Source organism: Heterodontus francisci, chromosome 22, assembly GCF_036365525.1.
Source record: "Heterodontus francisci isolate sHetFra1 chromosome 22, sHetFra1.hap1, whole genome shotgun sequence".
In the NCBI taxonomy this organism is placed as follows: domain Eukaryota; kingdom Metazoa; phylum Chordata; class Chondrichthyes; order Heterodontiformes; family Heterodontidae; genus Heterodontus; species Heterodontus francisci.
This window is the reverse complement of record NC_090392.1, coordinates 46,091,286-46,235,464: the sequence shown is the minus strand read 5'-3', so window position 1 is coordinate 46,235,464 and position 144,179 is coordinate 46,091,286. Positions and strand designations below refer to the sequence as shown.

The window sequence follows — 144,179 nt, the reverse complement described above, 5'->3', positions numbered from 1 at the left end:
TGCAGAAAATTATCAAAAATACTAATGGAATTCTGGCCTTTATATATAGAGACATAGAATACAAGGGGTTATAAGTCATGCTTCTGCTATATAAGCCCTGGTTAGACCACACCTAGAGTACTGGGAGCAGTTCTGGGCACCACACTTTGGGAAGGATATGTTGGCCTCGGAGTGTAACGGAGGTTTACTAGAATGATAGGTGGAGTCCAAGAGTTAAATTACAAGGAGAGATTACACAAACTAGGGTTGTAATCACTGGAAGTTCGAAGGTTCAGAAGAGATTTGATCGAAATGCTCAGCTTATTAAGGGTAGATAGAGAGGAACTTGTTCAGCTAGTTGGGAGTCTAGGACTGGTGGAGGGGCATAGTCTGAAAATTATAACCAGACCTTTCAGGAGTGTGTTACAACCAGGTGAGAAGGGGTCTAGGGGTTCCCTCTCAGCCTTTGCCTGGTTTAACCGTAACAGGGTTTAATTTAAGAAACACTGTGTGTTTAGCTCCCCCTCAGTGAATCCTTGTTCACTACTCCAAATGTAAAGCAAAGAAATCAGACAGGTTTCCTTAGATTTAAACAAGAAAGGTGGAAGTTTATTAATCTTAAACTCTAATCCGGTTAACGACTGTGAATATGCGACCACGCTAGCATGCATACGCAATAAACACACACATGCAGATAGAGACAGAAAAAATAGAAAAGAATAAAGGGGAAAAGTTTGAGACAACATTGGGATTATAATTACAGTCCTTTAAGTTCAATGTGGAGTCTTTGGTTGCCAGTAAATCCTGCTGTTCGTTGGGGCCCAGTTCATGCTTCAGCTTGTTTCGATGTCGGAGTCTTTTCTCTGTTGAGGTTTATGTGTCTTCCGTGGGTCCGGTGGCTTGGGAGAAAGTGAAAGAGAGACAGCCAGGAGAGAAGCTTCCTTGTTCCAGCTTCAGTTGCAAACTGCCTTCTCAATTCAAACTGTCCTGTGGCTAGTTCAAAAAACCTGGACCAGCCAGTTAGTCACGTGACCAGCTGATTTAACCAGTCCTGGCTTTGTGAATTATATGATCTTAGCATTCCCTGGAATGCACTTCCTTACACCTTCAATGTCTGATGATCAAAATCCATCTAGGTTCATTGGCCCAGGAAGTAGTTCTTTGTCTCCACAAGCACTGTCTCTTAGTATGCAAATGTCCTCCAGTCAAAGGTCTGGTGATCTCTTTAAAAAGTCATTTCTTCACTCCGGCAACAGTTTAAAATCAATGTGCATATGACAAAATTAATATGCCTCATCCTTGGCAGATGGGAATCTGCATGACAAGTAAAATTAGGAAACATTTACACACACAAAGAGCAGTAGAAGTTTGGAACACAAATGGCAACTGATGCTAGATCAATTATTAATTTTAAATCTGGGATTGATAGATTTTTGTTATGTATAAGTATTAAGGGATGTGGGGCAAAGGCTGGTATATGGAGTTAAATCGCAGATCAGCCATGATCTCATTGAGGTTCGCTAGGCTAAATGGCCTCCACCTGTACCTATGTTCCTATATCACATTTTGCAGCATTTACTACTTTCTCTGTGTCCTTTTATTGTTCTTTATATCTTTCTCAGTCCGCAAGATCTCCACTGTTCTTTGCCTTCGTATCAGCCTTTCTTTTAGTTTTATACTGTCTCTCTTGTTGACCAAGGCTATTTCATTACACAAGTAGAGCTCATGCTCTTTAAGGGTATGCATAGACCTTATATTCTACTAAATACTTCTTGGAACGCCTCCCATATTTGTAGTTATATGCATTAATAGTTCTGCCCAGTAAACTCTTGTCAATTCTGCCTGATCCCTCTGAAGTCAGCCTTACTTGAAATTAAAAGCTTAGTTCATGACTCACCCTTCTCCCTCTCCAACCTGTAGTGTTTAGAGAATTGCGTTATACATATTGTTCACTTGAGGCTACCCTGCACATATGAGTCAGCAGAGGGAGCTGAAAGAGAAAGTGGAAGTAAAACAGAATAAAAAAGACTCCGTTATGTTCAACAGTATGCTGCTTTTGTCTCAGTCTCTGCCTCATATTTCTTACTAAACTCAGTTAAATCCAGTCAATATCCAGGTTTGGGCTGACAAGTGGCAAGTAACATTTGCGCCACACAAGTGCCAGGCAATGACCATTTCCAACAAGAGAGAATCTAACCATCTCTCCTTGACATTCAATTGCATTACCATCGCTGAATCCCCCACTATCAACATCCTAGGGGCTACCATTGACCAGAAACTGAACCGGAGTAGCCATATAAATACCATAGCTACAAGAGCAGGTCAGAGGCTAGGAATGCTGTGGCGAGTACCTCACCTCCTGACTCCCCAAAGCCTGTCCACCATCGACAAGGCACAAGTCAGGAGTGTGATGGAATACTCTCCACTTGCCTGGATGGGTGCAGCTCCAACAACACTCAAGAAGCTCGACACCATCCAGAACAAAGCAGCCCGCTTGATTGGCACCCCATCTACAAACATTCACTCCCTCCACCACCGACGCACAGTGGCAGCAGTGTGTACCATCTACAAGGTGCATTGCAGCAACGCACCAAGGCTCCTTAGACAGCACCTTCCAAACCTGCAACATCTACCACCTCGAAGGACAACAGCAGCAGATACATGGGAACATCACCACCTGCAAGTTCACGTCCAAGTCGCACACCATCCTGACTTGGAACTATATCACCATTCCTTCACTGTCGCTGGGTCAAAATCCTGGAACTCCCTTCCTAACAGCACTGTTGGTGTACCTACCTCACATGGACAGCAGCACTTCAAGAAGGCAGCTCACCACCACCTTCTCAAGGGCAATTAGGGATGGGCAATAAATGCTGGCCCAGCCAGCAACGCCCACATCCCATGAATGAATAAAAAAAAACCTCACTCCAGTCCCCAGACTATCACAATGGCGATGAGGTAAAAAAATGGATGGTGAGAAACAGGAAACATTGCTTTCAGGTATGACATTTTTGGAAGGTTTTTGTCTGCTTTTCTGAAGACAGTATTTTAAGTTGGAGACTTTGTTCGAGTGACACACAGGAAGTTTGTACAACACACACAATGATCTCTCCAAAATAACTATCCTATCAAAAAATATACAATCTCGGATTATTGCAGAGAAGGTTCCTCTGAAATGAATGCGATCCCAGATCCTTGATCACTCACTATCACTGTGTTGCTGATCAATATGGCGTTGTCTCTGCCCAACCTACCACCGTTTGATGTGCATTCAGAGCCATCATCTGTATCCCCACGTTGACAAACGTGGCTGTGACGTTTCGAAGGTGCGATGGCAGGTTTCGCGATCACAGACGACACAATGAAAAAGGCCTTATTTCTCCACTTTGCAGGTGAAGAATTAGAAGATATCTTTGAGACACTCAGGCCTAAGAAGAATGATTATGACTGAGCAATAAATGTGCTGACAACCTACAACATGCCAGAAAAAAACACCGTGGGCTGCATTTTAAGAGTCCGCCGCCGAAGTAGGCGGGGGATGTAAAAAAATGCACCCTATCTGCACGGGTGCTGCGTCACGGAGCTGACGCAATTTCAAATGCGGCAGCTCATTTGCATGGTCACAGCGCCAGCAACCCCGTGATCAGATGGAGGGGGTGGGAGAGCCATCGCAGGCATCAGCACCATTTTTAAAGGGCTTACACTCTTAATGGAGATTTTAAAATTAATGGGCCAGGTCAGTTCAATGACCCAAAAAAAGAAATAAATTACCATTAAATTCATTTCCCCACCACCCCAATGGCATTTCAAAACATTCCTGCACATCCCCCCTGCCGAATTTGTTTATTTAGAATTTGACCTATCCCCCGCAAAGTTCAGCACCTTTGCCCTTTACCCCTTCCCAACAGCAACCCCCCCCCCACGACCGACCTGCAGTGTTTTAACCCCACTGTTCCCCTCCCACACAGGGAAAAATCCTCCTTCCCCCTCCCCGCAGCTATCGCGCCACGTTTCCCCAAATGGGGTTTCGAAGGCACAGCACTGTCGGCCACCCAAATGAAGGTCAGTGCAGCGATTAAAGATGCAACAGGACCCTCATTAAACTAGGTATGTAAATTAGTTTACATATTGAAATGGGGGTCCCGTCGCCGAGCAGTGGGGCGGCCGCCATGAGGCCTTGCCGCCGCTGCCGAGATCGGCACGGGGCCTGCCGCCGTCGGGATCGGTGACAGGCCTCCACTGCACCGATCTCCATCACCACATTCCCGATGGCAGAGGGACTTTAAAATCCAGGCCCATGTATGAAACCATTTTGCTCTGATGCACAAAACAAGAAGCAAACGAGAGGATCTATATTGCACATGATTGAGGAAACTAGCAACCAAATGTGACTTTGGTGATGTTGGACATATAGAATGGAAAATTAAACTACAAATAGTCGAAGGCTGTCTCTCCAGTCAACTATGCTGAAAAACACTTGAGAAAGACAGGAAGCTGTGAGAGCTGCTGGAGTTATCAAGATCACTATTGCTGTCAGTGTCCGGAGCTATTGAAGTTGAGGCTGCTAACAGTAACACTCCAGGTTCAACTCCTGTGAACATTGTTCATCACTCACATGCCAGGAAACCATTTGCAACGCAACAACAGCCATCTCGCAAACAGAGTTGCAACTTCTCCAAAGAATGTTTCCACTGTGGCAGTGCTTACCCATACCGAACAGCATGTCCTGCTACTGGTAAACAGTGTAAAGCCTGTGAAAAACCCAACCACTTTGCTTATGTTTGTCACTCATCAGCAAAATCAGCTACTAAGACCACTACCAACAGAAGGGTGTCATGTATGAGTACCACAGCAAAAGTGAAAAAGAATGCAGCTAATGTAACGGACAATGACCCTGAAAATACTTTTGAGCACTCTTTCAGACACAGCAAACAGCCACGTGCAACAATGACCTTTGGCTGCTTGGACGGAGATGCTATCAGAGACACAGCAGGGAATATGCAAATTTTTACCTTACAACAGTGGCAAACCGCTGAAAATTCTTGAAACTTTTGAAACACCGTTCTCATTCAAAGACACTAGAACGAATGCGCTATCTATGTGACACGCTTCTCGGTTTCCACACAGCAACAGATCTGCACATGATTGCAGTCACATTCGCGATTCCTGCGCATAACAAAAAAATTCTCGAACTGGTATTGGAAAACTGAAAGTTGTTACATGCAAGCTGCATGTTGACCCTAACGTGTCCCTGGTCGTGCATCAACAGTGACAAATACTGTTTCATGGCTGGAATTTTACACCCCCTCCCGCCACAGGAGCAGGCTGGGGTGGGGTGGGGGAGGGTTTGTAAAATTGATTCGGAGGCTGGGGGGTGCCATTCCCAATGTCTTCCCGCCCCCACTGCAATTTTACCAGGGACAGCAGCGGCGAGAAACAGCCTGCCCACCCCAGGCCAATCGAGGCTTTTAAGTGGCCAGTTAACTGCCACTTAAGGGCCTCCTCCCGCCACCATCGGTATTTTACCTGATCGGGCACCCTGTGCCCCACAGAGGCCCCCCACCAAAGCCCCAACTGTTCCTAATGAAATAAAGTACCCCCCGCCCGCACACCCCCCCCCCCCCCACAACCATCCCCCTTGCCCGGCCGATTGTCCCTGACGAGGCCCCAAAACTTACCTCTCTTCCGGGGCCAATATCCTCGATCCTACTGTTGGCTGGGTGCAGTCCCAGAATTGGCCACTGCTCCTGGTGGCACTGTTGGGACTGAGAGCTGCCGGACCACCGACTGGCCAGCAGCTCTTAGAGGTGGGACTTACCGCATCAGAGAGGTGGAAGTCCCGCCCAAGTCCATTTAAGGGTCTGGGGAGCGTAAAATTCTGGCGGGGCTCATCAGGCCCAGCGGAGACGGGCTTCCCCCCCTCCCCCCACCGACGTTTTGGACAGTGGGTGGGGCACCTAACATAAAATTTTGGCCCATGTCTGGAAACAGACAGAAAAGAAACCTCAATGCATACTTGACCTTGGTATTATTGAGAAAGTTGGGGATGAGCCTAGCCCTTGGGTTATCAAGCCTAGCCCATACAAGTTATCAAGAAACCCAAGAAGAACCAGATTAGAATCTGCGTTGATGTGCGATCACCAAACCAAGGTATACAACGAGAAAGACACTTGACACCGACAATCGATGATACCATAGAGAAAGTAAATGGTGCTCAACACTTTGCTAAACTTAACCTCAATGCAGGATACCATCAAGTAGAGCTTGCAGAAGAATTGAGATATCTTACTGTATTCTCTACTCACATCGGACTTTTTTGATACAAGAGGCTCAACTTTGGAGTCAATTCAGCAGCTGAGATATTTCAGCATTTGATTCAATCTGCACTTCAACGACTTGAAGGCGCGCTGAACATCAGTGATGACATTCTCATTTATAGCCACACTGAAATGAACTTGAGATATGCCTACATTCATGCCTACAACATCTCAGAGAATGTAACTCACCTTGAACAAAGACAAGTGCTTATTTAATGAAAGTAGAATTGACTTCTTTGGTCATGTGTTCAGTGGTGAATGAGTATCACCAGATCCATGGAAAGTTGATGGCACTGCAAATTCTGCAGATCCTACAAATGTGCATGCAGTCCGGCGTCAGCTAGGACTTGTCACGCACTGCGTCGCTTCATTCCTGACTGAGGTTGGAGGAATGCACTGTCTTTCTCTAGTTCCATTACTCCACTGGTCACAACATATATTTAAATGTTTTACCCAGTTACTGATACGGCCAATTATATACTTTATCAGTTTCAGAATCCGCCAACCAGGTTTCTTTGATAAACAACAAATTGTTGATTTATTATAAAACAAGACTTATTCAATGAAGATGCAAAGCTTATTAACACACAGTTTGAAATATGAAAGTATAAATATCTACCCTTCTAAAATAACGTAACACACACACACCAGTTAAAGGGGAAAAAAAACAAAGAACAATGAAAAAACTGGCTCTGCAGAGATCAACTTTAAAAAAAAAACTTTGGCCAAGTTATTGTCAGTTCTTGAAGAAAAAGGATAATATATGGAATGTTCCGGATGGCCTTTGGTCTGGCAGCCGGTTACACATAGTCAGCTATCACTGGGATCTTTCTGAAGCAGTTCTGTTCAGGAGACATCAAGGAGTAGTCTTCCAGGCTTTTCAGGAGAATTATTGCATCAGTGGTTTCAGCTATCACACTGGATTCTCAGAAGACTTTTCAAAACTAGTGGCAAAGGATGAGTTGGGTGGCTTCTCTCTTAGCAGGATGCACACCAACTGAGCATTCAAACAGTTCAAATCCCAAATCAGAGAGCCAAAACTCCTGACAACCAGAAACCTAGACATGTAACTTCTCTGTAAACAACTCCAATGGCCAACAAAGCTCCTTATGTTTATTTAGCAGTTCAGTGTCTCTTCCAGTAAGTGTTTTTTTTTAATCTAAAACATCCGTTTAGTAACCTTTTAAAAAAAAACAAATCTAGGCATCTCCTCAGTCTTTCAAATGAACCAATTTTCACAATCTTTTAAACATGAGAATTCAAAAAAAATAATAATTGAAGCATCTTCATGACACTATATTGAAATCTTCATAGGCATGAAATAAGTTGTTAGTGCATTGTCTGCTGAATCGTAGTTGCCTTGTGCAAGTGTAAGTGTCTCAAAAATATTTTCCAATTCTTCACCTCCATTGTGGAGAAATAAGACCTTTTTTCTCTTATCATCAGTGATTCTAAAGCCCACTATTGTGCCCTTGAATCGTTGCAGCCACTTCTGCCAACATGGGAACACAGATGAGGGCTCAGAATGCGCGCCAAAATATGATGCATTGGGCATAGCTGTTGCCATCTTAATCATCAGTACATTGATAATGTGATCAGGGATCCAAGATAGCGTTCCACAAGCACATGCACACGGGCGGTATCAAAAATAATGATAGCAGGTGGAAGAAACAAATGCACATTTCGATTGATGCTACAATCCTGCAATAAATTCGTCTCTAAGGTTTAAGCAGACCAGACAACCACAGTTTTGGTTTATGAGACAAAATAGCTGCACAAAGATATAAGGCCTGCTGTGCACAAACCCATTCACTGTCTGTATTTCACAATCTGCATTAAATGAAGTTCATGACTGAAAGCACAGTGAACTATACCTGACTATAAAGTAAATGCCTTTACAAGATCTCACATTGTAGATCTGCTAATGTAAATCTGTAAATGTCTGGAAGAAACACATGACACTACCTTTCAGATTGGTGCGGTAAATGGAACCTTTATTATCGACTTCCTCTAGCAGCATACTGCGCATGCAACACGGTGGTCTCAAATGAACAATAAATGACCAATACACTACACATGTGTGTGCATGTGCATGTGTGTGTGTTTGCATATGTGTGTCTGTATGTGTGTGTCAATATGTGTGTCTCTGTGTGTTTGCATTTATTCGTGTGCGCGTATGTCTATATCTGGGGGTGTGTGTGCTTGCATCTGTATCTTTTCATGTGTCTGTATATGTCTGTGTCTAGGTGTGTGTATCCTTGTATGACTGTGTGTGCATCTGTGCGTGCGTGTATCTCTGTGTGTGGTTAGGAAAATGGGATTAGAATAGATAGGTGCTTGATGGCTGGCATAGACACGATGAGCCGAAGGGCTATTACTCCAGCTGTACCATGACAACCCAATGATCAAATAGCTGACAGGGATTCAGTACTGCCCCATTCACTCTAATAAATAGGACAGTAGGCGACTGACAATTAGCTCCTTTGCAGCTGTATTACGGGGGTGAATGAGGTGAGATGCTACAAATGGCTTGAGCTGGGGCTGGTATTACTGAACAAATCCACCAGATGGCAGTGTGGTTCTTCATTACATTCCTTCGGTGAACGACACTCAGCAATGAATTTAGAAAATCTAGCACCAGCAGATGTCATTGAGTCCATCGTGTCTGTGTTAATGCTGGATCCTCAACTGGAACACTTACCCTAGCTACTCTAGTCCTGTTTCCCTGCCCACTCCTTGCTTCTTTTATCTTCTTTCTTTTCAAATCCGTCACCAATTCCATTTTAAATGATGTTGCTCTTGTGGTAAAACAGTTCCTGGTCTAAAAACATTTCTCTAACTTCCTCTGTATTGTAATAATTCTCAATCTGTGTCCCCTTGTTAGTAATTCACCAATAAATTAAGATGATCTTTCCATCTTAAAACATTCACTGTCCCATTTCCATGATGCTAATACCCTTCCTATAATGGGAGGTCCAGAACTGTGTAAGACTGGGATCTAATCAATGTCTTTGTACAAAGTTAACATCACCCTCTTGCTTTTTATTTAAAACTCCTATGTTGAAATCATTGAATCCCATTAAGATGTTCATAGAATCATACAGCACAGAAACAGGCCCTTCGGCCCTTCGTGTCTGTGCCGGCCATCAAGCACCTACCTATTCTAATCCCATTTTCCAGCTCTTGGCCCGTAGCCTTGTTTGCTATGGTGTTTCAAGTGCTCATCTAAATACTTCTGAAATGTTGTGAGGATTCCTGCCTCTACTACCTCTTCAGGCAGTGCGTTCCAGATTCCAACCACCCTCTGGGTGGAAACGTTTTTCCTCAAATTCCCTCTAAACCTCCTGCCCCTTACCTTAAATCTATACCCCCTGGTTATTGACCCCTCCACTAAGGGAAAAAGTTTCTTCCTATTTAATCGATCAATGCCCCTCATAATTTTGCATACCTCAATCATGTCCCCCCCCAGCCTTCTCTGCTCTAAGGAAAACAACCCTAGCCTTCTCAGTCTCTCTTCATAGCTGAAATGCTCCAGCCCAGACAACATCCTCTGCACCCTCTCCAGTGCAATCACATCCTTCCCTTAGTGTGGTGCCCGGAGCTGTACACAGGCATTTGGGATTCTGGTCTTCATTAATAGAAGAAGCACGGAAGTTATGATTAGACCTCGGCTGGAGTATTGCATCCAATTCTGGGCACCACACTTCAGGAAGGATGTCAAGGCCTTGCAGGGGGTGCAGAAGAGAATTATTAGAATAGAACTAGGAATGAGGGTCTTCAGTTATGTGGAGAGACTGGAGAAGCTGGGATTGTTCTCCTTAGAGCAGAGAAGGTTGAGAAGAGATTTAATAAAGGTGAGGAGATTTTGTTTTACATTATTGTGATGTGGAATACACTGCTAATTACCTAAAATCTGTGTTCTGTGGTTACCATGCCTTCTAAAAGTGTGGTGGAAGTAGATTCAATAATGCCTTCTAAAAGGCATTGTAAAAATACTTTTTTAAGGGAAATATGTACAGGAATTTGGGGAAAGGGAAGGAGAGAGGGACTAACTGGGTAAAGCTTTCAAAGAGCTGCCACTGGCACAATGGGCCAAATAACCTCCTTCTATCATTCTATGATTCTTCTGAGTAAAATCTGCCAAAGAGGAGCCTAAATTCAGCTCAGATTAGCAGGTTTTAAGAAAGGTCTGTAACTCTCCTGGATCTGTGTCTCAGTCTGCAGTATGATAGGGCTGAACTTTGTGGGTAAGGATGATGTCCCGCCACTGGAGGCGAACCGGGGTGGCATATTGTGGGTGGCGGCCAATTAAAAGGCCACCACCGGCTCTGTCATCCAATCCAAGGAAGGCGGCCCACCCCCATGAGCTGCTGGCCCAATCAGAGAGTTTGCAGCTCAGCAGCACTGCCGCTAGCGATGGCCATTGCTGAGGCTGCAACACCAGGGAGAGGGCACCTCAATCGTGGGGCAACCTCGAAAAGAGTTGAGGTAGGTTAGGGAAAGCCAGGCCCAAACAATCTTTGGTGGGGGGAGGAAATCGTGACGCACTGGCGGCACTACCAGGTTTAACTGGGTGGTGTCCTCACGCAGCAGTGGACCCTCCTGACACAAGCAAAATGCCCATGGAGGTGGGATGTGGCCCTTAATTGGCCACTTAAGTGGCTCAATTGGCCTCTCAGCAGGTGTCTGAACTGCTATCTTTCCATCACCGTGCCATATTGCCAGAGGAGGGAAGATGTTGGTCACCCCTCTTGGCACCATCCCCCTCTATTTTGCCAGCCCCTCACCACCTAGCCTGTCCCCAAAGGGCCAGAAAAGTCAGCCCATGGTTTCTGGTTACATGCTGGGCTGATGGGTTTATTCTAGATTCACATTACGCCTTTAAAAATGGTGCTAGTCCGCTGTTTTCTGACAGTTGTGTAGTCAGCTCTTTCAACCTGTAAGAACGGTCAGACCGAAAAGCCTTTCCTACTCTTTGAGTTGTGCTGTCTCAAGATTGTTGCTCCAAGTAAAAATTACCCCAATTTCTTCTACTTCTCTGTAATGTCCCCAAAAAACCATGAAGATCTTCACAAGCCATTCTTTCCTCTGCAAGTGCTCATAGCCCAACATCGAGGAAGCACTTGAATGACTCACTCCTGTATTTGCTTGTTTTCTACATCTACCCTCAGTCCCTTTAAGGAATACTTCATCACACAAGGGTTAGATATGGCAAGAAAAAGGGCCTTCTCTCTCTTCTTTCTCCTTGAAGGAGAAACTTGCATGCAGCCACAGGCAAAGGTGTGCTACAGGAGGACAAACCCAAGCCTCTGACTTCTCACCACTGAGCAGGAGGAAGCCCAGGAACTCTTGGGCTGGTATAAGCAGAAAGAATGGGAGTCGGATAAGTAGGAGAGGAGGTGCCAAGTGCAGCTTGGTCAAGAAACTCCTTCTGTCATTGATCTCCTGCTGCTGGCACTAAATGCAATCTGTCAGTCACTGTATAGTGTCAAATCTCAAGCTCGTAAGCTGTTCTAAGTGTACTGGCCATTGTGCATCTCAGTAATCCCTCATAACCTCCTTCATCATTTTGCCCTCCCAGAAGAACACCAGCAACAAGGAAGAGGAGGGGCAACTTCAGGAACCTGAGTCCTGAGCTTCAGCTCCACCCAGCTCCTTTCACCAACCCCCATCACTTCCTTTGAACCTGGAGAGCACCAAACCAGATGGGGGGGGCTTAGTTAGTGAGACAGAGGGGAAAATCACATAGAGATGCACAGAACGCCAAGGAGGAACTTGGAAGGCAAATGAGGCTGTTGTCATTGGAGGGTCAGGACCAAGACCTCAGTAATTTGGAATTTGAGAACACTATGTTGCTGTGTATCAGGCAATGGAGGCAGTAGGATCTGAATTCACCAAACCAAGTGCAATTCCAATGATGCACTGTGATGTCACACCCGAAATGGAGAGGCCAGAGGGCCATCCTAAATTCATTCAGGGACTTCATCAGAGTGATGCAGATGAGAACAGGGGCCAATCAGAATCCCTGAAACAGCTCACCTGTTGGGCCTGTTCAATATCACATGAAACCCAGGCCCACAGGTATGTCCAAGAGGAGCAGAGTTGATCGGAAGGGGCTGAGAAAGGAGCGACAATGGCCCACAGGTGTTTAGTGGAGCCAGGAGGAAACTTCCTGCTCCTTCCAACTCCACAAATAGCACATTCTTGTTGGAGCCTTTTTTGAGCAGCCTCCAGCAGATCCTTTATGAAATGCTGGTGAGGTTGATCATGACCCAGAATATAAGAACATAATATAAGAAATAAGAGTAGGAGTAGGCTAAATGGTACTCAAGCCTTCTCCACCACTCAAGAAAATCACGGCTGATCTTCTACCTTAATCTACTTTCCTGCCCTATCACCATGGCACCTGTGGAAGTACCAGTGCATAGTAACTAGTGTGAATGGATTTACCAATCCAGGCCAAAAATGAGCACAGAAGCCTCACTTCAAGTGGCACATGTTGACTAAAAGCAGGTAAGTTGGCAAGCGCCCATGGAAATTCCCTCCCATGGTCTTGTAATATTAGACTGGGGGTAGAACACACAACCTTCTGACACTTAACACATTTAAATCATTGGGATTCAATGCAATGGGATAGAATGGGAAGGAATTTGGAATAAGAGTAAATGGAATTGGGTTTTTTTCAGTTGGGATTCTGAACAAAGAGTGAATAAGAAAGAATTGTTAATAACAAACACTCAGACACCCCATTATTCACAACTGTAAAAATAACACATACACTGGGTGTTGGTGGTGTGTTCCCCATATTTAACTCTTTAACCCTCCCGCCAACCCTCTCCCACCCATCATAGCAAAGGGGCAGGCAGTGAATAGCAAAGCCAACTGTTGGCATTGGGTTCGGGTAATGATTACACATACTGTGCAACTTAATAGAAATATGAAAAAGTCGCTCTCAACTCCTGTGAACTTTCTTTCCCTTTCAGGCTGATGTTTGTTTTCCTGTGGTGAATTCACAAAAGCATTTTTGTACTGGGTCCAAACATTATACAGATAAGAATATCCACATTTCTCAGAAGCAGCAAGAGGGTATGGTAGTATAATGGTCACATTACTACACCAGTAATCCAGAGGCCTGGACTAATGTTGGAGAGACATGAGTTCAAATCTCACCATGGCAGCTGGTGGCATTTAAATTCAGTTCGTTAAATAAATATGGAATAAAATAAAAACAGTATCAGTAATGGTGACCATGAAACAACTGAATTATTGTAAAATCCCATCTGATTTACTCATGCCTTTTAGGAAAGGAAATCTGCTGTCCCTATCTGGTCTGGCCTATATGTGACCCCAGACTCATAGCAATGTGCTAGACTCTTAACTGCCCCCTGAAATTAAAGATGAGCAATGAATGCTGGCCTTGCCAATGACACCCACATCCCATGAATGAATACAAAAAAACCTTTAATGTGCTTTGCAAGCCTTAAAATGGCTTATTATATGCCTCATCTATTATTCAGTTCAATGGTGCAGACATATAACTAGCAGCAGGTATGAAATTGCACATTTTGAATCCCTGCCCAAATTGAATTTCACCCCTTGTCTCCCCATGATAGGGATCAAAAGGCACTGCTTCTGACCCCTACCAGGTACTCCTCCCTGTCTGTGTTGACTTAGCTGATCTCTGCTTACACTAGAGATAGGAGGACTACAATTGGGCATTGTGCTCCCAAATTAGGGAGAGGGAAATTGGTCAGTGTTGCTATGAAGTAGGCCATGTCGGGAGTGTGGCTGGCTGTTGGATAAGGACATAAGAAGTAAGAACAGGAATAGCCATTTGTCTGTTTGAGCCAGCTCCACTATTCAAAAAGATCATGGCTGATCTTCTATCTCAACTCCACCTTCCTGCACTATCTCCTCAACCCTTGATTCCCTTAGTATCCAAAGATCTATCGATCTCTGTCTTGAATATACTTAACAACTGAGCATTCAGAGCCCTCTGGGCTAGACAATTCCAAAGGTTTTTTAGTTTTTTTTAGTTTTAGAGATACAGCACTGAAACAGGCCCTTCGGCCCACCGAGTCTGTGCCGACCATCAACCACCCATTTAGACTAATCCTACACTAATTCCATATTCCTACCACATCCCCACCCTGTCCCTATATTTCCCTACCACTTACCTATACTAGGGGCAATTTCTAATGGCCAATTTACCTATCAACCTGCAAGTCTTTGGCTTGTGGGAGGAAACCGGAGCACCCGGAGGAAACCCACGCAGACACAGGGAGAACTTGCCAACTCCACACAGGCAGTACCCGGAATTGAACCCGGGTCTCTGGAGCTGTGAGGCTGCGGTGCTAACCACTGCGCCACTGTGCCGCCCACAACCCTTTAAGGGAAGGGCTTGATTGGACACTTTGACTGAACCCTTGGTTTAACCTCAGCTGGTGTCACAGGGGTCAAAGGGTTACCTGGCCAGACAGGGTTTAAAAACCAGAGACTGAGATGAGATACAGCCCTTAATTCAGAACTGGAAGCTTCAAATGAAGTTTTTGCACTTAGAAGTAGCCTGAAAGAAAGGTCAGTCAACCCGAAAAGGGATGGGGGCATGTGATTTTTGTGACTAGGATTTTGTTTTTGTATTAAAAACTGAGGATTCTATGTGTTTTAAAAAACTGGAAAAAGATTTCAGTGGATATTGAGACATCTGAACTCTATGGATGTTTTGAAAGGAAGTTCAAGAGGAGCTGAATGTGTAAACAAGGACAGGAAAGCAGGTAATTTCAAGGAAACCAGTAAGGGGTTTTACCTCAGAGCTACTGTTTGAGTGACAAGAGAGAGAATTTTCAATTTCAGTTTTGAACTTTAAAAAGCCAGGGAGTTTGGATAAAAATGAGGCATTCTGAAATTTTATTCTGACCTGCCTGGAGATCAGAAGAAGACCCAGAGAAACCATTACCTCTCTGTAAATAATCCCTGCATCCAGGGTGGTACTGTTGCCTCCTGCATTTTAAAGAATCCCTGAATGCTTGCAGAAATCTTATTTCTTTAAAAAAGGACTTTTGCATTGAATGTGTAACAGAGAACTGGCACCTGTTGCTACACCCCTGATGGAAGACCTATGTGACGGCTGCTGCAGCTGAATTTCCTTGAACACTTACCCATCACAGACTGTTCATCAACCTCGCCTGGAAAGACTTCGAGTGGCATCCAACTTTTCGACTTTGGGACACCTCACCAAACCAAAGGACTTCCTTCTATATCTTTTCAGTAAACACAGTGATTATTGACAACGCAGCCAGCAGCTGACGTCATCCGACTGCACCAATATGTGCACATGCGCAAATTGGTTCCTACCCTCAGCGCATGCGTTGCGTTCCGCAGTGCTAGGACTGTTTGGCGCATACACAGATGATGTCATCGCGTAATGTGGGCAGTTGCTGTGGGATCCGGGCTGGAGAGAGCAGGGTTTGGGGGATTTGGGGAGCGGGGAGAGAGCAGGGGTTGGGGGATCTGGGGAGCGGGGAGAAAGCAGGGGTTGGGGGAGCGGGGAGAGAGCGGGGAGTGGGGAGAGCTCTGCTGAAGACCTTGCTGGTGGTGGGTGCGCTTTCCTCCTTCCCCCCGCCTCCCGCCCACTTGCTCACAGTCCCGGCAGCTCACTCGCTCACCGCCCCCCGCCCGCCCGCCACACCCCCGACTGCTGGCTCAGCTGGTTCACTGCCTGCTTGCCCGCTCCCTCCCCTCTCCACCTACTCCCGCCCGCCCGCTCGCTGCCTCCCCTCACTGGCCCGCTCCCTCCCCTCCCCGGCCCGCTCGTTCACTGCCCGCCCGCCCGCTTGATCCCCTCTCCAGCCCGCTCGCTCCCCTCTCCGGCCATTGTGAGCTGCCATGTGTTTAGGTTTCCATCTTGTGATTATTTGAGCAGCACCATCTTTAATCCTGGCAGCTGCCTGACGTCACAGACGGCGACGTTTTACTGGCACAGGCTGCATTTGCGCATGTGCCATTGCAGCACCACCTCGTGGTTGTGTTGTCAGCAAATGTAGCCTTCAGTAAAAGGTTTTATTATTCACTTGAAACAGCTGTAAACAAAAATCCCTTTTTATGGGGTTAACTGGTATTTGGATGTATGTGCATGTGCATGAGCACTAGGGAAAAATAGGGAGCTTTAATATCTCACTTCATATATGGATTTACTTCATTATTGGTTAAGACTCGGTTTTATAATAAATAGTTAATTTTGTTGTTGATTAAAGAAACCTGGTTTGTGTGCTTTATTCTGGGGACAATTAGAATATTGATTTGGCTGTTCTCGGTAAGTGGGAAAATTTATTGATCTGCTGTGACCTGTGGAGAAGTGGGACTGAATTAACAGTGCACTCCTCCCTCCTTGGTTGTAACATATTAATTCAGGGCTCTTGTCGGGCTTAAATCCAATGGCTATAACGTTTAATTGTAAGGGGAGTAATAATAATTGAAAGAGGAAAATAAAAGAACCAGGTTTCTTGTGTAAAAGGGTAAAGCCGACACTCAACGATCTGTAGCAGTTGCGGAAATTTTTCTGGGGAAGGAGAATGTATCCCTCAGTTACTTACGAATCTTAACTAAGGTTAAACTAAAAGATTTGACAGCATAATTGGGGTTAGAATTAAAATCAGGTGCTAAAAAGGCAGAGATAATTGAAGTAATAGCCCAACGTTTGAAATTGAAAGAAGATAGTAAGTCAGAGGATGATGCAGTTGAATTAGCTAAAGTTCAGTTACAACTGAAAAAACTTGAGCAGAAACAAGAAATAGGAAAACTTAGGCTTCAATAGGAAACAGAAAAAGAAATAGCAATAAGAAAACTTGAATTTGAAAAAGAGGAAAGGGAGAAAGAGAGAGCATTTCAGAAAGAAAGAAAAGAAAGGAATTCAAATTAAGAGAGATGGAACTAAGGCAAAAGACTCCAGGGAAACTTCTGGTCAGGAAGAATCTGAATCTAGCCCAGGACCCAGCGAAATTTATACAAACCCTCCCGAAGTTTGAGGAAAGGGTCATAGAGGCATTTTATTTTTCATTTCTTTTGAAAATATAGCCAAACAAATGAAATGGCCAAAGGAAAGCTGGACACTGCTTATGCAAAGCAGGTTGGTGGGCAGAGCTCATGAAGTTTATGCCATGCTTCCTGAAGAGGCTTCTGCAGATTATAAAATGGCAAAAAAGGCTAATCGCGCTGCGCATGAGTTAGTCCCTGAAGTTAACAACAGAAGTTTTGGAATCTCTGAAGATTAGCTGGCAGACTTATGTAGAATCTGAGAGGATAAAGCAAATTAATTTTGATCATTGGATATGGGCAGTAAAGATGGAAGCCACATATGAGAACCTTAGAGAACTGATTCTCCTGGAAGAATTTAAAAATTCAATCCCTCCAGTAGTGAGAACTCATGTAGAGAACCAAAAGGTTTCAAGAGCCAGACAAGCAGGGGAAATCGCCAGTGATTTTGAGCTTGTGTATAAGCCAAAACCCTTTGTCCGTCACCCTCACAAACCTGAGAAGGATAGAAGGTGGGAGAGTGAAAGGAAGGCAAGTAGCCGGGGACAAGAAGGGCCAACTGGGAACGCCCCAGGATCCCTTCCTCATGCCAGAAAGGAAGGTGCTGAGGGTGGAAGTGAGGTCCGCAAGTCAAAATGTTATCATTGTTGCAAGATTGGACAGCTTCGTTCAGAATGCTGGAAATTGCAAGGTAAATGGGTCCTGTTGGGGTACACAAAGCTAATGCAGAGAAAGGGGCTGTGACTTAGAGTACAGCAGATCAGGCTGTAGCTTTGATGGCAGATACAAAAACCAAAATGAGTGTCGGGGTTGAGAATAAGATAGCTGAAAGTTATAGGGAATTCGTGTCAAAAGGAAAAGTAACTCCTTATCCCTCAAGTGAGGCAGGCAAACATATAGTTATACTTAGGGATACAGGAGCAACTCAAACTCTTCTGCTGGGGAAAGGCATAACATTTCCACCAGAAAGTGCACTGAATGCTAAGGTTTTAGTGAAGAGTATTGGCAAAGAGTTTATGCCAGTACCTTTGTATTGAGTGCACCTAGAGTGTGATCTAATGTCTGGGACAGTAACTGTAGGAGCTGTCCATAGTTTGCCAGTAGATGGAATTGACATACTCCTAGGGAATGATTTGGCCAGAGCAAAAGTATTAGTTTCTCCCATAGTCACAGAGAATCCATGTGAAGTTAAAGAAACAGAACAATTACAGGAAAAAGTTCCAGGAATATTTCCTTTCTGTGTAGTAACCTGAGCAATGGCTAAACAAGTTCTATTGTCGGAGGTAAAATTGGCACCATAAACAGATATCCAAATATCTGAAACTTTCCTTGGGAATTTAGAAAATCCGAATGAGTTGTTTAACAAATCTTCTCTAATCACAGCACAACAAGCTGATCCAGAGTTAAATAAAATGGCACAAGCAGCTCTAACAGAAGCTGAGGCAAAAGGAGTTCCAGAAGACTATTATGTTAAAGATGGGGTTCTGATGACGAAATGGAGACCGCCTCACAGACCTGTGGATGAAGAATGGACGGTTGATCGACAGGTAGTGGTACCACTTAAGTATTGCCGGGAATTATTAAGGTTAGCACATCAAATTCCTACAGCAGGACATATGGGGATCCAGAAGACCAAGTCACACATAAGTCAACATTATTACTGGCCAGGTCTTACAAAGGACGTGGTGCAGTTTTGTAAAACTTAGGAAGGATGTGATTGCCCTGCAGAGGAGATTCACCAGGATGTTGCCTGGGCTGGAGCATTTCAGCAATGAAGAGAGACTGAAAAGACTAGGGTTGTTTTCCTTAGAACAGAGAAGGCTGAGGGGGAACATGATTGAGGTATATAAAATTATGAGGGGCATTGATAGGTTAGATAAGAAGAAACTTTTTCCCTTGGCGGAGGGGTCAATAAGCAGGAGGCATAGATTTAAGGTAAGGGGCAAGAGGTTCAGAGGGGATTTGAGGAAAAAGAATTTCACTCAGAGGGTGGTTGGAATCTGGAACGCACTGCCTGAGGTAGGAACCCTCACAGCACTTAAGAAGTATTTAGATGAGCACTTGAAATGCCATAGCATACAAGTCTACGGCCAAGTGCTGGAAAATGGAATTAGAATAGTGTGGTGCTTGATGGCCGGCACAGACACGATGGGCCGAAGGGCCTGTTTCTTAGCTGTATGACTCTATAACTCTATGCCATACATGCCAGGTTGTGGGAAAATCACAACCTGCCATAAAACCGGCACGTCTAACCCCTATACCAGTTATCGAGGAACCATTTATTAGGGTGTTGGTAGACTGTGTAGGACCTTTACCGAAAGCAAAAGCAGGACACCAATATATATTTATTAGCATACATATGGCTACTCGATTCCCAGAGGCCATTCCCTTGAGGACAATTACTGCTGAGGTAGTGGTAGAGAAATTAATCCAATTCTTTACGAGATATGGATTACCACTTGAGTTTTAGTCAGATCAAGGTTCCAATTTTATGTCTAAGATATTTCAAGAAATTACGGGTAATTTGGGTATACCACAGTTAAAGACTTCAGCATATTAACCACAGAAACAGGGAACTTTAGAAAGGTACCATCAAACTCTTAGAACAATGTTTAGGGCATACTGTCATGAATATCCCAATGATTGGGATAAAGGGCTAGAGTTTCTGTTTTTTGCCACTAGAGATTCACTGAATAAGTCTACAGGTTTTAGTTCTTTTGTATTAGTTTACGGATATGAGATAAGAGATCCTCTAAAACTAATCAAAGATAGGTTTTAGCATAGAGGGATAAATCATCTGTACTAGACTATGTATCCGTGTTCCAGGAAAGGCTCACGAAAGCTTGCAATGTGGCTCAAGGAACACCTTAAAGCATCTGTTATGACCAGGTGAGAAAGGTGTCTAGGGGTCCCCCTTCAGCCTTCACCTGGTCTTACTGTAACAGAGTTTAATTTTTAAACACATTATTTTGAGCTCCCCCTTGTTGAATCCTTGTTCACCGTTTTCCAATTATAAGGCAAAGAAACCAGCACAAACAGGCTTTCTTAGATTTAAAGAAGAAAAGTTGAAATTTATTAAACTTAAACTTGAACTCTAATTCAGTTAATGCCTACGGATACACGACACGCCCACACTAGCATGCATACGCAATACAACCACGCAAATAGAGACAGAAAAGAGCAGAAGAAAAATAAAGTGGAAAGGTTTGAAGGAATATCTGAATAGTTGTTACAGTTCTTCTTGCTCACTGTAGAGTACTTGATTGTAGGTAAATCTTGCTTTTCGTTGGGGTTCAGTATTCTTCTTAAACCTTGTTCTCTGTCGGAGACTTTTCTCTCTTGGGGTTCATGTGTCTTCAGTGGATTCAGAGGCTTGTGAGAAAGAGATGGGAGCAGGCAGACAGGAGAGGCTGTAGCGAGCCAGCCAGGAGAGATCCTCTCAGTCCAGGAGCATTCTTTTTTTTTGCCCAAACTGTTCGTACAAATTCAAAAAACTCAGGTTGCCCAGCAGGTTAGTCATGTGACTAGTTGGTTTGACCATGTCCGTTTGTGTATTTGGCCATCTTAGCAGTCAACCCAGAATGCGAGCTCCCCCACCTTCAATATCTGGTGATCAAAAGTCCATTGTGGGTTAAATGTGTCAGGGAATTTCTGCTTTGTCCTTCCAAACACTGTCCATTAATATGCAAATATCTTTTCCAGCCACGGCTGATCTGTTAACAAGTCCTTTCTTCACTCCAGTGACAGTTTAAAATCAATGTTCATGACTAAATTCATGTGCCTCATTCTTGGCAGGTGGGGCCTAGCATGACACATCTCAAACCACCATGAAAAAATGGGCAGACAAGCATGCTAAGAACCAATCATTTCAACCAGTGGATGAAGTATTAGTATTATTAGCAAAAAGGTAAACCATTAAAAGCATGGTTCAGTTGTCCTTATAACGTGGTCAAAAGGATTGGTCAGGTAAATTATTTGATTGACACCCCAGGTCGCCAGAAAAAGAGTTGACCGTGTCATTTCAATATGTTAAAACAATATTATTGCAGTGAAGAGGATAAGCAACTGCGGGTATGTCAGGTAATAAGAACAGTTAAGAATGAAAGGGATAATGAAGATGAGGCAGAAGGTGGCCTAGACAATTCTCAAATTGAACCTCCTACTATCCAGTTAGCTAATACAGGATTGCTAGGAAGACTGGACATCATGCTTTCATATTTAGATGCAGTACAACAAGGAGACCTAACAAGGCTACTCACAGCATTTAAAAGAGTCTGTAGGGATAAGCCAAGATGTACAACCTTAGCCACACATGATGTGGATTCCGTTCCTATAAAACAGCATCCTTACCACTTGAGTCCAGACAAATAGGCCCATGTAAAAGCAGAAATTCAATACATGCTGGAAAACAGCTTAATTGAACCCAGTCAAAGCAGCTGAAGCTCACCAATAGTATTAGGGCCTAAACCTGATGGGTCAACCAGACTTTGCATAGACTACAGAAAAATTAATGCAGCAACAAAAGCAGACTCCTACCCAATTCCTCGCTCGGAAGACTGTATGGTCAGACTGGGCAGTGTCATGTTTCTTACAAAGATAGATTTATTAAAGAGATACTGGCAAGTTCCTTTAACACCCTAAGCGAAAGAAATATCAGCTTTTGTCACACTGGACTGTTTTTTTCAGTGTCAAATGATACCACACAGGTTGATGGGCACTCAAAAATGTCTCAGAGACTAGTGAACCCAGTAATGGCCAGTGTTCCTAACTGTGTAGCTTAGCTTGCTGAGGTGCTGGTCTATAGGGACACTTGGAATGAACACATGAAACAACTGGGGGGCTATGTTTGGAAGGTGGTAATTGACTGATTGGAATAAACTTTGTGGAAAAATTTAAAACCAAAAATGCCAGAATATTCCAATGGAGTTTACTATTACAGCCTTATCACTTAAAGATTGTACTCATTTCAGGGAAAAAAACAATGTTATTGCAGATGTTTTGTTATGAATTTAACTTTGTTGAGTTATATGAGTAAAGATGGTACAAAGCAGAATTGTGTTAACTACCAGTACAGTGATTGGGGCATGAGTTTGAGAATGTGTTTGAAATGTTTTCAACTTCTGTTTTGTTACATTGTAATGAAACACATTCAAATGTGGCATTTCTTTACCGAAGGGCAGAGGTGTTTCAAGAATTTTGTTTTTGTATTAAAAACTTAGGATTCTATGTGCTTTAAAAAACTGAAAAAGGATTTCAGTGGACTTGAGACATTTGAACTTTATGGATGTTTTGAATGGAAGTTCAACAAAAGCTGAACTCTATGGATGTTTTGAAAGGAAGTTCAACAGGAGTTGAATTTGTAAACAAAGGCAGGAAAGCAGGTAATTTCAAGGAAACCAGTCGGAGGTTGGACCTCAGAGCTACTGTTTAAGTGACAAGAGAGAGAAGTTTCAATTTCAGTTTTGAACTTTAAAAAGCCAGTGAGTTTGGATAAAAAGGACGCATTCTGAAATTTTATTCTGACCTGCCTGGAGATCAGAAGAATACCCAGGAAAAATATTACCTCTCTGTGAAGAATCCCTGCATCAAGGGTAGTACTGTTGCCTCTTTTGAAGAATTTGTAAGAAACCCCGAATGCTTGCAGCAATCTTGTCCCTTTAAAAAGGACTTTTGCATCGAATGTGTAACAGAGAACTGGCACCTGTTGCTATACCCCTGATGGAAGACCTATGTGAAGCCTGCTGCAGTTGAGTTTCTTTGAACACCTACCCATCACAGACTGTTCATCAACCTCGCCTGGAAAGACTTCAGGTGGCATTCAACTATTTGACTTTGGGACACCTCGCCAAACCAAAGGACCTCCTTCTATATGTTTTCAGTAAAAGGTTTTTTTTATTCATTTGAAACAGCTGTAAACAAAAATCCCTTTATTCCTGGTTAACCGATTTTTGGATGTATGTGTGTATGCATGAGCGCTAGGGAAAAATAAGGAGCTTTAATATCTCATTTTGTATATGGATTTACTTCATTATTGGTTAAGACTTGGTTTTATAATAAATAGTTAATTTTGTTGTTGATTAAAGAAACCTGGTTGGTGTGCTTTATTCTGGGGACAAATAGAGTATCTAATTGACTATTTTCGGTAAGTGGGACTGAATAAACAGTGCACTCCTCCTGCTTCAGTCGTAACATTTATTATTTTCCACATTCTCAAAGATAGAGGTGATATTTTCTTTTATTTGTTCATGGGATGTGGGCATCGCTGACAAGGGCAACATTTATTGCCCATCCCTAATTGCCCTTGATATGGTAATGATGATCCACCTTCTTGAACTGCTGCAGACCAGGTAGTTTAGGTACACCCACAGTGCTGCTAGGAAGGGAGTTCCAGGATTTTAACCCAGCGACAGTGAAGGAATGGCGATATAGTTCCAAGTCAGGATGGTGAGAGACTCGGAGGGGAACTTGCACGTTATGACGTTACTCTGTCCTGCTGCCCTCGTCCACCTAGGCAGTGTAGGTCACGAGTTTGAAGGACCCTTGGACAGTTGTTGCAGTGGATCTTGTAGATGGTGCACACTGCAGCAATTGTGCACTGGTGTTGGAGGGAGTGAATGTTTAAGGTGGTGGATGGGCTGCCAATTAAGCAGACTGCTTTGTCCTGGATGGTGTCAAGATTCTTGAGCTAAGCAGATAGAATTTCCTTTGTCTGTTCCTCATGTTCTCTTGCTGTCTATGAAATAAAGCAGCTTTAGACCTCAGTATCATTTTATTAAGTCTTTTTCAGTCTGCTGTCAAACACTGGGAAATGCACAAGGCGGGGTGGGGGGGATTGGGGCGGAGGGGTGGAATTTTGTGGGGCCTCCAAGAGTGCGAAACATGGTGAGCAGTGTGGCGTTATAAGAAGGGAGTCGAAATTTCTTTTTCCTGACGGTGGGTTGAGAATCTGAGATCAAGTCAATGGCGTCTGTGATGGGTTGGTCCTCACGCCATCCCGTGGTGGATTCCAACTTTAAATATATTTGCATACAATGAATTTGCATCTGCTTATAATTAATTGCAATTAAGTCCTACCTTCCAGATTAACTGAGGGACTATGGGAATCTCATGGCACCCACTTCAGGGTTGTTTCAGGATGGGGTTCAACAGTCAGCTTTGTCTGAGGTCAGCCGGTTAGTTTATTGAACTCAGTGGCACAAGGAAGGGAAACAGGAGAATGGCAGCTTGGCTAGAAGCACGGAAACGGTGAGGGTGTGACAGGGTTTGGTGGTTGGGTGCATGGAGGAGTGGTAGAGGGATTCAAGGGAGGACAGAGGGAGGAATCAAGTGCATGGAGGTGTGAATTGGGAAGGGCCTGGCATCCTGGATGTGATAGGGTGGGTGGGGTGGGGGAAGCAGTCAGTCAAGGTAAGGGAAATGAGGGGCCTAAATGGAGCGGTCAGTACTGTCCACATTGCGGTCCTGTGGATCAAACTCAAGGTGCACGCTGGCAGAGGGAGCAATCACAGGCACGGGGGAGTTTGATTTGGTAGGGGGCAGGTTCAGTCTGAGGTTGGGGTAAGCAAAGGTCTCATAGGGCGGATCAGGGGATCTAACAAGTACTCTAATGATAATACGGGGCGGTCTAGGATCAGATGGGGACAGGTGTAGGTTCAGCAGAGAGAGAGGGCACACCCAATTGGACAGTCACAATGTTAAGGGTAATGGGGTATGGTTGAAGGGTTAAAGAGGGAAGGCGCAAGGAAATGTTAGGAGGGTCAAGGGTGTTGGGAACAAATGTGAGGATGACAGAAGGATGGTGGAGGGTCATAGCTTTGAGCTGGAAGCTTACACTCACCATTTTCTCACACTATCTCAAGACACTTGTAAGGCGGGAAGAATTGCAGATTGAATTGAGAGGAGGCTAGAGTGGGGTGGGTGGAGTTGTGGGTGTGGACAATGGGAGTAGTTCAAAAACTCATTGTTCATCAATTATATGGATGAAAGCAATGGACAAGGACATGTTATTTTCCCTGTCTGCCTTATGAACACAGTTATATCGTTAAAATGACCAGGGTCTCATCTACCCAATTTTTGCACAAACCCGGGAGCAGGTGGAGGGGATGCTGCTAAGGAGTCTGCAGTGTCAGCAGCAGGCAGCACAACAGTGCGCAAATAGGAGTGCCAGCACAGCCTGTGGGTGCGGCCATGTCCTACAGATTGTCAAAATCAAAACTGGACAGTCACAAGAACATTCATTGAAGTTTGATCGATGAAACTCAATATTGTGACTTCCACATTAAATGCAATGTCCGTACCTCCTCTGTCAGTATCAAAGTATGCCAACCCTGAGGCATGCCAGTACATTTAGCTCTCCGATTATGCTAGTCCAACAAGATGAAGGCAATGCATACATGAGCAATTTAAAACAGATATATTGTGAAATAATTACGTGAGAAATATAGTTGAAAAGCACCCATGTCACCTTTGTGCTCTCAATGTGTTTTATGTTTGCACCTACGGCCACTAAGTTTTGGTGCAGCTGAGATGGAGGCCGTCTGCTCAGTGCACTGCCCTGTTGCTATTGACATCCATGATGGGCTTGTTCTCTGGAGGTCTGAGGCCTTGAGGGCTTTGACCTAATGGGAGTCCTCTGCACTGTGCAGGGGCATCCTCTGTGGTCTTGACCTGCTGGATGTGATGGGATCAATGTCGAAGGGGATGAGGAGAGGCCACTCACCCCAGGGGTGTCCAGAAGTGATGGCCCCTGGGCAGTTGGCAAGTACTCCTCATGCATCTGGCTGCGCAATGCCACCTGCCTGTCTCCCTGAGGGATAAGGGCACCTGGAGGGAGGTTCATGTGCCTCGTCCCCCTTTCGTCTAGCCAATGCTGCAATGAGCCAATGGCTAGCATGATCGAATGCAGGTCAGAGTGCATATAGGTTGAGTGATCTACCTGCCTGTCCCTGGGGGCATCAATCTCTCCATGGATAATGCCATGCACACGCAGCCTGAGACATGGCGGAACTCACGACCTGCATGAACTCCTCCATCGCTCATGCAAAGCCGCACATAACCTCAGGCATCTCTGAGATATATTTCCCTACCTTTTGCTGCATGTCCAGCAAGCTTCTTGTGGCCACTACCAGACGCCCATCATCAGCGTAGGTCTGAGCAGGGGCCTGGGGTGCCCAGCAGTCCTCCGAGTGTCAGAGGACCCGGCTGCCACAGTTTCCATCTGCTCCTGTAATGTGTCCGTATTGTGATCATCAGATTGTGACCCCGATTCTAAACGCGAACCCTCCGTGACCCGTGTGGGTATAACTGCACTGGTGGAGGTTGATGAAGAGGCAAGTGATGGTGCATCCTCTGGGACATTGGACTCATCGTCCCCAGAGGTGGAGTGTTCAGACTCCTCCTGGGCATTGCTGCAGCCTGCTCCTGGGATTGTGATGAATTGCAGTGGAGAACAAACAGAGGCACATTAAGGTTCATCACAGTAAGAGCGCTGCACATTTCCGCACATTCCATCTGAGTGCCCATTTGCCATCACCAAGTTGAATGCATTTCTACACTTATATCTGACCTTTCCAGCCTCACCATCTGCTATGGCTCTTCCTCCCTCCCCACCTGCAAGTTGCAGAGCCTTTTCCTCAGCAGGAACGAGAAGCCTCAGGTCAGGAACACCACCTCCTGTCTTAGATCTCTTGCATTATGTCTCTGCTTGTCCTGCATGACAAAGTGCAGAGTTATTTACATCTCAAGTGGCACCTTACCCTGTTGTCTACACACATCCCCATCACACATGCTGTCCTATCAGTCGCAAGTTGCATCCAAGCGCTCACATCTGTCAGACTTTCACCCGATTTGGCCTCAATTGCCATGCGGCACTGAGGCCGATCACCTATTGCAATGTCTGGCACACCTGCCCACTTGCAAATTTGCATTGTTGTCAACCCCACAAGAAACCTTTTTATACAATGCAAGCATCACACTTACCCTGGTGCCTTGGAACATGTTGTTGACCTGTTTCCTACCCTGCATCCACATTCTCCAATAGACCCTGTCGTTGCTCACCTCCTCTGCTACCTCCGTCCAGGCTGCCTTGGTTAGGTGGGAAGGCCTCTTGGTGCCACCTTGGGGATAAAGCACCTCCTGCCTTTCCCTAATGGCCTGGAGGAGGACTTGCAGGGAAGAATCACTTAACCATGGAGCCAGCCTATGTCTGCGCACAGATATTGGATGTGATTGAGGGAGGTTAAAGACAATAACTAACAATAGAAAAATGAATGAATTGGGGGAGAAGTTTTAATGGGGATGATCAACAAGAACTACCGCTCAGAAAAATTAGATACTTTACTAAGGTTCTGGAGATATCCAGTAACATTATGGTTGTGATGCCAAACATCCCTGTTTGTCCAGGGGGCTGTTTTATAGCCCGGCCATACCTTCTACATTGTTAAATTAAGGCTGCTTTCAGACTTTCACCACTGAAAAGCTTCCTCTGACACATGATCCCAGGTTTCTACCGTGCCTGCCGCCAGCCCTTGATATTTTAATTTTAATTGCGTGGGAACCAGCCTTCGCCACAAAAGCAGAAGTGTCGCCCACTTCCACCATCGGGAACAACATGCCATTAATAAAATGCCACTTGGGGCACCTGCGAAATACATAATATCCAGTTCAGATCACAAGTGGATATTACTGGTTCACACCTGAGTTACCTGTAAAATAATTAGATTTTGAGCAGGACTGACACACTCTTGACATAAGGCACTCAGACCATTTATGAGCTGTATCTGACAGAATATCTAAGGCAGATCCTGAACGTCTAGCCTCTGTGATGCTTACTGTGGCAAAATAGCTGCTAACTCTCCTATCTAGTCCCATGCCTGAATAACAAACACTTGGACAGGATATCAAAGGGTGGCACCTATAATCCCATCAAAGCACCAGGATCTTCAACAGACGGAAGTCGAGAGGTGAGAAAGATATAGAGAAAATTGAAAATGTGTTGGGGAGCATTAAAGGCCAAGTACTTACAGACTTAAGCTTAATTTTAAATACCATCCTGTTCTGCTTTGGAAGATGTATCTTCTTTCTGTGATAACTGCACTTCCACTAATGTGTTATGTACAGGAACAATGTTTGTGATGCCACTTGTTACCATGGGAAAGCAAGAACAGGACATATTTTATTAAGGGATAAAACTTATAAAAACATAGCGACGGTGTTGTTTTACTCAGTTCCAAAGCATTTTTGACCCTTTCGCCTCTCCATATTTATTCAGACACTATCATGGCCCTGTTCTTTGGCTGAAATGTTATCATAGAGGTTGTTCCTTTACAATCTTTCAATGGATTTTTTTTCTCCAATTTTCACTCCACTTCTCTATTGTCATTCAAGGAGGGAGCCAAGAGCTTAGGAGAAATGTCTTTGTACAGTGGATAGTTCCAGCATCAAGTGCTTTATCACTGGGAGTTGTTGAGGCAGAGACGATTGCATCTCAAGTTAAAATTGGGTAAATATTTGAAATAGAGAATGGTATTGGGCTGTGGGAAAAGAATAGTGCAGTTGGATTAGTGTTGGATTGCTCTCGCAAAGGACCGGCATGATGAGCTGAATGGCTTCCTTCTGTTCTGTAAACTTCTAATGGTTTACCAATGCCAAGCAACCAGGCGTCATGTGTAGGTCGAGGCAGTGAGTGTGGGCAGATTAGTTAATCACAATGAAGAGGAGGGCTGACATGATACTGAACCCAACACTGCCTTCACTCATAATTCACACACACATGTGCATGCACACACACTTGCACGCATATGCACACAAGTGCACACCCACATGCACACACGTACAGACACATGGATGCACACACAAGCACACATGTGCATGCATACAGACACATGCACAAACCCACAAGCACATGCATAGACGCACACATGCACACTAATATACACAGATATGCTTACACACATTTACACACACACAGATGCACACACACACTTTCCAGAAGGAGTCACTGGTGGGAGATCAATGCGGCTTCAATGACAAGGAATATCAGGTGGCAGAATGAGCGGAGTTGTTTAATGAGCAGCTGTTACATACTGCCCATTCTTCCCCGGACCCCCAACTTTCTTGCACCCAATATAAAAACTGCCACCCAGGAGTGGAAGCCCCAGATTGTTTATTGGCTCTATAATGCAGGACATTTCAGCTGAAAGCAAACTCAGCTCAAAGCACGGGACTCATGCCTTGAAATGCATCTGCTTCAAGAATTTCTGAATCCGCTCAGGGCAACAGAAGATGACTGCAGGCGAGTTCTTGAAGCTTCTTGTTATTTACACAGTGAGGGATTGGTGCTGGCTGCTGCTCAGTGAGAAGACAGACTTTAATCCTTAGTCCATACAGAGCATCACTGTTGCCACTGAAAGAAAAACTATCAGGAAAAGCCCCAAGTAATATGGCTGCTCTGAAACACATCCACTCCCACTTTGAAAGTAATTGAAAAAACATCAAAGCTTCTACTTCTGAAAGAGTTCTGTCATTCCTAGACGATTTAAACTGTTTCCTACTTCACTCTGTTCTTTTTAAATGCATTTATCATATTATTGTAATCTGTGGTTTGGGTGTATTCAATGGTAAAATTATTTTTCTTAACAGTTGAATGAGTTTTGCTTCCATTAGTCTCCTTCAGCTGGAGATTTCTGTAATGTCTCTAAATAACACCAAAAGCCATTGCCTAATGTCAGGGTCCCCAAAGCTACTGTGAAATCCACAAATGTAGAGTCCTTCCCTGTTATGACTTACCCAAGTCTCAAAGAATTTTGGTGCAAGTTGCCAAAGCTAAAGCCACACAAGTTACCAGCACAGAACACTGGTTAGATTCAAACTGCTTATCCAGCTAGAATTGCCCTACCCATCAGGATATTAACTTAGAGAGTTATCTAGGACCAAATGGGAAGTGTCCCATCCCAAAAACCAACCCTCCTAACCACAAAACTGAGTCAAGTTGGTGCATCAGTATCATTATTGTCCTGGGTACTCCACATGACTGACTCAGGTATCAGGTTAACATGTCTGGCACAGAGGGCTGACTTTGTCTCAATGTATCACCACCATGGGCATCATCTTGGTGCCAAGTTTAGAAAGACCCACTTTGGCTCTTTTGCCCAAAGGAGGATAGCCCCTCAACTTCAAACACCTTCAGGGTCATCATTACCCAGAACTGTACTGGACCAGCCCAATCCACTGCAAGTGTAGGGTACTTTATGGTGAGTGGTTCACTTTTTGATACCATCCAGGATGGAACAGTCCACTTGATTGTGCCTGTCAATGGACTCAATAATCATGTCCTCCTCCACAAATATATTCTGGCTGCAGCATGTACAATTAGCAGAATGCACTGCAGCAATTAACCAAGGTTACTTCAACAGCGCCCCCCAACCCTGCAACTTGCACCACAAAGAAGGACAAGCAAAAATGCCATGGGAAATCATCATCTTCAAGTTCCTCTCTGAGTCACATGTCATTCGGTCTTGGACATATATTATCACTCTTTCATCATCACTTGATCAATATCTTGGAATGTGTATGCCTAACATCATCATATGCAAGGACTTCAATGATTCAAGAAGAAGGCCCAACATCATCTTTTCAAGGGCAACTAGGGATGGGAAATAAGTGTGGCTTTTTCACTGACACCCACATCCAGAGAACAAAATAAACAATAAAGGCATCTAGTAAGTGCAGGTAGGTGAAGCGCTAGGTGAAGACCAGTACCAACCAGCTCCTCCTGACCAGCCTGCTGTGTTGCACGATTCTCTATTAGATTTATGAGTGATTTGGCATGACCTTCCTCACAATAGCATGTTAAACACACCAAGCTCCATCAAATAGTGGTTCCACTAGTAGCTGGTGTTGAACCTAAATTTGCCTCTGGACACTCAATCGAAATAAAGACTGAACTCTGAATATGTGAGTGCATCCTAAAATTCAGAGAGCCCTCATCAGCTAAATGGGGGATGTCTGCTTCCAGAGTGGTTGGAATTATGCCGGACAGTCTATATCATAACAGCTGCTTCAATCTTTACAGGTTCAAGCCCATTGTGAACTATGCTCTTTTGCAGCAAAAACCAAAATGGTTCTCTAATGTCATAGAATCATAGAGTTATACAGCACAGAAACAGGCCCTTCGACCCACCATGTCCATGCCAGACATCAAGCACCTATCTATTCTAATCCCTCCTCGCAACTCACACTTCAACCTAGTTTTGTTCCATCTGCAAACTTGGAAATATTACATTTCATGCCCACATCCAAATCATTGATATAGATTGTAAATAGCTGGGGCCCAAGCACTGATACTTGCGGTACCCCACTAGTCACAGCCTGCCAATCTGAAAATGACCCATTTGTTGCTATTCTTTGTTTTCTGTCCATTAACAAGTTGTCAATCTATGCCAGTATATTCCCCCCAATCCCATGTGCTCTAATTTTGTTTACTAACCTCTTGTGTAGGACCTTATCAAAAGCTTTCTGAAAATCTAAATATACCACATCTACCGGTTCCCCCTTATCTATTCTGCTAGTTACATCCTCAAAAAACTCCAACAGGTTTGTTAAATATGATTTCCCTATCATAAGTCCATATTGATTCTGACCAATCCTACCATTATTTTCTAAGAGTCCTGTTGTCACCTCCTTTGTTATAGATTCTAGCATTTTCCCTATGACTGATGTTAGGCTAACAGGTCTGTAGTTCCCCCTTTTATCTCTCCCTTCTTTCTTAAATAGTGAAGTTACAATTGCAACCTTCCAATCTGTAGGAACCATTCCAGAGTCAAGAGAATTTTGAAGGATAACCACCAAAGCATCTATTATCTCTACAGCCACCTTGTTCAACACTCTGGGATGTAGATCATCAGGTCCAGGGGATTTATCTACTTTAAGCCCCATTAATTTCTCTAGTAGTTGGCAGGAAAAAAGACAGAGGCGCAAGGGGAGAGCCAACTGTGCAACAGCCCCAACAAACAAATTTCTCTGCAGCACCTGTGGAAGAGCCTGTCACTCCAGAATTGGCCTTTATAGCCACTCCAGGCGCTGCTTCACAAACCACTGACCACCTCCAGGCGCGTATCCATTGTCTCTCGAGATAAGGAGGCCCAAAAGAATTTCTCTAGTACTTTTTTGTTTACTAATATTAATATCTTGTAGTTCTTCATTGACACTAGTCCCTTGATTCTCCATTTCTGGGAGGTTTTTCGGATTTTCCTCCTTGAAGACAGCCACAAAGTATTTGTTTAGTTTCTCTGCCATTTCCTTATTTCCCATTATAAATTCTCCTGACTCTGCTTGTAATGGACCCACATTTCTCTTTGCTAATCTTTTCCTTTTTACATATCCATAGAAGCTTTAACAGTCCATTTTTTAGGTTTCTCGCTAGTTTACTTTCATTCTATTTTCTCTTTCTTGGTCCTCCTTTGCAGAATTCTGAAATGCTCCCAATCCTCAGACTTACCATTTTTTTGGCAAATTTATACGCCTCTTCCTTTGCTCTAATTCAGTACTTGATTTCTTTTGTTAGCCATGGTTGGAACACTTTAGTTACTGGGTTTTTGTGTATTAAAGGATTGTATTTTTGTATTAGTTCTTTAAATGTTTGCCATTGCCTATGTACCATCATACCTTTTAACATAGTTTCCCAATCCACCACAGCCAGTTTTCCCCTCATACCTTCATAGTTTCCTTTGCTTAGATTTAAAACCCTAGTTTCTGATTGAACTACATCACTTTCAAACTTAATGTAAAATTCTATCATATTATGATCACTCATTCCTAAAGGCTCCTTTACAACAACATTATTAATTATCCCTTTTTCATTGCACAATGCCAGATCTAAAATAGCCCATTCCCTAGTTGGTTCCTTAATGTACTGCACTAGAAAACTATCTTGCAAACATTCCAAGAATTCATCCTCTACACATTAGTACTAATAAAGTTTACCCAGTCTATATGTAGATTGAAATACCCCATGATTAATGTGTTACCCTTGTTACATGCACTTCTAATTTCCCGATTTATGCTGTGATTTACATTACCACTGCTGTTTGGTGGCCAATACACAACTCCTAACAATGTTTCCTGCTCCTTGTTGTTTTAGTTCCACCCAAACTGATTCTACATCTTGATCTTTAGAACTAAGATAATCTCTCACTACAGTACTAATGCCCTCTTTAATTAGCAGAGCTACCCCACCACGTTGTTCCAGCTTCCTGTCCATACTGAATGTCACGTACCCTTGGATATTCAGGTCCTAACTTTGGTTTCCTTGCAACCACATCTCTGTAATAGCTATCAGGCCATACATATTAATTTCTATTTGAGCTGACAATTCATCTGTTTTATTGCAAATGCTGCAGGCATTGAAATACAGAGCCCTTAATTCAGCTTTTTTATTGTTTTTGTAAACTCTGGTCCTTTCTGCTGGCACACTCTTAAGTTTGCTATCACTGTCAGATTTCAGATTTCCAGCATATGCAGTATTTTACTTTTATAATCACTGTCCCTTCCTGCCATACTCTGATCATGATTACCTTTATTGCTACCTTGATCTACTGCCTTGTCATTTCCATTTAATTTACTCAGTCTTCCCTTACATGATCCCTTCCTCCATCTATTTAGTTTAAAGCCCCCTCTACTTCCCAAGTTATATGATTTGCTAGAACACTGGTATCAGCATGGTTCAGGTTAGGTGAAATCCGTCCCAGAGGTACAGCCTCCACTTTCCCCAATATTGGTGCCAGTGTCCTATGAACTGAAACCTACTTCTCCCTCACCTGTCTTTGAGCGACACATTCATCTATCTAATCTTATTTACCCTATGCCAATTTGCTCATTGCTTAGGTAATAATCCAGAGATTATTACCTTTGAGGTTCTGATTTTTAATTTAGTGCCTAGCTGCTCATACACCCTATGCAGAACTTATTTCCTAGTTCTATCAATGTCATTGGTACCTACATGGATCATGACCACTGGATCCTCTACCTCCCACTGCAAGTTCCTCTCTAGCCTTGAACAGATGTCCCAAACCCTGGTACCGGGTAGGCAACACAGCCTTCTGGATTCTCATATAAAAGCAAAATACTGCGGATGCTGGAAATCTGAAATCAAAACAAGAAATGCTGGAACCACTCAGCAGGTCTGGCAGCATCTGTGAAAAGAGAAGCAGAGTTAACGTTTCGGGTCCGAAGAAGGGTCACTGACCCGAAACGTTAACTCTGCTTCTCTTTTCACAGATGCTGCCAGACCTGCTGAGTGGTTCCAGCATTTCTTGTTTTTACTTCTGGATTCTCACTCTGAGATGCAAAGAATAATGTCAATCCTCCTGATTATACTGTCCCCTACTACCACTACATTCCTTTTAATTCCCTCTACTTGAATGGCTTCCTGTAACATGGTGCCGCAGTCACTCTGCTCATCACACTACATCCCTCACTCTTGTCCATACAAGTTGTAAGAACATCAAACTTGTTGCTCAATTGCAAGGGTTGAGGCGCCTCCACTCAAACCTTCACAATCCTCTTACCTGCCTGACTCGCAGTCACACCCCCATTGACCAAATCAGATGACCCTATCTAAGAGGTGTGACTGTCTTCTGGAACAAAGTGTCCGGGTAACTTCCCCCCCTGTGATGCATCGCAATGTCGGCATCTACTTCTCAAGCCGCAGACACTTACTACATATATAGTTGCCATGGATTGCCATGGTATCCAAGAACTCCCACATACTGCAGCCAAGGCAGATCACCTGTGCTGCCATCTTTATTGCGTTAATTAAGTTCAATTTATTTTTCTTAATTAATAATGGTCCTCTTCACCGAACTCCCTCACTCACCAAACTCCCTTCTTCACACTGTGCACTCACGCAGCATGCAATGCAGACAAGCAGCACTCAGAGACCCCTGAATTTATACTGTCTGATAAACAATGATGAGTTAGCTTTGCTAGAGGTCTGTGAGAGCTAGAAACCAGTTTAAGCTAGCTGCCTAATTAACTAGCTACAGCTACTCTCAGAGACGTATATCCCTTTTCAAAACTGGAAGAAACTTAACTTACCTCTTAACTTAAACAGTAATTTTAGTTAATTGCTAAATGTAAACAAAAACCAGACTTTAATCCTTTAAATCCTGTCACTTACCAAACTTCCTTTTTCATACTCAGTGCAGATAAGCAGTACTCAGTACAGACAAAGTGTTGGAAGGTATCATCAACAATGCTATCAAGCGGCATTTACTCAGTGTAACCTCACAGATGGAACAGTGATGAAATATGAAATGAACTGGAGGAATTATGAAATAAAGGTCAACTGTTGTACTAAACTCCAAAAAAAGGACGCATTTGTGTGACAAGCAAGATGGAGTAGAGGTTAAGTGACTCCTCGTACAATCAATAAAATGGTTTGTCTGTTGAAGATGAAACCATTATCCACATCTGAATTTTGTTTTATTTGTTTGGAGGATGTGGGTGTTGCTGGCTAGGCCAGCATTTATTGCCCTTGAATTGAGGAGCTTACTAGGCCATTTCAGAGGGCATTTTAAGAGTCAACCACATTGCTGTGGGTCTGGAGTCACATGTAGGCCAGACCAGGTAAGGATGGCAGATTTCCTTCTGGAAAGGACATTAATGAACCAGATGGGTTTTTACAACAATCAATAATGGTTTCAGAGTTATCATTAGATGAATTTTGTAAATCCAGACTTATTAGTTGAATTCAAATTTCACTGTCTGCCATGATAGGATTTGAACCCATGTCCCCAGAGCATTAGCCTGCGCTCTGAATTACTATTCCAGTGCCATTACCACTATGCAACCACCTCCCCTTTGGGGAAAACACATTGAAATAGAAAACAGCCTATTCCCTGTTAACAACTCCAATCTGCAGCTGACTACCCTATCTGTACTAATGCTTTGTCTTTCAACACACCATTAACATATTGTTTGCCTTTGCTCCATGACCTGCTGGTCAGCTATTCTGTGGCCTTGTCCAATCTACACCTTCTCCTTTGCTATCTCTTGCCCCACCCCCCGGCTTTACTTGCTTATAACCGTTGACATTTCTAATATTTGCCAGTTCCGAAGAAGGATCACTGACCCGAAACGTTAACTCTGCTTCTCTCTCCACAGATGCTGCCAGACTTGCTGAGTATTTCCAGCATTTCTTGTTTTTATTTAAGACTTTTATATGCCTTCCCCTCCTTCCCAGAACTGTAACCAGGTTCCCCTTGTCCTCACTTTCCACTCCACCAGCCTCCACATCCAAAGGATCATCCTCCGCCATTTCCACCACCTCCAGCGTGATGCCACCACCAAACACATCTTCCCTTCCCCTCCCGTCAGCATTCCGAAGGGATCGTTCCCACTGCGACACCCTGGTCCACTCCTCCACCACCCCGGACACCTGGTCCCCTTCTGACAGCACCTTCCCATGCAATCGCAGGAGGTGTAATACATACCCAAGGCCCCAAACACTCCTTCCAGGTGAAGCAGCAATTTACATGTACTTCCTTCAATTCAGTATACTGTATTCACTGCTCCCAATACGGTCGCCTCTATATTGGGAAGACCAAATGCAAATTGGGTGACCGCTTTGCGGAACACATCCGCTCAGACGGAAAGCATGACCCCAAGCTTCCGGTCGCTTGCCATCGCAACAACCTCCCATACCCTGCTCTCAAGCCAGCATTTCTGTCTTCAGCCTGCTCCAGTGTTCCAGTGAACATCAATGCAAGCTCAAGGAGCAGCACCTGATCTTTCAATTAGGCACTCTGCAGCCTTGCAGACTGAAAATTGAGTTCAATAACTTCAGAGCATGACTGGCCTTTTTTAATATTTTTTATTTTATTTTATTTTTTAACCATGTGCCTGTTTTTCATGTAGACAGAGCTGCTCATTATTCCACTATTAACACTGTCTATGGACTAATGCTTTTTCTTTCACCACAAGCATTGCCTTTGTCCCAGGACAGCTTTGTTATTCAATCTCTCCTGCCCTCTGCCTTATCAAACACCTTCCCCTTTTTTCTCTCCCCCACCCCCCTCCCCCTCACTTGCTTAAAACCTCATTCTTTTCTAACCTTTGCCAGTTCTGATGAAAGGTCACAGACCTGAAACATTAACTCTGCTTCTCTCTCCACAGATGCTGCCTAACCTGCACCACGGAAAGATTTCGTCCCGAAAAGCTTCTGAAGGTTTTTTAAAACAACAAACTCTTTTACAACAATTGAACTCTGATTATGTCCTACCACTCTACTCTCTATCTTTTCTTGTGTGTGTGTATCTCTGTGAATGCATGAGTGGGTGAAGTCGCAAATATTTTTCAGTTGTTGTGTAAAAAAAAACTTATCTTTCTTTTTTTAAACCTACAAGAAAACCTGTTTGACTATTTACTTATCCTTTAAAACACTCAGGGACTAAAACAATATCTTTAAAAACTATCTGCGGTCAGTTGAGAGGCGAAAGGTGGATGTCACCCACACTACTTCCCACCTATCTGTACCAGTAACACTAATGCTTAGTTTGGGTTCTGCCTGGACCACTTAGCTCCAGATCTCATTTCTGCCTTGGTCAAAATATGAACAAAAGAGATTAATAAAGGATAAGTGATTGATCTTGGCATTAAGGCAGCATTTTATGGCATGTGTCATCAAGGAAATCTGGTAAAATTGAAGTCAATGGAAATTAGGGGGAAAACGCTCTACTGGCTGAAGTCTTTCTAGTACAAAGAAAGATGGTTGTGGTTGTTGAAGGTCAATTATCGCTGCAGAAGTTCCTCAGGGCAGTGTCCTAGATCCAAGCATTCAGCTGCTTCCGCAATAACCTTTCTTCCATCATAAGATTAGATGTGGGATGTTCACTGATGATTGCACAGTGTTCAGTTCCATTCACAGCTCCTCAATAATGAAGCAGTCCATATACACATGCAACAAGACATGGACAACATTCAGGTTTGGGCTGATAAGTGACAAATAACTTTCATGCCTCACAGGCACCAGGAAATGATCATCTCTAACACAAGGGACTCTAACCACCTCATCTTGACATTCAATAACATTACCACCACCGAATCACCCACCATCAACATCCTTGGGGTCACCACCAACCAGAAACTTAACTGGGACAGCCACATAAATACTCTGGCTACAAGAGAAGGTCAGAGGTTGAGTATACTGTGGTGAATGACTCACGTCTTGACTCTGCATAGCCTTTCCACCATCCACAAGGCACAAGTCAGGAGTGTGATGGGATACTGTCTACTTGGCTGGATGACTGCAGCTCCAACAACACTCAAGAAACTTGACACCATTGAGGACAAAGCATCCCACTTCATTGGCATCCATCCACCATCTTAAACATTCACTTCCTCTACCATTGGTGCACAGTGGCAACAGTGTGTACCACCTACGGAATTCACTGCAACAACTGCCAAGGCTTCTTCAACAGTACCCTTCAAACCTGCAACCTCTACTGCCTGGAACAAGGGGAGCAGGCGCATGGAAACACAACCATCTTCGAGTTTTCCTCCAACTCATACACCATCCTGACTTGAAAATGTATCACATTCCTTCATCATCGCTGGGTCAAAATCTTGGAACTCCCTACCTAACAGCACTGTTGGTGTACCTACACCCCAAGGACTGCTTTGATTCAAGAAGGAAGCTCACCACCACCTTCTCAAGGCTAATTAGGGATGGGCAATAAATACTGGCCTTGTCAGTGATGCCCACATCTTGTGAACGAATAGAAAAACAGATTGCTTAACCGACGTCCAGTCTTGGATGGGCTGCAATTCAACTTTGGTAAGATGAAAGCCATCAGCTTCAGCCCCCACCCCAAATGTCATCTAAACCTCTGCTGCCTGTACCCTATCCCACACCAAGTACTGCTTAGCCATCGCCGTGTCTGCACTGACCTATGCTGGCCCAGTCCACTGAATGCCTCCAATTTTATATTCTCATCCTTGTATTTAAATCCTATCATGGGCTCACCCCTCCCTATTGCAATAACTTACAGCCCTACAGCTTGTCCTACGAGTTATCTCACTGAGGCGTCTTATGCATTTCCCCTGTCCTTTGTTGTTGAACCATTGGTGGTCATGTCTTTAGCTACCCAATGTTCCGGAATTCTGTCTGAAATTGCTCCACCCTTCCACCTCCCTCCCCTGCTTTAAGATGGACCATTTGGTCACCACTCCTATTATTGCTTTCTGTCTTCAAAAGGACATAGACAAGTTGATAGGATGGGCAGACAAGTGGCAGATGAAGTTCAAATGCGGAGAGGTGTGTAGTGATTCATTTTGATAGGAAGAACATGGAGAGACAATGTAAAATAAAGGGTACAACTCTAAAGGGGGTGCTGGAAAAGGCGGACATGGATGTGTATGTGCATTAGTCATTGGAGGTGGCAAAGCAGGTTGAGAGGTTACTAAAGCATAGAGTATCCCAGTCTTCACTAATAGGGACATAGAGTAAGGAGGTTATGTTAAACTTGTATGAAACATTGGTTCGGCCTCAACTGGAGTATTTCGTCCAGTTATGGGTGCTGCACTTTAGAAAAGATGTGAAGGCATTGGAAAGAGTGCAGAAAAGGTTCACGAGAATGGTTCCAGGAGTGAGGAACTTCATTTATGAAGATAGGTTGAGAGGTTGGGACTGTTTTCCTTGGAGAAGAGAAGGCTGAGAGAAGATTTTTTGGAGGTATTAAAAATTATGAGGTGCCTGGACAGAGTAGATAGGGAAAAACTGTTCCCACTCATGAAATGGGGAGGGCACAGGTTTAAGGTAAGTGGAAAAAGAAGCAATGATGACCTGAGGAAAAAATCTTCACAGTGACTGTTCAGGATCTGGAAGAACATGGAGAGACAATATAAAATAAAGGGTACAACTCTAAAGGTGGTGCTGGAAAAGTCAGATATGGATGTGTATATGTATTAGTCATTGAAGGTGGCAGAGCAGGTTGAAAGAGCAGTTAATAAAGCATACAGTATCCTAGGCTTCATTAATAGGGACATAGAGGTATGGTGGAGGTAGGTTCAGTCGAGGCATTCAAAAGGGAATTAGACAGGTATCTGAAAAGGAAGAATGTGCAAAGTTACAGGGTGGAGGCAGGGGAACCAACACTATTTGAATTGCTCATTCAGAGAGCCGTTGCAGACACGATGGGCCAAATGGCCTCCTTCTGTGCAGAAACAATTCTGTGATTCTTTCACTTGGTGCTCATTTGTTTCTGATCTATGAAGTGCATTGGGACATTTTTCCACATTAAAAGCACAAAATAAATGCATGTTGCTGTTGTTGTAGTGTTACGAACGAACGCTCCTGTCAAAGCCTCCAATCAAAATATACAATTCTGATTGTGGTGGGACCAATGCACTGTTAATTCAATCCCGTTGCTCCACAGATCGGCTAACATATCATTTAAAAACTTTCCAGATTAAAGAAAGACCCAGCCAAATTGTACCATCTATTAACCCCCGAATGAGGCTAACCAAACCAGGTGACTTTAAATCAAGAAATTAACTCTTTAATTAGAAGAATTAAATTCTTAAACACTAAGATATAAACAACATTTAAAATAGAAAAAAATGGAGTCCTTGCAAATTTACAGTCCAATGTTGCTTGAAGTCCTCACAGTCATCCGATGTGAGAAAAAGATTCTTCCACAGTAGAACAATCCGTAGTCTAACTTCAGGTGATGCTTTCCTTCTCCAGTGAATTTCAACAATTAATGACTTGCAAACACTTTCAACAGAATCAATCTGACTTTAGAGTTTTTGAGGGAAAGAAGACTGTCACAGTCTAACTTCCCTTCCTTCAGTTTAAATTACCAGGGAACTCTGTTTTGGCTTGATGTTTTAGAATTTTGAGAGATAATAATTTAACAGACTAAATTCCTATTCCTTCAGTTTAAATGGTTGAGAGCTCTTTTCCCAGGTGCTAAACAGCACAGCTGTCTGTGTCCTCTGTCTTCTCTGTCTGTCTATTAGAACAAACTGTCTTCAACTAAAAGCCAGTTCAAAAGTGAATTGTAACAAATGTATTGCATGAGACTCACTCCCAGTGGCTGTTTCCATGGTATCGAGAATGCACCCTTTGAATGGCAGTCTCCACATGGCTGTTTCTAATGCAACAAAAATGCACCTTCCTAGAACTCCTGAGGCTTGCTGGTTCTTAAAGCAATACTGATCCTTTGCAAGCCTTAAAGGCAAACCGCATATTCTGAAAAAAAAATTACAGGACCATGACAGTAGATATATGTCCAAGAAGCTAACTAAAATTGACCCTGCAGAAATGCTGCTCAGCCACTTGTTAAGTTGCTCATAGAATCATTGTATGGTTACAGCACAGAAGGAAGCCAATCGGCTCATCTTGTCTGTGCCGGCTTTCTGCAAGAGCAACTCGGTATGGTGTATTTAATGAGTTGAACTCTGCAAGTCTCTGCTCAGTTGTACTGTGCATGTGACTGTAGCACTTTCTTATCGGCTTAACACCAAGTGTAGCTGTGCATTTGCTCAGCTCTTTAAAGCCACCTTCTGCTTTATACTCATGCTGGAGTTCCTTGCAGATTATTGAATATACTACCATTAAAATCAGGAAACAAGAAAATCTTATTAGGTCATTCATTTGTGTCTAATTCCCAATACATATTCCAATGCATGAAGTTCTATTGGGAATGCAAATTCATGAAATCTATCTCCATATTTTAAAAAAAACGTTCATTATTTTGCTGTATAAGCAACAAGAAATAACAAAATGTACAGATATCACTGTGCTACAATGAACATGTAAAGGAAACAGCTTCAGTCTTGCCTCTCTTGTACCCCCAGATTTTGTGCAGTCATATAAAATCACTTTATAACAGGGTGTGAAAGAGAATGTTAAGTTTTGTAGCTTGAAACCTATAATTATAAATTGAGGGACATTATTCTACATGGCCTGTCACTGATCTGTGTCTCAGCATGACCATAAGGCTGCCAAATTAAGAACAGCCTGAAAGATAGACTATTCTTGTTTAAGATCTAAAAAAAAGATTCCATCTGAGTTGTTCCCATATGAAAGCTTAAGCTTTAATAATAGATATCTCTTGGTGTTTTATTTTTCTTAATTATTAACCTATGTAAAGGTGCTCCAAACACCTCCAAATTTGGCAATGGCAACATTTTGGATTAGCACATACATTAAAATTTCCCACACATTAATGCTCACTTTGCTGATCAAATGAATGTAAAATTACAGAACATTTTTCTCTTAAAAATAAAAATCTGGAAGGAATGTAAAAGCATTTTCCTCGCATATATCTGGGTCTATTGTAGACTAGTTGGTAGGGATTGATTGCTATGACTAGTCAACAACTCTATTATGGTTGTATCATTGCAACTGCCAGGATGGCAGAACTCGATGGACCATGATCATTTTCTAACGAGCAATTCCTATGTTTCTATGAGTTCAAGATTAATTGGAGTGCAAATGTGGTTGGGAGATTTACAATAGAAAAATGAGAAATAGTTGAAAAAATGTTGGTGAAGCAACAATTGAAATTAATTTTTGGTCACATTAAAATAGAATAAAGGACAACAGACACCAATCTAGTTTAATAGGGATGTAAGGAGTTGTAATAAGAATAAAGAGCTAAGTTTCAAAATATAGGCAGGTGGCTGGATCAATTTTAAAGACAAGTAAACGCAAGCTAAAATAATAATGACATCAAAAAATAAAGATTTTTCAAATACATAAAGAACAAACAAAATACATTTGCAATGGGATTCAAAAACAAGAAATCACAGTCATTAAATAGTAACTTCATATCTGTCTTTAATCAGGAAAAGAAAGAAAAGTTGGGTATCAGATCTGCAAGAACAACAAAAGAACTAGGCAATATTCAAATAATAGATATGGTTATAAAAGGTTAAACACTTTTATATCAGGCCAAATACCTGACCAAGAGTCCTAAAGAAGATGGATACTGAAATTAGTGGAACTGGCATCTGACATTTTTGCAAGTTGATTAATGGATCTGTTGTGCCCTTGTTCACACCAAGTTGGATCATTTACTGAAACACAGTCAATGGAGAGTGAAATTGGAGCGGCTGCAAAACTGGTGGCTGATTTGATCCCATCAACACCCCATCAGGCAGGTTTGGTTAAAATTACGCCCATGGTGTCTGTGAATTGTGGGTGGTCACTTACCTTAACCTTGGCTTGTTAGTCACTTGCTTGATATTTGCAGCTCAAAATAAAAAGTGAATTTTACTGATTATCTCTCAAATTACCCTATTTTTTAGACTCAATTTTTCTCTTCCCTGATTTTCTCCTGGTTTTTGATGCCAAAAATAAAAACTGAGATGCACCCAAAAACTATGTCTTAAAATCAGCAATAAAGCAAAGCTTAATGTTCATTATAAATGAAAAACATTGGTTGGACAGATTGAAAGTTGAGTCTGCTCAAGGTCTTTTTGGCTTCTTCCTTGGGTACTTCAACCCCAGTCTTACACTACAAGTGTAAAAAAACTTATTTATTTTTGATCTGACTCCTCCATTTACTTTCCATCCTTCCCATTCTCCTTCCATTTTGGATCTATTTTTACCCACATTCCCGCCCTCTTGTTTTTCAAATGGCATACTCACTACCCAATTGAGATAGATTTATTTTCTCATTTATATTACTCACCCAAATGACCATTTTTTATGTGTAAACTCAAGCAATGAGTGTTAGCAGCTAATTCACCATGGGGATATCACAGGAAAACCTGATCCTGCCCTGAACAGATATTCACACACACTTCCAGCAGGAATCCTCAGATGGTGCTCAGCAATGGGAATCTTTGATGCATTTATCTTTTCTGAACCCAGGAACAGTCAGAACAGTTGTAGCACACTCACACAAAGCTCTGGCTGGAATCAGCTAACCCAGCTTCCTCATCTGCATCTTCCTGATCTGCACCATTCAGCACATTTATCCACTAGGGGAAGAGTCTGCAAAAGACAATCTAAACCTGAGCGGTTTTCATTTCCAATTCTCCTGTATAAGACAGCAGATTAATGTGAAATTATGATCTCTTCTCCACATCCCAAGAATGTCAATCTCGCATGTGTATGTACTATGCCAGTGATTCCCAGAATCATAAAAGTATAGAATGTTTACAGCACAGAAGGAGGCCATTCAGCCCGCTGTGTTCATGCTGGCTCTCTGTAAGAGCAACTCAGCTAGTCCCATGCCCCACCCCACTCTTTCTCCATAGCCCTGCAAATTCTTTCTCTTCAGATGCTTATCCAATTCCCATTTGAAAGCCACAGTTGAATTGGCCTCCATCACACTCTCAAGGCAATGCATTCCAGATCCTAACTTGCTGAATAAAAGTTTTCCTCATGTTGCCATTGTTGCTTTTGCCATTCGCCTTAAATCGGTGTCCTCTGGTTCTCGACCCTTCCACCAATGGGAACAGTTTCTCTCTATCTACTCTGTCCATATCCCTCATGATTTTGAAAACTTCTATCAAATCTCCTCTTAACCTTCCCTCTCTCTCTAAGAAAAACAACCCAAGCTTCTCCAGTCTATCCTGTAACTGAAGTCCGTCATCCCTGGAACCATTCTCCTAAGTCTTTTCCGCACCCTCTATAAAGCTTTCACAATGATCCAGTGGAGTACAAACCAGTGATTTATAAAGCTTCACTATAACTTCCTTGCCTGAGAATTTATCACCATAGTTGGAGATTAAGGGAATAAAAAAAAGAGATTCCAATCAAGGGATGGCTAGCTAAGAAACAAGAAACCCTTCTATTAAAACTAGGGAGCTTGTAGTTTTATTGGAGTGTATTCATTGCTGCTATGAATGCTGAGATAGCTATGTCTCCATAGTTGCAAAACACTCACAAATCCAGTAGGCTGTGAAAAGGAAAAGACAGAGAAAAAAGGGTAAGACAAATGGGAATAAGAATACATTTCAAATTCCTCCATATCCTCCATTTTCCCTATCTCTGTAGCCTTCTCCAGCCCTACAAACTTTTGAGAACTCTGATCTCCTCTAAACCTGGCCAGCTGAGTAGGCCTCAAGCTTTGAAATTCACTCTTGAAATCCATATGCCTCTCCACCTCTCTTTCTGCCTTTAAGAGTCTCTGTAAAACCTACCTATTTCACCAAATTTTTGTTCATCTGTCGAAATGTCTTCTTCTTTGCTTCAATGTCAATTTTTTTTAAATATGATTACACACTCCTGTTAAGTGCCTTGGGACATTTTACTATATTAAATGCTAGTTGGTGTTGTTATGTCAGCAACAAATTCATTTTATAACTCCCACTAATGCATTTACATAAATTGCAATCTGTGTATTTTAATAGATATTAATCAGTTTGTGAAAACAGCACAGTAAAGGGTTTAAACCCATTGATTGTCTCTTCTAGCATACATAATTCACATAGCTTACCCATTTTTGGTAATTTGGATATACAGCTTGCAAACAAAACTCTTGCACCAGGGTTTCTTACTGACATTGGCAGCTCTGGCTATCTTTCTGAAGCTGCTTATCCAAGTCAACATCAGCTTAGGTTATGGGAACAGTGAAAATGAAAAAAGGAGTTGAGGGAGAAGGAAAATAATAGGTGCCCTAAAGCCCGCACCCCCCCCCCCAACCCCCGCACCCCCTCCCCTCCCGCACCACCCCCCCCCCCCCCCCCCCCGCCCCCCGCAGTCTATTCAAATGAATAAGAAAACTCCTTAAACTTAACTATTGGAAACTGGATTCTCTCTCAGAAGTTACATTAGTAACAAGTTGCTGTATGTGACAGGGATTTGTTAAGGCACTCCCTATTGCCACAGTTTATTAAACATTTTACATATTGTAAGAAACTGTTATACATGCCATTTTTTCAATAGTACACAGTTCTCTTTCACATAAAAATGCATGCATGTAATAACAGAACTGTCTGTCTGATGAGGAAATAGTTCATGGCAATTGGCTTTATGTCAGAAGTTGCCCTTGTATAAGTGTTTTGGCTTAATACTTAATATGCTGCAAAGGATTAATTGTAAAGTTACATAATTATCAAGAACTATTTGCATATATAGTAGGCGATGCCCCATTTTAATGGGAAAATCGTGTCGGTGATTATTTAAAAATGCTACATTAAAAAAGTCCAAAAGCTCTAAGAACTAGGGAATAAGTCGCTTCCAGCTATTTGCATATTATAGAAAATAGCTGCATCAGTGCTTCTGTCATTAATAACACTTTATAGGAGTAAAGTTCTTTCAACAATTACTACCCTATGTGTCCCTTTACTCAGTAAAAAGGAAGAGCCAAATGTACAGATAGAAAGATCTAAAGGCTACAAAATGACTATATTTTGTCAAAATGGATGTGATAGTAAAACTGCATCTGTGACCGAGGTCAACTCGTGTAATACTGTAACTTAAAGGAATTGTCATTTTCTGCATAATTTATACAGTAACTTGCTTTATACGAGGATGCGTGGTTGATCCAATATTGAATTCTTACAAACGCACAGCGTTCGCGTATCCTGTGTAATCAAATTAACTTTAGTATTCCTAAGGACAAAACACAGCTCTTTGTAGCAATATTCTTCACTTGTTAGCAGAGTCCTTCAGGTCAGAAGCCCCAGCAGATGTGCCCCTTTCTTTCAGTTCATTTCACTGAGGAGGATTCTCTGTTTAACAGAGGTCCTTCCTGGAAGAAAGCATCATCAGTGAAATAAAGAACTGGAGAATATCCAGTTCCGGTAGACCTGCAACTGCAACAGCATCCAACTGTGAATATGTTGGTTGATCCACAGTTATTTATGACTGTGGTTACATTGTAGGACTGATTAGTAATCCAGTGCTGCTAACCGCTTGAAGGAACAACATCTGTGACTGGCCAATGTCAATAACTGGCTACAAGCCCTTAATTGGTGCAAATGTCCAAGGTTCGCTCTTGCTTCATGGAAGATCAATTAAGATCGACCAAAATGGTTATAAACCCATTAACACTCAAACATTTCACATCTGGTCAATGTTTACTTTGAAACAACAGATTAACAGTTGAAGACATTTAGAGGTGGCAAGAGGGCCATTGCTAGCTAACGATTTAGGAATGGACAGAAATCCAGTTTGGTAACAGGTCTAGCATTCATTAATGTTCCATGGCCAGATGAAGTTCCAGGATCTCTAGAGTTCCAAGATTGGGTATGGATCCACCTAGATTGGCAAGCAAGAAGGAACCAAGGTTAACGCTAGTAATAGCTGCCCAAGTGAGAGGGAACATGTGTGTTAGGATGACGGGGCACGTTTGGATTGGGGTAAATGCCCGCTGTAGGAGAACTCCAGTATGGTGAGGTTGCTCCAAAGAAGCTAGAGGATGTGACCGGCATAGAGGTGGGATGAGGAGATACAAAGTTCATCTTCTGCGGATGTGCATGGTAGGCGGACATGTAGGAAAGGTCTGAGGGATACTTATACATAGAGGACTCTGTTGGATGTGGTTGAAGAGCCTGCGCAATGCCATGAAAGTCAAATTTGTATGCATAGCGTTTGCCATGAACCTTGGTCATGATGTTTTTGTCATAATAATAGCGCAGAGCTCTGCTCAGCTTGTCGTAGTTCATGTTGGGTTTGCTTTTCCTCTCTCCCCAACGCCGTGCCACTTCATCCGGGTCTGTCATTTTAAACTCGCCATTGGTTCCTTCCCAGGTGATGCAGCTGGCATTGGAACTGTCAGACAACAGCTCCAGGAGGAACTGCCAAAGTTGTATTTGTCCACTTCCTGTAAGAAAATGAGAGTTTTGTATAAGTTATTTACAAGTCAACCATGTTATGCAAAAAGCTAACTCACACCCTCCAAACCTATGGAACTCTAATTCTATGATGCATAGAGAAATGAAAACTTTCCCGATGACTCAGTCAGTAACTGCATTGCTCAGTGCTGAGTTGAGACATACTGCTACCATTCAAGGTATGCTGAGGGTAAAGCTGCAGAGGTATCTTCTGCTTCCAGTAATTCGCTTTTCACAGATTTCTGCCATGTCAAACATAACTAGTGTGTACTGACATTCTGGGTGTCTAATGTTTATTAAAGAAATAGATTGGATTGTTAATGAATCCTCGCATTGACAGGAAAAAATAAATACTGGTGTGACAGATGGGCTCAGCAACTGGAAGGGAATTGTCACCACAGCAGGCTAGCTTTCAGCAGAGAGTTGACAGCAAGTGATGGCTTCAAGAGCTGGCTGTATCTAAAGTACACTAGTACTGATGTCAGCTGCTCAAACTGCTAACCTGAATCCTGTAGAATCTGCAAAGCAAGACATACCCTGTGCAATTAGAAGTGAAGCCCAAAGTTCCACCCTCGGAACAGCAAGGTGTAACATCTACAAAGTACACTTATGAGGGCTTGGATGAACAATGAAGTCTTTTGCAAATCTGTCTTTTTAGAAGATTTTGAAATGAAGCTTTAAAAAGCTAATATCTACAATCAAACAGTGTAACAATTAGGAGTGACAGGATGACATGTATCATAAGATCAATGGTTCCTTGGAATGATGTAGTGGCATGAACTGGCTAGTAAGTGTTTCTCAAGTCTCTTTCACAATTCTGTGATTATCTGGCGTATAAAGAAACTTATATACGTTAATAGACTGTGCACACTGTCAGCAATTTAACAGTAATTTTGACAATTTGTGGCACCTAAAGGCAAAATACACAGGAAAATATGGTACCACACTGTGAAAAACTGAACCATGCTAAATTACAATGCCACACTCTCATTAACTAAAACATACTAAAATACTGTACTACACTGTGACAAACTGCATCACACTAAAATAATATGACAAACTGAGACTTACACTATGATAAATTGCAGCAAAATTAAATACTGTACCACACAATAATAAACTGCACCATGTGAAAACACTGTACCACATGGAAAAACTAAATAATACTAATATACTGCAGCATGGTGGAAAAACTGAACCACAGTAAAATACTATCCGCATTAAGATAAACTAAGTACTATGATAAAATACAGTATTGCACTGTGATAAGCAGCACCAGAGACACAGACTCTGCTACCATGCAATAAACTGCAGCACAATAAAATACTGTACCACACTGTTATAAACTGTGATAAACTGAAGCTCAATAAAATACTGAACCACACTGTAATAAACTGCAGTGCACTAAAATACTGTACCAGACTGTCATAGGCTAAACCACAATAAAATACTGGACCACACTGTAATAAACCGAGGCACACTAATATACTGTACTATATGATGGTAAATGGCACCACTCTAATATACTGTACCAAACTGTAAAAAACTATAACTAAAATATTGCACCACGCTGTGATCAACTTAACCACTCTAAAATACTGTAGGACACCACTAGTGCTGCAATAAACTGTAAAAAATGAATCTACTGTACCACACTGTAATAAACGAGACCATATTAAAATACTGTACCACACTGTAATGAACTGAACCACTACAAAATACTGTACTACACGGTAGTAAAATTAAGAACCTTAATATAGATAGGGCAGCCGGTCCAAATGAAATCCACCCGAGGGTCCTCATGGAGATGAGACAGGTGCTGTGCGAGCCCCTTGCCCGTATCTTTAATATCTCGCTGGAGTCTGGGATGGTTCTCTTAGACTGGAAGGTGGCTAATGTTGTCCCAATCTTTAAAAAAGGAGATAAGATGGATCTGGGTAATTATAGGCCCATTTGTTTGATGTCAGTAATAGGGAAGATGCTTGAGGGAATCATTAGGGATGCAATATATGACTATTTAGACAGAGAAGGACAGATTATGGATGCCAATATAACTTCAATAAAGGGAGGTTCTGCTATACATTTCTGACTGTGTTTTGAACAAGCCACCAAGATAATGGATGAGGGAATATATTATTTACCCGGACTTTCAAAAAGATTTTGGGAAGAAACCAAATAACAGCGAAGAGTCGGGTATTAGTGGCAATTTACTATGTGGATTGAGAACAGGCAGAAAGCCAGTAGGCAGAAATTATGCAGGCAGATTTGGATTTGTTTGGAATCTAGTGGTGTCCTACAGGATCAATGTTGGAACCGTTACTCTTTACTATTTTTATTAATGATCTGGATGTAGGTGTTGGAGGCATAAACTGCAAGTTTGCTGATGATACTAAGATTTGTGGGGATGTTATGATTCTGGACAATCCTCAACTGTTTTAAACACATCTAAACACACTGGAGGATTGGGATCATGACGGGCAAATGATGTTTAAATTGAAACCATGTAGTGTTATGCATGCGGGTAGCTCAAATGCTGAACATTCAGGCTAAAGTACCAAAGCAGCTGGAGAGACGAAGGTCTGGTCAATCTAATGCATCAGTCTCTAAGGTGCATAACCAACATTGTGAAGTGATAGCTAGAGTAAATAGAGTGCTGCTGTATGTTTATAGGACAATTGACCAAAGATGAACCATATGGTTTTTCCCATGTACCACACCTTGGTTCGGCCTCAGTTAGCATACTGTATTCAGTTTTGGTTTCCTCACGTGGTGTGTGATATTGTGGCTTTGGAAAGGGTTTAGGGGATGACAACATGATTAATTGCCAATTTGAAGTATCTTGCTATCAAGATGAGCTCAGAGACTTGAGACTGTGCACTTTAAAGAAGGGTAGACTTAAAGTTGATTTGTTCGAGGTTCATGTGATGATGAACTGATTATGCTCATATAAACCAGTTTAAACTCAATAGGTTAGGGAGGACCAGGGGTCACAATTTCAAGTTATATTAGATCCTGGTTAGACGTCAGGAGGTGGACCTGTAGAACAGCTGACTGGCTTGTGCAATGAACACCAATTCACTAATTTCCTTCAAACATGGGTTGGGCCTTTTCCAGCTACAGCAAAGATCACCTCTTACAAAAGATAGGTACTGCATGACATTAATTAGGGCCAGAGTGATCTCCTGGACTTGTTTCCATTGCCTAAAGAGGTAAGCGAAAAATGTTTCAAATTTTTTTCCTGAAATGGTATGGTTTTTATCCAGTTTTCCAAATGCTTCCTGATCAGTGAGGGGGTTTATATATTGTGTCTCATAAAGCACCACAAATGAGTGGAACAATTTCGATGGATCAGAGAGTCTTTATCTGGTCTGTCATTGTTCATATGTTCATATCTATGTAACTGCACAACGTTAAAATACTGTACCCCACTATGATAAACTGAATCATGCTAAAATATAGTACCACAATGCAATACACTGAACCACAATAAAATACTGGACCACACTGTAATCAATTGAACCACAAATGAAGTGCTGCACCACACTAATAAACTGAACAAAATACTGGACCATTCTGTAATAAACGGAACATCAACAAATTATTGTAACACATTGTAATAAACGTAACAATACTGTAACACACTGCAATAAACTGACCCACAATAAAAACACTGTGCCATACTGTAACAAACTGAAAAATAAAATACTGCACCACACTGTAAAAAATTGCACAGTAAAATACTGTGCCACATGGTAATAAACTGAAGCACAAAAAAAAATTGCACCACACTGGAAATAATCTGAATAAAATACTGCACCACACTGTAACACAATGCACAATAAAAAATGCATGACACAGTAATAAACCAAACAATAAAATACAGTACCACACTGAAATAAACTGTATACAAGCGTCAAGAAAACTGTGCTCATGAGACAAGGTGTTGCATCTCCGCCTCTGATCACACTAAATAACACCCCACCGGCAGCACTTAGCAAATTCTGCTACCTTGGGTCCACGGTGACAGACAATCTGTCCCTTGATGCAAAGCTCAATAGACACCAGGGGTCAGCAACATGTCTGTACATAAACACCAGTGTCCATGGTAAAAGACTTTGAAGTCTGTGACTGGTAATTTCAGGGATAAGAAATTTCCCATTGGTTTCTCCTTTACAACCAGACCGTTTTTTTTTAAATCGCAATATCAGTTTCACAGCTGACTGACAGCTGACAGGTGCTGGGAGCAGAAACAACAGTTTCCGAACTTCAGTCAATTTGGTGTTTTCCAGCGGGTTCTGGTTTATTTTTTAAAAACCCACCTTAAAACCCCAAATTTTCTGAAGTTCAGAAACTGCTGTTTCTGCTCTCAGCAACGGTCAGAGAGAGGTCAATAATTTCCATCTTTGCTGTCTGCAGCACATTATGGGTATATCCTGGCACAGCAAAATCACAAATGTGGCAGTCCTCTCAAATGTGTTGGCACTAACCAAACAGAGGCGGCTTTGGTGGATTAGAAACATCTGCAGGAGGGAAGACTGTTGCAGTTGTGTGATTGCCTTTAAGAGTGATATCTTGGTATGCTCATGAGTTATGTGCTAGGATGCAGTCACATGACTACTTGCCAGATTCACTCTGAAACTGTAACACCAAGAGGAATGTCATGTAAATAGTTAGCTCTGCATTGTACATACTTATTAGCTGTTTAATAAACCTGTTTGAGATCGTCAATCAACTGAACTCCACACATCTCATTTATGTTACATCAGACAACATAAAAAGCTTCTCATTGCATGGTAGCAGCTGTGGTGAAAAGATAAAATCCAAGATTGAAGACCACAGGAAAACAGCTTTAAAAACTACCTACAGCTAAAAGAAAGAATGCTAAAAGAAACACTGGCCCAAACAGTGTAAACAAGAAAAAAACCTCACCTCTAGCTGTAGAAGACAGAGTTCTGAACAACAGGCTGCAAATCATTCACTGTGATCGGGTGAGTCAGTGAGCCATCCGTACAGGAACCCCAGTTTAAATAAAAAGCTTTGAGGTGCTTGCAAAGTTGATTTTTTTTTTAAAGGCTCAGTAAAAGTAAAAAAACATGAAATGCAATCCCTATCTCAGGTGGATCATTTGTTTTCAAAGGCTCCCCAGACAGATCAGGTCCGTGCCATTTCAGGAGATGCCTGACAGCAAAAAGCGTGGGAATCCTCCATTCACACAGGTTGCAGCTAAAAATGAAACCATTAAATCACTGGAATTATGAAGAGCTTTCATTCATTCAGCTGGAGTTTTTAAAAAGTCATAAAACCACTCAGCTGTGAGGAATTGCCTCTTGAACGGCTGTATAAACAAGCCCTAGCAAAAAATAAAGCACTTGAACTGCCTGCTCAACAGCTGTATAAATGGACAGAATAGAGTGCTGTAAGACAAGCCCTGCTAAACACCTGCTTCTGTCAATCAGAACAACCAGTTTACAAAACAGGTTTTTTTTTCAGGGAAGCAGTACAGAATCACAGAAGCAGGTTCTTTCAGCAAGGATAAAGCAAAAGAACAGCAGGAACATGGATACCAATTTACCAGCATGAACTGGAAAGCCTTGGATATCCTATCCGAGTTTAAACTGTTCCAACAGAGAATGCAGTTGTGCCTTACAGACCAAGTTATTGTAGAAATAGAAAATCAGGCTGTAAAAATAATGATAGCAATCGGAAATGAGGGATTACACATAATCAATACCTCAGGCATATCTGAAGAGGACCAGAAAGTTAGTATCATAGAGTCATAGAGTTATAAATCACAGAAACAGGCCTTTCAGCCCACCTTGTCCACACTGGCCATCAAGCCTATCTATTCTAATCCCAATTTCCAGCCCTAGGACCGTAGCCTTGTATGCTATGGCATTTCAAGTGCTTATCTAAATACTTCATGCATGTTGTGATGGTTCCTGACTCTCCCATCCCTTCAGGCAGTGTGTTCCAGATTCCAACCACCCTCTGGGTGAAAAAAGTTTTCCTCAAATCCCCTCTAAACCTCCTGCCCCTTACCTTAAATCTATGCCCCCTGGTTATTGACACCTCCACTAAGGGAAAAAGTTTCTTCCTATCTATGCCCCTCATAATTTTGTATTCCTCAATCAGGTCCCCCCTCAGCCATCTCTGCTCTAAGAAAAACAACCCTAACCTATCCAGTCTCTCTTCATAGCTGAAATGCTCCAGCCCAGGCAACATCCTGGTGAATCTCCTCTGCACCCTCTCCAGTGCAATCACATCCTTCCTATAGTGTTTTTGACCAGAACTGTACACTGTACTCCAGCTGTGGCCTAACTAGCATCTTATACAGCTCCATCATAATCTCCCTGCTTTTATATTCTATGCCTCAGCTAATAAAGGCAAGTATCCCATATGCCTTCCTAACCACCTTATCTACCTGTGCTGCTGCCTTCAGTGATCTATGGACAAGTACGCCAAGGTCCCTCTGACCCTCTGTACTTCCTATGGTCCTACCATCCATTGTATATTCCCTTGCCTTGTTAGTCCTCCCAAAATGCATCAACTCACACTTCTCAGAATTAAATTCCATTTTCCACTGCTCTGCCCATCTTATCAGCCCATCTATATCATCCTGTAATTTAAGGCTTTCCTCCTCACTATTTACGACACCACCAATTTTCATGTCACCTGTAAACTTAATTGTTATACCTCCTATATTCAGTTCTAACTCATTAATGTACACTACAAACAGCAAGGATCCAAGCACCAATCCCTGCAGTACACCATTGGTCACAGGCTTCCAATCGCAAAAATAACACTCTGCCTCCTGCCACTAAGCCAATTTTGGATCCAATTTGCCAAATTGCCCAGGATTCCATGGGCTCTTACCTTCTTGACCAATCTCCCATGTGGGACCTTATCAAGAACCTTACTGAAGTCCATGTAGACTACATCAACTGCTTTACTCTCATCTACACATCTAGTCACCTCCTCGAAAAATTCAATCAAATCTAGGAGATATGATCTCCCCCTGACAAAGCCATGCTGACTATCCTTGATTAATCCCTGCCTCTCCAAGCGGAGATTAATCCTGTCCCTCAGAATTTTTTCCAATCGTTTCCCTACCAATGATGTTAGACCTATTGGCCTGTAATTACCTGGTTTAAACCTACTACTCTTCATGAATAATGGTACGAGATGTGCTGTCCTCCAATCCTCTGGTACCTCTCCTGTGGCCAGAGAGGATTTGAAAATTTGTGTCAGAGCCCCTGCAATCTTCTCCCTTGCCTCACATAGTAGCCTGGGATACATCTCATCTGGGCCTGGGGATTTATCCACTTTTAAGCCCGCTAAAACCTACTCCCTTCCAGATATGGAAAGTGCTGGAAAATCAGCTCTGAATGAGAGTGAATTTTCTGTTTCACCACCTGGAATTGATGTTCTACAGGCAACAGCCACAGGACTCAATAGACCAGTTCATCAGCAGATGCCATAGTAAAGGCAATGAATGCGATTTCTCAGAAACTGAGATGTCAGTACGACTTGTGGAGCTGATGATTGTATCAACACCCATTGAAGCATTTCAGAAAGACCTCATAAGGAAAAAGAAAGGTCACAGCACTGACATACTGCTGGAAGACAGCAGGAAGTACGAAGTTATTGTAGCTGGACAACAGCACCTGCAAACACTAGGTGCAGCCAACAGCAAGCTGTGTGCTAAGTGTGGTCGGTCCCACCCACGACAAAGTTGTCCTGCATTTCGTGACCTGTGCAGGGCATGTGCTGCAAAAGGATACAGGGCCCTCCTGTGCAAGTATTCTGGCTCTAAAGACGCAGCCAGAAGTCACAGTCGGATGCAAACAAGCAGACAACAAGGAAACAGCAGCAAGGAAAGAACCAGAGACTTGCATAAACACAAGCCGATACATGAGGTCCACAGCAAAACAGACCTGAGACAAGATTCAGAGAGAAGTAATTCTCAGACAGAAGACGAACAGGCATTCCACATTGTGACCCTGACAATCATGTTGATGAAGTTCAACAACTGGACACTTACGCCACTATTAACATCATGTGCCCAAAGAAAGCTGGTAACCATACACTCAGGGTCAAGATTGACACAGGAGCTCGTGCAAATGCGCTACCAGTCTGAATCCTCAAAGATATGTACGGGATTCATTGCATCAATGATACAACCGACCACTACCAAGTTATCTGCAAACAATGGGTCACCCATCCCGTGCAGTAGCACATTAACAATGCAATGCAGATATGGCAAGTTGGCATGGAAACCACAAACGTTCTACCTAGTTGACACGAGCAGACCAGCAGTGCCAGGACTACCAGCGTGTAAAGACCTCAACATCATAATGATCCACGAGAGCATTGCCAAGGGGAAAGGACCGGAACCCACTCACAGACTCTGGCCAGCATCAAACGGTGCAGTCTGAAAACCCAGCAACAGCACAACTATGCCATGCCTTCACTTCTGCTCTCTTGCCAGCACCACAACGAGCCAGAATGGACAAGTATCTCCATGGGATCAAGTACTCTTCCATCAACAAGTCCTTGACCTTGAACCCCTAGCCTTCAGACAAGGAGGATGAGGAGAGGCGAAGGACACACAATGTCCTGAAGAGGCAGAGGAGGAATGTGTTGAAGCATTGTCTATTGGCTCTTCAAGATGAGGTGCAGGAACTTTCCAAGAATGACAAGGCCTCAAAGGTGGTCATTTTGAGAAAAGCAACGGAGTATGTTAGCAGGCTGAAGGCAGAGCAACCAAAACTGAATGCAGAGAGGGAGAGACTTCAGAAAGAACAGCAACAGATGAGATGCAGCCTTCCCGAGCAAGAGTTATCAAACTGCTGATATGATATATGCACTGTTGAGCCTCTATACTTGTAAAATTCATAATCTCTATACTTGTGTCAATAATTTTGATGTTATCTAATTTTATATATTTTCACTATTAGTAAGCGACACTTATCTTTGGAAAGAAGGGGGATATTGTGAGATTGCCTTTCAGAGTGGTGTCCCTTTAAGATCTTAGTATGCTAATGAGCTATGTGCCAGGATGCAGTCACATGACTACTTGCCAAATTCACTCTGTAACTGTAACATCAAGAGGCAAGTCATGTAAATAGCTCTGCACTGTATGTACTTGTTAGCTGTTAAAAAAACCTGTTTGAGATCTTCAATCAACTGAACTCCACATATTTCATTTATGTTGCAACAAACAACATAAAAAGCTTCTCATTGCAGTCGCATAGCCAACAATCGCGTATGGTGAGGTAGCCGGGGCCAGATGACCAGTGGGGCACCCAAAGCTCCGCTTCAAGGATGCTTGCAAGCATGACATGAAGACCCTAAATGTCGAATATTGCACCTGGGAGTCACTAGATGGTGAAAAAGAGAAATGGCAACCCATACTGTCGACGGGTGTGCTCTACATGATGACCAGTTGCCACAGCACTTGTCAAAAGCCACCAACGTCAAAAACAACAACTCACAGCATCTCATGCCAGCTTCACATGTAGCACTTGTGGCAGAACCTGCCTCTCAAGGGTTGGCCTTCACGACCATCAGCAAAGGTGCAATAAGAGAACACACCTCACCTGAATGGATTGTTTGCTGCATGTTCACTATCTTTCATAAATGGAAGGATGCCAACAACCAAATAAAATAAACTGAATAAAATACTGTACCCCATTGTAATAAACTGAACCACAATAAAATACAGTGCCATGCTATAACAAACTGAACCACAGTACAACATTATACCACACTAATAAACTGTACAATGAATAAAATACTGTAACACACTGTAATAACCTACACAACACTATAGCACACTGCAATATAAACAGAACATAAAATACTGTAGCACACTGCAGTATCAAACTACAATAGAATACGATACTAGACTGTAATAAACTGAACCATGTTAAAATACTGCACCAAACTAATAAACTGAACCAAAACAAAATACTGTACCACTCTGTAATAAGCTGAAAATACTGTACCACACTGTAATAAACTGAAGCACAATAAAATACTGTACCATACTGTAATAAGCTGAACCATGTTAAAATACTGTAACACACTAATAAACAGAGCCACAAAATACTGTACTGCACTGCAATAAACTGCACAATAAAACACTGTGGCACACTGCAATAAACAGAACATAAAATATTGTAGCACTCTGCAGCAGCAAACTACAATAAAATACTGTACTAGACTGTAATAAACTGAATAAAATGCTGTACCTCACTTCAATAAACTGATCCAAGGTACAAAATTGTACTACACTGTAACAAACTGACAAAATGCTTAAGCGCACTAACAAACCAAACAAAACATAACACTAATAAAGTGAACAAAAACAACCCACACTGTAATAAACTGGAAAGTAAAATACTGTACTACATTGTAGTGAACTAAACACCAAAAAAATACTGTACCACATGGTAATAAACTGAACAATGAATATTGCGACATGCTGTAATAAACTGAACCACAATAAAATACTGTACCACACTGTAATAAGCTGAACCACGATAAAATACTGTACTGCACTGTAATGATAAAATAGTGTGCCATACTGTAATATACCAAACAACAAAATACAGAGCAATATCAGAAGCTGAATGAAATACTCCACCCCAGTATAATAAACTGAATCACGATGAAATACTGTACCACACTGCAATAAACTGAACCATAATAAAATACTATACCACACTGTAATGAACTGAAGCATGATTAAATATTGTACCGCACCATAATGAACTAAGGCATAATAAAATAATGTGCCACACTGTATTATACCAAACAACAAAATACAGAACACTGTCATAAGCTCAATGAAATACTCCACCACTGTAATAAACTGAACCACAATAAAATACTGTACCACACTGTGATAAACTGAACAATGATATAATACTGTAGCAAATTGCAATGATTTGAAACACAATAAAATACTGTACCACAATGTAATGGACTGAATAAAATACTGCAGCCCACTGTAATAAGCAATACAATGAATACTGCATCACGCTGTAATAAACTGAATCACAATTAAATACCGCATCACACTAATAAACTGCACCACAATAAAATACAGTAAAAGAATACATTAAACTGAACAATAATATACTGCAGCCCAAGGTAATAAACACTACAATGAATACTGCACCACCATTGTAACTAAACAGAATAAAATACTGTACCATACCTATAAACGGAATTACAATAAAACACTGTACTAGTCTGTAATTAACTGAAAATACTGTACCACAATAAGCTGAACTGCAATAAAATACTATACCACATTGTAACAAACTGAACCACAATAAAATACTGTATCACACTGTAATAAACTGAATAGTACAATACTGTCTCATCCTGTAATAAACTGCACAATAAAACACTGCTCCACACTGTAATACACTGAACCACAATAATACTGTACCAACGCAATGAACTGAAACAAACTTCAGTCTTCACTATTGATGATACAAGTAACATCCCAGTATTAGCTGTAAGTCAGGAAATGGAAGGGAGGGAGGAACTCAAGAAAATTGCAATCACCAGGGGAGTGGTAGAGTCATAGAGAGATACAGCACTGAAACAGGCTCTTCAGCCCACCGAGTCTGTGCTGACCATCAACCACCCGTTTATACTAATCCTACATTAATCCCATATTCCCTACTGCATCCCCACCTTCCCTCAATTCTCCTACCACCTACCTACACTAGGGGCAATTTACAATGGCCAATTTACCTATCAACCTGCAAGAGGAAATTGGAGCACCTGGCAGAAACCCACACAGTCACAGGGAGAACTTGCAAACTCCACACAGGCAGTACCTAGAACTGAACCTAGGTCACTCGAGCTGTGAGGCTGTAGTGCTAACCACTGCGCCACCATGCACAAATTGTTGGAGCTATGGGCTGACAAGTCCCCAGATCTTGATGGACTTCATCCTAGGGTGTTAAAAGAAGTGGCAAGTGAGATATTTGCTACGTTAGTTTTAATTTTCCAAAATTCCCTAGATTCGGGGAAGGTTCCTTTAGATTGGAAAATAATGACTGTAATTCCTTTATTCAAAAAGGGAGGGAGACAGAAAGCAGGAAACTACAGGCCTGTTAGCTTAACATCTGTCTTAGGGAAAATGTCAGAAGCTATTATTAAAGATGTTATAGCAGGACATTTAGAAAAATTCAAGGTAATCAGGCAGAGTCACCATGGTTTTGTGAAAGAGAAATCATGTTTCACCAATTTGTTGGAGTTCTTTGAGGTAGTTACATGTGCTGTGGATAAAGGGGAACTGGTGGATGTATTATACTTAGGCTTCCAGAAGGCATGTGATAAGGTGCCACATCAAAGGTTATTGCAGAAAATAAAAGCTCATGGTGTAGGGGGTAACATATTGGCATGGATAGAAGATTGGTTAGCTAACAGGAAACAGAGAGTAGGCATAAATGGGTCATTTTCTTATTGGCAAGATGTAACGAGTGCTGTGCCACAACTTTTTACAGTTTATATAAATGACTTAGATGAAGGGACTGAAGGTATGGTTGCTAAATTTGCTGATGTCACAAAGATAGGTAGGAAAGTAACTTGTGAAGAGGACATAAGAAGGCTACTAAGGCATATAGATAGGTTAAGTGAGTGGGCAAAGACCTAGAAAATGAAGTATAATGTGGGGAAGTAGGAAATTGTCCACTTTGGCAGGAAGAATGAAAAAGAAGCATATTATCTAAATGGTGAGAGATTGCAGAGCTCTGAGATGCAGAGGGATCTGGGTGCCCTAGTGCATGAATCACAAAAGGTTAGTATGCAGGTACAGCACGTAATTAGGAAAGCTAATCAAATATTATCGTTTATCGTGAGGAGAATTGAATACAAAAGGAGGGAGGTTATGCTTCAGCAATACAGGGCATTGGTGAGACCACATCTGGAGTACTGTGTACAGTACTGGTCTCCTTATTTAAGGAAAAATGTAAATGCATTGGAGGAAGTACAGAGAAAGTTTATAGACCAATATCTGGAATGGGTGGCCTGTGTCCGCTGGAATTTAGAAGAGTAAGAGGTGTCTTGATTAAAACATATAAGATCCTGAGGGGTCTTGACAGGGTGGATGTGGAAAGGATGTTTCCCCTTGTGGGAGAATCTCAAACTAGGGGGTCACTGTTTAAAAATAAGGGGTTGCCTATTTAAGAGAGAGATGAGGAGAAATTTCTTTCTCTCAGAGGATCATGAGTCTTTTGAACTCTCTTCCTCAAAAGGCAGTGGAAGCAGAATCTTTAAATATTTTTAAAGTAGAGGTAGATAGATTCTTGATAAGGAAGGGGGGGTGGAAGGTTACCGGGGGTAGGTGGAAATGTGGGGTAATCAGTTCAGCCATGAACTTTTAGAGTGGTGCAGTGGTTAACATCGCAGCCTCACAGCTCCAGTGACCTGGTTTCGGTTCTGGGTACTGCCTGCGTGGAGTTTGCAAGTTCTCCTTGTGACCGTGTGGGTTTCTGCCAGGTGCTCCGGTTTCCTCCTACAGCCAAAGACTTGCAGGTTGATAGGTAAATTGCCCCGAGTGTAGGTAGGTGGTAGGAACATTGTGGGGATTTGGTAGGGAATATGGGGTTACTGTAGGAATAGTATAAATGGGTGGTTGTTGGTCGGCACAGACTCAGTGGGCCGAAGGGCCTGTTTCAATGCTGTATCTCTCTATGACTCTATGAATGGCAGAGCAGGCTTGATGAGTTGAGTGGCCTACTCCTGCTCCTAATTCATATGTTTGTAAACTAATGTACCACACTAATAAAATGCTCAAAAAATACAGTAAAACACTGATAAGCTGAACCACAATAAAATACTATAGCACGCTGTAATAAACTGAATAATAAAATAGTGTACCATGCTGTAAACTAAAATGATAAAGTACCACAGTAGGCTGTTGTGAGCTGTATACAATACTGTACCAGCCTAAATAAATTAAACCACAATAAATTACTGTGAGACTAATGAACTGCACAATAAAATACTTTATCATACATAATAAACTAAATCCCAATAAAATAGTGTACCAAACTATAATAAACTGACTGTCATGCTAGGCCCCCACCTGCCAAGAACAAGGCACATGAGTTTTGTCATTAATATTGATTTTAAACTGTTACTGGAGTGAAGAAGGAACTTGTTAAACAGATCAGCCGGGGCTGGAAAAACATTTGCTTATTAACAGACAGTGTTTGGAAGGACAAAGCAGCCATTCCCTGACACATTCAACCCACAATGGACTTTTGATCACCAGACGTTGAAGGTGGGGGAGCTCGCATTCCAGGTTGACCGCTAAGATGGCCAAATACACAAACAGACATGGTCAAACTAGCTAGTCACATGACTAATCTGCTGGGCAACCTGAGTTTTTTGAATTTGGGCAGAAAGCAGAATGCTCCTGGACTGAGAAGATCTTTCCTGGCTGGCTCACCACAGCCCCTCCTGTCTGCCTGCTCCCATCTCTTTCTCATGGAATTCTAAATCCACTAAAGACGCATGAACCCCAAGAGAGAAAAGTCCCCTATAGAGAACAAGGTTGAAGAAGAATACTGGGCCCCAATGAAAAGCAAGAACTACCTACAATAAAAGACACTACAGTGAGCTCGAAGAACTGTAACACAAAAACCTCCTCAGATATTGCCACAAACTTTTCCACTTTATTTCTTCTGTTCTCTTTCTGTCTGTATCTGCATGTGTGTATCGTCTATGCATGCTAGCGTGGGTGCATCATGTATCCATAGATGTGAACTGAATTAGAGTTTAAGTTTAATAAAATTTTGTTTTTCTTCTTTAAACCTAAGAAAGCCTGTTTGTGCTGGTTTCTTTGCCTTATAATTGGAAAACGGTGAATAAGGATTCACCAAGGGGGAGCTAAAAACATGGTGTGTTCAAAATTAAACCCTGTTACAGTAAGACCAGGTGAAGGCTAAAAGGGAACCCCTGGACTTCTTTCTCACCTGGTCGTAACACTGACCCACAATAAAATACTATACAACCACTTTAATAAACCGGACTGCAAGAACATACTTCACCACACAGTAATAAACAGAACCACAATAAAATCACAAACCTCCCTGTAATCTGAAAATACTACACCATACATTATACTGATCAATAAAATACTGTAGCAAACTATGATAAACTAAATAAAATATTGCACCACACTAAGGAGCCCTCGACGCGAGATCCGTGGTGGGGTGGCGGGCCTGAAGATGGCTCCAGATGTGGTCCGCCATGGACCTCGACGCCAGCAAGACCCAGCCTTATCCTCCCGGCAGCGGCGAGGCTCAATGGCTGCCCCCCGCCCCCGCCACTGGGCGATGGGACCACAATCTGCACATTCAAATTAATAAAATTAAAAAATAAAATTAATACATTTACATATACATGCACAGGCAGCTGACACCATTGCCGGAGACGGACAGCCCGCCCTTCCATGTGATTGAGGGGGGGTTTGGTGGGCCGCCCTGGCTATTTAAATGAGCCGCCGCGCTTGAGATTGCTGTGGCTCTTTGGCGTGTGGCCCGCAAGGGCAGGCTGCCATTTTTTGAGTTCGCCGCCGATTAGAAACCAGGCCATGCTGTAATAAACTGAACTCTAATAAACTGAATAAAACACTGTACCATACTTTAATAAACTGATCAATAAAATACTGTACCACTCTAATAAACTAATTACTGTACCCCACTGTAATAAACTGAACTGGAATAAAATACTGTACCCCACTGTAATAAACTGAACCACAATAAAATACTGTATCACACTGTATAAACTGCACAGTAAAATACTGTACCAAATGTAAGAACCAAAATAAAATACAATACCACATTTTAATAAAATAAATAAAATACTCTAGCACACTGCAATAATCTGAGCAATAATACATGTACAAAACTGTGATAAACTGAGCCACAATAAAGTATGGCACTGCACTATAATAAAGCAAACCACAATAAAACACTGTACCACACTAATAATCCAAAGGACAAAATGCTGTACCTCATTGCAATAAACTGAAGTACAATACTGTACCACAATGCAATGAACGAAACCAGAATAAAATTATGTCACAGTTTGATAAACCGAACCAGAATACTGCACCACACTTTAATAAATTGAACCACAATAAAATACTGCACAATACTGTAATAAACCATGCAGTAAAATACTGTACCACAAAGTAATAAGTAGAACCAAAATAAAATACTGTACCACAATCTAATAAACTGAATAAAGTACTGCAGCACACTGTACAATGAATACTGCACCATGCTGTGTTAAACCGATCCAATATAAAATACTGTACTACACTGTAATACACTGCACAGTAAAATACTGCACCACAGTGGAATAAACTGCACAAATACTGTACTGCAAAATAATAAGCAGAATCAAAACAAAATACAGTGCCACAATCAAATAAACTGAATAAAATATTGCAGCACACTGTAATAAACTGTACAATGAATACTGTACTATGCTGTGTTAAACTCATCTACTATAAAATACTGTACCACACAGTAATAAGCTGAAGTAGAATAAAATACTATAACACATTAATAAACTGGATCACAATAAAATACTGTAGCGAACTGTAAAAACTGAACCACAGTACTGTACCACACTGCAATAATCTAAATAATACATGTACCAAACTGTAACAAACTGAACCACAATAAAGCATGGCATCACACTGCAATAATTCAAATCACAGTAAAATATTTACCTCATTACAATAAACTGAAGCGCAATAATATAGTACGACAATTCAATGAACTGAACCACAATAAAATACTGTGCCATAGGGTAATAAACTGAACTAGAATAAAATTGTCACATTCACTAGAAGTGCAGCAATGAAAATGCAGAAACAAACTGAAGAGTTATAAAAAAATTGGAACAACTTTAAAAAGACTCTTTCATGGTGGGCTGCATTTTAAGAATCCACTGACGAAGTAAGCGGTGGACATTAAAATATGCGGCTGCCTGCACTGGCACCGCATCACAGAGCCACCACAATTTCAAATGCGGCGGCTCATTTGCATGGCCGCGGCACCCGCCCTCCATGATGACGTGGATGGGGTGGGAGAGCTGTCGCAGGCAACGGCATCTGACGTCAATGCGCAGGCGGCAGCGCCATTTTTAAATGGTTTACAGTCCTCAATGGATACCTAAAATTTAAAGGGCCTGCTAAGTTAAGGTTTAGCAAAACAGAATTAAATTACCTTTGCATGTATTTTCCCACCCCTCCAATGGTATTTCCAAACATTCATGTCCTTTCCCCCCCCCGGAATTGGAATATTGAGAATTTGACCTTTCCCCCGACAATGTTCGGCAACTTTGTCCTTTACCCCTTCCCATCACCCCCGCTCCCAAGCCGCATGGTTGTTACCCCGCTACCCCACTCCCGCACAGAGAAAAAAATCTTCCTCTGCCCTCCCTACTGGTGTCACACCATGTTTCCCTGAACGGGGATTCGAAGGCGCAGCACTGTCGACCGCCCGAATGAAGATCACTGCAGCGATCAAGGAGGCGGCAGGACCTTGATTAAACCAGGTATGTAAATTAGTTTACATATTGAAATTGCAGTCCCGTCGCCGAGCGGCGAAGCAGCCACCACAAGGCCTCGCCGCCGTTTCTGAGATCGGCCAGGGGCCTGCTGCCGTCGGGGTCGGCGGCAGGCATCCTCCGCACCGATCTCCACTGCCACCTCCCCCACTGTTCTTGACGGTGGAGGGGCTTTAAAATCCAGCCTCAGTTGTCAACTAAATGGAGGACAAGGCACATGACCCTCACCATCTCCTACACTCAAATTCACATCCGTGTCTACTGAGACAGAAAAACAATTAAGCCCCGTCTGGATGGAAATGCAACAGATAATCACACCTGAATGTGAACAATGGCCAAATACAATGGGCTGAATTTTGTTGTCCCGCCGCCAGGAGTGGTGGCGGACGATTTAGAATGGCGGCCCGAGCCCCACCAGACTGCCGCGATCTTGCATCCAGCGGCTCATTAACATACACACGGCAGCTGCACCCTCCAATCACATGGCGGGGGCTGCTCTGATCGCCCACCACCCTCGCCACAGAACCCAAAGTCAGCCTGGAAACAAGATCCAGCCAAATAAGACAAGACCTTTCACAGACTACTCATCTCCGAATAACCTCCATTGCAATAGAGTGTGAACAACCCTCATCTCAGATGCAGCCATCATCAAGGCCATTATACAGCCCAGTTAGGACTGAAACCTGGGGCTGAATTTTATGAGCGCGCCGCCAATCGCGGCGGCGTGCTTTGAAGTTGGCGGTCCGCTTGCATGGATCCACCGTCGCTGAGCCCCCGTGATATTTCGCGCAGGATGGTGGCATGGAGGCAGCGTAAAATTGAGCGGGATGTTCCGGGAGGACTTCCCGTCCCGCTCCTGCCTCTGGCCAACTTTACAGGAGTGGTGGGGAGGGGTGGGGAAACAGCCTGCCCGCGGCAGGCCAATCAAGGCACTTAAGTGACCACTTAACGGCCACTTAAAGGCCTTTGGCTGCCTCCATGGGTATTTTACCCGTGACAAGCGGGCCTGCTGTGGACGTGACAGGCTGCCCAGCGATAGTTGCCGGCCTTTCTGCGCCCCCGAGGGGTGCCTTGGCAGTTGTATACAGGGTGCCCGATTGAGGGCCACCCCCGCCTCCCAACCCAGCCCCAGAACCCAAGATGCCAACCCACCCCCAAACGACCACCCTTGCCTCGCCAGCAGGACCAATCATGCGCCCCCCCCACCCACCGGCGAGACAGCCCCAACTTACCTGCAGTCCCAGCTCCATGGCATTCTCCTCGGTCAGCTGGGCTGCAGTCCCAGTAGTGGCCACCGCTCCCGGTGGCCACTGCTGGGACTAAGAGCTAGAGGCCTGCGCAGGTCGGGAAAAAGGAACCCAACCCGAACCCAGCCGAACCACAGCGGACCTGAGCCCGAACCGGCCCAAGTCCCTCCGATTTAGCCCCGGGCCTAACCCGGCCCGAATCTGCCCTGACTCGACCCGACCCAAGGCCGACCCGACCATCCGTTTACTTACCTTCCTGATGCCGAAACTGCAAGAAGCTGCAGCGCATGCATGATGACCTCATAGTGACATCACTCGCTCACTGCGCAGACTCAGTTTCGTCCCGGTCTCCCAGCTCAGGTTTTTTTAAATTTCAATACTTACCAGCAGAGCACTTACCGTATGTGTCCTGCCCGACCCGATCCGACTCAACCTGGACTCGGCCCGACCCGACCCGAGCCCGAAAGCCAGACCCCAAAGATGGGCCCCTGACCCGACCCGCACCCCACACATGCCGTCGGGTCCCGTCGGGCTCGGATTGGGTAGCAGGCCTCTACCAAGAGCTGCCGGCCCGATGATTGGCCGGCAGCTCACTGAGACGGGACTTCCTCCTTCAAGTGGGTGGAAGTCCCGCCTCGGAACAATTAAAGCCCGGGGACCCGTAAAATGCGGGTCGGATCCCCAGGCTCGGCGGAAACGGGTTCACCACCGACTTTTACAAAGTCCCGTCCGCCGAAGGTAAAATTCAGCCCTCAGTCACTGTACCACACTTCAGTTACCTCAGTTTGAGTATTCTGCCCAATTCTGGTCACCACACTTTATGAAGGATGTGAAGGCCTTGGAGACAGTGCTGAGGAGATTTACTAGAATGATACCAGCGAGTAGAGTCTTTAGTTATGTGGAGAGAACGGTTCAGGGGATAGTGATGTTTAAAATTATGAAGCTTGTTGATGACTAGATAGGGAGAAACTGTTTTCACTGGCAGGAGACGTATTCTCTCACAGGAGAATCAGTAACCAGAAGACACTGATTTAAGATAATTGGCAAACAAACCAGAGGGGTGATAAGGAGCTTTTTTTTATATAGCGAGTTATGATGATCTGGAATGTACTATCTGAAAGGGTGATGGAAGCAGATTTAGTAGTAACTTTCAAAAGCAAAGAGTATATATATTTGAAATGGAAATATTTTCAGGACTATAAAGAAAGAAAGACTTGCATCTATATAGAAACATAGAAAATAGGAGCAGGAGTAGGCCATTCGGCCGTTTGACCCTGCTCCACCATCAATTATGATCATGGCTGATCATCCAACTCAGTAACCAGTTCCCGCTTTCCCCCCAAATCCTTTGATCCCTTTTGCCCCAAGAGCTATATCTCACTCCTTCTTGAAAACATACAATGTTTTGGCCTCAACTGCTTTCTGTGGTAGCGAATTCCACAGGCTCGCCACTCTCTGGGTGAAGACATTTCTCCACATCTCAGTCCTAAAAGGTTTACCCCGTATCCTTAGACTATGACCCCTGGTTCTGGACTCCCCCGCCATCGGGGACCTCCTTCCTGCATCTACCCTGTCAAGTCCTGTTAGAATTTTATAGGTATCTATGAGAGCCCCCCCTCACTCTTCTGAACTCCAGTGAATATAATCCTAATCAACTCAATCTCTCCTCATACGTCAGTCCCACCATCCCAGGAATCAGTCTGGTAAACCTTCGCTGCACTCCCTCTATAGCAAGAACATCCTTCCTCAGATAAGGTGACCAAAACTGCACACAATTATTCCAGGTGTGTTTTCACCAAGGCCCTGCATAATTGCAGCAAGACATCCCTGCTCCTGTACTCGAATCCACTCGCTATGAAGGCCAACATACCACTTGCCCTTTTTAGTGCCTGTTGCACCTGCATGCTTACCTTCAGTCACTGGTGTACGAGAACACCCAGGTCTCGCTGCACATCCCCCTCTATCAGTTTATAGCCGTTCAGATAGTAATCTGCCTTCCTGTTTTTGCAGCCAAAGTGGATAACCTCACATTTATCCACATTATACTGCATCTGCCATGCATTAGCCCACTCACTCAACTTGTCCAAATCACCCTGAAGCCTCTTTGCATCCTCCTCACAACTCACCCTCCCACCCAGTTTTGTGTCATCTGCAAATTTGGAGATATTACATTCAGTTCCCTCATCCAAATCATTAATATATATTGTGAATAGGTGGGGTCCTAGCACCGATCCCTGCGGTACACCACTAGTCACTGCCTGCCATTCGGAAAAAGACCCGTTTATTCCTACTCTTTGTTTCCTGTCTGCCAACTAATTTTCTATCCATTGCAATATACTACCCCCAATCCCATGCACTTTAATTTTACACACTAATCTCTTGTATGGGACTTTGTCGAAAGCCTTCTGAAAGTCCAAATAAACCACAACCACCAGGTGGCACAGTGGTGCAGTGGTTAGCAGTGCAGCCTCACAGCTCCAGTGACCTGGGTTCAGTTCTGAGTATTGCCTGTGTGGAGTTTGCAAGTTCTCCTTGTAACTGTGTGGGTTTTCACCAGGTGCTCTTGTTTCCTGCCAAAGACTTGCAGGTTGATAGGTAAATTGGCCATTAAAAATTGCTCCTAGTGTAGGTGGGGATGTGGTAGAGAATATGGGATTAATGTAGGATTAGTATAAATGGGTGGTTGTTGGTTGGCACAGACTTGGTGGGCCAAAGAGCCTGTTTCAGTGCTGTATCACTCTATGACTGGCTTCCCCCTCTCAACTCTACTTGCTACATCCTTGAAGAATTCGAGTAGATTTGTCAAGCATGATTTCCCTTTCGTAAATCTGATTCTACCACCATTCTCCAAGTGCTCTGCTATAAAATCTTTGATAATGGACTCTAGAATTTTCCCCACAACCGACATCAGGCTGACTGGTCTATAATTCCCTGCTTTCTCTCTACCTCCCTTTTTAAATAGTGGGGTTACATTAGCTACCCTCCAATCTGTGGGAACTGTTCCAGAGTCTATAGAATCTTGGAAGATGACCACCTATGCATCCACTATTTCTAGGGCCACTTCCTTAAGTACTCTGGGATGTAGATTATCAGGCCCTGGGGATTTATCGGCCTTCAGTCCCACCAATTTCCCCAACACCATTTCTCTACTAATACTGATTTCCTTCAGTTCCTCCCTCTCACTAAACCCTGTGTTCCCCAACATTTCTGGTATGATATTTGTGTCCTCCTTTGTGAAGACGGAGGCTTCTATAGTGCCTTTCCCAACTTCAGGACATCCCAAAATGTCTTATAGCAAAGTATTTTGAAATGTGTTCCTTGTTGTAATATAGGAAACGCGACAGTCAATTTGTGCACAGCAAGCTCCCACAAACCTGTGATAATGACCAGATAATCTGTTTTTGTGATGTTGATTAAAGGATAAATATTGACCTGGACATCTAGGATAATGCTCCTACTCTTCTCAAAATGGCACCATGGGATCATTTATATCCACGTTGGAGAGCAGACAGGGCCTCGGTTTGACGTCTCATCCAAAGGACAGTACCTCCAACAGTATAACACTCTCTCAGTACTGCACTAGAGTGTCAGGGAAGGAGCAGGGGAATGGGACAAATTGGGTACATCTTTCAAATATCTAGCTAGCACAGGCACTACAGGCTGAAAGGCCTACTCCTGTGTTACAGGATTCTGTGGGCTGAATTTTATAAGCCTCCTGACTTTGGGGGTCGAGGCAGGGGGGGCCCGGAAAATCCTTCTGGGAGAGGCCCACCCTGGGCGGCACCGAGGCCTCAGGGCGACCTCCCCCACCCCGCCACTTGGTGGCAGAGCCTTCATTTCAATATTTAAATAAATTTAAATACAAGCAATAACACCTACCTTGTCCCAACGGTCATCCCACGCTGATATTTCAGCTAGGGGCTGGAGCTCCCATGCCTTTGGATCTCCCGTTTGGAGATCCGAGGCATGACAGTGGTGGGGAGGGGGGAGGAGTGAAATTTTCAGGGTGGTACAGGGAGCGGGGAAAACTGTTTCTATTGACTGAGGGGATGGTAGGAAGGGGTTGAAGGGCAAAGGTAATGAAGTTCGGGGGGCAAGTTCAGGTTGGGAAGAAAAGTTTTGTTTGTGGGTTACCCCCAAAAATAAAGTTTGTGGTCATTGGGGGGGTTAGGAGAAAGGGTTCTAACTTTTATTTATTTTTTTTAATCTCAGTGTGAAATGAATTTGTCTTTAAAATTTTTAATTTAAGTGAAAGGCTTGAAGCTCTTTAAAAATGGTGCCGGTGCCTGCATTGTGGAGCCAGGCACCAGGGATGGAGCAGCTGCCCCCTGTACGTCATTGGGGGGGGGGGTTCATTCTGCGTCCCTCCATGTTGCTCCACTGTGCAAAATATTGCAGCGACTCCGTGACGCACGTGCGCCGCACATTTTTTGAAGCTCGTCGCAGCTCTCAGCGGCAAGCTACTAAAGTTCAGCCCTGTGATTCCATATAATATACTGCAACACAGTACGATATACTGTACCACACCAATATACTGCACTTCTGCACTGCGGGCTGGATTTTATCGGTGGCAAGCTCAAAAATGGTGGCCCACCCGTGCCGGCTGCACGCCAAAGAACCGTTCCAGTCTCAAGCACTGCGGCTCATTTAAATAGCTTCCGCAGCAACCGCCCCACCCCTTGGGGCTGGGCTGTCCGTCCCGGCGATGGTGTCAGCTGCCTGTGCGCAGGCGCTGACGCCATTTTTAAAGGGCAGTTAGCTCTACTGGCTTATTTAAATATTTAAAGACATATTGAATAAAATTAAATAAATACATTTCTTCTGCCACTCTCCCACCCCCGCAATAACAATTACATTAACTATTTGCCCTTCCCCCCAAAACGCTTACCTTTATCACCTGACCTTCGCCACCCCAAACTTCACAAAGTTTGAAGTACAACCCTTCCCACCATCTCCTTCACCCACTATGTTTATTTGACCCTGTTTCCCCCACCCACCCCTGCACTGATAAACTTATCTCCTCCCCGATCCCTACCAGTATGGCGCCTTGCTTCCCAGACGGGAATCCAAAGGCACAGGAGTGCCGGCCGCTAGGCCAAAGGTCGTGGCAGGCCATCAAGATTAGATGTAAGCATATGTAAATTTATTAATTTGCATATTCTGATTATGGACCCATTGCTGAGTGGCGGGGTGGGCTGCCACAGTGCCTCACTGCCATCGGGAGGATCGTGCCAGGCCCTGCCGGCTTCGAGGTCCGTGGTGGGCCTCATCCGGAGCCATCTTCAGGACCCCCTTCACCACCACCCCCCGCCCCCGCCGCCACGGATCTCGATGTCTCACTGTAATATACTGCATTATAACACAATACAATATATTATTTTGTGTCACATTACAAAGCTACATCACATTATAATTCACTACATTGTGCAGTTCTGAATAAGTAGCATAAAGGATCTGGACAGGTCTTAACAACACAATTGCTGGAAAACAACATATCCTTCAGTTCTTAAAATATGTTGCCCTGTCATTAAACATCTGTAAAACCATTTTCTGTAAATGTCTTCTACATATGATTGTAAAGAGGAACTGAAAAGTACTGAGAATCACTGCTCCTTTGTTCCTTTGCCAAACGATGGAATTTTCTGCTGACTGTTTTGACATAAATAGCAGATCGGAGATGGTAGAAAGTAAATAGCGGATTGGTCAACCAGTGCCTTTTAAGTCAAAGAGCATATGTCCAGTGGTTACTGTCTCTGGTGAAATTGCAAATAAGATTTTTTTTATAATTTCAGTACAAATAATGAACACAGGTTACACTCTAGCACCATATCTTTTGCAAAATATTGTCCTTTTATCAATTCATTATTTTACCTGGATTGGCTAACCGGCTGCTGGTGGGTCCTAGAATTTGATAAGGATCTGAAATACAGAAGCACTCTCCTCAGTATTCACCAGAATGGAAAACTAAATAAAAATGGATTTAAATTAAAAGAAAATTCAAATCAAATGCTGGAATTCTATAACAAGCATTCATCTAAATAGAAAGCTGTAACAAATTTGTCAAAATTGCCCTGCTTCAGACCCACCCTTTCACTCATTCTTGGCCTCTGCTCCTTGATGTGCACACATTACCTCAGAAAATGTACTGGTACATGTTGATTACACCAGAAAGACACTGATACTGCCCTGGGTGTTGACTCATGCAGTTTTGAACTAGACAGTCTACTTTTGGAGGAGTTGTGGGTAGTTTTGAACACCGGGACACCGAACACAAAATATTTGGTTTGCTATTACAAATTATTTTAAGTCTATACATCTGCATGAAATAAGCCTGATCCATGTGCACAAAACCATCTTCTCAGTTTTTGATAGGCAACAAATTGTCTCTTTATCCCTCCAGCCCAGCGAGTGCTGGTAAGGATGGATCTGATCGGAGAGCTTGACCCATCCCATTAGATGGCTGGCTCAGGTTGCGACCAGTTGATTTTATAAAAAAAAATCCTCTGGCTGAGTAAGGAGACATTATTTTCATCATTAAAATTGAGAACATACATTACATCTTTTGATTAAGGTTCAACTGATCACATCTAAATTAAAAATATGTAAAGCTGTGAAATATGACCACTTAAAAGAACAGGCATATACTCACTGCCTAAATATAGTGTAATTGGCCAGGAACTTTCTTGGAACCACTCCCACTCTGCCACTTTGCATGAAATATGGTGGAAACCATGGGCTGGATTTTATCCGGCCTTTAGAGACGGGCTGGGGGTAGGTGGGGACAGACAAAATGGCATGATGTGGCATTGGGCGGCGTTCCTGACAGTTGCCTGCCCCCATACCATTTTGACCGCAGATGACAAGAGGTCTGCTGGGAGGTCAATTGAGCCAGTCAAGTGTCCCACTAAGGGCCACCTCCCACCTCAGCAGGCATTTAGCCAATGTCGGAGGGGCCTGCCGCCATGGGGAGACATCTGGAAGCCTCATAGCAAACTCAGGGGAGAGGCCTCCTGACTTGGTTACTCAGTGGCCCACAGAGGGCGCCCTGCAGCAAGGATCACTCACCACTGAAAGACCCCCCTCCGCCCTCAGTAACGACCCCTCGCTGGAGCCTGCCTGAGTGGCCACGGCAAGCCCGACTTCATTCACCTGACTTCTGGGGTCGCCTGCAGTATCAGCAACGGCCACTGTTCCCAGTGGTACTGCTGGAACTACTGAGCTGTTAGCCATCTGATTGGCCAGCAGCTCTTGGGATGGGATCTTGTTCTTTAAAAGGAACAGCATACCCAATGGTAGGCAGTTAATTGCCTGCCCGCCTTTGAATTCAGCCAGGGGCATAATAAAAGGCCCAGGCAGGGTTGCCTACAACCCCCCCTTCTAGCCTGTCACCAGAACCTCCGTCGACAAACTAAAATCCAGCCCCATGTAAGATACGTCAGTCAGATTTCCAATGAACTTCCCACAAAGTTACGGCAGCAGAGCAGGAGCAGTTCCAAGGGAATTCTAGGCTATAAATTATCAGGAAAGTCCCAGATCAATCACCGATCTGTTCTGAGTCAGCAGATTTTAGTCGGAGCATGAATAGGGAGTCTACAATTATCACCATTAATACAGTACGGAGTGTGAATCAGTCAGCGTTCCTAATCCCAACTGCTATCCATTGACTCCCCTTGGAAAGGGCACTGGGTGAGGATCAGGACCAGGTCAGTTGTTATGCTTGTCTTTCAACACATACTGTTTAAACCACTTGGACAAAGTAACGCAGAGGGCAATTGATGCCTTTGGAACCGCATCTAGCAAGAGTCAAGACCTTTAAGAGATGTGGGAGGAAAGTTGGACAAAGGAGTACACTAAATGAATATTCTACATTCTTTTACGTCTCATCCCTATATCTTTCCATTGCTATATCTATACAACTATCTGTAAATCCAGCGCGCTCTTTTACTCCTCACTATTACCTGGTTGGGGCCGTGGCTGTTCTGTATTCTTATTCACACTCTGCGTTGCTCCAGGAGAAGCTGAAAAAAATAGATTCATAAACTTTACATCACTGTAAAGACCAGTTTGGGATCACAGCTTTGTGATATTGGATCACTGATGGTCCAACACATCTCTGGAAACTCTGCACAAACCTACAGTATATTTTTTGTACAGGGGACGATCAACATTTGTAATGGGTTGCCAGGAAGGGTGCAAATGGCCAGGAGATTGGATTCATTTGAAAAACAGCTTGATACTATAATAGGAAGGTGGTTGGGTTGGTATTCTGGAAGAGTGGATGGCCTGAAGAACCTTTATCATCCAACCAACCTTTGAATGACATTTGTTCCAATCATCTCATCAGTGTTTGCAGCAGAAACTGACCACTTTCACTGCACATTGTCACCCAAGCACTTCTCAACCACTAAAATTTGGAATGGACTCAAACAACTGTCCTTGTGGTTCAGATATAAACACACTAAACAGTATGTCTTAGCGCCATATAGATCTAGAAGGTCCTGTAATTGATCGCTGGTGTGTGGTGACTCAGCTGATAGCAGAAACAATGCTATAAATGGCCTTGATGCCTCTGTTGTAGGTGTGCAGCTGAATACATCAGGTGTGAACTGGATCATGCTTGGTTATGATGCCTCACATGGCCAAAACCGAGCTGATGCTAAACTCTTGAAGAATGGCAAGTTGGGAAAAATGCTTGAAAACTGCTGGAATCTGTGAAACTGTACCCAGCATGAGCTGCCTTTGAGAGAGGACAGAAAACACAGCACAAAATAAAGTAAAAGACATTACAGTGTCAATATTACTTATTGCAATAAAAGCACAAGAACAGTTAAGAAGCAAAGAAAATATAAAAAAAGAAGAAAATGCATTAAAGTTTATAGAACAGCACTATAAAATGCCATAGCTCAGATTGGGAGGATTGCACATTCACTGACTTTTATTCTATAATTTTTATTTTCAAAATAATCCCAGCACTAAACTATGATTAAAATGGCTGTACATTGTACATGCTCCTAGATATGCAGTAATTACAGCTAGACTTAGAGGATGTTTTCACAATTATGGTTTAAGTCTGAGTTGGAAGTAATGACAAAGAAATTATAACATCATCCATGGTTAGTAACCCTCTCAACCTTCCTCCCTTGTTCTTCATAAACTGTGTTACACCATCTCCTCACACCATGAGAGGTTTTCCTGGGTCTGCACTGCTGGATCACCTGAACATTGTGAAAATCGCAGAATTCTGTGGGTTTTTTTTACAGGTGTACAATCTGACCTGCACAAATTTTCAATATTCACGGTGCCCAGGGAATCCAGTGCACTTGGACACAGAGCCAGAAGATTACCCGTTTCCTCCTCCTGTAGCCTCACTGTGTTGAAATCAAAATTCACTGCGCCATCTCTAGCTCTAATGCATTATTTCTCAAGATCTCAGAACCAAAACTCCTTACTTCCCTCAAGTCTTCCTTCAATCTGTAAAACCCAAGATTGGTGTCACTTAATCAATATTCATAGAGACCAATTTTCTGAATTGTGTTGGAGAGCCTCCATTGCCAGCCACACATACTGGAATAGAACGTGTTCACCTCCATGATTTCCCAATAGTTGTGGATTAACTACCACTAGTGTGCATTCAGAAAATCAGCTCTTCAACTTTGCTCAAACTTGCTGATGCCCTATTCTATTGACATTCTATTGATGCTGGTTCTTCACCTTCATTTTTCAATCATTTTTTTAAATATGTAAAAGTACTTACTTTTTGTCACATTGTTCATATTATTGCCCCATCCAGATCTCCTGCCAGTATCATATGATGGATCTAAAAGAAACAAGAGACTCAGTTTGGTGAGTGAACAATTTATTGCTTTGTTTCTCTCTCCACAGATGTCAGACCTGCTGAGTATTTCCAGCACTTTTTGTTTTTGTTCACAACTTATTGATCCTGTACCAACTCAGTTCTTAGCATAGCAACATTCCAACAGAATTAAAATGCTTAACATAAGTTTCCAGCCTCACCAAAATTGCAGCCTATGTACTTTGGAGCTGGACAATCACCAAACGAGATCAACAGGCTAGCTTCAGAACCCAGTGGGTCATCAAATTTATATGTGTATTCTGATATTGTAAATCACTAAAAACAGATTATCCTCTCACTTCTCTTATTCATGATTATGGGATTTTGATGTACATAAATTCGCTGATCTGTTCCTACATAACAACAGTGACTACATTTAAAAAATACTTCATTGCCTGTGGAATGCACTGGAGAACTTTGAAATGCATTACATAAATGCATTTTTTAAATTCTGCAATATACAAAGAGTGAATACACAGAAAAAAGCAGCAGCAGGATTTCCCTCCCTCAAACACACTGTCAGTTTGATCCTGGCAGCAGTACAACAGGCTAATGTTACATAAACTCCTATTTTATTTATTTATTTTTTTATTTAGAGATACAGCACTGAAACAGGCCCTTCGGCCCACCGAGTCTGTGCCGACCAACAACCACCCATTTATACTAATCCTACATTAACCCCATTTTCTCTACTACATCCCCACCATTCTTCTACCTACACTAGGGGCAATTTATAATGGCCAATTTACCTATCAACCTGCAAGTCTTTTGGCATGTGGGAGGAAACCGCAGCACCCGGAGAAAACCCACGCAGACACAGGGAGAACTTGTTATTGACGTCAGTAGAATCTTTTAGTCTATAAGTATATAGGCTGATTTAAGCGTGAGCAGTTAGTCTGGTGCGAAAATGGCTGGTCTGAGCGTAACCACCAGTAAGCCTGGCGTAACAATGGCTGGCTTGAGTGTGAGCAGCAGTCAGTATGGTGTGACACAGTGGTATTTTAGTGCACAACTAAACTCATTTCCCAGATTGTCCTGTAGTGATGCATCTTCAATGTAAGGACTCTTGAACAGTGCAACGAAAGAATGAGGGAATTACAAAGTATGTGACTCTCTCCATTAATTATGCCATGCCATACTTTGTTGGGAGCTTTTCAACTCTGCATGATTAACTTTCCTGAAAACAATGAGAAGTTACTCATCACAGCTTCATACCTCCATTCCTTTATCAACAGCAATTGCCTCTTTCTAGAATTAATGCCATTTTTCATGCTGCTGCCAATTAAATTTACTGGATCTTGCTGGAAAAATAATGGCATGTAAACAATGCACACTGTTATTAATGTGCAAATCATCCAGCAAGTTCACAAGATTAGAAATATGCCTTGGGTTATGAATCTCCAGACCTTGAGGTTGATTTATGCCACGAGGTTGTTTTTTTTTGATCAAGTGGCATCTCGCTTAGCTTCACCGTTATTTTTAAGAATTTGCTGAAATTACACATTAATCTATAATAATAATATGCAGTTTTTGTCTCTCCGAACTGTTTTTATTGGTCAGTTTAAGGGGTGCGTCTGTTGGTGGGTTAAATTGGTGGGCAGTGCTTTATAGTAACATTCAGATACTGAGTGTACCAGGTATAACAATTTTTTGATCCATCTGATACAAGGCACCTGCAGTAAGGTGTAAGGTCCTCTGTTTACAACTATGTGTGGCCACTTAGCCCATCATGTCTGTGCCAGCTGAAAAATGATCCACCCATTCTAATCCCATCTTCCAGCATTTGATCCGTAGCCCTGCAGATTACAGCACTTGAGGTGCATTTCCAGATTCCTTTCGAATGAGTTGAAGGTCTCTGCCTCAACTACCCTTTCAGGCAGTGAGTTCTAGACCCCCACCATCCTCTGGGTGAAAAAGTTATTCCTCATCTCCCCACCAATCACTTTAAAACTATGCCCCATCATAGTGAGATACAGAACTGAAACAGGCCCTTTGGCCCACTGAGTCTGCGCCGACCAACAACCACCTATTTATACTAACCCTATATTAATCCCATATTCCCACCATTCTCTTACCACCTACCTACACGAGGGGCAATTTACAATGGCCAATTTACCTATCAACCTGCAAGTCTTTGGCTGTGGAGGGAAACCAGAGCACCCGGCGGAAACCCACACAGTCCCAGGGAGAACTTGCAAACTCCACACAGACAGTACCCAAAACTGAACCCGGGTCACTGGAGTGGTGAGGCTGTGGTGCTAACCACTGCGCCACTGTGCTGCCCTGATTGCTAACTGGTCTCTTTGCTAAGGTGAATAGACCCTTCACCTCCACTCTATCCAGGCCCCTCACAATTTTATACATCTCAATCAAATCTCCCTTCAGCCTTCTCTGTTCCAAGGCGAACAACCCCAGCCTATCCAATCTTTCCTCATAGCTGCATTTTTCCAGTCCTGGCAACATCCTCATTTTCCCTGTCCTGGCAACATCCACGTAATTCTCCTCTGTATCCTCTCTAGTGCAATTACATCCTTTCTGTTATGAGGTGACCAGAACTGCACTCAATACTCAAGTTGTGGCCTAACCAATGAGTTATACAGTTCCAGCATAACCTCCCTGTTCTTATATTCTATACCTCGGCTATTAAAGGAACGGATTCCAATGCCTTCTTAACCACCTTTTCGACCTGTCCTGCTACCTTCAGGGATCTGTAGACATTCACTCCAAGGTCCCTCATTTCCTCTACACTTCACAGTATTTTCCCATTTATCATTTATTCCTTTGCCTTGGTTGACCTTCCCAAATGCATCACCTCACACTTCTCCAGATTGAATTCCATTTGCCACTTTTCTGCCCATCTGACCAGACCATCAATATCTTCCTGCAGCCTACAGCTATCCTCTTCACTATCTACCACACGATCAATCTTTGTGTCCTATGAAGAGAGATTGGGGAAACTGGGCCTTTATTGTCTAGAGTTTTGAAGAATGAGAGGTGATCTCATTGAAACCTATAAAATACTTAAAGGGATAGACAGGGTAGTTGCAGATAAGATGTTTCCCATGGTTGGGGAGTCGAGAACCAGGGGACACAATTTTAAAATAAGGGGGAAGCCACTTAGGACAGAGATGAGGAGAAATTTCTTTACTCGGAGGGTTGTGAATCTTTGGAATTCTCTATCCCAGAGGGCTGTGGAAGCTCAGTCACTAAGTATGTTTAAAGCAGAGTTTGATGGATTTCTAAATACCGATGACATAAAGGAATATGGTGATAGTGTGGGAAAAAGGCATTGAAGTGGATGATCAGCCATGATCGTATTGAATGGCAGAGCAGGCTTGATGGGCTGGATGGCCTACTTCTGTTCCTATGTTCCTCTGTCTTCCCAATGTTTAATTGGAGGAAATTTCTGCGCATCCAGTACTGAATGATGTACAGTAGTCTGACAATTTAGAGACATTGGAGGGGTCAGGAGAGATGGTGATGAGGTAGAGCTGAGCAAGGCAAGAGGGAGATGAGAATTTTTGTTTGCAGGTAGTTGTTATGATCTGGAATGCACTGCCTGAAAGGCAAGTGGAAACAAATTCATTGGTTACTTTCAAAAAGGAATTGGATATATACTTGAAAAGGAAACATTTTCAAGACTAAAGGGAAACAGCAGGGGAGTGGGACTAATTGGATAACTGTTTTAAAGAGCCACACAGGTTGGCATTGTGTCTGGACATGTAAACCAGTGTCTGTGGTCAAAACTTTTGAGGTCCGTGACCAGTAATTTCAGGGCTAAGAAATTTCCCATTGGTTTCTTCTTTCTGACCAGAACGGCTTTAAAATAAAATCGCAACTATCAGTTTCACAACTTAATTGGAATTTCTAAGCTCACATCTTTATCTAATGCTCATTAACACTCCTTTTCATATTTACAGCTAACAGGTGCTGAGCGTGAGAACAGCAGTTTCCAAACTTCGGACAAATTTGGGATTTTCCAACGGGTTCCAATTTTTTTTTAAAGTCTGCCAGAAAACCCCAAACTCATAGGAACATAGGAACAGGAGTATAGACCACTCAACCCATCAAGCCTGCTCTGCCATTCAATATAATCATGTTGGAAGTTCGAAAACTGCTGTTCGCATTCTCAGCAACGGTCGGGGGAGGGTGGCACAGAGAGAGACAGGCGGCGGGGGAAAGATAGAGAGGAAGGGGCAGAGTGAGAGAGGGAGAAGACAGAGAATCGGGGGCAGAGTGAGAGAGAGGGGTGCAGAGAGAGAGATGGGGTGCAGAGAGAGAGGTGGGTGCAGAGAGAGAGAGAGGTGGTGCAGAGAGAGAGAGAGGGGTAGAGAGAAAGGGAGAGAGGGGGCAGACAGAGAGAGGAGGGGCAGAGAGAGAGAGGAGGAGAGAGAGGGCAGAGGGAAGGGGAACACAAGAATTTAAGAAATAGGAGCAGGAGTAGACCATATGGCCCATCAAGCCTGCTCCGCCATTCAAAATGATCATGGCTGATTTTAGGATTCAACTCCACTTTCCTGCCTGCTCGCCATACCCCTTGATTCCCTAAGAGACCAAACATCTGCCTATTCCAGAGAGAGAGTGGGGGGGGGGGGGGCAGAGAGAGGGAGGGGACAGAGAGGAGGCCAGAGAGAGAAAGAGGGAGCAGAGAGAGGGAAGGGGGCAGACGGAGCTAGAGAGAGGGGCAAAGAGAGAAGGGCAAAGAGAAAGTGGGTAGAGAGGCAGAAAGAGAGAGCACCAACGGTGTACCACAGGGATCGGTGCTGGGGCCCTTGCTGTTTGTAGTGTATATTAATGATTTAGACGTGAATATAAGAGGTATGATCAGTAAGTTCGCAGATGACACAAAAATTGGTGGAGTCATAAATAGTGAGGAGGAAAGCCTTAGATTACAGGATGGTAAGATGGGTGGAGCTGTGGCAAATGGAATTTAATCCTGAGAAGTGTGAGGTGATGGATTTTGGGAGGATGAACAAGGCAAGGGAATATACAATGGATGGTAGGACTCTAGGAAGTACAGAGGGACCTTGGCGTACTTGTCCATAGATCACTGAAGGCAGCAACACAGGTAGATAAGGTGGTTAGGAAGGCATATGGTATACTTGCCTTCATTAGCTGAGGCATAGAATATAAGAGCAGGGAGGTTATGATGAAGCTATAAAAAGCTAGTTAGGCCACAGCTGGAGTACTGTGTACAGTTTGGGGCACCACAGTATAGGAAGGATGTGATTGCACTGGAGAGGGTGCAGAGGAGATTCACCAGGATGTTGCCTGGGCTGGTGCGCTTCAGCTATGAAGAGCGACTGAAAAGGCTAGGGTTGTTTTCCTTAGAGCAGAGAAGGCTGAGGGGGGACATGATTGAGGTATACAAAATTATGAGGGGCATTGATAGGTTAAATAGGAAGAAACTTTTTCCCTTAGCGGAGGGGTCAATAACCAGGGGACATAGATTTAAGGTAAGGGGCAGGAGGTTCAGAGGGAATTTGGGGAAACATTTTTTCACTCAGAGGGTGGTTGGAATCTGGAACGCACTGCTTGAAGAGGTAGTAGAGGCAGGAACCCTCACAACATGTATGAAGTATTTAGATGAGCACTTGAAACGCCATAGCATACAAGGCTACGGGTCAAGTGATGGAAAATGGGATTAGAATGGTTAGGTGCTTGATGGACGGCATAGACATGATGGGCCAAAGGGCCTGTTTCTGCGCTGTATAACTCTATGACTCTATGCCAGAGAGAGAGGGTGGAGGCAGAGAGAGAGGGGCAGAGAGAAAGGTGGGGGGGGGGGGAGGGGGAGAAGAGAGAGAAGGAGGGCAGAGAGAGAGGATGGAGGCAGAGAGAGAGGGGCAGAGAGAAAGTGGGGGGGGAGAGAGAGAAGGAGGGCAGCGAGAGAGGGTGGAGGCAGAGAGAGGGCAGAGAGAGAGGAGCAGGAAGAGAGAAGGGGCAGAGGGAGAGAGGGGCAACGAAAGAGAGAGAGGGGCAGAGAGAGAGAGAGGGGGCAGAGAGAGAAAGATAGAGGGGGCAGAGAGAGGCAGTCAGGGGAAGAAGGGGCAGGGAGAGAGAGGGAGGCAGAGAAAGAGGGGAGAGAGACAGAAAGAGGGAGGAGAGAGAGAGAGAGAGATGGGCAACAGAGGGAGAGAGGGTGAGAAAGAGAGGGAGTGGGGGAGAGAAAGATTGGGGAGAGAGAAAGAGTGGGGGCATGTGATGAAGACATAGAGAGAGAGGGAAACATCGAGAGAGAGCGAGGCATAGAGAAAGAGGGGAGACAGAGAGAGAGAGGCAAGAAAGTGGTATAGACGGGGCAGAGAGAGAGCAAGGGGGCAGAGAGAGAGGGGAAGACAGATAGATAGATAGATAGATAGATAGATAGATAGATAGATAGATAGATAGATAGATAGATAGATAGCGAAAACAGAGAGAGAGGGCAGAGAGAGAGTCAGGGGAAGAGCAAGGGAGAGGGAGAGAGATAGGCAGAGAGAGAGAGAGGGGGCAGAGAGAGAGAGGTGGGACAGAGATAGAGGGCAGAGAAAGAGAGGAGAGATACAGAAAGGGGGGAGAGAGAGAGAGAGAGACACAGAGAGGGGGGAGAGAGAGAGTGAGAGAGGGGAACATAGAAAAATGGGGGACAGAGAGCAAGGGGACAGAGAAGGGGAGGAACAGAGTGAGCGGGGGTATAGAAAGAGAGAGATAGTGAAAAGAGAGACAGGGTGACAGACAGGAGGGGCCAGAGAGAGAGCGGGGTCAGAGAGAGAGGGGGACTGAGGGGGGGGGGGACAGAGACAGAGAGGGGGACAGAGAGAGGGGTGACGACACAGAGAGGGGGGGAAGACACTGAGAGGGGGGAACGACACGGGGGGAACAACACAGAGGGGGGAACACCACAGAGAGGGCGGCTAACAAGACAGAAAGTGGTGGACGACACAGAGGGGTGGGGGATGACACTGAGGGGTGAACATGACAGACGGGGGAGGCACATGGGGGCACACAGAGAGGGGTCACTCAGAGAAGGGGCACACAGGGGGCACGTGAGGGTGACACACAGAGGAGGGGTGACACAGAGGGGGGGGTGACACAGAGGGGGGGTGACACAGAAGGGAGGTGCACACAGGGGTGATACAGAGGGGGATGACACAGAGAAGGGGTAAACAGAGGGGGGTGACACAGAGAGGGATGACACCGAAAGAGGTGGCACAAAGAGGGAGCGGGAGAGAGACAGACACAAATAGATAGAGGAGATCAAGATCAAGTGTGTAGGCAGACATTGACTACTTGTTCAAGCAAAAATAAAATGCCAAGAATCTCAATAAATCAGTGTCCAACATAGTGATGAGAAAGTAAGTCAATAAACTAATCTCATTTAAAACTTCTTCTCGAAAATGCACATTTGTTGTTGTTTTGATTGATGGTACGATAAATGTTTAATGACTTTATCTTTCTGAAATTATGTCACCGCCCCCCCCCCCCCCCCCATGTAAGACAAAAATTGTAATTCCACCCCCCCCCCCAACACAAAAGGTTGGACATGCCTAGCAAATAGGTTATTTTAAAACACAGGTTTAAAGGCTTGTGTTATGTAAACTCATTTTAAAATGACAAAAGTCACAAAAGGATTCATTTCTACACTCTGGCACACATTACTTTCACTTGGAACAAGACTTCAGTGAGATGTTGAAAGTTGCGGGACTTTTACTTCCATACAAATGTCGTAATTCCGCTGAACCATTTGGAATTACATTGTTCCAGAACATGTACTGAAGGGAAAACAGGTTGAAATTCCAAGGAATCTCCAGAGCTCAACACCCTAAGTTCCTCATAAATACAGAAGTATGGTATAATGCAGCTGAGTGATATTAGCCAAAACAGGATGCTGCTGACCCATAGAATCATAGAAAGTTTGAGGCACAGAAAGAGGCCACTTGACCCATCATGTCTGTGCCGGCCAAAAAACGATCCACCTATTCTATTCCCACCTTCCAGCATTTGGTCCGCAGACCTGCAGCTTACGGTACTTGAGGTGTATATCCAGACCGCTTTTGAATGAGTTGAGGGTCTCTGCCTCAAGTATACCTTCAGGCAGTGCGTTCCAGACCATCACCACACTCTGAGTGAAAAAAGTTTTTCCTCATCTCCCCTCTAATCTTTCTACCAATCACTTTAAATCTATGCCCCCTCGTCACTGACCTCGCTGCTAAGGTGAATAGACTCTTCACCTCCACTCTATCTAGGCCCCTCACAATTTTGTACATTTCAATTAGATTGCCCCTCAGCCTTCTCTGTTCCAAGGAGAACAACCCCAACCTATCCAATCGTTCCTCATAGCTTCATTTTTCCAGTCCTGGCAACATCCTCGTAAATCTCCTCTGGACCCTCTCTAATTCAATTACATCCTTTCTGTAATGCGGTAACCAGAACTGCACACAGTACTCAAGTTGTGGCCTAACCAATGAGTTATACAGTTCCAGCATAACCTCCCTGCTCTTATATTCTATACCTCGGCTAATAAATGGAACAGATTCTATTTGCCTTCTTAACCACCTTTTCGACCTGTCCTGCTACCTTCAGGGATCTGTGGACATTCACTCCAAGGTCCCTTACTTCCTCCACACTTCACAGTATTTTCCTTTAATTGTGCATTCCTTTGTCTGTTTGACCTCCCCAAATGCATCACCTCACACTTCTCCAAGTTGAATTCCATTTGTCACTTTTCTGTCCATCTGACCAGACCATCAATATCTTCCTGCAGCCTACAGCTATCCTCCTCGCTATCTACCACACGGCCAATCTTTGTGTCGTCCGCAAACTTCTTGATCATGCCCTCTACATATACGTCCAAATTGTTAATATACACCACAAAAAGCAGTAGACCCAATACTGAACCTTGTGGAACACCACTGGAAACTGCCCTCCAGTTGCTAAAACAGCCGTCAACAATTACCCTTTGTTTCCTGCTACTGAGCCAATTTTGTTTCCACCTTGCTGCATTTCCCTGGATCCCATGGGATTTAATTTTTTTAACCAGTTTGCTATGTGGGGCCTTGTCAAAATCTTTCTAAAATCCATGTAGACGACATCAATTGCACTACCCTCATCTATCTTCCTTGTTACTTCTTCAAAAGATGATTGATCAAGTTGATCAAACAAGATCTTCGCTTAACAAATCCATGCTGACTATTCTTGATTAACCTGTGCCTTTCTAAGTGACAGTTTATCCTGTCTCTCAGAATAGATTCCAATTATCGGCCCACTTCTGAGGTTAGACTGACTGGCCTGTAATTATTCGGTCTATCCTTCGCTCCCTTTTTAATCAGAGATACAACGCTAACAGTTCTGCAATCCTCTGGCACCACACCTGTATCCAGTGAGGACTGGAAAATGATGATCAAACCCTCTGCTATTTCCTCTCTTGCTTCTTTTAACAGCCTAGGATAAATTTCATCTGGCCCTGGTGATTTATCAACTTTCAAGGATGCTAATCCCATTAATACTTCCTCTCTCCCTATGTTTATCACATCCAATACTTCACATTCTTCCTCCTTAACTACAATATCTGCATTGTCCCCCTCTTTTGTAAAGACAGACGCAAAGAATTCATTAAGAACCATACTAATATCTTCCACTGCGACACATAGGTTACCTTTTTGGTCTTTTATGGGCCCTACTCTCTCCTTAGTTATTCTCTTACTCTTAATGTATTGATAAAACATCTTTGGGTTCACCTTGATTTTGCTTGCCAATGTTATATATATATATGCACACAATAGTTAGTAAATACAATGTAATGGAGAGTTTTAATAAACCTTAATCTATGATGAACTGTCTACAATTCCTAACAAAATCCAAAATAAAAATGTATTATGTTTCAATGACTATGTTAGAAACAGTCATTTACTGATTTTTGCTGCAAATTGGATTAAAGGACAAGTTTTACAAGTATGTCAAAGATCAGTAACTGCAATCTGCATCATTTACAATCCAGTTTGAGGGCAGATAACCTGAGTGGCCAATGCCATTTGAAAGTTGTCTGTATCATATAACATTATGTTAAAAGTGCACCTTTGCTGACAGCTAAGACATTTGGCTTGGACATAAATTGGTTAGTCTGGAGTACAATCTTACAGATAGTGACTAAACATTTTGTAACTGACTGCCTCATGCAAGTATAACAACTGCTCAACATATTGCAGAAAAGCTTTTTGTTAATAATTATCTTGTCAGATCTGAATCGGAATCGACAGTGATAGACTGAGATATAGCCATACGATAATTAAAGGGAATCAATTTATTGGAGGAACTGACCTGTAATTGTGTTTATCCAATTTTATCACTAGCTTTGGTGAGTAAATGACATTTTATCCATGAGAGATGTTGTTGTTTTTGTATTTTAGAATCCAGGACCTCGTTTAACAGCCTGGCAAGATGAATAAACTAGTCTTGGCTATCTACTGATAATCTCTCTGTCCCTTCCTGCCCCACTCTGCTTTTCTGTTTTACATGACGCTTCTGAAGTATTATCTGCTCCATCCTATAAAATTCACCTTTTTTTTAGATCACTGGCCTTTTGTTGGCTGCCCTGTCTTCAAACGCATAGAATTATAGAAAGTTTATGGCACAGAAGGAGGCCACTTGGTCCATCGTGTCTGCCCCAGCCAAAATAAAAGTCATCAGCCTAACCCGGCTTTCTAGCATTTGCTCTGTAGCCCTGCAGGTTACGGCACTTCAGGATATCACTAACAGGTGGAGAAGTTGCAGAAACATTGACCATCATGGATTAAATTGTTTTGTGACAATAACAATGTAAGAAATGGTCCATCTTCCTATTGCTGATTTTTCTACTGCCTCACCTCAATAACCACAATAACAATCTTTTCCTTGAGTTTCATGGTTTATTGGATGAATTTGCAATCCTGACACAATGAATCTACAGAAGTCATTCGATAAGATCCATCTAGCACCCCGTGACATGGTGTAGCTAGCTTTATTCTGACAACAAAAGTAATTTGCATTGGCATTGCATATTTTGCTTGCTAGCTAGCCAATACAGTCATGCTGCTCTCTATTGATGTTTGCATGCTTAGCTACTTTATAGGGAGAGCTATGTTTTAAATCAGACTGTATTTTAGATTGGCTATACACTATATAAACAGATTAATTGCCTCCATGTCCGTGGCTGAGTCAATAATTTTGTCAAATGTCCATGGTGCAGCATGTCGGTGCCTATCCCTGGGCACAATAGACCGAATGACCTCCTTCTGTGCTGTAGGATGCGATGACTTAGAAATCTGGCACCAGCCCAGCAGCCCCTAATTTAACAGTAAATTACTGCACCGCCACTATTTGAATCAACTGCGTACAGTGAGCCTGTTGTTAGGCCTGTATTTTAAATATCTACACATGATTATTTGTGAATGTTTAATTTTTTTTCCCTCCCAAAAAGAAAGTTTAAGGTCAGCTGTATAAATGAAAGTATGGAATGTGCCGCAGCTCTCCAAAGCAAACTGTGACCTTTCAAAAAAATCATTTAAATGTGGAAAACTTAAATGGAACTGGAAGGGGGCGTTGTTCAAACTTGCTGGCTGTGGTTTGTGTGAGTGTTTTGTAAGCTGGCCAAGAAGAGGAGGCGAGGTCACGGGCTTAAATAATTAGTTAGTAGCCAGACTACAAGAAGCGATACACAAACAGGACTTAGGAAATGGCCAGGATTTAATCATCTCACTGTATACACGCTGAGAGTGCACAGTTACAAATACATAATTAATGGGCGCACATCCAAAAAATCAACCAGTTCGTGATTCGTTAAGAAAAACTTTCCGATTTTTTTCCCCAAAGTTGAAATGTGTTTTGTTTTACTTTTATCCGGAAAGACTCAGAACTATTCGTCATAACAAAAAAAGAAAATTGGGCAATTAAAGTGTTTACAGGTTAATTAACTTCTTCACGCTCTCCCATACAAGTGTATAGATATATATATAATAAATACATTTTAATATAAGCGGACAATTTTCAACAAACTATAAAATGTTCGGTGAGATTCAACTATTGAAAATGGATATTTAAAGTATTTCATTCAAGTAAATGTATATATAATCGAGTAAATCTTGAAAAGGGGGAAAGCAATAAATCATTCTCTTTAATATCTTTCAGCTCGTTTTATTAGGCACCAAAATCAAGCTCAAAATGACCGGAGTCATCTTATAATATTTAACAGAATAATCTGTTATTTGCACTGTAATCACTTAGGAAAGTGCCCCGGGAAAGTCATTAGATCCAATGCCCCAAACTAGCCTGATTCACGGTCTCCAGTGATTGTACAGGGTCCCCGAAGATTTGCGTTTCCTGAGCTGTAGGCTCGCACACAGCCGTCTCTTTGTTTCTGTCTCTCACACACACTATTTTTACACGGTGAAGGTTTGCAGTCGAGTGTTTAAACCAGACAAACCACAAAGTAGAGCAGAGCCGTTCTGAGTTGCTGCCACTGTGCTTTGTCTCAGTCTCTAGCCAGCAGACACCTCCATCCCGACTCACAGCCTCACCCCGTCCTTGTAATACACAATGAAACCTCAAGGTATGAACAAAAGACAGTTTGGGTTTCGGAGTTATTTTGAAGGTGGAAGGGGTGGATTATGATAAAATGAAATTCACTTCCTCTAAGTCCTGGGACACTGTGGATCCCAGTTAGCTATCGCTGTGGACGTTTCTGGGTAATGTTTCTGTTACTGGACTGGTAATCCAGAGGCCTGGACTAATAATCCAGGGAACATAAATTCAAATCATGGCAGTTTAAAAACTTGAATTTTCTTTTTTAAAAACCTGGATATAAAAATCAGGTATCAGTAAAACTGACGTTTGAAGCTGTTGTAGTAAAACCTTACTAGCTCACTGATGCCCTTCAGGAAAGGAAACCTGCCGTCCTTTCCCTCTCAGACCTATATGTGACTCCAGTCCAATGCCAATCTGGTTGATTCTTAACTGCCCTGTGAATATAAGGCCCACCACCATTTTCCTAGGACAACTAGAGATGAGCAATAGATACCAGCCTTGCCTGAAATGTCCACATCCTGAGAATAAATTTAAATGAAAGGAAAGAATACATCAGAAACCCAGACTCAAATTCAATGGGATTCAGTTATGTCACTGAGCAGCAGGCAGACCCTTCCCCCTCAGCTGCTATTTTTGGGGAGTGAAAATCCAGACATTATTTTCAATCATTTGATTATATTTTTGTTTATACTGCATCTTTAGTTGCAGTTATACCTCTATTAATATGACCCAAAAGGCCTGGTGCCAAATGTAGTTTGAAACACCCCTGTTATGCTGCACTCTGCCTAGCAGGTTACAATACTGTAAATGTGTTAGCACACAGATATGGCTCATTCTTTTAAATATTGTGAGAATGCAGGAGGGAGTGCCCAATAGCTCGCCACATGACAAAGACTCTCCAGTCAGTGCCCTGGCAAACCAGCAGACCACCAAAACACTGTTTAGATTTGGGTATGTGCCCAATTGGAGTTATACTCCACACAGTGCCAATTCCAAGTGGTGTGCGATTCTCCTCCTAGGTAGCCATCTCACACATAATCGGCTCTAGTGCATTTTGAATGAAATCGAATACCAGAATTACACTGCCATTTTTGCCTCAATTTGTATCTAGAACCACTTGGCACCAATACAAAACTGCTAATGTAGCTGCAGTGTTGCATATCTAGATGATTCAGTACCTGTGATATTGGTGTCAATGGAGCATGGCTCCTGTGCAGTTAGTGGCATTCCCAGTGTAAATCTGCCAGAATCACCAAATCAGGTCACAGGGAAAACCTGGTAAAAACAAATCTTACCAACAACAACTAATATTTATATAGCACCTTTAACATAACAAAATGTCCCAAGGTGCTTTACAACAGCATTATAAAGCAAAGTTTGACAATGATAAGGTGATATTAGGGCTGATGGCCATAAACCTGGTCAAAGAGATAGGTTTTACAGAGCATCTTGAAGGACAAAAGAGAACTAGAGAGGGAATTCAAAAGCCTAGGGCCTAGGCAGCTGAAGGCACAGCTACCAATGGCAAAGAAATTAAAATCGGGGATGCTCAAGAGGCCAGCATTAGATGAGTGCAGATATCTCAGAGGGTTGTGGGACTGCAGGAGATTACAGAGTTAGGGAGGGGTGAAGCCATAGAGGGATTCGAAAACAAGGATGAGAGTTTTAAAATTGGGATGTTGCTTTAACTAGTAGTGTAGGTCATAGGGAATTGACCAGGTTTACACCGCTGCACAAAATACTGCAGGGTGATTTCCATGTCCTGACCATCCCCTTTGCACTTAATAAAGCTGTAAAAAAAACACAAGATCCTAATTTTCTTATGCGGTTGAGCAGGGTGGGGGAAGAACAAACAAAGTAATGTTGAACCCATACAAACGATTAATTAGACCAGTTAGAATCCTGCACTCAGTTTTGTGCACCTAAGATTAGGAGACATGTTAAAGGCATGGGGAGAGTGCAGAGAAGTTCACTGAGAGTATGCTAGGAATGAGAAACTTTAGTTATGAGGGTAGACTAGAGAGGCATGAAAACAAATGAAATTGAGAGGGTATTCGATGCAGGCTTTCAAAATTATGAAAGGTTTTGATAAAATAAGTTGGGGGAAATCATTTGGAATTTATGATAAATTTATGATATCAAAGGAATAAAGGGAGAGATTAGGAGGATTTTTTAAAAAACTGAGGATTATTTGGACATGGGATTTCCAACCAGAAACATTGGGTGAAGTAAAATTCACAATAACTTTTAAAACAAAAAGGGAACATTTTTTGAGAAATAATGGTTCATAGGGAAAGGGCAGGAAAATTGGACAAAGAGGACAGCTTTTTGGGAGAGACACCCAAAGAGTGATTGTAAGGTTTCAGCTGTAGGTCAATAGCAGCCCTCTCGCTAGTCTAATGTATGTTTTTTTACATTATCTAGGCCTAACATTACAGCAACAAGCAGTATATGGTCAGAAGATTGTGGGTTCACACCCCATTCCAGAGATTCAGCACAAAGTCTAGGTTAACACTTTCATGCAGTACTGAGGGAGTGCTAAACTGAGACCTCAGGTGCATATAAAAGATCTCATGACACTGTTTCTCAGAGCAGGGAAGTAATCCCCAGTGCCATGGCCAATATTTATTTCTCAATCAACATCACAAAAACATTATTTGGTCATTATCAAGTTACTAATTGTGGAATCTTGCTGTGCACCAAACTGCTGTCATGTTTTCTACATTAAAACACTTAAAAACTACTTAATTGAGTGTAAAGTCACTTGGGTCGTCCTGAGGTTATAAAAGGTGCTACATACTGATCTTATTTTGCTATATAATTCTATGAAAATAATTAGGCAAAACAATAGTCCCGTCCATGAACCTATAAATTGAGAACGTTAGGTGCTGCAAACTGCACACTTTCTTAACAATTCGCTTTGAACTTGTTGATTCCTTGTGGCCATTCACAACGCAGGGTAAAAATAAGACAAAATGCTGGAAAGACACTCCACTCCCACCACCATCTTGGCAGTGAAACACTCCAGAACCAAGTGTCAACCGGCATTGCTCTATCACATCGGCTGTGTCTTTCTGTTCGTACAATCACTTTTTATGTAAAAATACTGTGATATATTCACTGAAATTTTACCCGTAAACACCTCCGGGTCAGTGTGACCTCCTAAGAATGAGCGGCTTGGTACAGTATATACTGGAACGAGCTGAGTTGACGGGTCGAAATTGCCTCCTTCTGTGCTGTAACCATTCTATGATTCGACATGAAACAGATATGTACGTTGCAGTGTGTGGGGGCTGGTGCATGGGAATACCTGGTTATGGGTAAAGTCAGCATCCGCAACAGAAGTTTTCCATGGAGAAGGAAGTGTCAGTGTCAATCCGAATTAAAATATTTTAGAGAGGCAGAAATAAAAACGATGGAATTTAACAAATTGGAATGCACAAGACTCAGGGACATCCCGTTTAACCGTTCCGAAGAAGGGTCACTGACCCGAAACGTTAACTCTGCTTCTCTTCTCACAGATGCTGCCAGACCTGCTGAGAGGTTCCAGCATTTCTTGTTTTTATTTCAGATTTCCAGCATCCGCAGTATTTTGCTTTTATTTTACCGTTTAACTGATGCCCTGATTGTTTAAAGGGAATAAATTTCACGGTTCAGAGTTCGACAGCAGCTGCTCGCAGGAACGCACGGGCCGATTGCCATTTTGTATCTGAAAGGAAGGTCTAAGGTGCTCGAAGCTGAACCTGCCCGTATGAGGGGGAGGGTGACTCCAGTTAAGCATACACTCCCCGATCTCTGGTTACTGGGATTAGCAAGGAAAATTCTGGGGAAATCCGGGTCGAACTGCAATTGGGTCCAAAAGGACGCAAGAGTTCTGCTGCTATTTAAAGCTATGGTTTGCCCCGCGTCTGCATTACTGCTGCCTGACCCCATTCTACTCGGACATAGTACATCTTAGCACGGAATCAGACCAGATTAGTGGATTTATTTGGAGAGGCACTGTAAATATTTGAGTTCGGATTCAACATAGGTCCCTGTCACAATGGGCTGTCATATGCCCGGACAGCGTGGCTCAATTCGGCCGAGCCGAGCCGGGAAAAAATGTAGGGATTCACCCGCACTGTGAGAGGGACTTCACTACAGGCTCGGCCTTGCTGTGATTTCACTTCATTTTGGAATTTATATTAAAAGCAAATCCCAGAATGGAAAGTTGCAGCCTGGTTCAGCCCGAAAGAAACAGTGAGGAGAGACATTTTCAATCAATTCTCTATAGATCTAACAAACAAACTTAACCACTTGATTAAACCTATTTAAAATATCCTGAATATAACTGGAATGAAAGGGGATATGGAGGAGGTGTTTCTGTTAATATTCTCAGTTAAATTACTGAATAGTGGGACACACGGCGCTTACCCCAGGGCTGGTGCATGTTTGGAACTGATTGTTACACAATACTTGCTTGGCTGAGATTCGCTGTGTCCCAGAGCAGGAACAATAAGCACACACTCCTATTAATTAAGAAGACAATGAGAGTTTCTTTTTCTATCAATAATGAGTGGAACAGATTGCTTCTGCTTTGTACGGGATACCACCTGTCTCGCAGTGAGTACAGCCATACAGCCAGCGCTCCCCTCGAGTCCACGAACTCCATCTCTCTGCCTGATGGGGTATTTGTTCAGTCTCCACTTGGACAAATAACACAGCGCGGGCTTGCAGAAACCCTATTAAAGCATCAAACGTTGGGCACTGATTAGCTTTTGTCTGGGTAATGCACCTTTTATTTTAGAATTCAGGTAGAGGCGAAGGTCTGCTGAATAGAAGCGAGTGGAGTGTGTATTCTGTTGCTTACACAATACACGCACCTGCAAACAGCGCCAATCACCCCGTTAAAAGGAGGCTGGAGCGATTTCTGTCGCAGTCGAAACACTGATCCATCATTCAGTAACGCTTGGGGATTGTTAGGTTACACCATCTTACTCGGTTGGTGAAACTGATAGCTCGACTGTCGGATCTGGAAATCCATTTTCACATATTATTTGCATATCCTACACAAATCCCAGATCCATTCCTAGTTTCTCTCCTCCTCTGCAGAAGATGTTGACTCTTGCTGGCAAGTGACTTGCTAGAAATACTCCCCACCCCTGCCCCTTTCCGATACCTTGCTCAAATGGTCAATCCTTACATCTAGGATTAAATAGGAAGCGTCAGACGCTTCATGGACAGTGGAAAGCTCCCGATGCTGTTCTCCCCTGACTATGCACTTTCACAGAATCCTAGAATGATACAGACGGAGACCATTCAGCCCATCATGTCTGTGTTGGATCTTTGAGAGAGCTATCCAGTAGTCCCATTCTCCAACGCTTTTCTTAATGCTTTCCAAATTATTCCCTTTCAGGTGTTTCTCCAATTCCCTTTTGAAAGTTATTATTGAATCTGCTTCCAGCACTCTTTCAGGAAGTGCAATCCAGATCACAACAACTCCCTGAGTAAAATAATTTTTGGTCCTGTTACCACTGGTTCGTTTGCCAATTACCTTAAATCTCTGCCCTCTGGTTACCGGCCCTTCTGCCACTGGAAATAATTTCTCTATGTTGTCTTATTCCTCTTATAGTCTATGGAAACCCTTCATAATTTTGAACATGTGTAATAAATCTGTTTTTAACCTTCTCTGCTCCAGGAAGAACAGGCCCATCATCTCCAGTTTATCCATGTAATTGCCACGTATCCATGTAATCCAAGTACTACATCCCTGGTACCATTCTGGTAAGTCCCTTCTGCATCCTCTCTAAGGCCTTGGCATTCTTCCTAAGGCATAGTGCCCAGAAATGGAAACAATACTCCAGGTGGGACCTAACCATTGACTTAAAAAGGTATAGAACATGAGAACATAAGATATAGAAGTAGGACCATGCCATTTGGCTCTTGAGCCTGCTCCACCATTTAATATGATTATGGCTCATCTTCTACCTCAACTCCAACTTCCTAAACTCTCCCAACATCCCTTAATTCCCTTTGTACCTTTAAATCTATTGATCTCTGTCCTGAATGTACTCAATCACTGAGCAACCACAGCTGTCAGGGATAGAGAATTTCAAAAATTCACAACCTTTTGAATGAAGAAATTTCTTCTCATGCCAGTTCTAAATAGCCAATCCCTTATTCTGAAAATTGACCCCTAGTTCTAGAGTTCCTAGCCAGGGGAAATATCTTCCCAACATCTTCTCTGTCCAGCATCTTAAAAAAATGTTTCAATGAAACCACTTCTTGTTCTTCTAAACTCTTGGGAATATAAGTCTCGTTTACTCAATCTCTCCTTATAGGACATTCCCCTCATCCCAGAAATCAGGCTAGTGAACCTTTGTTGCACATCCTCTAAGGCAAGTATATCCTTCCTTCAGTAAGGAGACCAAAACTTCACACTGTACTCCCTTGCTATTGTATTCTATGCCTCTGTTTCTGAAGCCAAGGATCCCCTTTAGCTTTTTTTTAAAAAACAAACTTCTTAACATGCCCTGGGGCATTCAAAGATTTGTGGATGTGCAGGTCTCCCTGTTCCTCCACCCCTTTAAACTTGTAATATATGAGAGATTGTACTGCAATAAATGAGACTATGCTGCAATAAGTGAGACAGTGCTGCAGTAAGTGAGGCTGTGCTTTGGTATATATGATGTGTTTCTGTTGGCCCAAGTGAAGTGCAGAGATCCTCTAATGGCAGCAGCAATGCTGGCTATCAATTCTTTTGCCACAATTGCTTGTCCTCACAGGCCCATGATACATTTTTGTACCTATCAACCTGCAGGGATGCTCCCTTGTCCACTGTTGATGAACTGTGACTTTCAGAAACTGTACACACAAACCTGTTTATTTCTGTTGCAGCATCGAGCAATGCAAACTGCTTTTAAAAGAAGTATTTTGTAACATGCAAGGGGACAAAAGATCATCTCAGCTTTAACTGAGTTGATTTAATATTTTGCTAGTGAATCTTGGCACTGTTCACAGTAAGTCAGATAAGATCAAGGACAGGAACATTATATCATGTAAATAAATTAGAGATACTTCAGTAAAATAATGTTTCTTAAATTTATACTGATGGCCAAATGTGATGCTCCTTTAAATCTGAAGTCTTTATTTTGCAAAAGTAAGGAGATAAATGAATTAATGTTAAAATGTTGCCTGAGAGTCAGACATTCAGGAAAATGGGGAACAACTGCAGAAATGAGGATATGTTTGTTACATTGCAGATGCTGTAAGGATGCAACAGTGAGAGGAAGGTTTTACTCATTGCTCTCAGTGATAATGGAGGGAAGCACTGAGTTAGGAGGAAAAGTGAGGAGATAAGCGTCTGTGGAGAGTGAGTTAATTAGAAGTGCACAAAATTATTGCGGATATAGTATTAATATCTGCTGTTAACAAATGGTGTCTCACATCATTACCGGGTTTGTGAGTGAGCTATAGCACCGGTTGAAACTCTGGAAAGCTTAATCCTGTTTATAAAAGGTAGCCAGAGAGAAATGCGAGCACCAATCAAGATGAAGCACATGACTTTAGATGGTGGGGACCAGAATTCAGGACAGGCAAGTGATTGGAGAATGGGAATCCAGAGAGGAAATTATTTTATTTTCAAAATGCAGACGGGTCCAATTTGGATTTAGCATTGATCATTGTATCATAAAGTTTAGGCAGACTATGGAAAAGGACAAAAAAGAATCCAGTGCAAGAATTAACTGGAGGAAAGCCAACTTCAATGGGGTAAGAATGGAGCTGGGGTGAATAAATTGGAGTCAAAGCTTGCAGGAAAAACAGTAGCTGAACAATGGGCTACCTTCAAAGAAGAGATAGTTCAGGCATAATCAAGGTATGTTCCCTTGAAGGGGAAAGGTAGGGTAAACAAATACAGAGCACCCTGGATGGCAAAAGAGATAGAGATTAAGATAAAGAATAAAAGGTGTGCTTATGACAGATGCCAGGTAGAAAATACTATGGAGAAACAGGCTGACTATGGAAGATCCAGAGAGGAAGTGAAAAAGCAAATAAGAGAAGCAAAGAGAGAGGATGAAAAGAGACTGGCAGTTAACATTAAAGGAAATCCCAAAGTGTTCTATCGAGATATAAATAGTAAAAGGATGGTAAAAGGAGCTGTTGGGCTGATAAGGGACCAGAAAGGGGATTTATGCATGGAGGCAGAGGGCATATCTGGGGTATTAAATGACTACTTTGCATCTGTCTTTGTCGAGGAAGAGGATGCTACCCAGGCAATGGTGAAAGAGGAGGTAATTCAGACATTATAAAGGTTTAAAATTAATAAGGAAGATGCATAAGATAGGCTGTCTGTACTTAAAGTGGATAAAAAACCAGGACTAGATGAGATGCATCCAAGGATTCTGAGGGAAGTGAGGGTGGAAATCACGGAGGCACTGGCAATAATTTTTCAGTCTTCCTTAGACTCAGGGGTGGTGGACTGGAGAATTGCAAATGTTACACTCTTGTTCAAAAAAGAGTGTAAAGATAAGCCCAGCAACTATAGGCAAGTCAGTTTAGCTTTAGTGGTGTGGAAACTTCTAGAAAACATAACTCGGGACAAAATTAATAGTCACGTGGATAATTGCAGATTAATTAAAGAAAGCCAGCATGGATTTCTTCAGGGAAAATCATGTTTAACTAACTTGCTCGAGTTCTTTGAGGAGATAACAGAGAGGGTTGATGAGGGCAATGCAATTGATGTGATGTACATGAACTTTCAAAAGGTGTTTGATACAATACCACACAACAGACTTGTGGGAAAAGTTATTGCTCATGGAATAAAAGGGACAGTAGCAACATTGATATAAAAATGGCTGAGAGACAGGAAACAAAGCGTCGTGGTTAATTAATGTTTTTCAGGCTGAAGGAAGGTTTGTAGTGGAGTTCCCCAGGGATCAGTGTTGGGACCCTTGCTTTTATTCTAATTCATTCATGGGATGTGGGCATCACTGGCCAGGCCAGCATTTATTGCCTATGCCTAATTGCCCTTGAGAAGGTGGTGGTGAGCTGCCTTCTTGAACTGCTGCAGTCCATGTTGGGTAGGTATACCCACAGTGCTGTTAGGAAGGGAGTTCCAGGATTTTGACCCAGCGACAGTGAAGAAACGGCAATATAGTTCCAAGTCAGGATGGTGTGTGACTTGGAGGGGAAATTGCAGGTGATGGTGTTCCAATGCATTTGCTGCCCTTGTCCTTCTAATTGGTAGAGGTCATGGGTTTGGAAGGTGCTGTCTAAGGAGCCATGGTGCATTGCTGCAGTGCATCTTGTATATGGTACACACTGCTGCCACTGTGCATCGGTGGTGGAGGGAGTGAATGTTTGTAGATGGGGTGCCAATCAAGCGGCTGCTTTGTCCTGGATGGTGTCAAGCTTCTTGAGTGTTGTTGGAGCTGCACCCATCCAGGCAAGTGGAGAGTATTCCATCACACTCCTGACTTGTGCCTTGTAGATGGTGGACAGGCGTTGGGGAGTCAGGAGGTGAGTTACTCGCTGCAGGATTCCTAGCCTCTGACCTGCTCTTGTCGCCATGGTATTTATATGGCTACTCTAGTTCAGTTTCTGGTCAATGGTCGCCCCTAGGATGTTGACAGTGGGGGATTCAGCGATGGTAATGCCATTGAATGTCATGGGGAGATGGTTAGATTCTCTCTTGTTGGAGGTGGTCATTGCCTGGCACTTGTGTGGTGCGAATGTTACTTGCCATTTATCAGCCCAAGCCTGGATATTATCCAGGTCTTGCTGCATTTCTACATGGACTGCTTCAGTATCTGAGGAGTCATGAATGGTGCTGAACATTGTGCAATCGTCAGCGAACATCCCCACTTCTGACGTTATGATCGAAGGAAGGTCATTGATGAAGCAGCTGAAGATGATTGGGCCTAGGACACTACCCTGAGGAACTCCTGCAGTGATGTCCTGGAGCTCAGATGATTGACCTCCAACAACCACAACCATCTTCCTTTGCGCTAGGTATGACTCCAACCAGCGGAGGGTTTTCCCCCTGATTCCCATTGACTTCAGTTTTGCTAGGGCTCCTTGATGCCAGACTCAGTCAAATGCTGCCTTGATGTCAAGGGCAGTCACTCTCACCTCACCTCTTGAGTTCAGCTCTTTTGTCCATGTTTGAACCAAGGCTGTAATGAGGTCAGGAGCTGAGTGGCTCTGGCGGAACCTAAACTGAGCGTCACTGAGCAGGTTATTGCTGAGCAATGGACTGCAGCGGTTCAAGAAGGCAGCTCACCACCGCCTTCTCAAGGGCAATTAGGGATGGGCTATAAATGCTGGCCTAGCCAGCGACGCCCACAGTCCTGAATGAATAATTTTTAAAAAGTGCTGATTGATGGTATTGTTGATGACACCTTCCATCACTTTACTGATATATATTAAGGACCTAGATCTTGGTGTACAGGGCACAATTTTGAAGTTTGCAGATGATACAAAATATGGAAGCATTGTGAACGCTGAGGAGGATAGTGTAGAACTGCAAAAGGACATAGATAAGTTGGTGGAATGGGCGGATAGGTGGCAGATGAAGTTCACCACAGAGAAATGTGAAGTGATTCATTTTGGTAGGAAGAACATGGTGAGACAATACAGAATAGAGGGTACAATTCTAAAGGGGGTGAAGTGGGGGGGCGGTGGCGTACTGGTATTGTCACTGGCCTAGTAACCCAGAGACCCAGGTATTGCTCTGGGGACATGGGTTCGAATCCCACCACAGCAGAAGGTGGAATTTGAATTCAATTAATAAATCTGGATTTTAGAGCTAGTCTAATGATGACCATGAAACCATTGTTGATTGTTGTAAAAACCCATCTGGTTCACTAATGTGCCGTCCTTACCTGGTCTGGCCTACATGTGACTCCAGATCCACAGCAATGTGGTTGACTCTTACATGCCCTCAAAATGGCCTAGCAAGCCACTCAGTTTAAGGGCAATTAGGGATGGGCAATAAATGCTGGCCTGGCCTGCGACACCCACATCCCATGAAAGAATTTTAAAAAAAGCAGAGGGACCTGGGTGTATATGTGCATAAATCATTGAAGGTGGCAGGACAGATTGAGAGAGCGCAGTTAATAAAGCATACAGTATCCTGGGCTTTATTAATAAGGACATAGAGTACAAGAGCAAGAAAGTTATGTTGAACTTATATAAGGCACTAGTTCGGCCTCAACTGGAGTATTGCATCCAGTTCTGGGCGCCACACTTTAGGAAAGATGTGAGGGCATTGGAAATAACAGAAAGGATTCATGAGAATGGTTCCAGGGATGAGGAATTTCAGTTATGAAGATAGATTGGAGAAGTTAGGACTGTTTTCCTTGGAGAAGAGAAGGCTGAGTGATGATTTAATAGAGGTATTCAAAATCATGAGGGGTCTGGACAGAAACTGTTCCCACTTGTGAAAGGATTAAGAATGAGAGGGCACAGATTTAAAGTAATGGGTAAGAAAAGCAAAAGTGACATGAGAAAAAACTTTTTTTTGCAGCGAGTGGTTAAGGTCTGGAATGTGCTGCCTGAGAGTGTGGTGGAGGCAAGTTCAATCGAAGCATTCAAAAGGGAATTAAACAGCTATATGAAAAGGAAGAATGTGCAGGGTTACATGGAGAAGGCGATGGAATGGCGCTAAGTGAATTGCTCTTTCGGACAGCCGTGTGGACACGATGGGCCGAATGGCCTCCTTCTGTGCTTTAACAATTCTGTGATTCTGTATAAAGTGGTCCACCAAAGCTTAGGAGCAAGGAGAGACTTAAGGGAGAGTAATTTTCAAAAATTTGTGTAGTATAATTGGAGTAGTTATAATGAGGAAGTTAGAAAACAGAGAAAGAACAGGGAGAGTCAGCCAGTGAAACCATAGCTCAAGAAAAGTGGTCGGGAGACAGCTTGGAGGACCAGGTCTAATTGACAGTCTTGTATTAGAATTAGCTAATCAGAGGTATACAGGCAAAATTTGCCTATGCTGTCGTAAATTTGGGTATGATTAAGCATGAGCATTAGGGAAGAGTGTTATGGGAAGTGTGGTACAGAAAATGCATGACTGCACATGCTGTACTATACATACATATGATCTTAATTTCTCTGGCAGGCCATTAAGTAAATGTGTTCTTTTAAACTTTCATTATTTAATCTTCAATCCTTTATTTAAACTTGTCACCAATTGTGTTAACATAAAGCACAAAGGATTTATATCAATGCATTAACCAATGTGTTACCATGGGGCATTACATCCCTGTTGGTACAAATACTGAAGCCCTTATTCAGGGTGTCACTTTTAGGTCTGAGATACTTTATAAGGTGTGAAGTAATGGATACCCAGCAATTTGTGTTCTACCACCTGATCAACACTACCGTTTTAAAAGTTAATTGGAAAACTGATTGTGTTTTCCAAATAAACGTTTTGCAAGTGAAAACTTGAAATTTTCATTGGTTTAAAATTCTGGAGCAAAAAAAAGATCAATGGTGAACTTTAAATCTTGGCAGTAAGGATTCATTTTACATTTTAATATCAAACTGTCATTACTTGTGGCAGAAAGGGACATATCAACAGAGTCAGTGGAGTCCCTCAATCCTCCTTTACTCTTTTGTTCCACACTTTAAAAAGATGCTGAGAGACAGCCTGGGAATAGACATTTTGTGTTGAACTTCTCTTTCCAGTGACATTGTTGGGTTCTTCTCCAATGGCATCGTGAACAAGGAATGGAATTTCACACAGCAAACAGTGGCTATTGGTAGCCCCACCCCTGTGATCTCATAGCAGGAAATTCTCTGTCATTTGACATTGTAGCATTAAAAATCAGACATCACAGTAAATGAACAGATCTCCACTTCGATGAAGTTATAGAGCTGGACTTTACAACTGACAGCATCAGTGGATAAATGCTTAACTTGTTAATATATCTGGCTCAATGAAAACATATAATGTGATCCAAAGTATCGGAACAACACCAATGTTCTTGAGATTTGAGTGACGCTGGCAAGGCCATCCTTTATTGCCTATCCCTAATTTCCTTGAGAAGGTGGTGGTGAGCTGTTTTATTGAACTGCTGCAGTTCATGTGGTGATAGGTACATATACAGTGCTGTTAGGAAGGGAGTTCCAGGACTTTGGCCCAGCAACAGTGAAGGAATAGCGATATAGTTCCAAGACAGGATGGTTTAAAGAGAAACTTGCAGGTGGTGGTATTCTCATGTGTCTGCTGCCCTTGTTCTCCTATTTGGTAGAGGTCATGGGTTTGGAAGGTGCTGTCAAAGGAGGCTTGATGAGTTGCTGCAGTGCATCTTGTAGATGGTACACACTGCTGCCACCATGCGCCAGTGGTTGAGGGAGTGAATGTTTAAGTTGGCAGATGGGGTGCCGATCAAGTGAGTTTCTTGAGTGTTGTTGGAGCTGCATCCTGGCAAATGGAGAGCATTCCATCACTCTCCTGACTTGAGCCTTGTAGATGGTGGACAGGCTTTGGGGAATCAGAAGGTGAGTTACTTGCCACAGAATTCTTAGTCTCTCACCTGCTCTTGTAGCCACAGTATTTATAGGGCTGGTCCAGTTCAGTTTCTGGACAATGGTAACCTTCCACCTACCCACGCCCACCCCCCCAGGATGTTAATGATGGGGGATTCAGCAACGGTAATGCCATTGAATGTCAAGGGGAGATGGCCATTGCCTGGAACTTGTGTGGCACTTATCAGCCCGAGCCTGAATGTTGTCCAGGTTTTGATGCATATGGAGACAGACTGCTTCAGTATCAGTGGAGTTGTGAATGGTACAGAACAATGTGAAAACAAACATCAACGAACATCCCTGATTCTGACTTTTTGTTGGAAAAAAGGTTTTTGATGAAGTAGCTGAAGATGGTTGGGCCTAGGACACTAACCTGAGGAACTCCTGCAGTGGTATCCTGGGGCTGAGATGATTCATCTCCAACAACCACAACCACCTTCCTTTGTGCTAGTGGAGAGCTTTCCCCTGATTTCCATTGACTTCAGTTTTGCTAGGGCTCCTTGATGCCACTCTCAGTCAAATGCTGCTTTGAGGTCAAGGGCAGTCACTCTCACCTCACCTCTGGAATTCAACTCTTTTGTCCATGTTTGGACCAAGGCTGTAATGAGATCTGGAGCTGAGTGGCCCTGGCAAAACCCAAACTGAGCATCAGTGAGCGGGTTATTGCTGAGTAAGTGTCACTTGATAGCACTATTGAAACAGCTTCCATCATTTTGTTGATGATGGGGAGTAGATTGATGGAGCAGTAATTGGCTGGATTGCTTTTTATGGATAGCACATACCTGGGTAATTTTCCACATTGTCAGGTAAATGCCAGTATTGTAGCTGTACTGGAATAGCTTGGCTAAGGGCACAGCTAGTACTAGAACACAAGTCTTCAGTACTACAGCTGGGATGTTGTCAGGGCTCATAGTCTTTGCTGTATCAAGTGCCTTCAGCCATTTTTTGATAACATGTGGAGTGAATCAAATTGTCTGAAGACTGGCATCTATGATTTGGGGACCTCAGGAGGAGGCTGAGATGGATCATCCACTTGGCACTTCTGCCTGCAGGTGGTTGCAAATGCTTCAGCCTTGTCTTTTGCACTAATGTGCTGGCCTCCCCAAGCATTGAGGATGAGGATATTTTTGGAGTTTCCTCTCCAGTTAGTTGTTAAATTGTCCACCACCATTCACGGCTGAATGTGGCAGGACTGCAGAGCTTTGATCTTTTCCATTGGTGTGGGATCACTTAGCTCTGTCTAGAGCATGTTGCTTCTGTTGTTTAGCATGCATGTAGTGCTGTGTTATAGCTTCACCAGGCTGGCGCCTCATTTTTAGGTATGCCTGGTACTGCTCCTGGCATGCTCTCTTACACTCTTCATTGAACGAGGGTTAGTCCCATGGCTTGATGGTAATTCTAGAGTGAGAAATATGCCAAGCCATGAGATTACAGATAGTGGTTGAAAATAATTCTGCTGATGATGATGACCCACAGCCCGTCATGGATGCCCAGTTTTGAGCTGCTATATCTGTTCTCAATCTATCCCATTTAGTATGGTGGTAGTGCCACAAACACAATTGAGGGTGTCCTCAGTGTGATGAGAAGACTTTGTCTCCACAAGGACTGTGTGGCGGTCACTTCTACCAATACTGTCATGAACAGATGTGTCTGCAACAGCTAAAAAAGACAGCAGGACCTCAGAACTAACTGTAGGCGTGTGGGTGAGCAGATGACTTGACCAGCCAGTGCTGCTCACTATTCAGGGGCTGGAGAGGGGGGCTGAGGTTTACTTTTCCACTCAGTTCTCCACAGCCAATGAGAAAGCATGTTGCTGCCACAAGATCACCTCTTGGTGGCAGAGATCAGACACTGAGTAAGTGTTGGGGATCAAGTTTCCTGACTTGGAACTATATCACCATTCCTTCATTGTCACTGGATCAAAATTTTGGAAGTCTGTCCCAAACAGCACTGTGGATGTAGCTACACCACATGGATTGCAGTGGTTCAAGAAGGCAGCTCACCACCAGCTTCTCAAGGGCAATTAAAGATGGGGCAATAAATGCTGGCTTTGCCAGTGGCACCCACATCCCATGAACAAATACATAAGAAAAAATTAATGCCCTGCTTCCCAGTGGCTAAATATTCTGTCTCTGTGGCTCATATTTCACCTCGCTGTTACGCAGCACCTGTTCATCAGTGGCAGAGTCCCATTTCTTTGTTGCTCAGTGTCTCCCCTTTCTCTTATTCACTGCCCTGCCTCTCTGCTGCTCACTGCCCCGCCTGTGTGACTCAGTGGCCAATTTCTCCGTGCAATGACATAGTACTGCTCCAATACATTGTGCGGTCAGTCTATTTACCTGTTGCCTCATCAGATAAATGGGCCAGTTAGTGTAGCCTCCTCTGAACTATAGAGACTAGATTCAATTGCTGATCTTTGCTGAGTTAATTGGTTTCAAGCAAGGGAAAGAGAGGATGCTAGAATTAACATCAACGCCTCTGGACTTGGGGGTGGGGTAGTGGTGGTGGGGTGGGGTGGGGGAGGTGGGGGGGTGGTGGCGATGCAAAAACAGCCTAGATCCCACTCTGATTACTTGTTGACATTCAGTATGAAGTGAGTTGTTAAGCTCTGAGATGCACTGCCTGACAGAGTGGTAGAAGCAGCTTCAATAATAATTTTCAAAAGTAAAAACATTTGCAGTGCCATGGGGGAAGAGTAGAGAGTGTAACTAATTAGGGAGCTCTTTCAAAAAGCCAATAGAGACACAAAGGGCTGAATGGTCTTCTTCTGTTCTGTATCGTTCTATGATTCACACATGAAAAAATGATGAGTTGACTGAGCTACCAATGGACTGCCCACACCCATGGAACCAGACCCAAACATTAGTCAGTGCATTCTGCAAAGAATTTTTCACAAGGAGGGGTGTGGTGCAATCCAGATGCTGAATATCAACATATATTGTTTGGGTTTGTGGTCACCATGGACCAGCTACAATACATGTCACTGGAACATTGCTGCTAGTTGTAGACTGACCTCAGCCCTGTCATAGTCAAGCTGGTCACGGGGTAATGTGCCCACTGATATAGAAAACAGTGTGTGTGGATTGGCAGATGAGAAGGAAGCTCCACCTGGTACCTTCAACCCTAATCCCTGAACATTAGATCCACAGTGATAGGCTCCCTTCACCGTAACAAAGCATTACCAAATCTGGTTGGACGTATTTCTAGAGGTTTCATCACATAACCTTCCTGCCTCCATCCACTCTACCCAGTCAAACAGTTTTATATTCACATTTCTAATATTTTTATAACTAATACATAGAAAGAATCAAAGAATGTAAGAAAAACATTTTAATGCTCCTATGATTTTTGTAGCAGTGCCCAAAAAATTAATCCTGGAGACTCTAGGACAAACCTGGAGGGGTGGCAACCTTACTGTAAAATCACAAGAGCAATAAAAATCAGATATTCAAATTACCTGCTGCATGACGAGTCCTAACTGCAGAATATACTTAAATATTTATGCCCTGAACCTTAACAACTTCTCAGAATCATTCACTAAAGACCTGGGTGGGATTTCCTGTGGGACCACATTCCAGCACTTATCTGTCTTAGGAGGGAAACTGTATTTAAAGATGTTTACTGTTTCCTAATGTTGAATAAATTTGAATCTACATTCCTGATGACTCTTGCAGTTTTTATGAGATAATTAGGAGCAAAGCGTGCCACACTCTGATTAAGTGTATCAGGGAAACAGGCAACTGTAAGTTCAACTAACTAAGCTTTATTGTTGGCTATAGCCTCAATTTAGATGGGAGAACTGCAGCAGTATGCGGTATTTTTTGTACTTTACAGTAGGGATCCTGAGTTTTCCAGCACTTTCCTGATGTGGGCATTTACTGACAAAAATGACTGCAGACTGACTTCAAGCCCTGGTTGTTGTCGATCTGAGTAGAAGCGCCTATTTTTCTCACCAACCAGTAGTTTACCCCGATGACCCATGCTCATCCCTTGGTCCTTGTATGCTCTGTTATCTCACACAGTGACAATTTTTTATGGGTGAGTCCAGTGAGTGAGTGTACCATGCAGAGCATCGTACTCCAATTTCTATGTCCACTTTACAGCAGGAATCATTGATTAGTGATCAAGAATGGGAACCTGAATAAATTAAGCTTGTTTAGCTCAGGAGAACTTCAGGCCAATTGCAACATTTCCTCTTAATTTCCTGCTGCAGGTCTGTAAACTCAGCACAGACCAGGAAATGAACTTGGGACCTCTGTGCTACCCAGTACCGTACCATGAGGTGGTGCATTTCCCCATTTAACCATTAGGAGGTGCTCCGTCAGCTTATTATTGTGCTTACTGATAATCACAATAGAATGGCTCAGAATTTTCTGTCAAGATAATGATGAAGCTAATAGCGCTCACCATCATTTATGTGCAAATGATACAGCAACTTCAGGTGAAGAGCAAGTGTGAGGTTATATGTGAATATCCAAAAGTTGCTGTTGGATTTCCTTTGCTGCACCATTAGCTTTGCGAAAATAACATCTTGCTGTCTGGCTCACCATTAAAATTCATGAAGTTGCTGTAAGTTCACCACAGAAAGTTAAGTCTTGACAATTTCAGTCTAAGTACCCTAATTAATTATGAAATTAGTGTTAATTACTGCTAATCAATCTCTCTGGCACTGAAAATTAACTATTACAAGTCTCATTCCTTCAGGTTTTAATTCTTCTTGGAAATGTTAAAAATTTCATTGTTTTTTTTTACTTTTCCTTTTGTCACTTTTTTCTCTCTTTTTGAATCCTTTCTTTTTTCTATCTATTTATGTGCCTATTTTGACATTGAATTCACCCTCTCTAATTTACACTTCCTTCTCAGTCCTTGTGCTGTTAATTTCACACTCCTTCAATCTGGTTGGTTAAGGAGATTTATAGTTTCTTGCCCTGTTCACTCAGGTCCCAGATGCCCATTTCCCTCGCTGCGCTGTTATCAGCTTACCCTTTCAGCAACTTGTGGCACAAAACATTAAAGACCTAAATGTGAAAGGACAAGTCTAACTAATAGAATACATTGTTAGATGCCTTGTTGCAGCAGAAGTTGGCCCAATGCAAACTATTAGCGAGAAAGCAGCAACTGGCTGTGCTATCACCTGTGTTAAACTGCACTTCCACTTCCCAAATCTTCAGTGTCCTTCTCTCGATGCCAAAAATACATTGTTTCGATTTGCAACCTTCCTGCCACCTGGTATATGTTTAATTTTACTTTAATTGAAGGTTGTGGGGGTGATTTTCACTGAATATACCTTCGGTGCTAAAGAGCCTCCGAGGTAGCCAAAATGGGGTCTTAAACAGCAACACCGGTTTAGCCCTCATTTAGCTCAAGATGACAACTTGATAAAGGGGTTGAAGCCAGCGTTAGCAACAGCTACCTGGAGGGGCATTAAACTCATTAAAGAGGCTGCCCAGCATTTTGGTGGCTAACACTTCAACTAATGCCCTCCTAACATCAACCATCTGACTGGGAGTAAACACTGACGTCAATTTCAAGTGCTACTTACAGAGATACTCACCATTTCATGTTCATTGCTGCTGAGAGCCTCTGAAACACATTGATAGACTTCCTGGCACATTTTATCAAGATATCACCAACATTCGAGCAACAATTATTCTGGCAGTTCGCTGATAACTTCACCTAAAAAGAGTAAATGCTGTTCTACTCTACCTAGGAGTCAACGGGAGAAAGGGATTGCTTGGTCATGGCCATCTTGCTAGGGGAACCCTTGGTCTAGATGAGGGATGGGGGAAGGACATGAGGCCAGGAAGAGCAGCATCAGCTGCTGCAGAAAAAGAAAGCAATGTGGCCTCCTTCCCTGCTGCGGATAAGACATCCCTTCGCCTCTGAACCTCCTTCAACAAAAACATCAGTGTTGCATCCGAGAACCTGTGTGCCCTCTTCTTTGGTCCCATTCTGCAACCTGCCGCTGCGTACCAGCCAGAGCAATCCACATCCTCAGTGGAAGTGGATGCCAGGAGTTCACATATACTGTTCCATGAAAATTATGCCTAATCAGCACTTCGGTGCTAAACATGCATATTTCTGGTTTAGCACATCCAGGCAAGTTCAAATTATGGTAATCAGCAATTAGGACCAAAACTGAGTGATAAAAGAAGACTTTTAAACAGGCTAGTCTTACGCTGCATCCACAGGGCTTCAGAAGTGGAAATATTGAGTGCAAAAGCAGGGAAGTTATGCTGAAGCTTTATAAAGCTCTGGTTGGACCACAACTGGAGTACTGCATCTAGTTCTGGTCACCACATGAGGAAGGATGTGAAGGTCCTTGAGAGGGTGCAGAGAAGATGTACTGGAATGATCTACAGATGAGAGATTTTAGCTACAAGGTTAGGTTGCAGCAGCTGGGGTTGTTCTCCTTGCAGCAGTCGAGATTGAAGAAAGATTTGATAGAGGTGTACAAGATTATGACAGATTTAGATAAAGTGGACAAAGAAAGGTTGTTCCCATTCGCTGATCATACAAGGACTATGGGCACATAGATTTAAGGTTTTGAGCAAGAGATGCAGGAGGGATGTGAGGAGGAACTTTTTTTTTTACGCAGTAAGTGATAATGACTTGGAACTCACTGCCTATGAAGGTGGTGGAAGGGGAGACGATGAATGATTTCAAAAGGAAATTGGATGGGCACTTGAGGGAAATAAACTTGCAGGGCTATGGGGATAGAGCAGGGGAATGGTATTGACTGGATTGCTCGACAGAGAGCCAGCATGGACTTAATAGGCCAAATGGACTCCTTCTGTGCCATAATGACTCTGACTCTAAATACAAATCAGGCAGTGTCTATAATTGAGATGTCAGTTTTCACGCACAAGTGGTAAGTCGAAAATCTACCCCAGCGATTGTGATTTAAGCACAATGAGAATGCAGACGAGGAACTTGTTGAAAGTGAGCCTGTATGCTCAAGTTCTTGTTAATTGGATATTAGCTTTGACAGAGCAACGTGTGGTCATTAATGAAATATTGCATATTATCTTTAATACTGTGAGACTGCACTTGCCTTAACAAAACCAAAAGTCAGTTTCAGCTATATTTCAATCTTACTTGTAAAAAGGGTGGTTTAAAGGAAGCAAATTGAACCGACCTTCTTTGGCTGGGAGACGTGTTGACTGGTCAGTGTGAGATGACGTGGAATAGCTTAATGGAGAGCTACCTACAAAAGATATTGTAACCAGTTAATTAAAGATCTGTAACAAACATCCAACAGTATGCAAGTTTATTACAGTATCGCTCTGTAAAACTTCTAAATTGACAGGACAACACTGCAAGCTATCAACATGTAAGTAAACCCTTCACACCATTTGCAAATCATAAACATCTCATAGCTGATATATCCCACATTCAGTGTTATGGTATGAGTTAGCAGTACAGGCACTTTCTGGCTCGATTCAAAAAAGTCTCAGTGCCTCAACAGATGCCAAAATAAAACCACAAAGTTGCTTAACTGGTTTTCTTTAAAGCTCCAAAAGTACTCATTAAAATTATTTTACCTGCTTAAAAGGCATTATAAGCGTCAGAAGTCAAAGGTGTACAATACATCATGTATGATGTAATATGATAGAATGAGAGATTTTTCTTAAAGGAATTAAAATAATTTAACACAGGTACCAAACAGGTATGACAGTAAGGGCACTGGGTACAATTACCTTAGTTCACACTCCATCATAAACACAGCCACTGAAGAGTGACAGGGACACATACCTGCCCAAAATATTTTGTTACATGTGTCCTTCCCCACCTAAAAAGTTAATAAATGGAATCAGATGTCTCCATCACTTAAATTAATTACATACAGAAAAATGCTCCATTTTAGAAAAACTATTTTTTCGTAAAAGCGAGTTCTGGAAAGATGAGAATAACTGTTGTTACCACTGCATACTAAACCAAGCATCATTCCTCCTACCAAAAAAAAAAGACACAGCTGATCTGCTCAAACCCACCGAGCACCCAATACAACTGACAAAAGTGATCACTACAAATGGTCAATAGCAACACTTACATTGTACTGAACAGTAATGCTGCTTTATTCATCATCACTTCAGCTGAGTAGATGGCCCTAACCCATAAAAACCCACCTCAGGCTAAAAGCTATCAGAAACTCCCATCCAAAGCTTATAATTGCCCCGAATATCTCCACAATTCTTTACACATCTTTTTACCTCCACACTGCACCTTTTATAGTTAATTCAGCTGCTGTAGGACTAGGACCTGCTACAATGCTCTCAATCACTAGACTCAACTCTTCAATCAGTGCATTCAAATCACTTATTTACACAGTAGAATTAAAATGTAACTCTGTGGCTGGGATGTATTTTGCTTCATTTGAAGTTCATTTTTTTGGGGCGGGGAGGGTTCTGGGGAATGTTACCAACAGTAAAACAGATGTAGGTGAGTTTCCTTGCTCACAACACTTACCTTAATGCTGCACGTTAAATGCTTATTTGAATTTTGTTTTATTTTTATAATTATGTGAGACAGTAATTTTTTACCCAAGCCAGACAGGAAGGAACTGGCCAACCTGACCCTGGCCCATGGACAATGCTATTTTGGGCTGGCTGCCTGGAGACGTTCTGTAGTAAAGAGGAACCATGTGGAGTCAGAACTGGGCTGAATTTGGCACCCTCACGTGGCATTAAAGACTGAGAATGCAGCAATCCAGTGATCAAATATGCCTCACCCAGTGTCTCAGTGCCAAGCATGGATCCTCCATCTGCTGTAACAGTCTCTTCAGATTTTTCTAGGCTAGATTCCCAGAGGGATCGTGAAATGGCTTCAAGACTTGAAGCCTCAATTCCCTATTGTTGGTTTTTCAATCTAACTGCCAGACTTGGCCAGGAGGGGGAGTTTAACCTACACATCATAAAACAATATGGAATCAAAATGTGGGAAAAGAACAAAACAATTGATTTTTAAAACTAGTTCTTTACTTATTTAACTATCTATCTATCTGTCCTTCTGTCCATTTCTCTTTGTCTCTTTTGTCAGCATGCAATAACTTCACGGTATTTTGAGGAGATCTCTTACAAAATTGTTTCCAAATTGCAAATCCATGCTTCAACTAGAGTGGACCAACTAGCCCATCAGAATAAACATAAGGAGAGAATGAGTAGCTCACAGTACATTAGGTGAATCAGCACCTTCTATGCCTGGCAGCTCACCCAGGTGATATGTGAGTATGGGGACATGACATGCCTCCTAATTTGCATAGAGTCCCAACTAAAAAAACACACTTTTTATATGTGTCTCAGTACTGATGTAATTCTATCTGGAAATACTCTCCCTCTAATTAAAGTTATTCTGTATTAAATGATTGTTCAGTAGATCTGAACCAATAATGGTTATCAAGTTTGCATCAAACCACACTTACTTCACTATCTCTGTGCACATCTCTCACAAAATTCTTTCCAAATCCCAGGTGTGTTTGCCACCTCTGATTTCTCTTTGTTCTCATGTAAGAACACACACTGAAATTGTACCATATCCTGCAACTGACCACAGACAATGCCATAGAAGATAACAAGGGAGATTTTGGCCAAATACTTTCAGTGGTGAAGAGGTGGCCAAGATGGGATCTTGAGCTGCAATGATGGTTTTTAGTCTGCATTTAGTGCAAGACCATTAGTGGCATCTTGGTAAAGGAATTGAAGGCAACACTAGTAACAGTCTGCCGGAGGACTGTTAAGGAGCTTATTGATAATTAAAATGCCTCCTAGCACTTATTAAAGAGGCTGCACCCATAAAACTTCATTTAATGACCTCCTTTAACAGAATTAGCTGAACAGGAGTAAGAATGCCATTGCTGAGAATTTTGAGCACTACTTAAAGCTATATCACCTTTTATTGTTCATTTGTTGCTGGGAGTTTGAAGAAGACATTTGAAACACATCAGGAGACTTTCTGGGACACTGTTATCAACAGCAACAACTTGTATTTATATAGCACCTTTAATGTAATAAAACATCCCAAGTTGCTTCACAGCAGCATTATAAAGCAAAATGTGACACCAAGCCACATATGGAGATATTATGGCAAATGACCAAAAGCTTGGTCAAAGAGGTAAGTTTTAAGGAGCATTTTAAAGGATGAAAGAGAGGTCGAGAGACAGAGAGGTTTAGGAGGGAATTCCAGATTTAGCGTCTTGGTAGCTGAAGGTACAGCCTACAATTGTGGAGCAAATAAATTAGGGATAAGAGGCCAGAATTGGAGGAGCACAGCTATCATGGAGGGTTGTCAGGTTGTAGGGCATTGCAGAGACTGGGGAGGGGCCAAGCCATGGGAGAATTTGAAAACAAGGATGCGAATTTTAAAATTGAAACATTGCTTAACCGGAAGCCAATGTAACCAGTGAGCACAGGGGTGACAGGAATGGGACTTGGTGCAAGTAAGAACATGGGCAGCAGAATTTTGGATTACTAAATTTATGGAGGATAAAATGTGGGAGTGTGTTGGAATAGTCAAGTCTCGAGGTAACAAAGGCATGGATGAGCTGATGCAGGGGCAGATTGGGATGACGTTACGAAGGTGGAAATAGGCAGTTTTAGTGATGGTGTGGATATGCACCAGAAGCTCACCTCAGGATTAAAGGTTGCAAATGGCTTGGTTCAGCCTAAGACAGTTGCCAGCAAGAGGGATGGAGTCAGTGGCTAGGGAACAGAGTTTGTAGCGGGACCAAAAAACATGGTTTCTGTCTTCCCAATGTTTAATTGGAGCAAATTTCTGCTCATCCAGTACTGGATGTCAAACAAGCAGTCTGATAATTTAGAAACAGTGGAGCAGTCGAGATAGGTGATGATGAGGTTGAGATGGTCAGCGTACATGTGAAAACTGAAGCTGTGTTCTCAGATGATGTTGACGAGGGGTAGCATATAAATGAGAAATAGGAGGAAGCCAAGAATAGATCACAGGGGTCAACAAAGGTATGGGTGAGGGAGCAGAAAGAGAAGCCATTGCAGGTTATTCTCTGACTGCGATTGAATAAATAAGAATGGAAACATGCATATTTCTGGTTTAGCACATCCAGGCAAGTTCAAATTATGGTAATCAGCAATTAGGACCAAAACTGAATGCTTACTGGAACAGAACCCTTCTAGCGTCTGTTTCACCTTCCACCAAAATAACCCCCAACTAATTACACTGTGCCATTTTGCAGTACAAATGTTTAATGCTATTGTATAAAATTTCTTTAGGAGCACCATTAATGGATTTGGAACCAATATAATGACACCTCTGTAAAAATAGCAGATACAGTAATTTCATGAAAGCATACCGCTTGATTTCTAAGCTAATATTTATGCAATAGTTAATGAGCTGTGATATTGCTCATGTTCCATTTATATCGTGCCTTTAACGTAATAAAACATCCCAAGTGCTTCACAGGAGTGTCATCAAACAAAATGTGACACTGAACCACATAAGGAGGTATTTGGAGATGTGACCTAAAGCTTAGTCAATGAGGTAGATTTTGGACAGCATTTTAAAGGAGGTGAGAGAGGTAGAGAAGCAGAGCATAGGGCCCAGGAAGTTGAAGCCATGGCCACCAATGATGGAGCAATGAACACGGAGGACGTATAAAGGTCTAGAATTGGAGGAGTTCAGAGATCTCAACGGATTGTGTGGTTTTTTTTATTTGTTCATGGGATGTGGGCATCACTGGCTAGGGCAGCATTTATTGCCCATCCCTAATTTCCCTTGAGAAGGTGGTGGTGAGCTGCCTTCTTGATCTGCTGCAGTCCTTGGGGTATCGGTACACCCACAGTGTTGTTAGGAAGAGAGTTCCAGCATTTTGACCCAGCAACAGTGTAGGAACAACGATATAGTTCCAAGTCAGGATGGTGTGTAGCTTGGAGGGGAACTTGCAGGTGGTGGTGTTCCCATGCATCTGCTGTCCTTGTCCTTCTAGGTGGTAGAGGTTACAGGTTTGGAAGGTGCTGTCAAAGAAGGTGCTGTCAATGAGTTGCTGACGTGCATCTTGTAGATGGTACACACTGCTGCCACTGTGCATCACTGTGTAGTGAAGGGAGTGAATGTTAAAGGTGGTGGATGGGGTGCCGACCAAGCGGGCTGCTTTGTCCTGGATGGTGTTGAGCTTCTTGAGCGTTGTTGGAGCTGCACCCATTCAGGCAAGTGGAGAGTATTCCATCACCCTCCTGACCTGTGCCTTCTAGATGGTGGACAGGCATTGGATTACAGAGATAGGAAGACAAGGCCATGGAGGAATTTGAAAACAAGGATGAGTTTTTAAAATTGAGGTGTTGCCGGACTGGGAACCAATATAAGTCAGCAAGCACAAGGGTAAAGAATGGAGTGGACTTGTTGGATACAGGCAGCAGAATTTTGAATGAGCTCAAGTTTACGGAGAGTGTAAGGTGGATGCCAGAAGAACATTGGAATAGTGGAGTCTACAGGTAATAAAGGCATGAATGAGAATTTCAGTGGCAGATGAGCTGAGGCAGGGGCAGAGATGGACGATGTTATGCAGGAGGAAGTAGGTGCTCTTTGTGATGGAGTAGATATGGGGTCAGATGCCCAAATATGAAGCCAAGGTTGCAAATGGTCTGATTTGGTCTCGGATAATATGAAACAGAATATTAAAATAAATTATATTATTCTCAGTTACTTGTTGGTTTTCCATATCAATTTATATTTAGAATTTGGTTTGCAGTTCTCAGTTTCCTCTGTACTTGATATAAATCCTCCATTTCTGATTCATCCTCTTCCTTCCAAATACGTCCAGAAGAATATCACATTCGTCTTTATATTTTCCAACCTGTTTCTACACTATGTAACTACATTTAAACAGCATAATTTGGAATTTAATCTCTTGATTTTTTTATTAGACAATCAATATGTCTGATCCATATTCCAATATATTTTTTTTAGATTATCTAGTACTACAGCAATGAGCAGCACAGAGTCAAGAGCATCAAATGGCCCAGAGTTCAACTGTGAGGTCAGCTATGGGAGGGGGAACTCCGATCAGGAGTGTGTGGCTGGAGCAGAGTTTATATGGAGAGAAGAATAGATTCAATGGAATAATAAATTGGTGAGTATATTTGAGAACAAGTGACAAACAGATCAGGATGTCACCAGATGGAATGAAGTGTGGAACTTCACAGCTGCTGAAGGGTCAGAGACAGAGATCAGAGAGGTCTGAAGCCATGTGTTGGCTACTGGAAATAGGAGACTGAGATGTTTAACTATGCTGTATCAGCCTCAAGGTGGTGAGTTATTATTACGATTGAAAAGTGGGATGGGCAAATTTATGAGGATTTTTGAGATTTCTTCTGTGATCTTTTGATTTTTAACATGTTTATAATGTTGTAAATGTTTGTTTTAACTATATAGAATGGAATGGGTAGGGAGCTGTCTTGGCAGTCATATGTTGGGAGGATTTTTTTTAATAGAATATGATTGTGTATATTTTTTGGCTGCAATGTGGTGAAGGTAATATGATTGATGAATAACAAAATGGGAAAATAATCCCTTAATAGACCAGAAATCTAAACATTTAAGTAACAAAATGCACATTGACCAAAAACACAGCAGTCACAAACAGCACAGAAGGAAGCCATTCAGCTCATCATGTCTTTGGCAGCTCTTTGAACCAAATATCCAATTAAAGCCATTCTCCTGATTTTCCTCATAACCCTGCAACTTTTCCCTTCTTTTCAAGTATACACTTGTCTTATTTATTGAGTAACAATGTACCAGGTACGTTATACTCCATCAGAAATATTTGTCACACAATGACTTGTACTTAAAAAAATCAATGTGTCTAGGTGTGTCTGGGTATCTGTGTGCATATCTACAATTTCTTTAATGTTTTGACGTATGCTTAATTTAATGAAGTATGCTATATGTTATGCTACATTTCAACTTAAAATGATGGATAAATGGGAGAGTCAAAACCATAAGATTTAGGATGTTTTCTGTGAGATTTCGAAAATGGGCCCAAAACAGCAAGTGAGTCACCAACCATCAGGGAAAGTTGGTGTGGCTGAGATCAGGAGGAGTTGTTAAAGAGCTGCACTGTGGGAGAGACACTTAGTTTCATTCCAAAATGGGTTTGGTGCAAGAGTTACCATCAATATAGAGGATAAGAATTCACTTAGGAAAGCGGGACTTCATGCTGAAGAGGGAGGAGCACCCAATAACCACACCATATTTTCACTTTAAGAACATCACATCCAGGTAAACAAAAATATTCCCTGATGATGAGGGGAAGCTCGGTAAGTACATGAGAGAGAAAGAAATAGAAGCATATGATATCAGAGTGGGATGAAGTAAGTTTGGAGAATGTTCCTGTGGAGCATAAACATCGGTTTAGTTCTGTTGAGCCAAATGGTCTATTTCTATGTAATTTTATGCATTTTGGATTGAATTGCACCATATCTTAATGTTTGATTAATATAGTTCTATAAAAACTCTGCTCCTTTAAATGAAGCCCATCCAACTGCAGCCTCTGTAGTACTGTACTTTCTGAAAGAACTACCAGAATAATATTGTAACAACACCAGATGTGAAAACTTATGATACTGCCCTGTCTAATTAACCTCTCTCCAGTGCTTTTTTTTTTGTTTGTTTAAAAGCGAGTACACGCCATATATTGAGCAGTTCTACTATTCGGAGCCCTTAGGAATTGACTGGTCTTGTCTCTTTAACTTAGATCTTTTCAGAAGTCTACTATTATAATGATATTTTAGTCAAATATCATATTAAAAAGCATCTGTTACTGACATTCGCTGATTCTTTCTGTGTTGTAAGTTAAATACCCCTCAGGTTAGGGTGCACAGTTCAAAAGAAATAGTCACCAGAACAACTGCAGAAAAGTGCAGGGTTTATCAGGGAATTGGTCTGGGATTTAACAGCATGACTCATCCGAGCACATCAATAACAAGTGAGTTAGGATCCTAACTACTTCTCGGAGGAAAGGCCCAAAACATATCATATGAACATTGGAGCAGGAGTAAGCCATTCAGCCCATCGAGCCTGCCCCGCCATTCAATATGATCATGGCTGATCATCCACTTCAATGCCTTTATCCACACTATCCTCATATCCCCTTATGTCATTTGTATTTAGAAATTTGTCAATCTCTGCTTTAAACATACTCAATGACTAAGCTTCGACAGCCCTCTGGGGTAGAGAATTCCAAAGATTCACAACCTTCTGAGTAAAGAAATTTCTCCTCATCTCTGTCCTAAGTGGCTTCCCCCTTATTTTGAAATTGTGTCTCCTGGTTCTAGACTTCCCAACCAGGGGAAATATCTTAGCTGCATCTACCCTCTCCATCCTTTTAAGCATTTTGTAGGTTTCGATGAGATCACCTCTCATTCTTCAAAACTCTAGAGAATACAGGCCCAGTTTTCCCAATCTCTCTTCAAGGGACAGTTCCACCATCCTGGGAACAAGTCTGGTGAACCTTTGTTGCACTCCCTCTATGGCAATAATATCCTTCCTAAGGTAAGGGGACCAAAACTGTACACAATACTCCATGTGCAGTCTAACCAAGGTTCTATACAATTGAAGCAAGACTTCACTACTCCTGTACTCAAATCCTCTTGCGATAAAGGCTAACATGCCATTAGCCTTCCTAATTGCTTGTTGCACCTGCATGTTAGCTTTCAGTGACTTATTGACAAGGACACCCAGGTCCCTTTGTACATCTACACTTTCTAAGCTCTTAGCATTTAAGAAATACTCTGCACATCTATTCCTCCTACCAAAAGTGGATAACCTCACATTTTTCCACATTATAATCCATCTGCCATGTTCTTGTCCACTCACTAAGTCTATCCAAATCTCCTTGAAGCCACTTTGCATCTTCCTCACAACATACATTCCCACCTAGTTTTGTGTCATCTATGAACTTGGAAATACTACATTTGGTCCCCACATCCAAATCATTGATATATATTGTGAACAGCTGGGGCCCAAGCACTGATCCCTGTGGTACCCCACTAGTCACAGCCTGCCAACATGAGAATGACCTGTTTATTCCTACTCTCTGTTTTCTGCCTGTTAATCAATCCTTAATCCATGCCTGTATATTACCTCCTATCCCATGTGCTTTAATTTTACTAACCAACCTCCCTGTGGGGGACTTTATCAAAAACCTTCTGAAAATCCAAGTCGAATCCATCGACTCCCCTTTATCAATTTTGTTAGTAACATCCTCAAAAAACTCCAACAGGTTCATCAAACATTATTTCCCATTCATAAATCCATGTTGACTATGTCAAATCAGATCATCATTATCCAAGCATCTATTTATCACATCCTTTAGAATAGATTATAGCATTTTCCCAACGACTGATGTAAGACTAATAGATCTGTAATTCCCTGTTTTCTCTCTTCCTCTCTTCTTAAACAGTGGGGTGACACTTGCGACCTTCCAATCTGCAGGGACCACTCCAGAATCTATAGAATTTTGGCAGATGATCACCAATGCATCCATTATCTCCACAGCTACCTCTTTCAACACTCTGGGATGTAGAATATCAGGTCCTGGGGACTTATCAATCTTCAGCCCCATTAATTTCTCCAATACAGCCTTCTTACTAATACTAATTTCCTTCAATTCCTCATTCCCCCTAATTTCATGGATCTCCAATTCTGGGAGATTTCTTGTATCTTCCTCAGTGAAGACAGACACAAAGTAATCATTTAGCTTATTTACAGTTTTATTTAAAGTTTTAAAAAATGCATGAATTAAAACCTCAATCCTTAGGTCAGGTCAAGTAACATCAAGCGTCAGTTTTACAAATATTTAATCCCGAACATCATTGCATTTGATTATAATCTATAAATACTCTGCCTTAAAGCATGGAGATGACTCAGAGCCTTTAACCAATGTGTACACCGGTAATAGTGCGAAATACAATCACTTTTTAAATAAATTGAAGAGAGCAAGCAAAACGGCAGCTGGCATCATTTAAAGTCACTCGTACATTGAACACCTGAGACAGAGTTTGTCAGAAACAGCAACGTTTTATTTTCGTGGAGCCAGAAATTGAAATAAGGAGAAGGTACTGGAAATACTCAGCAGGTCTGGGAGCATCTGTGGAAAGAGAAGCAGAGTTAACGTTTCAGTTCTGTGACCTTTCATCAGAACAGTTTTGATGAAAGGTCACTGACCTGAAACGTTAACTCTGCTTCTCTCTCCACAGATGCTGCCACACCTATTGAGTATTTCCAGCACTTTCTGTTTTTATTTTAGATTTCCAGCATTCGCATATTTTGCTTTTATTGAAATAAGGAGGGTTAGTGTGGATCTGTGACCATTTGAGACACGGAGCGTGCATCAGGAGAACATTTACACAGTGCCTTAGCGCGTGCTGAAAACAGCTCAGGCTGCTTCGCATTCAATGCAGTACTTGTTCCTATTCTGCAGCATCCCTCTCCATGTGTGGCTCTGCGATTAGAGCAGATCTGTGCTATTCTGCCTCCTTCCCCTCTCCTTGTTCGGGTGTAGGGACAATCTTGCAGCGCTGAAATTTTGCCACTTGTACTTCGCACTACAGAGAATAGAGTCTGAGTAAAACCCGGAAGCAGACATTACCCCAAGATGCATCCGTTAACTCTCAATTAACTTTCCTTCCTTTGGTTTCCTTTATTTTATTCTTTAGTTTATTTTCCTTTCTCATTCCCTTCCTTTTTTCTCTGCTTTTCCTTCCAGTTCATTACACATTCTCCAAGTTAGATGGTATATGCAGAGACGAGCAGAACTGCGAAGCTGAAAGATTCTAAGCTCCATATTACACGTTAACGAAATTCTAACGAATTCTGCCCCGGAGTGTTGAATGGACTACGGTTGTAAGGGGTCGATATGTCGCTTAAATTACCAGAATGAGATAAAGATTAATCCAAGGAAACTGAAACTGCGAACTTTTAAAGACTTGTATTTAAATTAAATATTGCATATCGTGGTAATTGAACTAAGCGTTTATATGGCGCAAACCATGGTGGCAGAATATATTAGGAATAAATTTCTGACATTAAATATTAGTCAAAATACTTTAATAACGTTTATAAAACCGCTTATCAAATCTTTGTCGTTTTATATTGATTTAAATGTCGTTCTATTCTTAAATTCTAATAATTTGGAAGATTTCACTTGATTACATCTTAAACGCAGCTGGATAGTGGAGAATGTTACTAACATGGGGTTAACCAAAGGGATCCATCAACTCCATGTCAGTGTATGTTTGTGTTTGTGTGTATGTATGGATTTGTATGAATGTGTTCGTGTGTGTTTAGCTGTGTATCTCTATATGTACGTGTGTGTCTACATGTGTATTTGAGTATGTTTCCACGTGTGTTTGTTTACGTGTTTAAGGGTGTGTTTCTGCATGTATGTCTGTTTGTTTACATGTATGTTTGTGAGTGTGTTTTTATGTGGGTGTGTGTGGGGATGGTATAGGTCAGCTAATATGTTGGAGCTAGCAATGGAGACCTTGCCTCTAAGAGCTAACTCGGGGCTGGAGCTAAGCAGGAGGCTTTAGAACCTTTCTTTAACCAAAGGACGGACTCGTCTGCTCAGATTAAACATCGAACAAGATCTAAACCCTAATATACTTGGGCAATTCCAGATTTAGTTCTAAAATTCCTAGAATTATTGCAGAGTTAATCCCTCTCATCCCTTACATGCTTTCCCGGTAGGGGAAAGTGATGTAATAATTTTGGAAAATCCGGCGGGCCGTGCTCCAGTTTAGTCCGAACACAATCTCGTCTCTGGTGCTCTGATACAGTATCAAAAGTCATGAGCCCAAACCTCCAGCCGCAATTTATTTAGGAATTTAGAGTCGAGCTGATCACGAACTCCCATCCTTCTCTGGGATGGACTGAAACAAACCGAGTACAGGCTGAATTACAGAACGATGAGCTGTGATGGGACATACACTTAAGCAATAGGGAAGGTGTAAGAGTGTTCGATCCCGCACTGATTACACCAACTGTCCTCACATCTGAATGTTGTGGATTTCCGACATCATGGCCTGGGCTGTAATTCTATTCGAAAGTCCTCAGGTGTGGGCCTGCTCTTTGAGAGGGCCGCAGCATACAACTAACATTGTCACTAAACTTACAGCCTGCTACAGATAACCAGTCCCGTGTAAGTCTTCCCGCATCATTGCCCAGGAAAGGAGATTGGTCTCCAGATCCTGTAACAAGCCCTCGGACGGCATCTTCAAACCTACAGTCACATCCACCTGCAGAATGACCACACAATGCAGGCTATACATCTCCTGAGTGATGTTGAAGAGCCAGGATGTAACCCACTATGTACACTAATGTTTCACATCTAGAACAGAATCTCTACATCTATCATTATTTTCTACAAATAAACGTTCGCTTAGAAATTCTGAACCATTAAGGGTTAGAACGCTAGGCTCAGGCAGACTTAACACAAAAACCGAACCAAACAACTGTAATCGTATTTATTAGAATCGGAACATTGGGTACTGTAGGTCAATGTGTTCATCGTGAGATCAGAATTACATTGCAAATCTAACCCCAGAGCTCACTTCAATACATGTCAGGAAGCAAACTTTAAATGTGTGGGATAAACAAGAGCATAGAAAGTGAGTGAGAGGAGTCGCAGTGGCTAGCCAACACAACCCCCAACCGAGAGCCCAATCAAAATCAAATTTTAAAAGCAGAATTTTTAAGCTGAAACTCAAATATATCAACGACAATCTAACCTGCTTGTCCCGAACTTTCATCCCATCGAACCCAGTTCCATTCTGTCTATAACTCGTTTGCATCAGAAAATCCCCAGAAACTCATAGCTGAACATACCACAGAAAACAAGCCACGTTTTCAAAATCTGCGACCTGAGTCCTTAGAGAGATCGGAGGATCTCTTAGTTTAACGAGCCAGGAAAATTATTCACCCGATAATCGCACCGAGTTTTCTGTTTATAATATTCAATTCTTTGGAATAAACTTGAGTCCGGACCGGGGCATTCGCGAAGGGGGAACAGGTGGGGGTCGTTTCCACAGCTCCTTGCAGGCAGAGATTCGTACACTGGCTCGGCCACGCCAGGCCGCTTTCTTCTATAAAGTTGTTGTAATATATATAATGTAAAATATTTCAGCGTCACTCCTGCTTTCAAAGGTCCTTCCATAATCAGGGATGACAAGCTCAGAGAGACTCGTTTAACACAGGAAAAGGCGATTACAATGGCAAAGGATAAAGGATCAAGTTATTCTCCAATACAATACAATAGTGTAATCATCTAATAATATTTATTCTATTATTTAATTAAAATATATTAGTATATTTATATAAAACATAAACATACATTATGTCGGATTGGGTGCAGTACGCACTTTTACTGCAGCGGCAGGCTATTTACAAATGGGCCTTTCTAATTCTTCAACAGACTGGTTTATTACATCAATGGGTTGATGCAAGAATCTAACAATCCAGCTTTTGATGGAATAAATTCCTCTCTGGCCTGGGTGCTCCCTCGTGTACTATGACTGCATCCAATCGAAAACAAGGCAGTGTTTAAAAAGTTACAACAATAAAAAAGCTATCTGCAAACCCAGTCCTGCTCCTTCACACACACGCGCGTGTTCACACCAGAAATGAAATTACTCTCCGCCCGCAGCAATGTCCTTAGGCATCGATTCAAGGTTTCTGAATCTCTAGTGTCGAAATCGGGAGATGTAATATTTTTCCAGACACGAGCTAGCTTTACTGAGTGAAAATGGGACATTCAAAGTCTCCAAACATATAGACTGCAGCTCGCACTGAAATTATCAACATATCTCCTCTAAAAGCTGAAAATATTTCAAAACAGTAGGACCACACAGGACCTGTCGGTGAAATGCTCCCTTCTTTTCCTTCTAATTAGTTAAATACAATTAAATTGTAAAGTACTGGCAATAAAAAACAGGGGCTATATTACACTCTTACTGCAACTATGAAATCTGGGACACGTTACCATTTCTTTAGTCAAACTTTGACACTAATACACCGGAACAACCCCAATACTAGCAGCACTGACTCACTGACACTTTCATTTAGACTGATGGTGAGAACTGGAATGGCACTTACTTTCCCTGAGGTAATTGAGATGTGAGAGCAGGACCTCGGCATTGTAGAGGGAGGTTAGGCGGAGAAAGTCCTCCTTGTTCATTTTACAGAGCTCCTTGCCGTCGGTGTTGTGAAAGAGGGACGTGTCGATCTCCAGCAGCCCGTATTCCTTGATGGCCCACTCCAGCCACTGTCTAACGTGCTCCTGGCTCCAAAGAGTCGGATCTGCAAAGCACCAGTCATTTAAATAACTCATCCAGAATTCTGCACAAACCGCACCGATTCCACAACACTAATTCCCCAATCCACACGTTGTTCTAGTTAAAGGGACAGAGTCACTTCTATGCGCAGTAAATGCTGAGGCTTAGCTCCCAGCCAGCCGGTTTAGCAGCCGATTTACTCAATCCAGATGTATGGAACCCACTCGACTAATTTCTGGTAATAGCAATTGAGAGCATAATTGGATCAAATTCCGTCAGCTTTAGCGATGTGGTCGAGTTTTATCACTGGTATTTCACCTTAGTACAGTAAAACGGAGATGGGGCACATCGGGGTCTTCTAAGTGCAAGTTGAGAGAGACTTCCAGTCATGTGAAGGTCCCGAGGGCCCATACCGGACAGAGAGACACCGATGTACCTTCCGTACCCTCACCCTGACCCCAAGGGCTGCGTTGGGGACTAGTTACCTGCCGGGACGATCACTCTTCTCTCGTTGGTGGTCATGTTAGGCGGGGGAGGTCCGTTCTTCTCGTCCATGTAACTGCTGTAACTCATAGGGTTGGTGTCGGTGCCGCTCACCAGCTTATTGCATTTGGCTACGCTGCAGTCCACAGGTGAGTCCCTGTCAGGGTTAAAAAGCAGGAGAGATGCGTCTGAGAGAGGAAGATACATGAGTCACAGGTGCAACAGTTAGTTCTCTCAATTTCTCCACCTTGCCTTTTGCGGAGATTCTTTAGGATATATTAGAACCTACCGTTCCCTTAACAACCTTCCTCTGAAACTGTGGGCCGCTGTTACCAGGGCTGTGCACTGAGTCACTTTAATTACATGTCTTTGTGTATACAGGTTAACAGCAGATTATCCATTGTTCAAATGAAAAAAACCCAGACATCGCATCTCTTGAAGGAAACATGGACAAGATTTCCTGTGTCCGCTAGGTGTAAACGAAATGTCCTTATAGGTTATTTTTCAATTTAGTTGCCCAAAGCACCCTGCTCGTTGTGCATTTAACCTTCAATATTCCTGCCTTTCCAATTTACCAAATACAAGGCCCGTTTGTGTCCTGATAAAATCAATACCAATGCAGAGTGAGAATACGTATTTCCCTGCTTTTAGAGACTAAGAAAGGTGGCGAAGAAAGGAAAGTGGACTAAGAAATAAAGTCGAGGGAGAAAGGAAAAGATGTAACCGAGATTTTCAGATGTCTCAGTGCAGTCTGGCTGTTTATATAATCAAAGCAAAATACTGCAGATGCTGGAAATCTGAAATAAAAATAAATGCTGGAAATACTCAACAGGTCTGGCAGCATCTGTGGAGAGAGAAGCAGAGTTAACGTTTCAAGTCAGTGACCCTTCATCAGATGAAAGGTCCTGCTGAGTATTTCCAGCACTTTTTTTGCTTCAGATTTCCAGCATCTGCAATATTTTGCTTTTAATTTATTGTTATAACACCAGACTGGTTCAACTAACGCTCTTTGGGAAGGAAACTGCAGTCCTTACGCGGTCTGGTCTGTATGTGAAGTGGCCTAGCAATCCACTCAGATGTGCAAAAGGCCCACAGTACCTTTCAGGACAAATAGAAATGAGCCACATCCCATAAAAATAGACCGCATCTCATACAGTTTTATACAAATCTTAACCATGACTCGCAAAGAAGGCACACCAGTTGTGTTTACAAGATATTTCATTTGGATGTTTAGTATTATCACCTACCATCATTACTGACCGAGAGGCAGAGTCAATCGATCACAAGCCAACCCAAAGCACCTCCCAGCGGACAATGCCGGAGACTGGGGACTGCAAATAGTCAGGTGTATTCCCGAGAAGCACTAAGGACTTAGGGCCTATACATAGAGCGCACTGTGCTCTTGTTGGCTGTAATGAATAACCTATAAGTAATCAGACTGCAAACATATTATACTAAAGTTATGTGTGTGTTCTGCTATAAATACAATAGGACTATTTAATGTTATGTGTAGGAATATATTTAATATAAATGTTCCCAAAGACAGTGTTTAACGATCTGCTTCTTGTTCTTTACAAATACCACTAGGTCATATCGACTGAAGAGATGAAACTGGGCTAGGGAATTCCGGAGAGCATCACATCAGACCTGTGAGACATTTATAAAATGTTGAGTAGGGTTGAATACAAGGTATCGTGTGGCTGATGCTCCCCGGGCGTCGTTTTGCCCGGGGTATCTGCCTTGGGCGGAAGGGGCTGTCTGATCCGATGTTACCTGGACCCGTTAATATGGTCGTATTCCCTCTTGATAGTAACCCTGACAGGCTGGTTAATCCATTCTTGTTGAGGCAAAGGATTAATTTTGTGCGTTTGTCCATAGTCGGTGGCAGCTGAAGCCGTCATATCCGCTTTGGGGAGGTGTGTAGCCACGTAAGAGGTGTCAAACAGGGACTGGTCGTCACTCACAACCGACAGGGCCTCCTGAAAACGGGAAACAACACAGGGCAAATGGTAAGAGAGTTACAGGTACAGGGATTAAACACAACTCCAACATACGGCAGGTATTCATAAAGGGACAGTATACTCCTGATGCAGTGCCTCTCCTCAGACCAAAATTAGATTATATGTTATTGTAATAGCAACAGGTTAATTATTTAAAATAACGAACCTCAACAACGATTATGCAACCACATAAAATATAAAATAGTGTTTATCACTATTATACACATATTTTTACATCCACCGTCATATTACAGAAAAAAAGAGTTATATATATAGTGCTTTGGGCTTCTGTATACCCTGTATTTGTGTGTTTGTAAATGTATGTATATCGATGAGTAGGCATGGGCGTGTGTATTTATGGAAGTGAGAAGTCCATCATTTTGGAACCCACGCCATTAAGTGAATAATTATTAACTGAGTACTTTTAAGGTCCGTATCACTGAAAAGGGCAATAATGAGTAACGAAATGTAGGTATATTGCGTACGTAATCTGGAACCGTGGATTAGTGCCTCTGCAACCGGGGCGTCTCTCGACCAACTCTTAAAAAAGAGCCCAGAAATCTCTGGGAATGATCGGGATTTCCACACAGTTGGGAGGAATACTGTGCGAATGACAGATTATGAATAAGTGTAGCCTGAATAGATCCGCAACATTTGAAGCAAGTAACACCACTGATAAAGTTTGAAGTAGATCTGAATGGTTAAAGGTGCCGCGGAACGGTTGTTTTTGTCGTATTTCTAACTGTAGGAGTCAGCAGCCTCCGCCTCTGCCCATAGCGGTAGATAGAGAGTCGGGGCAATGACAAATATCACTCACATGCCCTACCAGCTTATTTTTCCTCATTTGTTTTCACTTGCCAACTCTCAGGAACCATAGGCGCAACCCAAGCCCAACCTCCACTGAGTTCGGCGAAAGGGATAGAGCCACAGAGAGGAGAGGAAGGAGAGGGAAGAAGGGGAGAGGCGTCTAACCCTAGTCCAGTCCTGATTAAGTAACACAAATAAACATAAATAAGTGCGCACTGACAAATATTAAATACTAACTCAAATCGCAGTTCTTTTGGGGGGTTGGGGAGAGAAGATTAAATTTTTCATCTTTGTATTAAGAAAAAAGGAAATCTGTCAGGAAACAGGGGTGTAAAGAACGGAAGTGTATGCTCGGTCGATAAGGGAGGGGGATTGATGAGAAACCTAGTGTTCAGTTATGAGTCAATCAAACCTTCATTTTAAACTGTTAGCTATTGGACCTGAAGATCGCTCATCTCCCTCTACCGTTGTGTATTCCCTAATCTGTAACATTGGTTATTTTAAAGCGGATCCCACTTGATTCTATATATTGTGGACCCGCTGCCACGCGGGGGCCGCTCGCTGTCCCAGAGACATATTTGAAACATGTGAGAGAAATAAATTCTGTCTGAAAGTTGCAGTTGGATAGAACACGCTATACCAAAACACGCTAGGTCTCGACAGCATAAAGAGCGGAAAGTTATATGACTGGTTTCGTTATAAGTACATCCTAGCAAATTGAATGGTTCATTCCATGGTTTCTGAGTTGTGTTCGCCGCACGTTTGGTGCGTCTGGAGGTGGCGGGGAGCCCATCGAGTTGCGGAGTAGCTGCCGGGCGCTATGCCATGCAACATTGCGCAGTTCGTGAAAGTCCGTGTTATCTGTGGGCAGGTTCCTGCCACCTTGCACTGAGAGCCCCTTTATCCCCAGACCTTGGACCCCTCAACGCCTTCGCTTAACTAGAGTTAGTGACAGCTAGGTTTACAAAGCAGCAACAGTCTGAACGGCGCCCACGTTGGGACAGTGCCATTCAAGTGACTTGGAGAAGCTAAGTCAATTTAGTGCAGAAAGGGTAACATTCACCGGGATCCCTCAACAACCGTCCTGATCCCAAACGTCCCACTGACTGAAACTGCATCTCTAACTCCGGCCTCAAAGCTTGAAAGGAAAAGGAAATTTAGAAGGAGATGGAAAACTGAGGAAATCGAATTGCCGTTTTGGGTTGGAAACTTGTGAAAAAGTCGCGTCACCCCAAGAAAAAGGGACGGGAGAGAAGAGAAACGCCTGGAACAGGCAGCCTCTAAAGTACACCCCACCCCTCCGGTCTCACCACCCCCCCCCCCCCCCCCCACCCCCTTACCTTAATCGTGCCGTCCATTTCACCCGATTTCTTCCCTTTTCCCCAAATCGGAACAATATCCCAAACATGACACGGTCAGGAGGTAATTACAACCGCAATTCTTGCTCGGACAGGCGAGGTAACCGGATGAAAGATTGGCAATTTTGGGAAGTGAAGTCAGCCGCCCGAGAGGAAGCCGCTGAACCAATGGTGGGGGCTCATTACACATTTTTTTAAAGCAGGATATTTTGGCCGTCAAGATAAGGAAAAAGAAACAATAGCGATTTCTCTTTTCCGTGGTTCAAACGCGTTTTCCTGTCGGGAAGCGCCCCTCACCCTTAGCCGTTTCTGCTCTTGCTCCACACACACATACACAAACACATACTCACACACTCTCACACAAAAACCACGCCGTTACTGTCTTTGACTTCAGAATAAAAATAAAGCATCAGCGCACGTTGTGTCACAGAGTAATTCTAGAGTTTTCCCCCTTACGTTGACACTTTTGGCGTTGCCTTAGTCTGCGCCCTATTTGATGAACAAGCTGGCATTTATATATATAAAAACACGCACGAGGATTCCAGCCTCAACACAATCTCAAACAACAAAAAGTGTTCGGCAAAGTACTTAAAAGTTATACAAAATCAGTTCGCCACCACCTAACCATTCAACGCAGTACACATTCCACCGGATTAGTGTTACACTGGTAATCTGTACACAAAATATAAATTTAGGAACATTTCTCGAAACGGTATAATTCAGAATGGAGAGTTTACCTGCTCAGGTGAAATTTTTATATATTTCAATATATTTATTTTAAATCTTCTGTTACGTCCAGACGTTGCGCTCCTGGTTTTTTTTGAATGCGTCTGCAGGTCTCCAGCCCCCTTATTCGTTTTTTTTCCCTCTCTTCACTAAATTGGCGAGTTAACCTTGGAGTTCCCTCCCCCCTCTGAAATTATCCTCATCAATCCAGCCAGCATTTCAGTGCAGCTGCAGCTCCGAACGTGAGGAGACCGCCGGGGAGTCGTAGTGCGGTTACCAATGGGACGAGTGCTATATTCACCGGTAATTGTAGGGTTTCGTTCCTGTATTTACACTGAGGGCAGTTTCTTTTTCTCATTAACTGAAACCTGGCCCCGTATCCTAAGCCCCAAAGAAAGTTTCACTGTAATGGACTGCTTTCTAAGTGTCTTGAAACCTGGGTGTACACGTGCAGGGGCATTTAGAACCTTTCCGAGTCAAGTATAGAGGAATGCTGTTGCTGAACACTGAGAACAACAGAACTTTTTAATTATTTCTCATTAGTTTTCTTTACATGCGAGGGGTGGTTATCCAGAGTTCTTGGATCTCATGAATGAGCTTTACTCCAGGTAACCGAGATTCTCATATCAGATCAGCCATGGGACTTTCTGTCGTCCACAGATCTCCAACTTTTCACTCAGACCCCTCCTTGTTGTCACTTGGGTCCAATCCGTCTCGATATCTAGCCCCTGCCTCCTACCCCTCACTCATTGAGTCTTGCACTCGGCCCCATCCATCACCCAACAGCCACCTTCCACCACCACCACCCCCTTCCTCTGCCACCCCGACTGCAGCTACTCTACATACAGACCACGATCCCTGCGTTCAGATCAGATCACGAGAACGTTGAGTCTGGGCCACCTGGGGTCGTGAGAGAAAGTCGGGGCTCCTGAATCTTAGATAGTCATCAGGTTGGAAGTAAGGCCAAGCAAATAAACATCAATATTTGTTTACAATTTGGAACATAGCAAACAAATTCTCAGGTTGCTCCTGGCATGAGATTTAATAATGCCTGGAGAAAGGGCGTGTGAAGCATGTGTTAAAAGCTTGTGACAAACAAGAAGGTTACGTGTAATTTATGAGCCCGCTCTGGAGGTGAACTTTAATATGTCGTTTTACTTTTCCGCGGCAGTGGGGGCGGGGGAGGGGATGGCGGCAACTTTAGAAATTAAAATAAAACTAGCTTGATGAATTTTGCTTTTTAAGAGTGGGGGCAAGTTTCCACAATTACAAAGAACGTAAGAAAAATGGTGTGTGTGCGTGTGGGGTGGGAGGGTCAATCTGCGACTCAAACTCACAAGCAAAGGGGGGAAATCCGCGAATCCAAACACACAAGCAAGCTGTCTGGGCCGTTGCTCGGGGCCATAATTAATTTGAGATTTATTTTTATTGGAGAACTCCTAGTCTCCGCTGACCTTAGGAAAACAAGTCTGCAACGAGGACCTGGATGCGCTTGAATGAAACATAACTGCAAAATATTTCTTACTTGCCTGGTTTGAGTTTTGTCTCGGAGTGCTTAAAAATTAATGCACAGCTATCTATCGAAAGTAATAAATGTTGGATTGTAATTAGATTATGGTCTCGTTGTTCTGAACACTATTAAAGGGGCCGATTTTTACCCCATATGAGCCCCATGGAGGGGGCTTTCTCTCTGAAGCTGAGTCTCTCTCTCGGTGAGCTTTGGTTGAACTCTGGCTAGGAAAGAGAGCAGTGAACAGACTGAGAATTGTTCCACTTTCGCAGACCTCTCCCCCTTGGTTCGAGACTGTCTGAAAACCAGCCTTTGTGAAATAACACAAACGTTATGACTGGATGAAAAAATATGCTATTTCAAGGGCGTTAGGTACAAGGTCCGCATACTGCATGCTTTAATACCGCCGCAGAATATTAGAGACAGAAATGTTTTCTGAAAGTCCTCTTTAATAGGTCTGAGGCGCGTTTTAAGCTTGATATTGCTTCCCTTTTCATTAAGTGTTAGCTGCCCACAGTGTCTGAAATAAATGGATCCAGATCTTTACACACCTGTAACTAAATGACTTTCACTTTGAAAAAAGTACGACACAGGGGTTACAAACCGCCTCAATGCCTCCAAAATATGCAGGATATTTACTTTGCATAATATTTAATTAAATAGCGTAAGTCGTAGATTGTTTATATTAGTTACATACACGCATTATATCCACAGTGACAGGATTACATTTATCTAACGAATTAAAGTTGGGAACTCCTAATGTTCTTTTTATTTCATTTTAAATGATTTATTTAACTGTTCCATTAACGCCTGGTGGAGTTCTCCCGTCTGAGTCGGGGGATTCAATGCGTTGAAAACGTCTGGGTCCTATGAAGAAATCCGCTACCCTGAAAGGGGCAAAGAAGAAAGCAAAGAAGATTTCGACTTGGAGTTGGTTAGACACTTTCTACAGAAAGAAAGTTGAGACGCTGGCCATGTGACTATAAAAACAGAAAGCTCAGAAAGCTGATCGCGACTATAGCTTTCTTTTCCGACCCGCACCAGGTTCAACTCACTTCCAAAGCAGATCTGAAGTCACTCCACATTCACATTATATACAATCCCGAGTTGAACGTTACATTCAAAACGAATTCCTTTAGTTTATTCATCTATCTTGGATTAATTTAGTTTCACACATACTGTGACTAGGCCCGAAGTATAGCTGGTACACAATATGAGTTTCTGTAGATTAGTTTTCGTTTGAAATCCATATTCATCACTGAGCTTGGAGTTTGGAATTTTAAATTTACATTAGACTTAAAAAATAGAGAGAGGGAGGGGGAGAGACATTCAATCGCGTCAGTGGAAATCTCCAGCACTACGGAAAATCTTTTCACTGAATCCAGCTGTCTGTCGCCTTTTAGAAGTTACACGCTACACTGCAGATCTGAGTTACAGCTGGGAATGAGAGAGGCAATCCCAACAGGTAATATCACAGCAATAAGGATAAAATGGGCCAAAGCAAGGATTTTGTTGATAGTAAGGAATGACTGTCACCAGTATTTAATTAAATGGGAGGCCGAGTCTCATTTTTCAGATTCAGTCAGTTTCTGAAATTGCAATCCACTTGGGTGGACTGGGTTGTAACTGGACCACTCGAGCTAAATAAATTGTAGTCAGAGATTCAATCACAGTAAGGAAGTTAATTGGGAGTTAAACAAGGAAAACATCAACAATATTTTCCAGCATGCTCCAAATTTTCTTCTGTACTTCCTATCAATAAGGACCATTTTCTCGGACATGTTGAATTAGATAAATCTCAGGCCGCTGGATGGCTGTGGTGGAACGCTGCTGCCTCAATCTTACCTTTACGTAAGACGAGGTGTCTGGAACAGTCTGAAACATCTTCCTCCAAGCTGCCCTGTGTCCCGCTCCGATTGCTTCCAGGTCCTGAAAGAAGTCCCACATTTGAGAGTGTATACAGCAGTCGGGTTTATTTAGTGCCCCTTTCACCCAGACCACTGTACCTTGACCCTTCTACATTTCCTGTCGATGGCCTGACCGTGTCCAATCGCACATCGCGGACATAAAATACACCCAAACTCACTCAGATAGAAAATTACTTTCTCCGACTCCGCAAGACACCCCTACAAGTGATGTTGCTCAGGAACTGTTTCAACGCTGCTCCTTCATATCTGTCCGTCTGTCTATCTATCCTCTTTCTTTCTATCTATTCTTCAGTCACTGTCTCTGTCCCTCAGGCTCTCTTCCTTGTTTGTTTATCGGTTATAGGGTTAATACTCTGTAGCATTCCTTTCGCTTCCATTCTTTCTCTCCTTTAATTTCCTCCACGCCCCTCGGTTTGCTTCTTAACTTTTCTTTTTTTCCCTCCCTCTTAATCCTTTCGACTTTCTTCCTCTCTTCACCTTTGTATTCTCTGTGATCTCCCAGAATTTTCCGGGCTTCTTTTCTCTGGTTGATTTGAAGTCTCCGTTAAGTCGAGAGACTCAGCCCGTTCTCATCACTAATTTATATATTCTCGTTTTAAGTTCTTTTAACTGTTCCTTGACCTGTGTTTTTTTTTTCATTTCTTTATCTGTCGCATTTCGTTATCTTATTTTTTTTAAAAAAGGCGTACTCACCCTTAATTTTGGATAAAAGACCTGGAGCGTTTTTCATCCGGCACGGTACCTGGAGACAGGCGGGTTAGTTAGCGGCCCATTGCTAGTCTAAAACTGTCTGTATAAAAGTCTTGACAAGAGAGTCCATACTGTGATACAGTGGGGGCTGTGTGCCTCAAAAACTCCAGACAGACCGAGTTCAGCAAAGCCTCAGGGAATTATTAACGGCGCATGATGGTGATGCCCTCTTTTTTTTAAAAAAAGTCTTAGTTTAGTTGATCAATTTCTTAGATTAATTCTAATTAATTACTGTGAAATAGAAATCCTCCTCTGCCAGACTGAATTTGAAGCCCATCCCAGTGGATAACTGCCCCCTTTAAATTTTCACTATAAACCCAAAAGTCGTCAGATTTTTTTTCTATACTTTTTCACAGGAGCTAAACCGAGAAGCGACGCTGAGTGGAGCTCCAGTTCCGTCTGTAACTTCAACTCAACATCGCACTTAATTTAAAAGGGATTGGATTTAACTTTATAAGACCCTGGCCTAACTCTAGTAACAAAACAAAGTAACACTAAGTTATTCTGTAAACAGTCAATAAGGGTACAGATATCCTCTTTTTATAATGAACCCTTCAATTCCGCCAGTCTCCCCTCCCCCACGGTGATCCAGACTCAAGCATATTGAAACATTTTTCTCTGAACAGTAACATATAAAGAGTCGGGGTGAAAGGGGCCAGACGGGTCGCTGTCTGTGTTCAGCTCTACTGTGCAATTACACACTAACGGAACTGATGAGGTACTTAAATTTCTGGGCAATGCAAAGTTAACTAGTTCATGGCTTTACAAGGAAGTATAAAGTATTGTTGAGAGAGAAAGAACGCTCGTCTTGCTCTTCCAGAAATCACATCATATTAGCAATGAGCTATACATTTGAATCCTTTTTTACTTTAGGTTTTTGCTGATGTTTAGTTTGGCTCAAGCACACACACACACACGTTTACACCCATTCGTGCAACTTAGTGGATAGATGACTGAATGAGTGAACGCAGTGTCCTGGAGCAGAGCAGAGCACTGGAGCTAATGAAAAGAAGCAATATCAGGCCGGGCAGATTTTTAAATCTGACAACCACTGAAATAAAAGAATGTAATGAAAAAAAAAATGGAGACACCAAACTCACAAACAGACCCAATAGGGAAAACGAGTCAACTCAAAAATAGGATTCACGCTGTCTTGTTTCCACAGTCTCGTTGTCAGGCATCTATTCACTCTTCCTTTGTTCAGTAAATTTAAACTCGATTGAAGTTCAGTAAATAGTTGATATAAGAACGGTTCTACTTGAGATACAGCATCTGGTATGTGAGTTCTCAGACACAGTGTACGGCACACTCGAGTCTTACATAAACAAGAGAAGTAACATGTGTTAACAAGAAACATGTTACAGAAGTTTGGAGAAGAGGGAGTTCAGAAAATGGTATATCTATTTTGAAGAGAGTTGTAGATTATATAAACACAGAATCTTACAACTTAGAAGGCGGCCATTCGGCCTGTCGTGCCTGTGGGAGTTCTTCGAAAGAACTGTCCAACTTAACCCCACACCCCAGCATGCTCCCAATCGCCCTGCAAATTAGTTCTTTTCAGATGCACGTCCAATTGCCTTTTGAAAGTTGCTATGAAATTGAATCTACCCCCTTTCAGGTAGCGCTTTCCAGATAACAACCCTCTGTGTGAAATAATTTCTTCTCATTTCCACTCTAGTTCTTTTGCCAATTATTTCAAATCTTTGACTTTTCATTACCAAACCCCGTGCCAGAGGAAACCATTTCATCCTATTTGCTCTATCAAAACTCCATATAATTTTGAATACCTCTATTAGGTATTCCATTAAACCATCTCTACTCTAAAGAAAACAATCCCAACTTCTCCAATCTCTCCACATAACTGAAGTCCCTAATCTCTGGTATCATTCCACAAACATTCACCGCCTCCACCACCGATGCACAGTGTGTACCATCTACAAGATTCACTGCAGCAACACACCAAGGCTACTCAGGCAGCACCTTCCAAACTCATGTCCTCTACCACCTGGAAGGATAAGGGCAGCAGATGCGTGGGAACACCACCACCTGCAAGTTCCCCTCCAAGCCACATACCAGCCTGACTTGGAACTATATCGCTGTTCCTTCATTGTCGCTGGATCAAAATCCTGGAACTCCCTTCCTAACAGCACTGTGGGTGTACTTACCTCACATGCACCGCAGAGGTTTAGGAAGGCAGATCACCACCAACTTCTCATGGGTAATTAGGGATGAGCAATAAATGCTGGCTTGGCTAGCGATGTCCAGATCCCATGAAACAAATAAAAAAAAATACTGATAACTCTTCTCTGTACCCTGTCCAAGGTCTTGATATCTTTCCTAATGTATGGTTCCCAGAATTGTCCACAATACTGCAGCCAAGGCTTAACCAGTGACTTATAAAGGTTTAATATGATTTTGTTGTTTTTGTATTCAATGCCCCTATTTACAAAGCCAAGTATCTCATACTTTTCCCTCTCTTTTGTAACTGCCTTATCAACTTGCCTTACCGTCTTCGATGATTTATGAATATGCACCACTGAGTCCTTCTATTCTTGCACCTCCTCACAATAGTACCATTTAGATTATCCAGCCTCTCTATGCAGTTTCTCCCAAAGTGCATTACTTCACACTTACTCCTATTAAATTGCACCTGCCATCTGCCTGCACATTTCACCAGTCCTGCTATCCTATCCTGCTCACTATTTAGTACATTACCAAGTTTTCTATCATCTGCAAACTTCGAAATTGTACTCCCTATACTCAAGTCCAGGTCTTTTATGCATAACAATAAAAACAATGGTCCTATTAGCGACCACTGGGGGATCTCACTGCATACTTTTCTCCAGTCAGAAAAATATCCGTTTCCCACTACTCCTCCTATCCCTTAGGATAATTTGTAATCCAAATGGATATTAGAACCCTCAATGAAGCGTGCTTCAGGCAAATGTTACTTCACTTTCATAGCACGCTTGGACTCGTTAAGCTGACAAACTGTGACTGCCTGTTACTTAGGATGAACCTCCCACAGAGCCCACTCCTTTAATGGACCAAATTTCCATCTTTCACAAAAAAGGTCATCCTACAAATCAAAACGTAGATTGCTGGAATTTTGAAATACACAGACTGCTAGAAATACACAGCAACCAACCCGCATGTGAAAATAGAAAAAAAACAGGTTAGTGCTTCAGGAGACAAAGGATTTGTAAAAACGAACATTTAAAGAAAAATCTGTCGGCCCAGTTTGCAATTATATTACATTTCTTAAATAGATATGTGGGCCGAAAATTCAATTAACAAGAATGGTGGAGTTGGTACAAAAACGGAGCTGTATCATTGCAAACTAACGAAATTTGTATTTAGAAAACTTGTGTTAAAATATGTTAGTTTCAAATAAAAAGAAGTTTCACAATGCGAGGCCGATGACTATCTGGAGAACTTTAAATGATGCAGTCCGCCCCCTCTCTAACCTGCACCATTCTGACTATAACCTGTTTCTTGTTCCCTTACATGATTTTACCAATTTAACAACGAAGGCTAGGCTGAGATTGGAGTATTTCTGGTGAACGGTCATCGACCCGAAACGTTAACTCTGTATCTCCCTCCACGAATGTTGCCTCGCTTGCTAAGTATTCTCTGTTTATACTGCAGTATTTCTAATGTTTTAGGTACCACACTGGTTTTCATCCACTGAACCATGGAACCTTTGAACTGGCCTCAGTCTTAAACAAAATCTCCAGGCACTCCACGTTATTTAAATATTCTGATTACACTGTGCCAGTCAAAGTTAACCATTTTGTACAAAGCCATTTAAAGAACAACATGTCTTGCTTGCAACTGCATTAATTTCCGGAAGCCATTTTTTAAAAATGTAGGAGCCCGAATTAACGAACAGAAGTAGTTGGAACTGATGTAGGAGCTCCCCGTCTTCTGGGTGCAGAGTGATGCTACCAACGTAACCCGCCAACACAAGCAAGAGCTGCCACACTATCAGGACCAAGCGGGGACATGCGACAGTGTCACTGCCTCCTACTCAAGGAAAACGCATATCCGAAGCATAGCATTCTATTTACTGGATCTCATCAAACCCTAGAGCTGCACCGACAAAGCCAATCCAGCCCTGCCAATCAGTTCTGGAGTACTTTGACTCCCTGGACTAAAGGACATTGATTCAGCTTCTGCGATATAAACACGCATTTTCAAACTTCACATTATTATCTAAATGACGGACGAGGTATGATCGTAGCTTCATATTGCAGATTCCAATAGGCGCAAAAGTACGATAGTACGAAATATCGCACAGAAGACTTAAAACCGCGCTGCGATTGAAACGTGTCCCCTATTTGGCCGTAGTCTAATTCGGATTTCCCAGCAACAGTTACTGAATGCGGTCATTGTAGAAGTAACAGCCATCTGATTTTAATGGCACAGCTTCTCCAATTCCGTACAAAAATCTCAACTAGTATAGGTCATAGTGAAAGAGCAGGTACTTGAGATACTGAAATAAAAGCAAAATACTGCGGATGCTGGAAATCCGAAATAAAAACAAGAAATGCTGGAACCACTCAGCAGGTCTGGCAGCATCTGTGGAAAGAGAAGCAGAGTTCACGTTTCGGGTCAGTGACCCTTCTTCGGAACTTGAGATACTGAATTGGCCGAAAAATTGATAAAGACGAGGTAGTAGGAAGGCTGGCTGTACTTAAAATGGATAAGTCACCAGGACCAGATGGGATGCATCCATCGAACCGAGGGAAGTAATGGTGGAAATTGTGGGGACACTGGCCACAATCTTCTAATCCTTCTTAGAAACTGGGGTGCTGTCAGAGGACTGGAGAACTGCAAATGTTACACCCTTGTTCAAAAAAGGGTGTAAGGATAAGAAGGCATATGGAATCCTTTCCTTTATTATCTGAGATATAGAATATAAGAGCAAGGAGGTTATGCTGGAACTGTATAACTCATTCAGTACTGTCTGCAGTTCTGGTCACCTCATTACAGAAAGGATGTAACTGCACTCGAGAGGGTACAGAGGAGAATTACGAGGATGTTGCCAGGACTAGAAAAATGCAGCTATGAGGAAAGATTGGATAGGCTGGGGTTATTCTCCTTGGAACAGAAAAGGCTGAGGGGAGATCTGATTGAAATGTACAAAATTTTGAGGGGCCTGGATAGAGTGGAGGTGAGGGGCCTATTTACCTTAGCAGAGAGGTCAGTGACTAGGCAGCTTAGATTTAAAGTGATTGGTAGAAAAATTAGAGGGGACATAAGGAAAAACCACAGAGGGTGGTGGGGATCTGGAACTCCCTGCCCGAAAAGGTAATTGAGGCAGAGACCTCAGCTCATTCAAAAGGGGTCGGGATCTGCACTTCAAGTGCTGTAATCTGTAGGGCTACAGACCAAACGCTGGAAGGTGGGAATTAGAATGGGTGGATCGTTTTTCAGCCAGCACAGACACGATGGGCCAAGTGACCTCTTTCTGTGCTTTAAACCTTCTATGATTCTATAATAAACTCAGCAACTTCAGGACAGTCAGTTTAACCTCGGTGGTAAGAAGGCTTTTAGAAACAATAATTCAGGACAAAATGATTGGTCACTTGGACAAATGTGGACGAATTGAGGAAAGCTAGCATGGATTTGTTAAGGGGAAATCATGTTTAACTAACTTGCTTGAGTTCTTTTGATGAGGCAACAGGGAGGGTTGATGAGGGTAATGTGGTTGATGTGGCGTACATGGACTTCCAAAAGACGTTTGATAAAGTGTCTGATAACAGGCTTGTCAGCAAAGTTAGAACCCATTGAATAAAAGGGACAGTGGCAGCATGGATATAAAATTGGCTGAGTGAGAGGAAACAGAGAGTAGTGGTGAATGGCTGTTTTTCAGACTGGAGGAAGGTATACAGTGGGGTTCCCTAAGGGTCATTGTTAGGATTGCTGCTTTTCTTGATATATATTTATTTATTTAGAGACACAGCACTGAAACAGGCCCTTCGGCCCACCAAGTCTGTGCTGACCAACAACCACCCATTTATACTAGCCCTACAGTAATCCCATATTCCCTACCACCAGGGGCAATTTACAATGGCCAATTTATCTTCCACCTGCAAGTTTTTGGCTGTGGGAGGAAACCGGAGCACCCGGCGAAAACCCACGTGGTCACAGGGAGAATTTGCAAACTCCGCACAGGCAGTACCCAGAATTGAACCCAGGTCACTGGAGCTGTGAGGCTGTGGTGCTAGCCACTGTGCCACCCATATTCATGAGGTAGACTTGGTGTACAAGGCACAATTTCAAAATTTGCTGAAGACACAAAATAGGAAGTATTGTGAATGTGAGGAGGATACTGATAAACTTCAAGAAGATATAGACAGGATAAGGGAATGGGCAAACAAGTGGCAAATGAAATTTAATACAGAGAAGTGTGAAATGATTCATTTTGGTAGGAAGAATGAGGGGAGGCAATATAAAATAAAGGATACAATTCTAAGGGGGGTGCAGGAGCAGAGGGACTTGGGGGTATATGTGCACAAGTCATTGAAGGTAGTAGGGCAGGTTGAGAAAGCTGTTTGTCAAGCATACGGGATCCTAGGCTTTAATAAATAGGGGCATAGAGTACAAAAGCAAGGAAGCTATGATAAATCTGCAAAAACACTGGTTCGGCCTCACCTGAGGTATTATGTCCAGTTCTGGGCAACACACTTTAGGAAGCATGTGAAGGACTTCGAGAGAGGGCAGAAAAGATTTGTGATAATGGTTCCAGGGATGAGGAACTTATTTATGTAGATAGATTGGAGGAGCAGGGGCTATTCTCCTTGGAGAAGAAAAAATTAAGAGGAGATTTGATAGAGGTGTTCAAAAATATGAGGGATCTTGACAGAGTAGATAGGGAGAAATTGCTCTCATTGGTGGAACGATTGGAAAAGCAACATATTATTTAAATGGAGAGAGATTTCAGAATTCTGAGATGCAGAAGGATCTGGGTGTCAGAGTACACAAAACACAAAAAGTTAGTACGCAGGTACAGCAAGTAATTAAGAAGGCAAATGCAATGTTGTTGTTTATTGCAAGGGGAATGGAATATAAGAGTAGAGATATTTAGCTACAGTTGTCCAGGGCATTGGTGAAACCACATCTAGAGTATTGTGTACAGTTTGGTCTCCTTTCTTAAGAAAGGATATAATTGCATTGGAAGAAGTTCAGAGAAGGTTCACTTGACTGATTCCTGGGATGAGAGGGTTATTTTATGAGGAAAGGTTGGACAGGCTGGGTCTATACACATTGGAGTTTAGAAGGATGGGAGGTGATCTTATTGAAACATATAATATCCTAAGGGGACTTGACAGGGTGGATGTTAAAAGAGGCCTGGAAATGCTGCACTATTCCAGTGAACATCAACGCAAGCTCAAGGAACAGCACGTCATTTACCGAAATTTTCATTTTCATTCAGTGAAAGAAAGACCGCAGGAGGTCAGAGAGACAGGGCAGTGGCTGGAGATGGACCCCTGCAATTTCCCTGAATGTGTAGTGGATCAAGCCATGATTAAACCAGCTCCCCCAGAGGAGATTGAATTGGAACTTCAGACAGATGACCTGGTCTGTCTGTCTGAGACTTTCTTTGGAAAGTTAGGAGACCCAGGGAATGAATTAAATGGATTTTCCCTAGCTGAGGCTCAGTGAGCCGACCCAGTATTGCGAGAGGTAGCACAGGCTGCCCAGTCTGAAAGTGAAGCAGTGGGAATTCCTGATTGCTACTATTTGAAGAATGGTGTACTGTTGAGGAAATTGAGTTCTCCTCGCAGACATGAGGGCATGAAGTGACCAGTTAGTGGTGGCAGAGGTACCAGAAAGAAATATTAAGAAGGGCCCACGAGACTACAGTGGCTGTACATGCCGGTATATGAAAGACAAAAGCCCGCATAAGACAGCAATTTGACTGGCCAAAACTCCACAAAGATGTGCTGGAGTACTGCAGGAGTTGCCACATGTGCCTGGTTGAGGGGAAACCCCAACCTACAGTGAAACCTGCACCCCTAAGTCCTGTACCGGTGTTAGGAGGACTTTCCAGCAGTGGGCTGGTGAACTGTAAGAGATCCCCGCCGAGAACAAAAAGAGACAGGCAGGCACAAGGCTGGCAAAAGGTTAGAAAGGGAAGGGGAAAAAGCGACCAAGAGGGCAGGTTACAGGGAATCTGGGAGGAATCCCAGATAAAAACCCCTACTGTCCAGTCAGCCAACCGCGAAAAATTTGAAAAGTCAGATCCCACATCCTCCTACGTAAATGCAGACACTAGAAGCACCTCACCAGAGTTTCTAACAGCATGTACAGGAAACTGCAGAGACAAAAAAGACCTCTAGGGGGCAGAGAGAGCATGAGGGTGATGCATCACCTAGTCGAAGTGCCACGGGGGACTGCAGTAGAGTCTGAACAAATACCTGTAGGCAGGAGTGTCCCAGAGGACAAAGGGGAGATTAGCAAAGAATCCTCCCCCGCAGTTAGACAAAAGAGAACCACCCATCGCCCTAAAGTCAAAAGCCTTTGCATGACTCAGCAAAGCACTGAAAGAGAGTTCAGGATAGCCCCACCCACTACTGACTCTCCTGAACGAAAAAAATTCCAGATTACTGCTAAATAAGTCTAACCCCCCCCCTCCCCTTTTCAGACCTCAATGGAACAAAGACCCTAGGTCACCATGGAAAAGGGAAAACTGAAGAAAAACTTCCCAAAAAATATATATATTTATTGGGATACCAAACAGTGGCAATTAAAGCAGCACTGCCACTAAGAAAAGACAGGCTGTAATAAGTTTTAGGAAATATAAATGAATGGGAATGAATGAGAGAAATGCATGTTTTTTTTTCTGTATCTTACATTTTCTGTCGGCTCTTTAATGAAATGCGCTTTTCTCAAACCGCATTTCATTCCACTGGGTGTGAAGGTGCCATGCTGGGCCCCCACATGCCAAGAATGAGGCATATTAATTTCACCACACGGACATTATATTTCAAATTGTTGCTGGGAAGAAGAGAAGGCCCGTTACAAAGGCTGCCAGACCTTTACATATAAGTAGGGACAAGAGAGGTTACTCCCCTTATCCATTTAACCCACAATGGACTTTGAGCACCAGACATTTAAGACTTGGAAGTGCATTCCTGGCCTTGCTAAGTGACACAATCCACACAGCCAAGACATGGTCAGATCAGTTAGTCACATGACTAACCTGCTTGGCAACCTGCGTTTTTCTGATTTTTATTTTTTTATATTTTGGAGTTACAGCACTGAAACAGGCCCTTCGGCCCACCGAGTCTGTGCCGACCATCAACCACCCATTTATACTAATCCTACATTAATCCCATATTTCTACCACAATTCCCCTACCACCTACCGATATTACGGGCAATTTATAATGGCCAATTTACCTGCAAGTCTTTGGCTGCGGGAGGAAACCGGAGCACCCAGCAAAAACCCACACAGTCACAGGCAGTACCCAGAATTGAACCCAGGTTGCTGGAGCTGTGAGGCTAACCACTGCGCCACTTTGCTGCCCAAACAGTTTGTACAAACAGTTTGAACTCAGAGTGTCTGTTTGCTCCTGGACTGAAAAGACCTCTCCTGGCTGGCTATCACAGCCTCTCCTGTCTGCTTCCATCTCTTTCTCATGGAACTCCAAATCCATTGAAGCCACATGAACCCCAAGAGAGAAAAGCCTCATACAGCGAACAAGATTTAAGAAGAATACTGGGCCCCAACGAAAAGCAAGATCTACCTACAATCAAAGACTCTACAGTGAGCTTGAAGAACCGTGACAAAAACTCTTTAGATATTGCCTCAAACTTTTCCACTTTCTTTTTCTTCTGCTCTTTTCTGTCTCCATTTGCATGTGTGTATTGCGTTGCATGCTAGCGTGGGTGCGTCATGTATCATCAGCATCAACCGAATTAGAGTTTAAGTTCAACTTAAATAAATTTCAACTTTTCTTCTTTAAACCTAAGAAAACCTATTTGTGCTGTTTGCTTTGCCTAATAATTGAAAAGCGCTGAACAAGGATTCACCAAGGGGGAGCTATAAACACTATGTGTTTAAAAATAAAACCCTGTTACAGTAAGACCAGGTGAAGGCTGAGAGAGATCCTTAGACACCTTTCTCAGCTGGTCGTAACAATATTAATGACTTGGATTTGGGTGTACAGGGTACAATTTGAACTGTGAGGAGGATAGTGATGGACTTCAAGAGAGATACACAGGCTGTGAAATTTGCGGACACATGGCAGATATAAAATAAAGGATACAATTATAAAGGGGGTGCAGGAGCAGTGGGACTTGGGGGGTATATATGCACAAATCGTTGAAGATGGCAGGGCATGTTGAGAATTGGTTATAAAGGCATACAGGAGCCTGGGCTTTATAAATAGTGGCATAATATAAAAAAAACAAGGAAGTT

General features: G+C 42.8%; 1 protein-coding gene across 6 annotated transcripts; it reads right to left on the bottom strand.

The window, feature by feature from the left end:
* Positions 1–46,136: 46,136 nt before the first annotated feature.
* fli1 (Fli-1 proto-oncogene, ETS transcription factor) lies at positions 46,137–134,357 on the bottom strand. 6 transcript variants are annotated; one of them, XM_068053780.1, is made up of 10 exons: positions 133,692–134,357; positions 132,916–132,999; positions 126,443–126,648; positions 124,672–124,826; positions 124,008–124,211; positions 110,029–110,097; positions 76,740–76,802; positions 74,944–75,003; positions 72,857–72,904; positions 46,137–48,112 (listed from the first exon to the last, which is right to left on the bottom strand). In XM_068053780.1, the coding sequence occupies exons 2-10, from the start codon at positions 132,952–132,954 to the stop codon at positions 47,583–47,585; spliced, it is 1,374 nt and encodes a 457-aa protein (XP_067909881.1). In that variant the 5' UTR covers positions 132,955–132,999; positions 133,692–134,357; the 3' UTR covers positions 46,137–47,582. The 6 variants fall into 6 exon arrangements, with proteins under 6 accessions (XP_067909881.1, XP_067909880.1, XP_067909885.1 ...); XM_068053779.1 differs by lacking the exon at positions 133,692–134,357 and having other exon boundaries at positions 132,916–133,029; XM_068053784.1 differs by lacking the exons at positions 132,916–132,999; positions 133,692–134,357 and adding an exon at positions 129,572–129,670.
* Between the last annotated feature and the right edge of the window lie 9,822 nt (positions 134,358–144,179).

What these genes read in the sequence shown, in the direction of transcription:
- fli1 (XM_068053779.1), bottom strand. Translation starts at nt 133,017, where the DNA reads ATGTGGGACTTCTTTCAGGACCTGGAAGCAATCGGAGCGGGACACAGG. An exon ending in ACACCTCGTCTTACGTAAAG is followed by an intron (nt 126,649 to 132,915) that starts GTAAGATTGAGG and finishes TCCCGTTTTCAG; the next exon opens with GAGGCCCTGTCGGTTGTGAG. An exon ending in TATGAACAATGTGACAAAAA is followed by an intron (nt 75,004 to 76,739) that starts GTAAGTACTTTT and finishes TATTTTTTTCAG; the next exon opens with CTTCTCCTGGAGCAACGCAG.